The 144,179-nt window shown below is 42.2% G+C and overlaps 2 long non-coding RNA genes across 3 annotated transcripts; both read right to left on the bottom strand.

Annotated features, from left to right (window-relative positions):
* Positions 1-25,154: 25,154 nt before the first annotated feature.
* LOC147030915 (uncharacterized) lies at positions 25,155-31,569 on the bottom strand. 2 transcript variants are annotated; one of them, XR_015055822.1, is made up of 4 exons: positions 31,484-31,569; positions 31,275-31,372; positions 25,820-25,913; positions 25,155-25,414 (listed from the first exon to the last, which is right to left on the bottom strand). It is a non-coding gene; the product is annotated as an uncharacterized LOC147030915 (long non-coding RNA). The 2 variants fall into 2 exon arrangements; XR_015055821.1 differs by lacking the exon at positions 25,155-25,414 and having other exon boundaries at positions 25,421-25,913.
* An 18,533-nt stretch (positions 31,570-50,102) lies between these two features.
* LOC147030914 (uncharacterized) lies at positions 50,103-110,671 on the bottom strand. The gene is made up of 4 exons (XR_015056566.1): positions 110,571-110,671; positions 108,884-109,084; positions 51,055-51,174; positions 50,103-50,917 (listed from the first exon to the last, which is right to left on the bottom strand). It is a non-coding gene; the product is annotated as an uncharacterized LOC147030914 (long non-coding RNA).
* Positions 110,672-144,179: the final 33,508 nt, after the last annotated feature.

The raw sequence follows: 144,179 nt of genomic DNA, 5'->3' as shown, positions 1-144,179 counted from the left end.
CGGGGGGGGGGGGGGGAACAAAATGCACGTGATGTGTATAGTGCGCAGAGTAAAACAGTTTTAGTTTACATCCGTAGGATGTCTTAATAAATGAAGAAGATACAAGTACACCTGGCTCTAGGCCGAGGCTTCAGACTTTGGCACACTTGCGAGGTGATATCATCAAAATGAAATGTCCCAGAAGACAAAGAAAGTAGGGTCACATTTGTACATGTAATGTTTGAAAATAACACTTCTTGCTATGAAATATATCTTCCAGTGTCTGAATATTTGAAAGAAAACAATTCCAACCCGTCAGTTTTGACGGGCTTTTATACTCGTCAAGAATAAATAAATAAATAAATAAAGTACTTCCAGAATAAAGCAGGATAGTATCAAGAGGAGAATTCCCTACTTTTAGGCCCTCAATTATTTATTGTAAGAGGTTAAAGGGCCATGTGCCTTGATTAGAAAACACCTTTAGGGAAGTACCCTCAGAGGGATATAGTTGAGATGTTTAAAAAAGCCAAAGTGGACAGGATCTTGGAGGCAAGGAAAATGGAGGTGTATCGAGATGGACGAGTACTGTGCGAAAGTGGACACCTTGACAGCTCACTAACTTAGCATGCGTCACCTTACTTGCGTTTTGCCCGTCTTAATGTGTCGGTCTATAAAGTGTCGACGCATGCGTGCGAACACTTGCGAACACTTGTGGAAAATTTGGTACACCTCTTTTTTCTCATCTTCTGCTGTCAATCTCTTCAGCCATTTTTTTTAATGTACATAAAATACAGTATTGCAGGAATGCTTATTTCGAATGGACAACCTGAGACAAATCACAGGCAATAAGACATATTCTGAGCTTTCTGTTCGACCTGTGGCAAGGCTTCTTTCATTTGGAGTACAAGGCTATGGGGTAGCATCATTGGCTGAGAGTGTGGCTTCTTGTGTTATCTGTAAGTTAAGGCAGAAATTTGTAATTTGTTATAGTACCGGTGATAACTTGTCAACTCTTCACAAAAGACACCATGGAATCTTTCAACGTTCACCAACGAACGCCGGCAGACAGGACACCCAGTTTAACATCCAGCCGAGAGATGGCACACACATTGATGAATCATATGGATGACAATTCATAGGTGGGTCAGGATTCGAACCCAGGCTGGACAGGTTAGAGCCCCGAGAGTGCGTACCTCGAGGCCATCCTGCCAACCTCTGTGGCAAGGTTTAAGTATCATTAATAAACAATTAAAATTTCGCTTCCTGTTCTTCCACAAGAGGATTTTCTCATGAAACACATGTCAATGCAGAATTTGTGCAATCAGGTTTATTTAGTTTTTAGCATATGTTAATTATATTCAGCAACTCAAAAAGGTAAGGATGTATATGCTCCAATTTTTCTCACCTATTATAATGTGCAACACGAGAGTGGCAAATTAGATTAATATCTAGAGTGAAACATGTTAAGACATGCACAATGATATTTGGATATTTTCATGTTGTGGAGAACATTAGGACTCTCGCCTTTTATTTCTCAACATCACATTCAATATCGAATGAACATGTTCATAAGTTTGGTCAAAAACCATAAAAACCGAATTTAATATTGCAGCGATAAATCATCTTTTTCTCTGCACGTCCCATAAAGTATGGGGTCGGTGGCTCATTGAGCATGTAAGATTGGCCCAAGTCTTCCATGAACTAGCTGGTGAAGCTGAACGTACGAGTCGAGCTGGGTTATAAATTTTTTTTCAGGATAACAACGATATTTCACGTAACCTTCGTCGAAATTCACCGTGAGATCTCAAAATAAACAAAAACCTTCAGCAGTCAATGCCAAAAGAGCCCCCCCCCCACCCCGCCTCATTTACCTATCGGAGGGATGGCACACTGATACCACACCCTACTTGGGTGGCATCACAAAAAGAGTTTGTAGTCGGGTTGTGAATCGAACCCAGACTGGAACCTCAGAGCTACCTTATCAGACTATCGCAGCGATCAATGATTTTGTAATTTTAATTTTATTTTATGAATTATATCCTACAAACTGCAGTTGCTGAAATTTTATCTCATTAATTAAAACGAAAATTTAACTTCAGGATTGTACATGAGCCGTTAGATGTCTGAATTACCTTTTCAAGAACAGAACATATGCAAGTTACCTTTCATCATCCTTTATGTGATTGGGACTCCAAGTTTAATGGGGGCATCTTTACAGTTGAGACAACTCATGGTGAGGTGTTGCGAGCTTATGAAGCGTAAGTGATATATGATCATTACCTCCACCACCGGAGGTGGATGAAGGTTGTTTTCACCCCTGTCTGTCTGTCTGTCTGTCTGTCTGTCTATTCACAGGATATCTTAAAAAGTTGCGGACGGATTCAGACAAAATTTGGTGGACAGGTTGGGTGTGTGTGACGGGGCCGAAATTATTAGATTTTGATGAAGATCCGGATTTGGATCTTGATCCAGATACTTTAATTTTTCAGTGATTCTTCACCATTGAGAGATTGAGCCAAAAATGATACATAGTGCAATATCTCAAAAAGTTATGGATGGATTTGGATGAAACTTAGTGGACAGGTTGGGTATGTGATCAGGAAGAATCGATTCGATTTTGGTGACGATCTGATTGTGGATTCGGATACGAGAAATTTTTGGCCAAAAACGATATAGAGCACAATATCTCAAAAAGTTATGGATGAGTTGGGTAGGTGACAAGAACAAGGCAATTCGATTTTGGTTAAGGTCTGGATCAAGGTCCGTCCGGCCTGTCGGTTGGATATGAAACGTAAACTGTTCAGCCTGGCGGAGGAATGTGTTCTCTTGAGTGTCGTTCTAGTTAAGAATGGGATGATTGTAAAGAAATGCCACCTGACTTACTGAAACCAATGATATACAATGATGTTCAATCTCCAAGCGATGGGGAATTTGGGGAAGGGGACACATCTAGATTCCCCCCCCCCCCCAAACACCACCACGTGACAGACTCAAAGAAGCAGGTAGCAACCAACCTTTTCAGTCTCACACAAAGGCACTTATGTCCTGCAACTAAAAAAAAAATAGGTTACTGCTGTTTTGGTGGATGTCATGACCCTTCCCAACTACAACCATTTATTTGCTGACACATGATGGACTGTATCTAACGATGTGCAACATTATTAGATCTCAAAAATACAGATGGCCATACTACCGTAGGCATTCCACCAACAGAATAATATAATCTGCATTTCAACCCATAACGATGACTCCCTGTCACTATTCTTTCTTCTGCAGGAAAATAAAGAGCTCATGGGAGCAATCGTGAGGTTTGTAGCTTGTGGTTCAGGAGAAAATAGAAACGAGCACGTATACAAGTTACTACTGCAGAGAAAGATCCTTCAGCACAGACTACAAATTCACTTAGTTAACAGTGATCTATACTATTGTTTAAAATCAGCTCAGGAATATGGTAATAGATAGGAAAACAATTATTGCTGAATTGTAATTATTTTTATTTCTCTGGTCTAAAGTCTTAGACTTGTCAGTGCTCTGTCCTCTAAATGCTGATCATTAAGTGACGGAGCAGCACGACTGACCTTCATTTCATGTGGGGTCGCCCGGTTTACTTCATTACCCTGTGCGTGTGAAGTGAAAAGTGGGGTTAAGCAATTGGTTCACCTTGTCTGTTTGTCTGTCTGTCTGTCTGTCTGTCTGTCTGTCCTCAAACGTCAGTTCATGATCGAGGAGCAACTTGTTTAAATTTAATGTTATATTTTGAACACGAATTGGAAAACAAACCTGCAGTTTCACAGTACTTTGGCTCTGTACTTCACAGTAATTTAACAGTACTTAACAGTAATTCTTCCCGATCGCAAGTGCACAAAGAGGAGTGAGATAATTTGATTTCCTCTGTCTGGCTGCATGGCAGTCAAGCAAAATTAAAAACCATTCCGAACAGGAAACTCGCTGTTTTAAGGATGTCATAAAGGACAGAAACAACAGGCATGAAGAATGAATACAAGGTGTTAGATAAGGTGGTGTATTAGACATTGTGCCAACTGCGGTAAATTCTGGAATTTTAATTTTTTTAATCCAAGTTTAACAATCTTTGTTTTATTTGACTTTAATCATATACTTGAACACTGTTAGAACACAAATTGCCTTCTTGTCTCTTCCAAGAACCTCCAGTTTTGCAGTACTTGGACATAATAAATAAGGTGGTGTCTTGGGGTGATGTATAAGACAGCTTCAATTGTACTCAACCTCTGGAATTTTTGTTTCATATTTAAAAACATTATTTTATTAAAATAGAAGTGTATATGTAGTAAAACACTGCGTTGGGTAACGTGTTCTATGAACTCTCAAGTTTTATTATTTCTTCTTCTTCTTCTTCTTCTTGATTGTCTGCCTCTTTAAATCCTGAATATTCTTGCAGAGCAAACGATGGTTTTTGTCTGTGCTCTATCCTTTTCAAATGATGACAGTCAAGCAAGGAAGCAGCGCGTACCATTTTCAAAGTCTTTCGTATGACTCGGCCGAGGTCAAGTTCAAACCGTCGACACTCCCAGGCTCAGAGTGCAGAGTCGACAGCGTCTGATTTGGTGGTTGTTCACTGGATTTGGGAGAAATGTCATCTCGGTGTGAGCGCCTGAGAGATAAACCTGGATATATCCCACATCCAGAGGGAAATTTTAGTTAATTGCACCAAAGCAATTTTTCAATGTCAGCAGACGGAAGTTATAAACAAAATGCTCAAGACTGGAACTAATCATTGTTAACAATGGGAGTTGAAAGGGAGTCTGAGCCTTGAAACCAATTTTCTTCTCACTTTCATTACGTTGGATAGCCCTGTTTACTTCTCAGCAGCATTTTTATTTTTTAACATTTTAGAAATCATTGTCAATTTCATAGAAGTTTTTTTTCCTTCAAAACAGTGATGCAACCTGAGCTGAAGATGCCCGAGTCTCAGTCGACAGATTGATAACTCATATACTTTTTATTCTTGTTTAATTCATGTAAAAGTGCACTGATACGTACAAGAGGATACACACAAGGAACCTTGGTGCACGAGGAGGCCATTAGATCCATCGTGCCTGTGCTGAACCAACCCCAGTATCCATCACCCATCCACACACATGACACCTACAATTCCTGCCTATATCCCCATTCCCCTCTATTTCCAATGCATCCAGGTACCGACCTAATTACAATTCAAATCTATCTGCCCTCTCCACTACCATTACCTTTCCTGGGAGATCTTTCCATGCATTAACCACTCTCTGACTGAGGGACTCATATTCTGCCTAAAAACTGTCCTAACTCTCAGCTTCTTTATCCTCAGGCTATCTTGGCCTCGAGTCTGAACACTGTCAACTCTGCTGAAAATCTCCACTGCACCTATCTTGTCCACACCCTTCATTATCTGAAAAATCTCTAACAGATCCCCTCGTAATCGACTCCTTTCTTATGTGTAAAGTTCTGTCTCCTCCAAACGTTCCTCATCGCTTGGTCCAGCTGGCCCTGGAATCAATCACGTGGCTCAACGCTCGCTGTACCTTCTCTATGGCAGATATGTCATTCCTCGGATGTGATCAAAACTGAACACAATATTCGAGATGAGGCCCTACTAAATTCCTCTACAGTGTTAACACTACCTCTTTTGATTTATAATTTATTTCCCTGTGAATACAACATAAAACCCATAGTTGCCTAGCACCATGCTGTCTGATAACCCCTCATCCCCAACACACATCTATTACCTCCACCACATCTTCCTGTATGACACGCTCCAAGACTGCCCCTTGCATCATGTAATCCCTATTTTCATTATTCTTACCCATCCCGAGCACCTTAAATTTATTTATGTTAAACTGCATCTGCCAATCTTTTACCCAATATTCCCTTCACAAAGAAAAGAAAACTTTTCTGGGCACCACTGCCCGTCTCCAGGCACGCTCAGTTATTCTGACATCTCCTAATACCCCTGCCCCGCATGTGAAATATGTATATGCTCCTTCCTGAACCTTAAATCATGGACTTAAAAAAAAAAACGTTGCGTCGAGGCTGATGGAAGAGCAAAACAAGTCGGAGACAGGGAGTCAGGTGGAGAAACAGGATTGGTGAACCATTGAAGCACGTGAGTTTGAATGATTGCACAGCCTTACCATTTTCGAGAGATTTTCCCATTTTATCTGGAGAGATCTGTTCACCTTTACATTATTGTTGATTTGCTTGTGTGTCACCAGGAAGCTAGGATATCACATTCAAACCCAGAGTAGCCATTGAATTCTGGAAAGGAAATATGTGAAGAAAAGCTGTTTGAATTGCCCTTTTGAACAGGATCTATTCTGTCCTCTTACTACACTGACATTAATGCCACAAAAGAAGAACCCACAAGGGAGAAAATCGAACTCGCTTGTAAGCCATACATCCATTCAGTTCATTCGTAACAGATCAGTTGACCATGTTTACCATTCATTGCTTGGTCTGCTGATGCTCAGTGGAAATACGAAGCCTTAACAATGTGAACTATGCTGGGAAAATAATAATAGTGGGTTTGGGTGTCACACTACATTTTAACTAAAAAAACTCTTTTATGAGAAGTTAATAATTTTGCAAGGTGTTGTAATATCACTGGGGAATATGGTGTTGATTACTAAAATTGCACTTGGGTGTATCCCTGATTTGGTGGGATGGCAACATCACCTCCTTAGCTAGAGAGGCTCAGTGAAACCGTATCTGGATTCCAATCTGCTTTGTTAACAGAGAAGGGTTCAACTTCTTAACCAGGATGACAGGATAGCTCAGGGAGAGCATACTTGCCTTGAGGTGTCTCGTCTTGGGTTGATACCCGATCCAACTACAGACTGTCCACCTTGGTGCTTTGCCAGGCAGGGCATTGCAGCAGTGTGTGCCATCCTTTGGAAGGGATAACACACCAGCTGTCCTCTTTATGAGCATTCAATTGTGCGTGTAACATATCACATGCTACCTTTTGAAAAGAGTAGGTTATTGTGTACTGCTACCCCGGGCAAACGCTAAGTACCTACCCTAGTCCACTGGGTCATGCTCCATCAGTAGCAGTCATGCCTCCAGAGTTCATACCAATCAGCAGGCAGATGCTGCTTATGCATTAAGCTTGTTTACCCATGAGCAATTTTGTGTACTTGACGATGATAAAGGCGTGTGTGTGTGTGTGTGTGTGTGTGTGTGTGTGTGTGTGTGTGTGTGTGTGTGTGTGTGTGTGTGTGTGTGTGAGTGCATGAATGAAAACTGGGTATTTGGGTAAATTTAAACAACACTTTTAATTGACGAGGTGCTCATCATGAAAAAAACAAAAACAGGCTTCCCCTTGGAAAGCCCACTCTTCCTCGCAGGGGTCTAAAGCAGTCATTTTGTTTCATCCTGCTCAAAAATGCCTTGCCTTGTAACCACGATGTACTCTCACGGACTAATTAAAGTATTTAATCAAAATCTGTCTTCGGATTTGAGGATTAGAGCATCATTGTCAAAATCTGGAGTGAAATCTGAAAATTTAAAGAAATTAATGATTCTTATAACTCGGCGTATTTACTTTAAGCAAGCAACGCTATGATCCCTCCTCCTCCATATTTACACAAAATGCGAAATTGCCAAAGCTTAAAACTTAACTTTTTCTACTGTTGGGAGAATTATATTGAATGAAGAAAGGATTAAGGAATGTGTCGAAAGTGCAACTTAATTGAGTGCAACAAAAATAATTAACCAACGGGATCGCCGCAAAGGCTCCTGCGGCCGTGGGCTGATTCTCCGTGGGGAAATCTCTGGAGTTAGGAAGGCAAAATAAATAAAATTAAAGACCAAATTAAAAGTAAGATTAATATAACGTGAGGATTAGAATGAGTAAAACAACAGGATAAGTGAATCGAGATTATTTTGTTCCTGAAAAGTCCCGTCAGGTAACATTCCCCCCTCGTTCCCCTGGTTTACAGATCATCTTCGTGGAATTAATTCCCTGGGTCGTAAACTCGAGCGAAGGTGGAGAAAGTCAGGCCTTACTTTCTACCTGAAGTCTTTTAAAGAACATCAGTTAGCTTACTCTTCTGCCATAAAGAACCCAGATCCTCCTCCTATGCCACCCTGATAGATAGTGGCTCCAACAACCCTGGGCATCTTTTCTCGACCATAAACCGTATCGTGAAGTCCTCCAATTCTTCCCCATTTTCATACCCACTACTACAGATTGTAACCGTTTTTTAGATTAATAAAAATTTTTTGCCGGAATCAGATGGCAAACCAGGTCCGCTAATAATAGCTGAACCCCCCTCACTGTTCCAGGTCCTTCCACTGGCCCATCCCGTAGCATTCATGTTGAGGTTACTCCAACTGCTTTATCGGCCATGCTCATAAAGATGAAATATTCCAGTCGCTCACTCGTTCCTACTCCAACATCTCTCCTGAAATCATGTTTATCTGCCATTTCCCCCTATTGTCACCAATAAAGTCAATAAATCATTTACAACTGGTGTTGTGCCATCGTCCCTCAAACTTGCAGCAATTACCACCCCCCTTCCCGTTTCATAAAAAAAAAACATAATCTTGACCATGAGGTGCTCTCTAATTGCAGTCCTCTGTCGAATCTACCTTTTTAAAAAAATTTAAAGGCCCAGTCACACCTTGACGTTTTAGCCAGCGATGGCAACGTATTAAAATGTATATAAAACGCTGGCTTACATTGAACTTTTGATGTTTTTTTTTAAAGATTCGGACGGATTCATAGCGACTTGGTCTTATGTATAACGCATTAGTAACGGACACAGAACGTTTCGTTGTGTTATAGATAACTTATATCAACGAATGCTGAACCTGTTGTCGGCCTACACAACCGATGCCCAACGATAGTCTAACTTAGGCATAGCGCATTGTACGCATCGCCGACGATGTCGTGACGTAGCCTATTAAAAGGCTGACGCACAACGATTCGAATCATAACTGCCGTAGAAATGAAAGTGTCAACATCGCGGTCACACCTTGGCGATCTTGCCAGCGTATGCCGACCTAAGAAAAATGTGTCTAAAACGTTGGGGCACGTCAAATACGGTATGAGTAAGTTTGGTATACGTGAGTACAACGCTAAAGTACGCTATCATACGTCGTAGTAAGTAGAGTACGTCAAGAAATTTTAAACATGTTCAAAATTTTACGACGTACTCGGCGTATGACACACGTTCCGCATGCGATGGGGATACGTTTTACACACGATATGTGGACGCTTACACACGTCCACAAAGGCTACTTATAAGCTACTCATAAGTCGAAACACGTCGCGGTAATGTCTTTTTTACGCGAAACTTATTTCTAACTTATGTTTGACGTGCTTTGAACCAATTCTTTACGTAGTCCCAACACACATCGACGTATGTAGACGTATTCCAATGACGTCTTCCGGTCGACAAAAAAAAGTAAATGAACGTGTTTCTAACTTACAACTGCCATATAAAGACGTGTTCCCAGCGATTTTGGGAATTGGTATATAAAAATGGTGTTCATAAAAGGGGAACCCAACAGTGTTTTCGAGTCCTTTTTGAGTCGATGTCCATGTCAGCAGTATCAGTATCAGTATCAGTATTAGTAGTAGTTTGTTCATGTTGGCAGTAGTAGGTGAGTGTGAGGGGGAGGGTGTGGGTTATGATAGATCCTCCTTGCGTCCGCGTGTCCACGGGTAGGAGACATCTTTGCACCATTGTTCGAAGTTCTTCGTGGCTAATTTTTTTATGGGGCTTTTTCAACAATGACCTGTGGCTTGTTTTTACGATTTAGGACTATTCATAACGGGTTGGACAAATGCACAATGAACTAATAATGTGCATAGAGCGCTTTGATTACTTATAGATACGGTATACCAACGAATAATTATCGTGTAGCCGGCGTTCACAAACTATGCCCAACGATAGCCTAACTTATCCATATCGTGCGGCAGTTTATCTTTGCCGGTGACGTAGGGTTTGCTATTCATAGGCTGCCACTCAACGATTTAAATGGCTGCATCTCCACTATTGAAAGTAGACGCTTGCGCTCAACAATTGGATTTTTTTTTACACTCAACGACTTTTAAACGGTACCACTCAACTATTTTCGTTGTTTACAATGAACGATTTAAATTGCTGTCACTCGCCTTTGTTTTTTGACGCTGGCGCTCGGAAATTTTAATCGCTTCTATTGAACGTGCTAAATTGCTCAAACTCCACTATTGAAAGTAGACACTTGCGCTCAACAATTGGATTTTTTTTACACTCAATGACTTTTAAACGGTACCACTCAACTATTTTCATTGTTTACAATGAACGATTTAAATTGCTGTCACTCGCCTTTCTTTTTTGACGCTTGGGTTTGGAAATTTGAAGCGTTTCTTCTGAACGTGTTAAAACGCTCAAACTCGACTATTTTAAATAGACGCTGCCGATGGACAATTGGAATCATAGCCAAGCTAGACATCGAAGTGTGAACATCCTCGTCATGCCGAAGAAAAGTTTGAAGAATGCTGCAAATAAGTGTCCTGGCCGTGGCCGTGGACGCTGACGCAAGGACGATCCATTATACCGACGTCTTTCAGCCTATGAGTAACTTAAAAGTAACGTCTGCCGACGTGTGGCAACGATCGCGTAACGTGCCAACAACACGTTAATCATAGGTTAGAAATAAGTTTCGGGTATGCTAAACATTACCTCGGCGTGTCTCAACTTATGATTAACTTACAAGTAGCATGTGTTGATGTCTGTCAACGATCGCACACCGTGCATACAACTTGTGGCCAGCGTAGCGGAACGTGTGAGTCATACGCCGGCATACGTTGTGAAATTTCAAGCATGAAAAAATTTGAGGACAACCGAAAAGTACAACGTTTAAAGCCAGCGTACAACGACGTATGGCAGTGTTTTTCAGCGTGCTCTCAATGTTATCAAAACTTACCCATAACGTATTCAACGTGTGCCAGCGTTTTAGAAAAAAATTTCAAAAATCGGCATACGTTGGCTAAAACGTCAAGGTGTGACTGGGCCTTAAACTGTTTGAAAAGGTGGTAGCCTCTCAGTTGCAGTCTCATCTGGATTCCAACCAGCTTTATGAGGTGTTTCAGTCTGGTTTTAGGCCTGCACTTAGTGCAGAAACTGCTTGAGTTAAGGTCATTAATGACCTTCTCTTATGGTCGCCAATTCTGGCTCCCCGAGCGTCCTCATTTTGCTCGATCTGAGTGCGGCTTTTGACACCGTGGATCATACAATCTGACTACAGCACCTTAATGACCTCGTGGGTCTCTCTGAAACAGCCTTACAGTGGTTTTCTTCCCCCTTTCTCTCAGAAATAAATTTTTCGACCTGGGTAAATCTTAATCAAACATCTGTCCTGTTACATTTGGCATTCCACAGCGGTCAGTTTTAGGACCTATTTTATTGATACTTTACCTGCTACCTATTGGTCACATATTCAGGAGGCATGGTATCGGTTTTCATTGTTATGCTGATGACACTCAGGTGTACTTGCAGACCTTACCTGATATCTATGTTGTAATTTCCCGGGAAAACAACTGTTTAGATGAGGTAAACAGATGGATGGATGCTAACTTTCTGCAGCTCGATGGCAGTGAGACAGACTCTATACTTCTTGGTGGTCCTCATCAGATTAAAAAAATTGGAAACAACCATATTGTAATTAATGGGCAAGTTTTTCCACTTTCCTCCTCGGTCGCTAATCTAGGTGTTACATTTGATCCATTTTTGTCTTTTGAAGTCCACATCAAGAGTGCGTGTATCAAACTTCATTTTCCTCCCTCAGAAACATTGCTCGGTTGACATGTTCCTTAAAGATTCCTGATGCAGAGAAGCTCATGCACGCCTTCATCTCTTTATTTACAGTAGCTCGCTCTTTATTGGTCTACCTGCCAAATCCCTTCAAAAGCTGCAATATGTTCAGAATAGTGCCGCACGGGTTTTAACCAAATCTAGGAAAACAGAGCACGTCACTCCTGTGATGGCTTCCTTGCACTGGTTCCCAGCTAAATATCGAATAGAGCTTAACATTTTACTTTTGCTTTTTCAGATCTTACATGGCACCAGCCCACATATTTGCAAAGTTTACTTGGTCATCATGTATCGACATGCACCCTGAGGTCGAGCACTGCCGGTCTTCTATCTGTGCCCAGGAGGCGGCTTCACATCATGGGGGACCGGGCCTTTTGCTCGGATGCACCCCACAAGTGAAATAAGCTCCCAGATCACCTGAAGGCATCCAGTTCGATTACAATTTGTAAATTTAGGCTTAAAACACACTTTTATTACCTTACTTAAGTAACTTGCTTTGTGAAAAGGATTGGTCAAGGATGTTGTCATTTGTATTTTATGCAATTTGATTATATTTATATATAATCTATACATATATGTACACACACACACACACACACACACACGCACGCACGCACGCACGCACGCACGCACGCACGCACGCACGCACACACACACACATTTTTTTCTCATTGATCTGTTTTTTCTTTTTTAATGTAAAGTTGACTCCATTCCACTTTGATTTATATCATATTTCTATTTTTTTTTCTTACTTGACCAAGTGATTTTCCCTTGTTCAGCACTTTGAGATTTTTTTGCATTTGAAAAGTGCTAAATAAATCAAATTTATTATTATTATTCTTAACCATGAGTTCAAGAGAGAATTGGAAAATGTTGTAATAATATTTTAATTAATTGAGTCTTTGAAAAATTTCCACTCAGTTTTTGAGGCATCATTCTCCCCCTCCGCCTTCTTCACTCTCCTCCTCCCTCCTCCCTTCTCCCTCTCTCTTTCTCTCGCTCCCTCACCCTTCCTCACACCCTCTCCCTCCTGGAATGTATTGTGACTTTTGGTGAGGCATCGCTCTCCCCCCCCCCGTCCAATTCCTGACTCTCCCCCCCCATTCTAGCACCCCCTCTTCGTCGCCCCTCCTCCTCGTTTCCCTCCCCTCCAGACTCTCATCCCTCCCTCTCTTTTATCCCCACCCCCTCATCACAACCTCCTGGAATGTACAGCAATGTGTGATGAAACATCTTACCCCACCCCCCCTTCCTCATTCTCCCTCAAAAATAGCTCTCCCTCTCCTCGATCCCTTACTATCTATCTCTATATCTATATCTATCTCTATATCTCTCTCTCTCTATCTCTCTCTCTCTCTCTCTCTCTCTCTCTCTCTCTCTCTCTCTCTCTCTCTCTCTCTCTCTCTCTCTCTCTCTCTCTCTCTCTCTCTCTCTCTCTCTCTCTCTCTCTCTCTCTCTCTCTCTCTCTCTCTCTCTCTCTCTCTCTCTCTCTCTCTCTCTCTCTCTCTCTCTCTCTCTCTCTCTCTCTCTCTCTCTCTCTCTCTCTCTCTCCACCTCCTCGTACTCCTCCTTCCCAGAGTGCACAGTGACGTGTTCCCTCCCTCCCCCCAATTCCTCGCACTCACCTCTCTCTGTCTGTCTGTCTGTCTGTCCCCACTCTATCTCTCTCTCTCTCTCTCTCCCCCCCCCCTCATCACTCCCCCTCTCTATACTCTCCCTCTGATCTCCTCCCTCTCTCTCCCCTCCCCTCTCTCTTCCCGCCTCTATCTCTCCCCCAATTTTAGTATTCCTATCACCGAAGCGATGGGTGGTACAACTTGAGAAAAGAAAACCGACACCTCACTACCCAGCATTACATAGCATTATTACACGGAGTGGGAAATCGGAGGAACGAGGTTGGAGGAAAAATAAAAGGTGAAAATAATGACAACCTTGAGTACGAGAGAGACTTGAATGCAGCAGTCAGTTTGTTGTGTGCAGTGAATCTCCCTTTTTCTGGCTTTGCTGTATAATTCTTTCTTGCAGAAAAGAGAGGCTTTTCATCTGCTCCAATTATCCACCTACCTTTTAAAGAAAGTTCGTTTGTTCTTCAACTTGAGCATCTAAGCCTGGAGATCTTTGGATCAGGCTCCTGTTTGGGTGCACGGGGAGGCGATCTTCAATCCCCAGATTTCAGCAATGAGCCAATGTCTGCATCATGACATCGAACACAACATCTGAGACTTGTGAGTTCTGGATTAACTGATGACTCTTGCGAGTTCCTGGTTATCTGATGCTTACAAGCTCACATAGTGTGGATAAATATGTGGTCAGTAAACCTATATCCATGGCGTCAGGGAACAGGCAGAGGAGAGGATAGGGCGGGGTTGGGGGTAGCTGTTTCATCAACAGGAATCTTTCAGCAAAGTGGGCAGGGAAGGATGAAGAAAAGCAAGTTATTGCTAAGGTAAGTTTAAGTGAAGGCATTGGGACAAAATCCCATAGTTCATTACCAGTCAAATGGTACCAAGGAGTGAATCTATGGATTCTGAGATGCACTGTTTCTGATACTCAGATATTTAGAGTATGGTACTCTGGAATACTCAGAATACCATACTCTGTTTCAAGGTGTTGCTGCTGTCGAATCGGTTTCTAAGCAAGCGTTATACTGGGTGGTTTGCCATTGCTTTCCTGAGTAGTTCGGGCAGAAATTTGTAATTTAGCCATGGCGCCAGACACAGCTCACCTCCTCTTCGTGAAGGACACCATGGGGTCTTTAAGGTCCATGAACGTTTAATGCCAGCTAACTGGATGCCCAGTTTCACGTCCACCCGAGGGACGACACACCCATTGATTAATCACCCGGCCTGTGAAACACTTGGATGGCAGATAATAGCTTAGTCGGGATTCAAAACGAGGCTAGACCGCTGAGAAGCAAGTGTGCATACCTCCAGGTCGAGGCCATCCTGCCAACCAGATAATACTTACCTCTATAAAAAGAAAAACAATCCCACATCACTGTTTGTACATAGAAGCAAAATCTGCCCATCGATGGATCATGGTCTGCATTGAGGAGCAATGAATGATCTTGGCCAATAAGCCCTCACCAGTCATTTAACAAGCAACAGTAAAGAACATGCTCATTCTGCCATTTAGCTCCATATCTGGTACAATGCTTATTTGCATTTTCGTCACTGGTACAACTGATAAATTGTTTGATTCAAATTTTCGATCTTTTCGTCCAGAGCCATATATATTCCTGAAAAGCTCCCCCGTGGCCCTTTCAAAGCTTGCTTGAGTGTGCAATTTCTTCGCCGCAACATCTGGGTATCCGTTGAGATTTCTAAACCAAGTACCTAAACCACGCTAGGATACAGTTTCTTTCTATAAATCACTGGATTATTAAAGGTTTTCTGCCCAAGGAACAGTAATTTTTCTTACCCCTTGACTTGCTCCACCATTTGTCGAACTCAGTCTCCTTTACTCTCCACACACGTGCACACACACACACACACACACACACACACACACACACACACACACACACTATACCGGTACAACTGATAAAGTAATATAATACACAGAAAAAATGAAACGTTTCATTGACATCACGGCAGGATATCCAAGAGGTGAGCACGCTCACTCCAATCTGTGTAGCTGGGTTCAAATCCTGACGCATCGATAAACTGTCATCTTGGTGTTTCACAGGCAGTGCGATTCATCAATGCGTGTGCTGTCTCTCGGATGGCTGTTAAACTGGGTGTCACATCTGCCGGAATCCTCCCCCCCCCTGCTCCCCCTCACCTCCCCTCCCATTCTCATATCTATCTCTATCTCTATCTCTATCTCTCTCTCCCACCCCTCTTCCTCTCCCCTCTCCCCCCCTAATCCCTCTCTCTGTCTCCGAAAATATCTTGACGGTGGTCATGTCCGCACGTATCCGGTCGGTGGTCATGTCCGCACGTATCCGGACGGTGGTCATGTCCGCACGTATCCGGACGGTGGTCATGTCCGCACGTATCCGGACGGTGGTCATGTCCGCACGTATCCGGACGGTGGTCATGTCCGCACGTATCCGGACGGTGGTCATGTCCGCACGTATCCGGACGGTGGTCATGTCCGCACGTATCCGGACGGTGGTCATGTCCGCACGTATCCGGACGGTGGTCATGTCCGCACGTATCCGGACGGTGGTCATGTCCGCACGTATCCGGACGGTGGTCATGTCCGCACGTATCCGGACGGTGGTCATGTCCGCACGTATCCTGGACATCAGTATTGCAGCACTCTCTGAGGTTCGGAGACGAGATTGCGGTGAGATCATGGTGGGTGGTTACACCGACTGTTCATCTAGTCGCTCTGATGGTGACCATGCCCAAGGAGTTGCTGTAGCTGTGTCCAATAAGCTGACTCCAATGATAATTGAGGTAACACTGGTCAACGAACACATGAGATGAAGGATTCATCACTCCTTGGGTGTCATTTCCCTGATCTCTGTATATGATCTGACTGAGGCGAGTTATCTCACCGTGAAGGACGCATTCCATGCCAGGCACGAGTCTGTGGTTGATCAGTGCCCTGGGCGAGATACTCTTCGTGTCCCGGGGGATTTCAATGCATCAACTGGAACTGATCAGGATGGTTATGAGACGTGTGCTGGTCCTCATGGGTCTGGACAGACCTGTGAACCAGAATAGCACGAGTTCCTTGACTTTGCAAGAAGTCATGGACTTAGGGTGGCGGGTTCATGGTTTTGGCACCCACAAGCTCATCACTGGACTTGGTATTCCAACGCTGATGGCGTGGCAAAGGAGATTGTCCATGTGCTCATTGATGGTCGCTAGAGGATGATGCAGAACTGCAGGGTCCACTGGAGTGTTCAGTTCCTCAATACTAACCACAGGCTTGTTGTAGCAACTCTGAAGTTGCACCTTAAATCCGGGAGAATGGTACCATCCCAGCCGAGGCTGGATGTTGGCAAGCTCAAGAATGAGAGGGTAGCTGAGGAGTTTGCGAACAGGCTGAGTGGGGATTTAGGATGTCTGGGTGCTTTGGGGAATCCTGAAGAATTGTGCAGTGCCTTCAAGGCCACAATCCTTGAGGTTGCCGGTGGATGTCTTGGATCTCACCGCATGAATTTGAAGAATAATTTTGTGTTTCAAGGGATATTGGATACCATTGACCAGAGTCACAGGGCCAGGCTGAATGGCAGAGCTGAGCTGTTCAGAGAGCTGAGTCGTAAAACTGGACGTACAATGAGGGTGGACAAGGGGTCCTATGCCTGAGGAATCTGTGAGATGGTGTCGAGAATCACCTGTGGTCAGGTGATTCTCATCCTACTTGCAAGGGAATTCGCACATTGCATTCCTCCAAGCCCGTCTCTCAGTGAACTGCAGTGAGAGCGGAGGTGGTGGGCCCTTGACAGAGGAATCTGAAGTGAAGGACCGCTGTGCTAGTTACTTTGAGCGGCTGTTCCAGGCTGATCCACGAGCTGTTGAGTTTGATGTCAGGGGTGTTACTATCCCCATTGCTGACCCTCCAATCAACTGTGATCCACCTTCACTTGTGAAAATACAGGCTGCGGTGAACAGATTGAAATGGGGGTAAAGCTCTTGGGATATGGGGTAAAGCTCCTGGGATATGTGGCATCCATGCTGAACTTCTCAAGGCTGGTGGAAATTCTGTACTCATGTCGTTGCATGCAGTTCTTTGCTCTGCATGGAACACAGGTATCATCCCAACTGATTGGAAGAGGGGCCTTGTTGTCCCTCTGTGCAAAGGGGAGGGTGATCGCCAAGACTGCAACAACTACCGAGGGCTCCGAGTGCCGAGGAAGGTCTTTGCTTGGATAATTCTTGATAGGGTTCACCACCATCTGCTTGAGCACCAGCATGCAGAGCAGTCAGGTTTTACACCAAAGAGGTCAACGATTGACAGAATCCTTGCTCTTCGGGTGCTCACCGAACGCAGATGCGAGTTTCGGCAGGGGCTGCTTGCAGCCGATGTTGATCTTTGTAAAGCGTTCGATACAGTGAATCAGGATGCCCTCTGGAGGATTCTTGGTCTTCGTGGGGTGCCACAAAAACTGATCAATCTGATGTTTGAACTTTACTCTGGTACTGAGAGAGCTGTGAGGTGTGGTGATACCATTTCTGACTTTTTTCCATTTCTTACTGGAGTTCGTCAGGGGTGTGTACTGGCCCGCACACCTTTCAGCGCTTGTATGGACTGGATTCTGGGGAGGATGTCAGATAGATCAAGCTGCGGTGCATCGTTTGGGAATGTCAAGATCTCTGACCTTGATTTCGCAGATGACGCAGTCATCTTTGTGGAGACTCTGGATATGCTTTTGGGGGCCCTTGAGGTGCTGAATGAGGAGTCGGAGCTGCTGAGATTACGGGTTTCCTTGGTCAAAACTAAGATCCAGGCTTTCAATAACATCTTGGTTGCTGCTGTCCTCTCTGTACCTGATTGTGGTGAGGTTGTTGAGATCCCGGAGAGATTCACTTACCTCGGCAGTGACAATCATGTCTCTGCTGGCTGTGAGCCAGAGATCAGTGGACATCTGGGCCGGGCCAGGTGAGTCATGGATTCACTGGATCATGGGGTGTGACGCTGCCAGTTCCTTTGCAGGAGGATGAAAGTGCAAGTCTTCAGGTCCTTGATGCTTCCAATCTTGCTCTACAGATATGAGACTTGGACTCTGACCAGGGATCTGAGATGGCCACTTAATTCCTTTGGTACCAGGTCTCTTCGAGGAATCCTTCACTATCGCTGGTCAGACTTTGTGTCCAATGAGCGGTTGCTGAGAGAGACTCAAATGAGATTTGTTTCCTGCATAGTCCGTGAGCGTCAGCTGCGGCTGTATGGACATGTGGCTCATTTTCCTGACGTTGATTCTACTCACCAGATTCTCTCAGCAAAGGAGCTTCGTGAGTGGAGGAGGCCAATGGGGTGACCATGTGCCTGACCGTGGAGTCAGTTGCAACAGGTTGATCAGCATCTCAAAGAGATGGGAATGGGCCGGGATTCTTCTTGGGGGATGGCCAGACGGAGGCCCCTGGAGGACCTGCGGAAAGTGGACACAGCGATGCGCTGCTCCGGCCCATGCTCCCCTTCCTGCCCTGACCTGACCATGGAGTTATCTGCGGCACGCCGCCCTACAGGATCGGAGGTTGGGAGGAACGTGAGCAATGCTCCCATCTTGGCTTACCTCGAACCCCACGTCCGTGACAATATCTATGAAAGTCTGTTGTTGGCTTAACGTTTAAGTTGGCTGAGCTTAAGACCGATCCCCTGTCGGACGGGAAATTAACACCAGGTGGGTTGACTCAGCCTGTCATCCTTCTGAGGACTGCAAAATGATGCAGCCATTGGCTGCATATGAAGCAATATATATATATATATATATATATATATATATATATATATATATATATATATATATATATATATATATATATATATATATACATACATATACATACATATTGTATGTGCACATCATCATTTAATGAGCTCTGTCATCTGAGCTCTTCTCAAACACAGGATTCTTTTTTTCAAACATCGAGTTCAATTGAAATGCCCTGAAGTGAGTCTTTCTAGGTGACAAGAAAGCAATGTAATGAGGTTGTGGCCATGCAATGGGTTTGGGAAGGAATGTTTGGATTTTGTACCAAAATGAAATTTTTGAAGTCAAGCTAAAGCATGTGCAAGGGGGGGGGGGTTGGTGGGATGGTTAGGGGGAAGGGGATACAGTGGGGAGAACAAGTATTTGATACACTGCCGATTTTGCAGGTTTTCCCACTTACAAAGCACGTAGAGGTCTGTAATTTTTTATCATTGGTACACTTCAACTGTAAAAGATGGAATCTAAAACAAAAATCCTGAAAATCATATTGTATGATTTTAAAATAATTAATTTGCATTTTATTGCATGAAATAAGTATTTGATACATCCGAAAAACAGAACTTAATATTTGGAACAGAAACCTTTGTTTGCAATTACAGAGATCAGACGTTTCCTATAGTTCTTAACGAGGTTTGCACAGACTGCAGCAGGGATTTTGGCCCACTCCTCCATACAGATCTTCTCCAGATCCTTCAGGTTTCGGGGCTGTCGCTGAGCAACACAGACTTTCAGCTCCTCCAAAGATTTTCTCTTGGGTTCAGGTCTGGAGACTGGCTCGGCCACTCCAGGACCTTGAGATGCTTCTTACGGAGCCATTCCTTCGTTGCCCTGGCTGTGTGTTTCGGGTCGTTGTCATGCTGGAAGACCCAGCCACGCCCCATCTTCAATGCTCTTGTTGAGGGAAGGAGGTTGTTGGCCAATATCTCGCGATACATGGCCCCATCCATCCTCCCCTCAATACGGTGCAGTCGTCCTGTCTCCTTTGCAGAAAAGCATCCCCAAAGAATGACGTTTCCACCGAAATGCTTCACGGTTGGGATGGTGTTCTTGAGGTTGCACTCATCTTTCTTTTTCCTCCAAACACGGTGAGTGGAGTTTAAACCAAAAAGCTCTATTTTGGTCTCATCAGACCACATGACCTTCTCCCATTCCTCCTCTGGATCATCCAGATGGTCATTGGCAAACTTCAGACGGGCCTGGACATGCGCTGGCTTGAGCAGAGGGACCTTGCTTGCGCTGCAGGATTTTAATCCATGAAGGCGTAGTGTGTTACTTATGGTTTTCTTTGATACTGTGGTCCCAGCTCTCTTCAGGTCATTGACCAGCTCCTGCCGTGTAGTTCTGGGCTGATCCCTCACCTTTCTCATGATCATTGAGGCTCCACGAGGTGAGATCTTGCATGGAGCCCCAGACCAAGGGAGATTGACTGTTATCTTGAACTTCTTCCATTTTCTAATTATTGCGCCAACAGTTGTTGCCTTCTCACCAAACTGCTTGCCAATTGTCCTGTAGCCCATCCCAGCCTTGTGCAAGTCTACAATTTTGTCCCTGATGTCCTTAGACAGCTCTCTGGTCTTGCCCATTGTGGAGAGGTTGGAGTCTGATTGATTGAGTGTGGACAGCTGTCTTTTATGCAGATAACGATTTCAAACAGGTGCAGTTAATACAGGTAATGAGTGGAGAATGGGAGGGCTTCTTAAAGACAAAACTAACAGGTCTGTGAGAGCCGGAATTCTTACTGGTTGGTTGGTGATCAAATACTTATTTCATGCAATAAAATGCAAATTAACTATTTAAAAATCATACAATGTGATTTTCAGGATTTTTGTTTTGGATTCCGTCTTTCACAGTTGAAGTGTACCTATGATAAAAAATTACAGACCTCTACGCGCTTTGTAAGTAGGAAAACCTGCAAAATCGGCAGTGGATCAAATACTTGTTCTCCCCACTGTATATATGACAATCGTGTGCCAGCTCGACTTTCAACCCTTTGCAGCAACTGCATGGATTCGCATTTGGAATCCTTTGTAAAAGCTCTGTGGTTGATGTTTTTTTCTTTGATTGTGTTTTGGAAAACCACAGTCTCTGGACGTTTGTTGTAACAATCAAATGGTGCACATTGCTTGTGAGAACATACAAACAACAAGCACACACCAAATTTGTCTCCAATTATAAATGCATACATGAGCACAGCAAAGGCCTTGGAGCAGCTGAACTATAATATGGCTGTGAATGAAACATTTTGTCTTAACCTCATGGAAGTGTGTTTGGCAGGACAATAACGTCCGAGATATATGTGTAGTGCTAAATTAATGAGAAGCACATTAGTATATTATAGGCAAATTTTATGGGGATGATAAATAATAATTAACAGAGTATATGGGGAGTCAAATCTGAAAAGGAAGCTTCATGAGGCAAGTGCTCACCCTTTCAAATGGTAATGCAACCACGTCATTGGAAGTTTTGATTAAAATGTGGATTGTGGTTTCACTAACTTTATCAGAGTAACATAGGCTTGGTGTGAAAGAGTGACACAGATCTGATGGCCAAAACCCCCTTAACCTGCCGCTCAATTTTTATGATGATACAGTACATGTTAAATCAAAATGAAAAAATGTTTTGTGAGTGTCTACAACCCTTTGAAAGATGCACAAACTCCTATCAAATGATCTTTTGTAATTCAAATGGCATCACTTTCTTTATGGTCTTAGTTTAGTCCTTGCGATCTCTGCTGATTCTGATATACCATACTCTGTTACAGAGTGTCGGTGCTTCCGAAGCAGTTTCTTGGCAAGAGTTATATTGGGTTGTTTGCCACTAGCTTACTTGCAGTTGTTCGGGCAGGAATTTGGAATTTGTTCAGTGTGCCAGCGATAACTCATCTATTCTTCGAGAAGGACACCGTGGGATCTTTAACATCCACCAAGTAATGCCGGCATATGAAATATTAGTTTGACGTCCATCCGAGGGACGGCGTACACACACACTGATCATCACTCTGCCTGTGAAACACCGGGATGACAGTTTATATGCTGGTTCTGGATTCAAACCCAGGCTAGACAGGTTCGAGCCCCGAGTGTGCGTACCTCTTGGCCATCCTGCCACCCCTTTGTGATTGATTGACAGCCTGATAGGTCAGAAGCCATCATTGTTGTTCATACATTGCACTCATCGGAAGAACTTAATAATGTACTTCGTGTGGACTGGCAGAGCTGCTGCTGAGCCATTTCTCAAATTTTGCATTTTATGCACATCCATCCACAGTGCCATGTTCAATGTAACATGACTGGGTGCAATGTCACCCTTTTCCATGATGTAACTGCAGCTCCTAAAGCAGCTCACTTGCTGTTCATAAGCGTTTCCTCACAAATGCCTTCCACTCAACATGCCTGGACTGGAAGCAAAATTAATTCCTCTGTCTGGCCAGTGTGAGGATTTCATTTGGTCCTGTATGAGGGCAAGACATTAATAACGAGAAGGGCACTCGGTAGAGTGCATACCTCTGCCACATAATGCCTGATCCACAAGAACATACTGGGCCCAATAAATTTTTGAAATATCATTCCATTTTGGCCCCATCTTTCAATGGTGAAGAATCACTTGCAAAATAAAAAATAAAATTTTCGTATTCGGATCTGGATCCAGATCTTCACCAAACTCTCACACACCCAACCTGTCCACCAAATTTCGTCCGAATACGTCCATCGCATTTTGAGATATCCTGTTCACAGACAAACAAAAAAAAGATGTTGTGCAATGCATGATGCTTTGCAAAATCCCAAAAAACAATAGTTGCCATGGATACGGCCATTTGATAATTTCCACAATTTGACCTCTCAACTGTTTTACATTATTGAATGTTTTGCATAACAAATTTTGTTAATACATATTCTAATTGTGGCTGAATCGGTGTTTTACATGTTTCAGATGGCCTTGACCTTGACCTTGACCTTCGAGTACATTTGACCAAGTCTTCCTCACATATACTGCACATACATACAAATAAGCTGTGCAAGTTTCAGCGAGGGTTTGATTATAATGGACTGAAAATGATGTCATGGAATCCGGTGACATGTCAAAAATGCTAAATTGATCGGTCTGTTTTCCGGTGAACGAGGGCTATGACCCAAAGTGTAAATCCCATTAAAAGTTCATGTTAATGGGATAGAAATTGATGATTTTATGTGACTGACCTTTGACCCTTTGAGCTTTTGGTCTCAGAAACAATATGCTTCGATGTTTTGATTGGTGAACCAATTTAGTGACCAAATACGAAATTTCTGTTCAACCTAGCAGAGTACTGACTCTCTGTTTAGCGAGAGATTGCACATTTCTTGCTGAAGAAAATATAGACTGTACATTCCAAGAAGACTCTATCATTGCTTGTGTGGTGTGTGTCGAAAGTGTCGAGGGGTCGAAAGTGTATGTTCTAACAGTAGTTACAGGTCTGAAAGGTTGAATGGGGGAGATAGTGACTTAGGCCCCTCTTCCCCCTCTTAGCCCCCCCCCAACAAGGCCCCTCTTCCAGTCAGTTGGGATGATGCCTCGATTCCAGGCAGAACATAGAACTGCATACAACACGAGTGCAGCATTTCCACCAGCCTTGAGAAGTTCAGCATGGATGCCACAGATCCCTGGAGCTTTACCCCATTCCAATTGGTTCACCGCAGCATGTGTTTCCACAAACAAAGATGGATCACAGTTGATTGGAGGGTCAGCAATAGGGATTGTAACACCCCTGACGTCCAAGGTATACAAGGTTCTCGGGCGTCTTAAGGGTCTTAGGTTTCTTAATGGTCTCAGGGTTCTTTAGGGTCTAAATGGTCAACGGGTCGAAGCGATCTCTCAGGTCAATGGGTCAAAGTGATCTAAAGAGGGTCTAAAAATTTTAAATGGTCTAAAAGGTATATTTCAACAGGAGTTCCAGGTCTATATAGTCTTTTAGGATCTCAGGAGCCTTGAGAGTCAAAACAGGATCTAAATTCTAAAGGGTGTCAAGGGACTTCAGAAGTCTCGAGGGTCTAAAATGTCGAAAGTACTGTATCTAAATAGGGTCTAAAGGGCGTAAAGGTTGAAAGGCTCTCAGAGGGTATAAACAGTCTTAAAAGGTCTAAAATGGTCTGGAGGGGTCTTCGGGGTCCAAAATGTTTCAGGGCTGTAAAGGTCTAAAGGTCTGTTCCAATCGTCCGTAATTAAGGCGGAATTAATAGATGTAGTTAAGGTCAAATAACAAGTAATTAATAGATGCACTCGTAGACCAACTCACATTCAAACAGTATGTAATTGATAGACATACATGGGTCGACCAAGACTTCACATCGGCGAGGGTTCACCATCCACCCATGTTTTTCGGTTTATATACAGTATATATTATATAGATATCAAGTCAATCTGATAAAAATTGACGATTTATGTGACCTTGAACCGTTGACCTAAAAAATGGAAAATCAGAGTGACACTTGGCGAAACAGAACGGCACTCGGGAGAGAGTATACCCCTGCCAGGCTGAACAGTTTAAATTTTGTATCCCACTGATAGGTCGGATCTGATTCCGGACCTTATCCCAAAATCAAATGGGCTTGTTCTTGTCACCGAACCAACTCTTCCACCTCATTTTGTCACAAGTCATCCACAACTTTTAGAAATATCATGCTCTCCATAGTTTTTGGTCTCATCTCTCAATGGTGAAGAATCACTTAAACGTTATCAGATATGGATCCGGATTTAGATCTTCACCAAAATTAAGCGTTGCTGTCCTTGGCCGACACACACATACACACACACACACACACACACACACACACACACACACACACACACACACACACACACACACACACACGATTGTCTTTTCATCATACAATTTTTGGCCACAGTTTTCAAGCAAACAGACAAATGCTACAGACCAACATACTTGGCAAAAAAAAATTTTTCACCAAGTAATAACAGGCCAGACCAACCAATATACTTGCAAATCTTTGATTCCACAAGTAACAAACAGACAGAGGGGTGAAAACAACCTCCGTCCACCTTTGGTGATGGAGGTAAATATTTATTAGTTGACCTGATTGACCAGGGGAGCTGTGATTGTTTATCCATTTCTGCAGTGTGAAAAACAAAGAAAGAAACACTTGCACAATCACTGCCTGGTGAGTTATTTAGCTGAGCACCACCATCATCGAGGTTTGCGAGCATTCATCTCAGTACATCTCAGGTTTATTCTTTGGTTCTGCAGCAAAAATAACATCACGACAGCCAGACAGCCATCAGGATAGTAACAAGGAACCAAAATGTCAGCTGTCGATCTCCTTTCCAAGATGGCAGTTGCAGTGATCGTTGGAAGTGGCATGAACAGGTACAGCCGAAACGATTGTTCTCGAAAAACAGAAATAATGCCCCTCCAAAAAAATCTCTAATATTAAAAGTTATAAAATTGATATAAAACTTTTTTTTTAAAGAAATGAAACAGTAAAATGATGTGCGTGAATAGAGATGAGACATTAAATATTTATCCACAATGACCGATTAGCTCATTGTAATTTGTATCAAAGAAGTTACAAAATGAGATTGAAATCAAAGTTGGGGAGGAAGGACATGCAAGGAATTACAATTACCAAACATCGTTTCTTCTTACCCATCCATATCCAGGTCGACACCCTGGCTGATACTTCTGCCGGTTGTTTCGTCATCCTCAGTTCTTCTCGACGATGGAACAAAACTTCAGAGATCTAACCAACGAAAGTGCAACAAATCCGTTACATTCTTCTTCCAGGATATAAAGCTCTACACATGGAGTAAACTGACTGTTCACATTCAGTATGTAGACCCTCATACCACATCACCTTTCTTTTGTGGGCCACATCAATCCCATCTTCACCATGTAAATGGATTTCAACCATAATTACGTCAACTTGCATGGCATTCTACTTCTTCTTACCAGATCGACTCACTCGCAACAGTGTCGGCAGAATATACTGAAGTGCACAAGCCCAACTTCTTCAGCATAATAGCTATATTCAGAATTTCATCACATAAAGCTATATAGTGGGGCAACTTAGCATAACAATTGTGCATTTTGTGAGGAAAGCACCAAATTTGTCACACTAGTAGCCTATCATATTATGAACAGATTTGGATATTGGGCCATCTTAAAATTTTTGATGGCAGTGGAAAATGGCTGCCACAGCCATCAGCGGCTGAATTTGAGATGGCCCAATATCCAAATCTGTTCATAATATTGTTACGGATTCGCGCCCGCCGGCGTGCTGACGGCCACGTAACTCGAATCGCGGCACGTCGCCCACCGGACGGACAATCCAGTCGTGACCCTCTCGGACTAACGCCGGGAACCAGTCACGGGTGGACCTTTCGGTCTCACCGCGATCGAGCCAATCAGCCCCCGCGTGGGATAGGGTTGCTCGACAAATTCGACCTACCTAAGTACCCACACGGAGGGTAGACCGGGCGATCGCACCTCGCCGCAGGTCGACTTCGGACACGGGCCACTTAAGCGACCCGTTCCGTACTATCGGGATAACCGAGCGGTGTTATCGTCGGCCTCGACGGTTCGATTAATTATCGGGCGTATTCAGCCCACTACCAACCCTTTACGTGAAGCAAGATGAGGATTCAATGAAAGAAATGATGAAGCGAAGCGGGAAACAGTTCAACACAAAGCACATTTATTCGCGATGAACGGAAAGCACACATATTCAATTCCACCAAAAGCACATAGAAAAGAAAAAGAAACACAATGCAATTTTACACAAAAAGCAAATGCGACAATGCAGATCTAATACCGATTACGCGAGCACACGGCAACACTTATACAATTTTAATTCACAGACGGCGCCGACAACACATATCCAAAACCAAGAAAAAGAATACCCTCAAGGATGAGGCGGGCCTGAGGCCGAGACCGGGTCGGGCCTACCCGTCTGGTGATGAGACGCGGAGCGGCGATGGTGCCTCAACTCCGCGGGCCTCGCGGACAGTGTCTGGTAGGGGGTGGGAAAGGGGCCCCCTTGGTCGCACTATCTCAGCGCGGGGGGAAACAGGAGGGGGTTGCTGATGCTCGGGGGAAAGGAGGATTTCTACTCTGCCTCGAGTCCCGCGACGAGCGTCTCCACCTCGACCAGGTCGCGCCGTCGGCCTCCCTGGTGTGCAGCTCCCGGCACGACGCGAGCACCCCCTCGTCTGCCCTCGCCGCCTCTCCACAGCTCCGTCCTCTTCGCTCCGACTCCAGCGCACACGACGACGACGACGACGACCAACTCCTTCTTGCTTCTTCTTCCCAACTCCACCGACTGCGAAGTCTTAACTCAGCTCTACTGACGAACGTGGTCGCTTATATAAGCCCCGTGGCTTCGCTCTCTCATCTTTGACCCCCTGCCTTCGACCTTTCACCTCGCTCCCCATTGGCCCGAGAAAAAGTGGGCGTGAATGCATTTTGATCCATAAATTTGCATATAGCGATCGCCCTCCAACGCCCTGGAGGCGGGGCCAAATCGCCCCTCGCTCACCGATTGGACGGAACAAAAGTGGGCGTGTGTCGTTTTTGAAGCGGAAAATCCGTGGTTTTGTACACGCTGTTCGGCGCGCGCCCTGCACGAGTCCAACACCGGTACCCACAAGCGGCACAAGAACGGTGGCGATGCGACGGTTGCGAGGTGTGACGTGAAGCGGCGCCGCGGTGGGTGGTTGATGTTGTGGTTGGTGGTGGTAACAATGGCGGTTGGTCCAAAATAAAGATAGTAAAAGAAAAACGGCTATCCTGAAGAGTCGCAGCACGCATAAATGACATGTATTCCCACTAGACAACGGGTTTGGGCCTAACTACACATATACTTACCGAGATATCTCACCTAAGGGACCTGAATGGTGGTTTGCGAATTTGGTAACCACAACAATATGATAGACTACTGGTGTGCCAAATTTGGTGCTTTCCTCACAAAATGCACAATTGTTATGGTATATTTAGCAAAGTTGTCCCACTAATAGCCATTATGAATCCTTCTCGAGGCAATATGTGCGACATGCAGAAAATGCCATCATTAATGATGAAAAGGTGATTCCAGATGTGGATGTGTGTGCTTACATAGGGGAAAGAACAGTCCATGGGGAAATCTACACATGTGATGGGCTACATGCATGTATTAAGCAGTTATACTCTGATTAAAAGCAAGTAAACACAGTTAAGACCAATCAAGATTATCTCGTTAAAACAACTGGAAGGGCATCATCCAAGGGAAACTATTCACAAACTTACTGATGCTGCACAGGGGGTAGAACGGGAGAGGAAAACAGAAACGGATGGGATTTTGGGTTTAGTTGCAATAAACAAAAACAGAAATGGGACAACAGGATTGTGGAATTGAATCAAGAAACACAAACTGAAAACTCCACAACAGGACCGGAGAATGATAGGAGGAAATGCTGCATCAGCACCCGTAGAGATAGATTTACCTGGTCACCAACTCGGATCAAATAGCACCTTTGTAAACAGAACAAATCATAGCAACAAGGATAGATTACAACGAGGAGGAGAATAATAGACAACAGAATGAAGAAGAGGAAGAGGAAGTTGACAATTAACAGCAGAGGTCAGAAGATGAGCTGGCTAAAAATAGAGGAAATCAAATTACTATCACCCAAGCAAAGACCACTCCACCGAATAAACAGCGATAAACAGTTTAAAACACAAGTAAGGAGAATAAATGAAGTAGTCATTAAAATGCTCCCAAAATCACCTCATTTGTCCGATTTATGAATCAGACAAATATCAAATAACTACAACATAAAAAAACAATGGACGAGACCCATTAGCTGATCATAATAAACTGTAAATACAACAGATAGCAGGGGAAATAAAAAAGACAATGATGAGGTCAATAATAGAAGAAACCAAAATCAAGAGTTTGAAAACAACCCGAAAAAGTTTGACCGAGAGCTCGGAAAACAGAAACAAAATGTGACAACTCCCCCTAAAAAAAAACAAAAAACACAGGACCCAGAAAACATTTTGGAAGGTTATATTTGAAGATGAACTAGCATCCGTTGAAGACAAAGTCTTCAATATCCCCCGCCATAGTACATGAGGACAAGTAGCAAAAGGCACCAGTTCAATTTATTCTTGATGTGTGTACCAAATTTCATAAAGAAATAGTTAATAGTTTTGCAACTATGCTCTGGAAAAGTGTTTCTCAACTGGGGTTCCCCAGAACCCTAGGGTTCCGCAAGAGGTCGCTAGGGGTTCCACGAGAAACACTAATAAATAGGCTAATGTATTTTTGAGTAGTTTTTGTTTGATTTAATATTCGTAATTTTACTATACACGTACGGCATATTGTTGGAAACTCCTTGGTTATTATAATAGAGGCTTCAACCTCATATTATTTGCAATTATAACAACCATAAGGAATGTATTTAACGATGTCTATTTGGCGCCAGTGTGAAACCGCCCTCACTGGTTAGTGGACGTCCTGTACGCGGCGGATTAGTGTATCATTGAGTGACTGACTCAAGTACGGGACGCATGCACGGTGTCCATCTATCTTCTCTGTGCTTCCGAGCGCGAAGTCTCTCTCTCTCAAGGTTAGTTCTTCTGTTCACCTTTATTTCTTCAGCTCTATTTGTTTAAGTTTTGTTGATCAAGTTACATGAGGTGTTTTTTTTTTATTTAAAAAAAGATTGTTTTTTTTTGTGAATTCAAACCTTGGTGTGAGGTCTCATAAACGAGCAGTATGTTTTTTTTTTCATTGCCAATAAATTTGACAAAAAGGGGGTCATTTTTTCCTTAAACCAGGTATCCGAAAAAAAATATATTATATTTACCACGTGAACTACGATAAAAATATAAAAGAACTTGATATTAAAATTGGTATATAATAATTTTTATGCAGGGGTTCTCTGAGACATGAAAACTATTTCAAGGGTTCCACAAGGGTAAAAAGGTTGAGAAACGCTGCTCTGGAAACAAAGGTTATCCTCAATTATTTCTTAATACCCAACTTGTTTCCATGGAAAGTGACAGAAATTTTTTTGGGGGAAATCTCTAAATATCAAAAGGCACCAGTTCACCACTTGCTTTATATGTGTACCAAATTTCGTAAATATATCTTGAGGGGATTTGTAGTTAAGCTCCGGAAACGAAATGTGATGGACGAACGGAACCCATTTCTGTATCCCCCGCCAACTTTGTCGGTTGGCGGGGGATAAAAAGAACGCAAGGAAGCAGAGTGGATATATACGACACTTGGAGAATACAAAGCACCAGCTGCATGAAATGCACCCACTGACAATTAACGAGGGAAAAAAAAATGAGAAAACATATCACAAAAGCACCGAACTTCAAACGCCCAGGCCCGGATGGGATTCCGAACTTCTGGCTAAAAGGAACTACATGCTCTCCACCCTCACTACGCTCGAGCATTTAACAAGCTCATCCAAGGGAAACAGTCAATTGATGGACGAATGGCTCACAGAAAGCAACACTCTTCTGATTCCAGAATCTGAAGAAACCCATCAAACCAACAAATACCGACCGATAACAAACAAACTGTTAACAGGTATAATCACCGATGCAGTTTACGACCACCTGACTCAACAAGGAGCGTTAGGAGGCAGAGCAGAAAGAATGTAAAAGGAGATGTTACGCAACAATCGACCATTTATTGTTAAACAATAAATCTGGTTCCGGTTTTTGAGGTGATGGTTGGTTCTCTCAGGGGTCTCTGCCGACTTTGTCAAAGATAAGTCTCCTGTCGTCGTTTCTCACGTTTTGACTGTTTATTTTGTTTCCCCCATGTTTACTGCGTGTTCCGAGTTGTTTTATTTCAAAATTTGTGCTATTTGGTGATTTTTTTTCGTCGGTCTTGTCATATTGGGTTTTCCTGAGGCCGAGCCGTGTTCCGGTCTACGTGCACGATCGTGTTTATTTGTATTTTCTCCTTATCAGTTTTCAGTTCAGTTCTTTTTTTCTCCACTTTTCCCACTACCCTCTTTCTATCCCTCCCAACTATACCCTGTGTTTCATTTCTTAAAATATAAACAAACAAACAAACAAACAAACAAAAAAAGCTTCTCCTCACCTTTCACTCCACATCACCACGTGACTTCCTGTACCGACTCTTCTTCCTCCTCATCCTCCTTTTGCCAACCGACCATCTTCCTTCCACTTTTGCCAACCCTCATTCACCACACATATGCATGATTTTTTTTTTACTTCAACTTTTCCTTTAACTAATCTTTAAAAAAGGAGAAAACAAAATAATTTTCTTTATTTCTTTTCACTTCTCACCTTACACCTCCCGCAACCACGTGTTTCTCACCCCCTCTTCCTCTTCCTGTAACTTTCGCCGACCGACCATCTTCCTTCCACTTCAGCCGATCCACATTCACTATTCACGTTCACGGTTTTTTTTTCTTCAACCTTTCCTTTACCTAATCTTATGTAATCTTTATTTTTTTTCAACAAACAAACAAAAAAACGGTCTCTTAAAAGGTTTCACCTTCCTCCTTCACACATGTGGTTCTTCTTCTTCTTCTTCCTCTTCGCATTCTTCTTTTTCATCTTCCTTTTTATCTTCTTCAAATTTATTAACCTCCGCCATCGAAGATGGACGGAGGTTACTGTTTTCACCCCTGTCTGTTTGTTTGTTTGTTTGTGAACAGTAGTAGGGTAAGAATACTGGTTCTGGCTCACTTTTCCCCATGTAAATGAAGGGGGGATTTTCAGCCATGAAATTTTTCTTTTTTTTCCCCTAAAAAAATAAATCCCCTTTTTAGCCCAAGGTATATTTATTTGTCTCCCCTTTTTAACCTGGAGCCTGGTGTTGGCTTAGTGGTTAGGGTGGCAGCTTGGGATCCCAGGGTCCTGAGTTCAAGCCCCGTTGGCTGCTGAATTAACACCAGGGGGTTGACTCAGCCTGCCATCCTTCCGAGGTCGGCGAAATGAGTGCCAGTGTACTGGTCCCGGTGTATGCCCTGGTTAGAATAGGTGTACCATATCCCTGTGTGTCGTAAGAGGCGACCAGGGTTGGCGTCAGGAAGGGCATCCGGCCATAAAACATTGCCTCAAGAAAAAGCCAAACCCCTGCACAGCAGGGAAAAATGGCTGTAAAAACGGTCATTTTTTTATTTCCCCTTTTAACCTAGGGGCTCTCTATTCAAATAGCCAATACAACAAGATAAAGATTTGTTAAAGGTGATTCTAAAGAAATATCTGAAACGTCGAAGCCTCGGGGCACTCTCTATTCAAATCACCCATACAACAAGATAAAGATTTGTTAAAGGTGATTCTAAAGAAATATCTGAAACGTCTAAGCCTCGGGCACTCTTTATCAAATAACCAATGCATATTGTTTAGCTCACTCATTGAACCTATAAACATTTGTTCATTCTCAAATTCCTTCAATAGTTTAATTTTCTTTGCACAATAATCCCCATCTAAAATATTGAAAAACAAAACATTTGAATCTTTATATTTTTTAAGATACCCCTTTTGTGCCATTACGAAATGATAAACTTCTCTTAATGATCTCATCTGGCCACCGCCCGAGTTGCAAATCATTTTTGTACATAAACCACGCCATAAAAAGTTTTGTTTCAAATGTTTTCAGTTCATGCCGTGAAATGAGGAAGTGTTTTTTTTTGACACGGCCGTGCTGTGTGAATGAGGAAGTGGTTTTGGACTGTCATGGTGTGAAAAATAGGAACTATTCTGTGAGACAAGGTCTCGTGTTTATATTTTATCTCAGAACACGAACTGAAAACTTTTTTATGGCGTGGTTTATGTACAAAAATGATTTGCAACTCGGGCGGTGGCCAGATGAGATCATTAAGAGAAGCTTGTCATTTCCTGTGGCCACACCCAATGATTAAGCAATCTCCTCATCGTTGCTTTATAAGCGGTTCGCCAGACAAAGTTTCTGCCAGACGGGATTTTCATTTTTACAACTGAGGCATGGGCGATCTTTCTTCCGATGAAGACAACAGCCCACTACAGAGTTGGTAAGTTTGTGTATGGTTTTCTCTTTGAACGATGAAGCAAATGATTATTAATTAAATCATGATAATTCTGATATATATATATATATATATATATATATATATATATATATATATATATATTTTCCCTGACAGGGCATTGGAAGAAATTGAGTTTACATATCACGACGTGGTTCATGAAATTAATACTCTTATTGAAGAGATCAATGATTTTAGAAGAGAATTGAAAGACATTTACAATGAGTGGCACGAAGTCTTATCACGTCCTCTCATCTCGAAGGAATTAAACCAATGGTGAGACACGTGTGTGTGTGTGTGTGTGTGTGTGTGTGTGTCTCTCTGTCTGTCTTTCTACCTACCTCTCTCTGCTCTTATTGAAGAGGTCAATGATTTATAATGACTGATCTCTGATCTTCGGTGGGGGAGTGTGTGGGTGGGGCTTGTGTGGGCGGGGTGTATGTGGGTGGAGCTTGTGTGGGAGGGGTCTATGTGGACAGGGTTTATGTGTGTGGAGTTTTGTGTGGAGCTTGTGTAGGCAGGGCTTATGTGGGAGTGGGTTTATGTGGGCAGGGTTTATATGGGCAGGGGTTTATGTGGGTGGAGCTTGTGTGGGAGGGGTGAATGTGGATGAGGCTTATGTGGATGAGGTTTGTGTGGATAAATGGATGGGTGGAGAGATGGGGGATGGGTGGATGAGTGGAGCTTGTGTGGATGGGTGGATAATTTTTTAATTAAATAAACATGTTGTGTGTGTGGGGAACTAATTAACTAATCACTACTTATGTGAATATGATGAATATGGGTGAAGCTTGTGTGAGGTTTGTGTGTGCGGAGCTTGTGTGGAGTTTTTGTGTGGCGCTTGTGGGGCGCTTGTGTGGGGTTTGTGTGGGGTTTGTGTGGGCGGGGCTTCGGTGGGAGAGGCGTGTGTGGGCGGAGTCAAAAAGGGGCGGAGTCAAAAAATTTCAATTTATTGGAGCTTGTGGGGGTGTGTGTGGTGGGGTTTGTGTGGGGTTTGTGTGGGCGGGGGCTTGTGTGGGCGGGGCTTGTGTGGGTGGAGTCAAAAAATTTCAATTCATCTTTGTCTTTTGTAATTCCTGTGAATAAAATGAACCTAAAATCTCTTCCCCTTCCAAATCATATATCTTATAAGTCCAAGGAACCGTATCTATTACATCAACAATTTTAAAAAGCTCGTTGGTCCATCTTTTCGTATAACCTTTTTCAAAATGAGATTTCCACCTATATATTCTTACGATATCACCAACTTTGAACTTAGGTTTTCTGACATTAATCTCTTTTTCATATTTTAATTTTGTAAATGTTTCTGATGGTTTCATATTTGTTGTCAGGTGAATCGTGGCTTTCATTATACTTATCCACAATATCCTGAATAAAAGATGACCATTGTTGTGAACCGAGTTGTGTGAATTTTTTATATAGTCTCTCTTTTAAGGTACGATTAAAACGTTCAACAACAACTGCCTTCCCTTCATTAAAGGTACTGTATAATGTAATACTGTTATTTTTTAGAAAATTAATAAATGTCTTGTTATAAAACTCTCTTCCCTCATCAGTCCACAATTTTTTAGGTTTTCTCTTACTTTTATTAAATATCTGTTGAAAAGCTAACATAAGAGTATTACCTGTTTTGTTTTTTAAAGGGACAACCCACGCATATCTACTCCTCCAAATCAATAACGGTTTAAGCATACTTGTACCCCTTATCATTATTGAGTTCAATCAAATCAGCAGACCAGATATAATCTACTTCCTTGGAATAAACTTTCCTTCTCTGAAACTTTGTGAATATTGGTTTATGTAATTCATCAGCTAATTGCTCTTCAATCTTAATGACATCATCAGAGCTTACAAGTTTTTTGAATTTCCAAGTCCAAGTTTCAATTTAGCACTGATCATCTTCTTCACAATGAACCGATCAACTTTTTCTCTCAAGGTTGGATTTTGTATCAGAGACAAATTATACAACATTTCTCTATCGGCTTCATGCTTTTCTTCCAACGTTGTGGTATTCCCATAATCAATATCGTGTCTCATGCACACTTCATCAACTCTATTGATAGGCTCACTCCAGGATTTAGGATTGTCTGCCTCATCTAATCTTTTATCCAAGTTTGTGCCTGGACCACAGAAAGAATACCCTGGAAGATGTAATTCCCCTGGTATTCCAGTAGTTGTAAATTTACTTCCTGATAAAACTTTTGTATATCTCCTCCTAGTTTGTGTTGGGAGATAAATTGATTTTTTTTTTTGAACCACACACCGAACATATACCTTTTGTATAACCCTGTTATTTTTACTTTTAATATATGAAATATTTTTTAGTATTAGTTTTCTTTTTACATTTGAGACAATAACTCATTTATTTATGAGAAAAATTCCTGCAGAGTGCAAAAACCTTTTTAGTTTCCAACATGCACATTTGAATCTTAATTTTTAAAACATAAAGAATCCTTAGAAATGCCTTCACTCTCTCCCCCATTTATTTAAGAAAAAAAAATGAAAAACTTGAATTAAAATACATGTCTTCTCGATGTCAATAGTCTTGTCGAAAGTATTGTAAATAGACTTATCAATTCTTTGTTTTCCTCCTCGGTGGGTTGAGTTATTTTCTGTAATACTCTATTCTTTTTGAATCTCACTGGTTTCCATATTTTGATATTTATTCATCCACTCTCTTTCCTCCCTCTCCTCCCTCTCTCTCTCTTCTCTCTTTCCTCCCTCTCTCTTCTCTCTTTCCTCCTTCTCTTTCTTCTCCCTCTCCTCCTTCTCTCTCTTCTCCTTTTCCTCCTCTTCCCTCTCTTCTTTAACTCCTTCCTCATCCCTTACTATCCTTGAATCGCTTACACCCCATAGAATATTATACATATATTCATCAGGATTTCTTGTTATTCCTGTATCCAAAATATTTTTTTTTTACAACAGGAAACCAATAAAATTTCTTTTGAATTTCTAAAAGAGCCTTACCTTTTCTTAACTTTATAATTTTTTTCATTATTTAACATTCTAATTAAATCTAAAGTTGTCGGTTTATCAACATCAGCATAATGCCAATCTTTTATTGAAAATACCTCATTCTTATGTTGTAGAACATATTTATTAAAATACCGAATACCCTTTTCTTGAAGGTATGCTTGAACACAGAAATGATAATTTTCTTGAAGCCTTCTTGCTGTCATTTATGTATTAGAAATATATGTTAGAATAATATTATGGCACAAACACCTCCCCATCTTCCCATAGTTAAATCATTTTGTATTTCCTTACTTATTATATATAATCCTGTTTTTTCTGTTTTCATGAGATAAACAAGGGCAAACCATTATTATATTTACCCTTATTAAATTCTTTTTATTTGTTGTTTACTAATCGTAGCCCCACAAAACTCATTCTCGATACCAAGTGGATAATATTCTTCCTTACGAGACTGATTTAATTGTTCCAGGTCTTCGAGGTTAATTTTAAATGACCAATTATACCCTAAATCATTCATATCATACCCCCATTGTTCTATTCTCATACAAACGATACGCCCTTCTTTATAAAAATTTATTTTAATTCGAACTGTGAATTCTGTATGACCTGGAGATAATATCAACACTTCTGTATTTTTGGAATACACAGCCGTTTTATTTAAGTATATATATTGTGATAAATCACTTAATCTCACCAAGTCATTCGCTTCAGTTGGGGTTGGATAATTTTTTAATTTATAAGCATTTTTCATGTTAATATTTTTGGTTATATTATATTTATGTCGTTCAGCCTGTGCCTTTGTGTAATAATTTGATAAATCAATATCCAGTTCTTGAGATACACCAAAGATAGAACCATCTTTACCAACATGTCATTTATATTAGATTAAAAATAATATCATAAAAAATTTTTATTTTTCTTGAGTTGAAATAACACATATAGACATAATTGGCCACAACACTTGGAATTTAATTCTTGGACTTGAAATGTTTGATAAACACCATTCTGTAAGAATTTTATGACTTCAACAGGTGGCGGAAGACCAAAACTATCAAAATAATATTTGTCTTGACTATTAAAAATACAAACCCAATGAGAACCGTTCCCATTATTATCTTCTAAGTTCATAATAATATTCTTTGTATGTTTCGGCACATTTGTTAATTCATCTCTGATACAAATAACCACATTATGAATTTTTAATTTCTTACAATATTTGACAAGTTGTAAATTTGATGTTGTATTCTTTCCAAATTCTTTCAACCACTCATCAATGCTCATTTATTTATTAGAAAGATATAATCCATTACCTCTTTTCGTTAATTTTACACCTGCTTGTGCTATAGAAGAAGGCATATCTCCAACTAACAATCTCGCTTTATCAGGCAGACCTTCAAGTTTTTCAGCAAAATCTACAATTACACCACTTCCACTAATTTGTTTCTCCAACTCTTTGTTATGTCTTTCCAATTCTTTTTGAGCCTGGAGTTGAGCCTTCCTTTCGTTGGCAGTTTTCACCGCTGTTGAAATACCACCCGTCAATGCTCCAACCGCACTTAAACCAGCAAATAAAGGAATTAGAAATGGGAGAAATCCTCCACTCGTCTCTCTCTTATTGAATATTTTTTCAACATTGGTTTTGTCATTTTAATTTTAAGTGAGCCAGTGTCATTCAAGATTTTAACCTGTTCTCTTGTGAGAAAAACATCAATTCTTACTGCTCCTTTTCTCTGAATTGTATTAACGTTAATCGTACAAGGCTTTTGATTTTGAACACAAGATGATAGTTTATGAAGATTGATTTGATTAACATATACCCCAGTTGGTACTTTGCCACTCATTTATTTAACAAAAAAATTATGTGAGACTAATCATCACACCATTATCTGTATTAATCTGCAATTCTGTTTCTTCCAAAAGCAAACAATATGTATCAACTTCTTCACTCTCTCCTCTTTCAATGTATAGGGAAGTATCCACTCGATTAGACTTTATAGTTTCCTTTTGAGCGCTCAGGTCAAACGCATAGATTGTATACAAACTTTTAAATGCTGTCATATCCAAAATAGGTTCTTTATTTCCATTACTTTCACACACCTTTTGGTAAGACTTGTATGCTTCAGCAAAATCATTTTTTTCCCAATTAATTTCCAATCTATCTCGTGGATAAAATGTTCCATCTAGAGAAAACGCGAAGTTGTTTCACCTTAGCATTATCACTCAATGCATTATTCTTATCAGTCGCAGTATCACCATCTGGCTTTTTAAAAATGATCCACAGGTATCGTGGCTTTCCCTTCCAGAACACCCAAATTCCACGTGTAAGTAGTTTGATTGAGTTTAACGTGTTGACATCTTCTTTGAGGTATGATACACTGAGTGGTTTCTTTGAGTTAAGTCTTCGATTCAACATCTCTTCTGTTTTAAGATTAGGAGTATATTCACTGATATACCAACTCATTTCCTCAATTACAAATTTATTCTGATCACCAAAAGCACTACCAACACCAAAAAGCAATCGATTTTCATTATCATTCCTTTGTAGTTGAAATCTAATTTTAAGGCCATACAGAACTTTATCATGATCACAAAATCCAAATATACCTTTAAGAGGAACTGCCACAGCAAAACTATTTTCTGCTTTTGTATCATCATTATACATTCCTTTCCTTTGAGTATATCCAGGGTCTGTGTTTGTTCCCGTTGACATATCAGGAATAAAACCTTCGACAGACCCCTTTCCCATTCTATCACTGAATGTATAGAGTGTAAATTTTATCATTTCAGATACAGCAGAGACATAATCAACCGCTTCAACTTCTTGTGTTCCAATATACAAACGCACACTATCAAACATTTTCCAGAAGAAATCATTTACAAGTGTAGCGTTTGTGTTATTCCCAGCCTTAGTGAATTTAAATTTACACAACAAGAAACTTTCGGAGAGATTCAAATAGGTTTGTTGATTATTTATTTCAAAACTTTTTGTACCATTCGTATTCCAGTCTGTTCCAGTTTTTGCATTTACCTTGAAGTAATCTTCTTTTTTAGTGGAGTTTGGGATAATAATAGTATAATCCAAATCATAGATACTATCAATTGCTTCCATACTTGTATTTATTTAGGAAAAAAAGATGTGAAAACTTTTGAAACCCTGATCCAAGTATTTGAATTATTTTCTGTCGTTCTTGGGGGGACAACTGAGTTTTGCCTTTCTTAATTTCTTTTATTGCTTATAATTTATGAGATTCCTTCTGAGCATCTTTTATACTCTTTACAGCACCTGCTACATTTCCCACAGCAGAAGCAGTTGAACCAATTAGATCTTTATGTTTAAGAATAGTTGAACCAATACCCATGAGAGTATCAATTATCCCATCTCCTCTAAATTGATGTCCAACACCTCTTTGTCTCTTAGGTTTATAGTATCCTCTACCAAGATACATACCTTCACCCTTGTAGTATGGGGAAAGGAACATCCCATCCCCTGTAATTATTTTATATTTTCCCAACTCGTGTTTCCTCACAATAACCATCGTATTTATTTATTGGAAAACTTCACGTAGGTGAATTCTGATGGATATAACTTCTCCATTAAAAGAAATCACACGATTATCTTGGTCGGTTATCCTAAAATTTACTCTGTGTATGGTTTTTCCTGACACAGGTAGATAAACCAAATTTTTGGGTTCCATATTGAATTTATAACCATTTGGGGTTGAGTATGCGCTGAATGAAAATATTGTATTTGTTTTTTTCCCATCATTATAAGCACCATCAATCAAATCACAGTGAATTAACACCGAATTTATTCCTGAGGATATTTGAATGACATTATCACTGTAAAGCGTCCCATTAGTTTCAATCTTTTTTGAGGAGAAACCCAATAACTCTCTAAATGAATTATCAATTGTGAAATCAACCTTGTAGTTATTTTTAACTTTAATCGTTGATTTTGAAGTATGTTTTTGAATGTTTGTAACAATATTTTTTGGTTCATCACCCTGTTCTTTTATAAGACGAGCAATTTCGAAGATATTTGAGAAATCTCATATGTCTGGGTGGGCCTGTTATCGCTTTGTATCCACTTCCCGGATTATAACTAAACTTGTCATTTTTCTCGGTTATATTAAATAAGGTATTATAAGTTTCCATGGACAATAAAGATGCCTCATATTCTTTTGTTGTGTCAAGTTGTAGTGGGTATGGGAATGAAGATGTGTGGTCGCTTGTTGTGAAATTGAAACTAAGGATTGTGCTTCTCATCTTATTTAATATGAGATAAAATGTCTTTATATTGATATTTATTAATTATTTTCATGTTCATCAACTGGTCTAAAATGGCTGATGTTTCATTAAAACAATTGTTATTTCCAGCCTTCTTACTGCCTAACAACAATAACAGTCTATTAACTAATTGCGATGGGTCATTTGGAAGAAAACTAACACCTGAACCAAGGATACTTAAAGCCTGAATAATGTGTTTCTCCTTCTCATTCTTCCTACTTTTACCAGAAAGAATAACCTTATAATTTAGAGTGTTCAGCAGATCAATATATACTCTATCATCATTATTTTCCATATCCAATGGTTTATCAATATACTTTGATTCATCCCTCACAGTTGAACCTTGTCTTCCATCTTTTGTGAGAAGAAACATTAATCTCGGAGTTAGTTTAACATGGGGTTGAGCAGAACCCAAGAACCTTAATTCATCATTAAATATCAATACCTTTTCTTGAACAAGATGAAATATTGCTGATTGTTCTGTTGGAATGAGCCCTGCTTTGGTTTTTGAATCCGCTGAATATTCATTGTTTTGAACAGCATTCACAATATAATCAGGGGGTTGATTAATCTCTTCCAGTTGTTGAAATAATTCTTCATCATGATATTGTAATTCTCCAATATGCTCTAATTCTTCCTCCGTCATTTGACTGAAATCTTTTAACATTTGAAGTTTTTTTAGGAGTATATTCTACTGTGGGAACTGTGGAAACATCTTTCATTTTTTCTTGGGAAGTTTTTAAAAGTGGTTTCAAAATTTTCTTGTTTTCTTTCAAATGCTTCTTTCGCCTGCGTTAGTTTCTGTCTGCGTTTCTTCTTTATGTCTTCCTGCTGTTTTACAACTTTTGAAACCAACTCTTGATGTTCCCTAAATCTTCTTGCTCTTTCTTTCGCATCCATTTATTTATTGAAAAATATCATTTAATATCTCATCTTGTTTCACAACAATATATTTATATTTTTCAGTCGTGTGTTTCATGTAATCCCCAAATTCCTTTTTACTACATAATGTAGAACAATTGTCTCTCCAAAAATTGTTTATATCTATTGAATTTAACTTGAATAAAATAAAAGTATTAGCATTGTTTCTGATGGAACGACGAGGAAGCTGAAAGTACGATTGACTAAGATAAATACAATTACAAGAAGAATGTCTCCCTCTTGTGTAGTAGCTGTCCATTACCGTTTGGTTTCTCTCATTAACACAATCATCAAAGATTACGAGGTTCTTTTGGATTTATCCAAATCTTGGGGAGACGGTATATCATCCGTATTATCACTCAGAATACAAGTTATCGGTTTTGATTTCTTTTTTACATCTCTGTGTATCACAAAATAGTTGTATTATATCTTCAATGTTAAAATCATTTAGGTTTTTTTGAAGTTTAAATAAACCGATTATATCTTCTTTTTGAAGACCAGCATTAAAACCTTGTGAGAGTAGTTGATACTCTGGTTGAAAACTCGACTTTGTGAAAATTATTAAATTATCATAATCTAAAAAGTTGGGAGTGAGGAGCATCTTTAAAAGTAAGCAGGTTTTTCCACATCCACTTGAACCAACTATGAGGCATCTTAATGAATTTGGGAGATTTTTATGGTTGTCAAATTTTATCTTATTTTCCCAAATGGGTAAAAAATCATTCATTTATATATTTGGAAAACAGGTTATTTAATTTATTATTGGCTTTTTTTCGAAATTCTATATTTTATCCTAAGTTCAGGTTTAATTTCAAGATAATCCATTATTTTATTTATGCAATATCTTGTGTTGATATTTCCCTGAAAATCACATCCATGAATAATATATAACAACAATCCTTTGAACATTTCTCTAATACGTTCAGTTTCTTCCCTTGTAAGGAAAGGTGTGTTCTCACCCTCGTACTTTACATTCATTTCTCTAATCAATCTTGTAAAGTAATTCATTTTTGGTGTAAATCTAAAAGAATTATTTTCCTTTTTATATTTTTGATTATCATTAATTAGAAGATAATCACAGAATATACATTGTTTATAGGCTTTTGACTCTGTGTTTAATCCCCGTCTTTCACACGCAGGATAATTCTCAAATTTGTCATATGGAGAATCATGGAATTCAAGAGGCTCAAAATCGAGTAAACTATTCATATTTATAAAGTAAAACTTTACTTCAACTGAAATTCATCTTCGATATCATCTTCGATACTTTCAGAATCATCTATACTTTCATAACTATCATTTGAACACAAACTCTCGGTGTCATAACTATCGTTTGAATGCAAACTCTCGGTATCATAATCACTCTCATAATCTTCAAAATCTTCAGTTGAATATTGGCTCATTTAATTAGTAGAAAACATTACCATCGATATCGATATACATTTTTTTCATTAACAGATTCAACTGCTACATTTTTATATTAAAGGTAAATTTAAAATGATCCTTAACTACAATTGAACGAAATGTCATTTCACCTGATATATTAACATCCTTTATTTCATCAGGATTTATATCTTTAGGGTTGTTGAAAAAAATACAAATTTCTCCTTGCATATTACAGATGGTCTTATCTTTTCTTTCTGAAGCTTCATCCATAAGGTTTTTATTTTTTGATACCTTTTCTTGTTTCATTGCTTTTTCTAGTTTTGAATATATTGCCAGAAGGAGAGGAGAAACTTTTGTTAGAGATACCTTAATTGATGTTCTTCTAGGTATACTAAAAGCCCTTCCACTGAAGTAAATTGAAGAACTCATCATATCCACCATAATTGTTTTTATCCAATAGTTGTTATATTTATCTTTGTTCAATTTTACATCCTTGACATATTTCTCAGCATCTTTAACAAATGAAGAGATTGATTGAAACTTGTCTTTGTGTCTTGAAACATTGTATTTATTAAGTGAAAAAGTTGGAGGATAAAATGGTTTTAAGCACAGATTCACCTGTAAAATAAACGAAATTTTCATCAAGAAAATTTTAGTTTAAGCACAGATTCACCTGTAAAATAAACGAAATTTTCATCAAGAAAATTTTAGTTTAAGCACAGATTCACCTGTAAATAAACGAAATTTTCACCAAGAAAATTTTAGTTTAAGCACAGATTCACCTGTAAATAAACGAAATTTTCATCAAGAAAATTTTAGTTTAAGCACAGATTCACCTGTAAAATAAACGAAATTTTCATCAAGAAAATTTTAGTTTAAGCAAAGTTTTATTATATAAATATGGTGAATACAACATACTGCGATGTTTGTAATCACGAATATAAACATTACAGAAAACACCTCCGAACCAACAAACACACATTTAATCTATTTCACAAAATATCCTCTTGAGTTGGAAAGAAAACATTGTGATACCTGCTCAAAGGATGTTTTGAAGAGTAGTTATAATAGGCATCTTCAATCACAAAAACACAAGAAAAATGAGTTTAAAGTAAAGGGAGACTATTATATTGAAAACACTGATGGGGCATTTAAAGGGCATATAAAAATAAGGATTTTTCAATTTGGAGAACCCGGTCCATCATCAATAGTTGAATCAATTGAAATAGTGAAACCTGATGTTGAAAAATTTATTAAAAAAGACATTAAAAGAAATGAAAACTTTAAAGTTTTATATGGGAGTGAAAATGAATATGAAAAGACAAGATGAAGAACAAACTCCTTATATGAGGACAGATCTTCATTTTATAACATCATTTCAGGATTTTTTGAATTGTGGGGATTAAGAAGAACTATCAAGACAGAGGAGGATGTTGATAATACAGTGGTAGGAAGTGGATTCAATATTAAAAAAATCATCTTTTTAGATATACACATTCTAAAATCAAACCCTCTTAAAGCTTCTTCTTATATTGAATTACCAAAAGAAATAAAACGAAGGAAGGCAGTTGTTAATATTAAGAATAATGATAATAAATGTTTTCTGGTCTGTTCTTGCTCACTTACATCCACCAAAATGTAATTCAGAAAGAGTAAAACAATATATGAAATATGAGAATACCTTGGACATTAAAGATTTTAATTTCCCAATGCCACTAACAGATATTCCTAAATTTGAGAAAAAGAATAATCTTTCTATTAATGTATATGGATTAACGGATACAAACAAAGTTCAAATATTAAAAATTTCAAACAACTATAAAAATGAAGAAACACACATTGATCTTTTATATTTTAGTGTTGGAAAGAATTCACATTACACATACATCAATAATTTATCAAGATTAATCTCTTCTCAGGTATTCAGAACAGCAAACAAAATATATCCTTGTAAGCGATGTCTTAATTCATTTCATACAAAAGAACGATTAGAACAACATTCAAAATATTGTAGTAATCATAAATCAGCTGTAATTACAATGCCTAAACCTGGTGAAAAGATTTCTTTTGAAGATTATAATAAATCTATCATGCACCCATTTGTGATATACGCTGATTTTGAATGTATCCTTAAAAAGATAAATACTGCTTCTCCTAATCCAAAAGAACCATATACAAATAAATATCAAAAACATATTCCTTGTGGTTTCTGTTATTATATCAAATCATCTGTATGAGAAAAGTATAATAAACTTGAAGAGTATAGTGGAAAAAATGGTCCACAATAGTTTGTAAAAGGATTAGAAAAGAATTGTATAAGACTAACTAAATTAATGAAAGAAACAAATGAACCGATGAAATTAACCATAGAAGAAAAATTAGAATTCAGAAAGAACAATATCTGTCATATTTGTGAGGAGGAAATTGAGGAGTCTAAAGTTAGGGATCATTGTCATCTTACTGGTAAATATAGAGGTCCCGCTCATTCCTGTTGTAATCTTAATTATAAATTACCTTCTTTTATTCCAGTCTTTCTTCACAACAGCGCCAACTATGATACACATCTATTTATAAATGAACTTTCAAAAACACCAGGGAATATTTCTGCCATAACAAACACAAGTCAAAAGTATATTTCATTTACAAAAATGATATTCACAAAACCTTTAATTCGTATTAGGTTTCTAGATTCTTACAAGTTTATGGGAACACCACCAGCCAACCTCGCATCAAATCTAAGCTCCACGGGCTCTTTTCCAAATCTTAATTCATTCTTTCCAAAAGAGGAAATTCTAACTAAAGAGGAAATTCAGATTAAAGAGAGAATTCAAAGTAAAGAGGAAATTCTAATTAATGAGGAAATGAATGAAGAAATTCTTACTGAAGATGAAATTCTAATTATACAGAAAATTCGAACAAAGAATGAAATTCTAACTAAAGAGGAAATTCTGATTATAGATGAAATTCTGATTAAAGAGGGAATTCTAACTCGAGAGGAAATTGAAACAAGGAATGAAATTCAAAGTAAAGAGAAAATTCTTACAAGTAAGGGAATTTATCCTTATGGTTATATGGATTCATTTATGAGATTTAAAGAAACACAACTTCCTTCAAAAGAAAGTTTCTATAATAACCTTTATGAAGAAGAGATAAGTGATAAGGAATATAAACACGCACAAGAAATTTGGAAAATATTTAAGATAAAGAACCTTGGAGAATATCATGATTTGTATCTAAAAACAGATGTTTTATTGTTAGCTGATGTGTTTGAAGCTTTTAGATCACTCTGTCATAATAAAAATTGTTATGGATTAGATCCTGCCCACTATTTCACAGCTCCTGGTTTAGCTTGGAGTGCAATGTTGAAAATGACAAAACAAGATATAGATTTAGTCAGTGATGTAGATATGCTTTTGATGATTGAGAAGTCTAAGAGAGGTGGAATATCACAAGTATGTTCAAAAAGATATGCTAAAGCAAATAATAAATATCTTCCAAATTATGAGAGTGAAAAAGATAGTAATTATTTGATGTACTTTGATGCTAATAATTTGTATGGATGGGCAATGTCTCAATCTCTGCCTTATGGTACATTAGAGTGGGTGGAAGAAAAGGATTATGAAAAGGCTTTGATGAATATTGTTATTTCTTCTCAAGAGAAATTGAATGACAAAGAAGAAGGTTATTATTTTGAAGTTGATTTGAAGTACCCGAGTGTTCTTCATAATAAGCATAAAGACCTTCCTTTTGCATGTGAGAAAGAAACCCCAAAGAAAGAATGGTTCAGTGATTATCATAAAAGTTTTAATATTAAAGGCAAATCAACAGAAAAGTTATTAACAACATTCTATGATAAAGAGGGATATGTTTTGCATCAAAGGAACTTGAGACAATATTTATCTGCTGGGTTGAGAGTAGCTAAAATTCATAGTTTTAAAATTTAAACAAAGTCCTTGGATGAAAAAGTATATTAAATTCAATACAGATATGAGAACAAATACAAAAGTAAAATTTGAAGGGGAATTCTATAAATTGATGAATAATGCTGTCTTTGGAAAGACAATGGAGAATGTTAGAAACAGGCAAAACATTAGATTTGCAACATCTTGGAAAGAAGCTTCTAGATTGATAAATAAACCAAGTTTTGAGAGAGAAGAGGTTTTTTCAGAGAACTTTTCTGCTATTCATATGAAAAAGGAAAGTATTGTCATGGATAAACCAATTTATATTGGAACAGCAGTTCTTGATTTATCAAAGATATTGATGTATGATTATTTGTATAATCATTTAAAGAAAGAGTATGGTGAAAATGCTTCATTGTTGTATATGGACACTGATAGTTTTATTCTAGATATAAAAACTGACGATGTTTAAAAAGATATGAAGAAAAACATTGGAGTATATGATACAAGTAATTTTAGTAAGAAGAGTGAGTTATTTTCAAAAAAGAATGAAAAGGTTATTGGCAAGTTTAAGGATGAGTTGGGTGGAAAAGTAATGAGTGAGTTTATTGGATTGAGAGCAAAGGCATATGCTTATAAGTATGGTGATCAGATTGATAAAAGGTTAAAGGGAATAAAGAAATATGTAATAAAGAAATCAATAACTTTTAGAAATTATTATAATTGTTTGATGAATAAGAAAGAAGAATATAGGAAAATGAATACAATAAGAAGTTATAAACATAAGATATATAGTGAAGAAGTAAATAAAAAGGCATTAGGAGCCTTTGATGATAAGAGATTTATTTTAGATAATGGAATAGATTGTGTTCCATATGGATATTGTATGATAGAGTGTATAAAATAGATTGTGTTCCATTTGGGTATTGTATGATAGAGTGAATAGAATAGATTGTGTTCCATATGGACACAAGTTTTAACGATGGGAAGATGGGTTAGGGTTTTTAAGGGCTACCGCCGCGTTTTTCACAATATATAAATGGTCGAACCAAGTATTAGTCAAACTAAAGAGTGGAGAGAAAATCTCAGTCTTGGTATATAAATGGAAAACATAATGAATGTGAAAAATATCAAATAAGTCTTATTGAAAAAATATCTAAAACAAAGGTAAATAAAACAAATATGCGAATCAATTTAAAACCAATAAGTTAGAGGATGTAAAGAAAATAATAAATATGTTTGAATGGGACTGAAAAATTTGATGGTTATCAATTGAACAATGGAAAAATAATTTACTACAATATCAAAATGATATGCAACTCAGGAGGTGGCCAGATGAGATCATTAAGAGAAGTTTATCATTTCGTAATGGCACAAAAGGGGTATCTTAAAAAATATAAAGATTCAAATGTTTTGTTTTTCAATATTTTAGATGGGGATTATTGTGCAAAGAAAATTAAACTATTGAAGGAATTTGAGAATGAACAAATGTTTATAGGTTCAATGAGTGAGCTAAACAATATGCATTGGTTATTTGATAAAGAGTGCCCCGAGGCTTAGACGTTTCAGATATTTCTTTCGAATCACCTTTAACAAATCTTTATCTTGTTGTATGGGTTATTTGAATAGAGAGTGCCCCGAGGCTTCGACGTTTCAGATATTTCTTTAGAATCACCTTTAACAAATCTTTATCTTGTTGTATGGGCTATTTGAATCGAGAGCCCCTAGGTTAAAAGGGGAAATAAAAAAATGACCGTTTTTACAGCCATTTTTCCTGCTGTGCAGGGGTTTGGCTTTTTCTTGAGGCAATCTTTTATGGCCGGATGCCCTTCCTGATGCCAACCCTGGTCGCCTCTTACGACACACAGGGATATGGTACACCTATTCTAACCGGGGCATACACCGGGACCAGTACACTGGCACTCATTTCGCCGACCTCGGAAGGATGGCAGGCTGAGTCAACCCCCTGGTGTTAATTCAGCAGCCAATGGGGCTTGAACTCAGGACCCTGGGATCCCAAGCCACCACCCTAACCACTAAGCCAACACCAGGCTCCAGGTTAAAAGGGGAGACAAATAAATATACCTTGGGCTAAAAAGGGGATTTATTTTTTTAGGGGAAAAAAAAGAAAAATTTCATGGCTGAAAATCCCCCATTCATTTACATGGGGAAAAGTGAGCCAGAACCAGTATTCTTACCCTACTAACAGTATTACGGAAAAACTCGACGGATTTCGACGAAACTTGGTGGGGGGATTAGGTATGGTCCAAGGATCATGCCATTAGATTTTGGACTTGGTCCAAAGTCCAATATGGCCGCTATGGTGGCCATTTTGAAAAAATATTTGAAGATTTGTTTTTGCATTTCAACATGTTTTAAGTGATTTCCAACCCCCCCTCCCCCCAAAAAAAAATTGTTAGAGAAAAAAAAACTTTTGCAACTTTTTTTTTCAAAAAGATTTCGATTTTATTTTTAAAAAAATGTATTGGGCCCGATATGTTCTCGTGGATCAGCATTACGTGGCAGAGGTATGCACTCTACCGTGTGCCCTTCTCGTCTTCAGACTGTTTTCAATTCGACTTTTCTTTCATCCCATGTCTAAAATCCCGTGTACAACGTTTCTTTTCTCCATTCTCTAAATTCTCCTCCATTGCATCCCTCACATAATGTCTTTAATCGCATCTCTGAACTAAAAAAAACCATGGAAATCCCAGATTGCAATGCATGTTCATGTTCCATCAATCATCCTTTTTTTTCCAATTTCAGTGCCAATTCACCCCACCTCCTTACATCAACCTTCTCCTCACCCCTCACCTGTTATACCCCCTCCTTACCCCTCCCATCTTGCCCCTCATCCCACCTCCACTCTTAGCACCTCTTCACTGTCTTCAGCTCCTCCTCGTTTCTCTAGAGCCTGTATCTCACTGGGCTGCGACAGCTTGCAACAAAATGCGAACGGGATTCTCCAAAATGTCTGGAAACGTTTGTGGTGGTTCTCAATTTCCTCGCGTGAGTCGCAGGACGTCGCTCTGGTGTCGCTTGAATTTTGAACATGTTCAAAAAATTTGTGCGACAAATTTTCTCTCAAAATAGTCACAGAGTCTTTCGCGGTTGTCTCAAACCGGTCTCGAACCCTTCTCAATTTAGTTTCCGTGAGCCAGAAGGTGCGACAAATGTGAGACAACTTTGTGAGGGATTGGCGACCTATGAAACTAAATTGTGACTGATTGGAGAAAAAAAATGATAATCTGTCCTGGGACCCCTGAGAGGGCGACAAAACTGCGATTCAATCGAGAATATTTTCGGAAGAAATATTTTCGGAAGAAATTGCGACATAACTGAGGTTTATTTTTTTGATACTGTATGAAAACTTGTATGTATTTGTGACTTCACAGTGTAGGCATTGTTTGCACTTGCATATTTTCATGTGACAATTTCATTTATTAAAGTCTTTTGCGACAATATGTTGTTCTGTTATTTCAAAATAAATTAATCAGAAATTTGCACAATGTATTGTCTACTCAATTGAATATATACATAGAAATCCACATGTTATCCATGTAATGTAATGAAGATAGATTCACAATAGTTCAATGCAGATATGACTAGAAAAAACAAAAAAAAACCTCATAGTCCATATTGTAAAACCAGCATTGTCTGTCCTCTTTCTCTCCTGTTCTGAGTAATGGCCTTCAATGCAAACTTTTCACTTTCCCATCATTCCTTTCACCTTCCCATCATTCCTAAATCACGTCACACATATTTTTACATAAATTAGGTCACACACAAAATATGGTCACACCCACAAGCCCCTATCAAGGCAGATGAATGATTGGGTCACACACAATGTTTGTGGGTGCAACATTGACGAGTAACAGAATACTTTGTACAATCAGGCTTGGTCAGCATTCTCCTGTAATTCCACCATCCTGTTCTGCCAGGGCACAGCTCCCACACCATTGTTGTACTCAGTCAGGTACTCTCTTACTCATTTCCCAACTGCTGTTCCTGTGTTGCCTGATTGCCTCTGGGTTGCATGAAGACGGTTCTCCTGGTCTTGCTGTCTCCATTCCCCTGGTTGCACTTCATGTGTTGTTGGGTCCTCTCTGTCTGCTGCTTGTTGTATTCTGGCAGGATTCTGGTCAGCCAACAAGTTGTGTGGAGCACAGGCTGCCAAGACAATCTTGGTGACAGTCTGAGGTCTCTGCATCATGCACGAATGGAGATACCTGAACCTGAAAACATAGTAAAGTCATTGCATTATTAGAAAAATCATTGACCAAATATCAATTGAAAGTTGAAGTCACATCAGTGTTAACAAACTTGCAAAGTGACAGAGTTATCATGAAATTCTAAATATATGTGTACATACCTGTTGGCCAAGATGCCAAAAGCATTCTCCACAATCCTACGGGCCCTGGACAACCTGTAGTTGAAGATGCGCTCTGCTGCTGTCATTTCTCTCTTGGAGTGTGGCTTCATCATCCAGCTTCTGAGGGCAAATGCATCATCACCAACAAGGAAGTGGGGGATATCAGTGTCACCATCTTGCAGGGGTTGAGTTGCTCGCAGATCAGCTTTGTCCTGCTCCAGAGCATGATACAGTCCACACTGAAGTTTCCAGCATCAGTCAGCACCATAGGCACTCACATCCACAAACATAAACTAGTAATTGACATCTACCAGGGCCAGCATAATGATGGAGAAGAAGCCTTTGTAGTTGTAGTACAGACCGCCAGAGTGAGGTGGAGCTTGTAACCTCACATGCTTGCCATCTATGCAGCCACACCATTGATGGAAGTTCCACTTGTCTGAGAAGCCCAGAGCCACCTCCTTCCACTCCTCTTCTGTTGTGGGACACTTGAAGGCTGTCTCTTGGTAGTGGTCGTAGATGGCTTGGCACACCTCTGGCACAACAATGACGAGGGTGTTGGGGGCAACCCGGAACCCATAGGCCAGCGCTTGTAAGAATCCCCAGTGGCTCGATATGGTTGTGGATTTTTCACCCAACCTCATAGTGATCGTTGTAGGATTATTCCTGGTTGATTGTGGAATCCTATTTAACTTCTTGGGCTTAACGTTTCGCCGATTTGATTTTAAAATCCTGTATAAAATCACAGACACCGATAACCAATGTCCACAGACAAGTCTTTTCTTGTGAGAACAATTTATTTCTAATTCTATCCACCGTACACTTCTCACCCTCGTACACTTCACACAATGAACTTGAGACCCCCATTTGTTGCAATATTATTTGGTTCTGTTTTATTATTTCTTACTTTTTATTTAACCTTAAACCAACCCGATTTAATTCACTTCCACAGCGTGAAAATACATTACATCAGAGAGTTTTATTATTACTTGGTACTTGGTCAGTCCCAAGGAGTACAACGCACTGAGATGCTATTCATCCACAATGATTGCACTAAAACAAGATTACATTTCAAGGCATTGATACTTTCATGGGAGAGTGGTGGGGGTTGTTAACTCTAACTGCATATGTGTCTTCTAGGTGAGAAGCACACGATGATATTGCGGCCAAAGTTTGCTGTTATCAGCCCAGGTCACACCGCTCCGCAACAATACATTTTTATCAACGTTTAGGGCACATGACTCTTGGCCAAAAGGGAAGGGGGCACTGACAGCCAATTCGACTTGCAGCATAAAACTTAAATTTATAAAACACCAGCACAATTACAATTTAGAATACATTAATATAATTATTTCCTCCACAATACCTTAGAGTGATGGCCAGCTTGAGTCCAGGGGACAGAGGCTTTCTAAAGTTGGTTGTTTTCTTCTCAAGCCTCGGGGTGAGTTCTTCCACCATGTGGTTGAACATCTCTGGGTCCATTCTGACAAAGTTCCTGAAGGACTTGACATCCCCCTCTCTAAGGTGCTTCATGAGCTTCTCATACATGCCATACTTGTGTCTCTTCAAGAACCATTCTCTCACCCAAACACTCTTCTTTCTTCTTTCTCTTCTGGCCCTCCTTTCTCTGACTTTGGACTTGGCCTTCTTGACCGCAGCAGCAGCAAGGAGACATGCTGCACCCTTCAGCATGTCGGCCTGGTCCTCATCCAGCAGGTTCTGCACTTCTTCACTGCGGTCCATCTCGCTTGACGTCTGATGACAATATGATTGCTGGAAGGGAGAGGCCTCATATATATACATATATATATATATATATATATATATATATATATATATACATATATATATATATATATATATATATATATATATATATATATATATATATATATATATATAGTCCTGATTTCTCAATTGTCACGCACAGTTGCCGTGCGACTATTGCACGACATTTGCACGATGGTCGCACGACCGTCGTGTAACCGTCGCGCGACAGTTGCATGTGCCAAAAAAAATCTCAGTTTTGTCAGCTGAACGTCAAGCGAATGTCATGCGACATGTATGCGAACTCCAGGCGAAGTTCATCCCAAATTTCGCCGGGAGTTCGTGGGACATTCGTGTGATATTCGGGAGACATACGCAAATGTGTTTTAGTATAAATTCAGTGTGATTCCAAGTGAAAATTATCGCAATTTTGTGTCTCCAACTAGTCGCGAGCTGTCGCAGCCCAGTGAGATACCGGCTTAAGCGTGTGGTGTTCTAACATCAGTGGGCTCCATTCTAATCTAACAGATATACAAACATGGCGGGTTTTTATTTCCTTATTATTATTATTATTTTTTTTACCAAACATGGTAAAAAAATATTATTCGAGCGGATGTCAGTGACACAAAATACACCAGAACACGGAGATCGTCGTTTATTGATGAGGTGGTCTTTCAGCCATTCACAACTCATCTCAAATGTTTATTTACCTTTACAGTCTTAGTATAGACTCATCTCAACGATGATGGAGCACCAAATGAGCAAGAGATCAATCAAACTGACATGGCCACGACCTGAGGGAGAGCCTCTCCACGTGACTGTGCTCGACATTGTATTCACCACAGGCTTTCTTGGCCTTTCTGATGAGATGTCCCGGAGGATCAAACTTATGACCCGAGGTTTTACGTGTGAGGAGTTGATTTTGCACGTGACCTCATTTGACAAGCACCCTTGGCAATCAATCTTGTTCTTGCGAACTTGTGAGAAGATACTTTCCTCTTTGGCATTACTGTGAGGCAGGACAAGTATGTGCTGAACCACTGTAAACAGAAGGCCAAATCGTGGCTCCCCATCTACCCTTCTCATCAACGACACAACCCTGGTGTTGGCTTTAGATCTGAGGTTCCTGAGTTTGAGCCCCTGTTGTGCCACTGAAATAACACCAGGTGGGTTGAATCAGCCCATCACCCTTCCGAGGTTGGCAAAATGAATACAAGCTTCCTGGTAGCAGCCAGCACCGCATCGGCGACACAACCGCACTTCCAGAAAAAGGATGCAACCAGCAGGTACAGGCTGCATATGAAACGACAACATAAATGATATCTCATGGCACCAATTACCCTTCCCAATTCATAAGGTAATAAACATGGATGAAATGGGATACTGCCCTCCAGCAAATGGAATAGGATGGGATGCTGCACTGTACTCAAACCGATAGCTCTCTCTGTTGCTCTTTGTTATAAGACGGTATCATGTATCCTATTTAATTATATTTTATTACAGTTTGAATTTGGTAATTTGTGAACACCTTGTATGAATGAAAACAATCTGAATCGGATCAAATCCTACCAATGAAAATACTCCAAGATACTGATGAATATCACCAAGAAGTTGAAGAGCAAAATGGAAATCACTGATCGATTGATTCATGGTGACAGCAATAAGGTTGACGTGATCGGAAGTGAAATGAAATGTGTGTGGAGTCCTGGAGGATGTCAACATGGCCTTTGGTGAGTGAAAACTCATGACGTCACACAGTGGTTCGAATAGACACTCGAGTGATACCTGACATATCGACTACAGGTCGATCAGTCTGTGTGTCAATCCTTACGAGTGGTGTGGAAACCAAACACTGTTTTTAAAATTGATCATACCTTCCATAAAATATGGGTTTTGACCATACTAAAACGGATCTGGATGTTTTCACAAACAAAACGGGTCAAACCCGTAAAATGCGGAGGATATCTTACTCTCTCAATCGGTATACTCCTCAACATTTCAAACCTGCTCTCTCTTTCCTCTCATCACCCCACCCTTCCAAACCCCTCAAATCTTGTACCTCCCTCTGCCTGCTCCATTTTTCACCATACCTCGACCAGTGTCATTCTTCCCCTCCACCCTCCTGCCCCTTGGCCATGCCTGCTGTCATTGTCTCCCCTCATTCTCAAAGCTTCCCTCTCACAGCAACCATCACACTCTTCCCCCTCCAAGCTTCCCCTCACCTTTCTCAAAAACTCCAATCACCCTTCTCCCTCCAATCTCTCCCCTTATTCCCCCTTCTCAAAGTTTCCCCCACCCTGACATCCACAAAGCTTGCTGTCTGTGTCTGTCTCTCTGTCTCTCTGTCTCTCTGTCTCTGTCTCTGTCTCTGTCTCTGTCTCTGTCTCTGTCTCTGTCTCTGTCTCTCTCTCTGTCTCTCTCTCTCTCTGTCTCTCTGTCTCTCTGTCTCTCTCTCTCTGTCTCTCTCTCTCTCTCTCTCTCTCTGTGTCTCTCTCTCTCTCTCTCTCTCTCTCTCTCTCTCTCTCTCTCTCTCTCTCTCTCTCCCCTACCTCCTCCAATCTTCAACTGCCCTATGCCCTCTCTCTTATCATTTCCACTGTACCTCAACCCATCACCACCGCGCCTTTCCTCCTCCTCATCTGGCCCTCTCCCCGAGCTCTTCTGCAACCCCCACATTCTTTCAACAACTCTCCTTGTCCCTCCTCTATTGACCTACCCCCCCCCACCTCCACTATCCTCTCCTGCAACCAAAGCCTCCTCCACTCCCTCTTCTTTTACAGTGTGGACCTCAAACCTGACATCTTTCCATACAGGTTGCCACTGACAAACCAAGCATAATCTGCTTTACAGAAACATTCCTCCTTCAAGACATCTCTGACTCCCAAGTATCTCTCCCTGGTTACTCCCTCCTCCGGTATGACAGACCTGAGACTCGTCCTGGTGAAGGAGTTGCTCTCTTCATCAAAGACTCTATTCCTCACTCTCCATGCACTGCCCTCACTCCCCCACACCTCCAGGAATACCTCTGGCTACGGCTTCCCCTCCACTCCCACCTCATGTTTATATGTGCATTGTACCATCCACCAAGCAGTGATGACTCCATTTACATCTCACTCACAGAAAACATGGACCAACTTCTATTCCTCTCATCCCAACTCTCTCTTCCACATATGTGGTGACTTCGATTCTCATCATGCCAGTTGGCTGGGTATGGGTACCTCCCTCACCTGCCATGGCACTTCAGCAAAATATTTATGACTCATTGGGACTGACTCAATCGGTCAACTTCCCGACTCGGATCTCAAGCAATGGCACTCCATCGCTTCCTGATCTGATTTCGACCAATTTCCCTGAAAATATCTGCTGTTCTTCATCCACTCCAATCGGTTCATCTGACCACATGCTTGTCAAAGTGGACATCTCTCTGGCTGTTATTGGAGAACCACATCAATGCCGTCGAGTTCAGCACTTCACTCATGCCAACTGACAGAGACTTCAAGGAGCCATCAAACTTCTAGACTGGTCTCCCATCTGTACTTTCTCCAACATCAACTCATCCTGGGAATTCTTTCAAAGAAACTTGCTCTCTCTCATATGCACAGATTTATCCCATCTCATCTTCAGTTGTCCCACCCTTCCTCCCGCCCAGGGTTCACTGAAGCTTGTGGCGAGGCTGTTGTCCTAAAACAACTTGCCTTCACCTTGTGGAAGGCAAATGCAAATGAAGGCAATCTCAGTTCCTTCCTCAAAACTCGGAGCAAGTGTGTGTTTACCCTGAGAAGAGCCAGGAAACATCTTTCCAATCTAAGTCTGAACTCTCAAACCTGCCTCCCTCCTCCAAATCCTGGTGGCATCGAGTTAAGTCTGATTCTGGTGGATGTTCTATCTCCATCCCCTCCCTTACCTAAAGGCCCGGTCACACCTTGACGTTTTAGCCAGCGATGGCAACGTATTAAAATGTATGTAAAACGCTGGCTTACGTTGAACTTTTGATGTTTTTTTTTAAGATTCGGACGTATTCATAGCGACTTGGTCTTATGTATAACGCATTGGTAACGGACACAGAACGTTTCGTTGTGTTATAGATAACTTATACCAACGAATGCTGAACCTGTTGTCGGCCTACACAACCGATGCCCAACGATAGTCTAACTTAGGCATAGCGCGTTGCACGCATCGCCGACGATGTCATGACGTAGCCTCTTAAAAGGCTGATGCACAACGATTCGAATCATAACTGCCGTAGAAATGGAAGTGTCAACATCGCGGTCACACCTTGGCGATCTTGCCAGCGTATGCCGACCTAAGAAAAATGTGTCTAAAACGTTGGGGCACGTCAAATACGGTATGAGTAAGTTTGGTATACGTGAGTAGAACGCTAAAGTACGCTATCATACGTCGTAGTAAGTAGAGTACGTCAAGAAATTTTAAACATGTTCAAAATTTTACGACATACTCGGCGTATGACACACGTTCCGCATGCGATGGGGATAAGTTTTACACACGATATGTGGACGCTTACACACGTCCACAAAGGCTACTTATAAGCTACTCATAAGTCGAAACACGTCGCGGTAATGTCTTTTTTACACGAAACTTATTTCTAACTTATGTTTGACGTGCTTTGAACCAATTCTTTACGTAGTCCCAACACACATCGACGTATGTAGACGTATTTCAATGACGTCTTCCGGTCGACAAAAAAATAAATTAACGCGTTTCAAGCTTACAACTGCCATATAAAGACGTGTTCCCAGCGGTTTTGCGAATTGGTATATAAAAATGCTGCTCATAAAAGGGGAACCCAACAGTGTTTTCGAGTCCTTTTTGAGTCAATGTCCATGTCAGCAGTATCAGTATCAGTATTAGTAGTAATTTGTTCATGTTGGCAGTAGTAGGCGAGTGTGAGGGGGAGGGTGTGGGTTATGATGGATCGTCCTTGCGTCCGCGTGTCCACGGGTAGGAGACATCTTTTCATCATTGTTCGAAGTTATTCGCGGCTAATTTTTTATGGGGCTTTTTCAACAATGAGCTATAGCTTGTTTTACGATTTAGGTCTATTCATAACGGGTTGGACAAATGCACAATGAACTAATAATGTGCATAGAGCGCTTTGATTACTTACATATACGATATACCAACGAATAATTATCGTGAAGCCGGCGTTCACAAACTATGCCCAACGACAGCCTAACTTATCCATATCGTGCGGCAGTTTATCTTTGCCGGTGACGTAGGGTTTGCTATTCATAGGCTGCCACTCAACGATTTAAATGGCTGCATCTCCACTATTGAAAGTAGACGCTTGCGCTCAACAATTGGATTTTTTTACACTCAACGACTTTTAAACGGTACCACTCAGCTATTTTCATTGTTTACAATGAACGATTTAAATTGCTGTCACTCGCCTTTGTTTTTTGACGCTGGGGTTTGGAAATTTGAAGCGTTTCTTCTGAACGTGTTAAAACGCTCAAACTCGACTATTTTAAATAGACGCTGCCGATGGACAATTGGAATCATAGCCAAGCTAGACATCGAAGTGTGAACATCCTCGTCATGCCGAAGAAAAGTTTGAAGAATGCTGCAAATAAGTGTCCTGGCCGTGGCCGTGGACGCTGACGCAAGGACGATCCATTATACCGATGTCTTTCAGCCTATGAGTAACTTAAAAGTAACGTCTGTCGAGGTGTGGCAACAATCGCGTAACGTGCCAACAACACGTTAATCATAGGTTAGAAATAAGTTTCGGGTACGCTAAACATTACCTCGGCGTGTCTCAACTTATGATTGACTTACAAGTAGCATGTGTTGACGTCTGTCAACGATCGCAGACCGTGCATACAACTTGTGGCCAGCGTAGCGGAACGTGTGAGTCATACGCCGGCATAAGTCATGAAATTTCAAGCATGAAAAAATTTGAGGACAACCAAAAAGTACAACGTTTAAAGCCAACGTACAACGACGTATGGCAGTGTTTTTCAGCGTGCTCTCAATGTTATCAAAACTTACCCATAACGTATTCAACGTGTGCCAGCGTTTTAGAAAAAAAAAAATTCAAAAATCGGCATACGTTGGCTAAAACGTCAAGGTGTGACCGGGCCTTAAAACAGCCACACAGCTGACTGCATGTGAAAAGGCTGAATGCCTAAACTCCATGTTTGCTGATAAATCTTGTGTCCCAAACTCATTGCTTTCTGTACCCACCTTACCCAGTCGCACTCAGCTAATCCTGAAACCTGTGTCCTTTTCTTCTGACAAGGTAGGGAGCTTGCTGCTAAACCTCGACTGATTCTGCAACCGTTCAAGATGGCATCAACCCACGTGTCCTTAAACCTGCTCTGCCGCTCTTGCACACCCTCCCTCTGTTCTATTCACCCTCTCATTTGCTCAGGGTCATCGACCTTCTGCTTGTAAATCAGAAAACATTACCACTCTGCATAAAAAGGTGCAAAAACAGATCCCTGCAACTACAAACCAATCAGCCTTCTCCCAGTCATCAGTAAGGTTTTGGAATCCATCATCGCTTCAGACAATAAATCTTTCCTCTTCAACAATGGCTTGATTTCCTATCATCAATTTGGATTCAGACCAGGTCCCTCTTCCTGTCCAGGCTGGGGTTCCTCAAGGCAGTGTTCTGGGCTTTGTTCTTTTTCTGGTTTTCATCAATGATCTCTCCGACATTCTGCAAAATCCTCTTTATCTCTTTGCTGATGACTCCACCCTTTGCTGCACCATCGGTCATCCCTCAGATCGGCAAGTAGCAGCTTCTTCGCTCTCTGCAGATCTGGATAAAATCAGCAGCTGGTCCAACACTTGGAACATGTCTTTCAATCCTGACAAATCTCACATTCTCACTGTCTCTCTCCGAAAGGACCATCTGGAACCCCCCCCCCCATCTACTTTCTCAACAATCCTCTTGAAGAAGTCCTTTCATTCAAGCTTCTGGGTCTCACCATCTGCCATGATCTTTGTTGGGAAAGCCACATTTCCAAGCTGGCCTCCAAAGCCAGTCATCGACTAGGCATCCTCTGTCGTGCAAAGTCCTTCTTTGGTAAACCTGAGCTCCTGACCACATACAAAGCTTTTGTCCACAGCCTGATGGAGTACTGCTCTCCCCTCTGGCCTGGTGCTCCTGCCTCTCACATTTCTGAGCTTCACGCTGTGGAAACCAAGGCATTTAGGACCATTCGTATCTTCCACGATAAGGCCGAGTCTTTGGGTCTCTCACTCTCTCACCGCAGGCAGTTCGTTGGTCTTTCTGTCTTCTACTCTCTCCTGTCCAGCCTCACCTACCCCTGTTCTGTCTACGATATTCACCCTCACCCCCCCCCCCGTTATCAACCCCCCCTCCCAACATTACTTCGGCAAGGCACTCAAGTTCCGTCGGCAACCCCCTTCTGGTAAAACTACCAAAATCAAGAAATACTGCTCACCTTCACTCTTTCATTCCTCCATTTTCCAGCCTTTGGAACAAACTACACTCTCTTCAATCCCACTCTTCCCTCTAGGTCTTCAAAAGAGTTGTTCCCCACCACCTCTTATCTTACCCCATCCAAAACCACGGTCTTTTCTGCCCCCGTTAATCCATTCCAAACCCACATCCTTCATATTCCCCACTTTCCTTCCTGAAAGTCCGTGTCATGTCCATCTTGTTTACCCCGGGTACCCCGCCCCATCCCTCACCCTTCCACAGATCTTGTGTCTATTCCCCACTGTTTTGTGCTTCCCTCTCCCACCCCTCTTGTACGTTCTGTGTGTTATTTCTTTCAAGAGGCTCGGCATTGTATACCAAAAAAAAACAACAACAAGAAAAAAAAACATCCTCAACAATTGCAAGCTCTGACAAACCAGCTTATCCACAGCCTGGAGAGATTAAAAAAAGCCTTTCACAGTGTCCCACATCCATAGATTCTAAAATGCATGCAAGTATACAAAACTGATCCCCAGATAGTCACACTGATTGAGAAAGCAATGACGCTCTGTAATATAACACAAATACCACCCTACCTGGAAGGAAAGGTTGAAATCCGAGCAGTAAATATACGATGTGGTATCCTACAAGGTGACAGTCTTTCCCCCCTCCTGTTTTGTCTGGCTCTGCACCCACTGAGTAACCTCATCAATGAATAAGGACACGGATACAATCTGACATGCAACAGAAAAATGACCAACTAAACAACAAAGGAAACGCATTTACTGTACTTGGATGATCTAAAACTCTTCACTCCTAATGATAAGAAATTGGCAGATCAATTGATGTTTGTAAAGCAGTACTCCGTGGTCATCGGAATGGAATTTTGTCATGCCAAATGTACCAAATGCACATTTGTACAAGGAAAAAAGAAAAGGAACAGACAACATCTTAATCGATGAAAGCACAACAATACAAGAACTAGAAAATGAAGCATCCAACAAATACTAAGGAATGGAAGAAGGCCCCAGGTACAACACAAAAAATGCGTAAAATAATCAGTAAAGAGTACTTCCGCAGAATTAGACTAATTCTGAAGTCATCCCTCTCTCCAATAAACAAAACTAAAGCGATAAACCAACTTGCATGTGCTGGTATTTCAATAGACCTGTGCAATTATAAACTGGCCACAATTGCAGATCAACAATCTGGATGCCAAAACAAGGAAACTTCTAACTATTCACAAGATGTTCTCCAAAACCAAATGCATACTGAGGCTGTACTTACCGACGAGAGAGGGAGGAGGTGGTTTGATGGAGCTGAACCAAGTTAATGTCATCGTGTATCAGATTAGCGGAGTATGTGAAGAGCTCAACAGATTATTGGATGAGATTTGTACATGAGCAAGAAAACAACAGACAAGAAAAGGGATCATTAATCCATTTAGCAACATATTTCCAAAGACAAGTGCAAATGAAGGATACTACACAGGAAAACGAAACAGAAACAAATGGCCCCAATGATTGCAAATAAAAAAAGGAAAACTACAAAAAGAAATATCAGCAGATTTACTCTGACAAATGGGAGAATGACAATAGGGCAGGAAGATTTTTTTTAAGTTCAACAGGACAGGGATTGACAAGGAAGGTTCATTGGAATGGCGAAGAAGAGGTAAAATTAGTTGGGATGGAGAACGAGTCATCATCATTGCTCAAGACCAAGAACATTACACTAATGCTTTTAAGAAAATGGCAGGATTGAATCAATTGGACAAATGCAGGTTTTGTGGGCAAGAAACAAAGTACCAGCCACCTTCTTTCAGGGTGTAAAAAACTCATGTCAGAACAGCTTTACACAGAGAGACATGACAGCATCTGTCGAATGATCCACTGGCACATCTGTAAACATTTTAACATCCCAGTCTCAGAACAATCATGGAAACACAAACCAGAGCCGATCTTCGAAAATGAACAAATAATGCTCACGTGTGACAAAATGATCCCGTCAAGTGTAGACATCGCAAGCAAAGCATTGCGTCCGGACATGGTGCTCAAACACAAAAATGAAAAAAATGCTCAATGGTGCTCAAACACATTGTTGATCAAGGTCTCGGTTCCCAATGACTTCGGACTTAAATGGCACAGAAATTAGGAAAATGACCAAGTACCAGGTCTAAAAAAAATGAGGTCAAGAGGATGTGGAAATTGAAGAAAACTGAAATTGTACCAGTGACAGTTGGAGCCACAGAAATGATGAAGAAAACAAGAACTGAGTACTTAAAAATCATTCCTGGGAATATCATCACAAAAGAGCTACAAGTGGAGGCTGTCAGAGGTTCAGTGAAGATTTTGAAAAGAGCCCTTGGAACGAGGCTATGAAAACGAAACTTCACAATTCGGTTCATGAATCACGATCCTTTACCACAAAAAATAGGAGGTGGAGATTTTGAGCACTGTGAGAACTCCCTCCCACCTCCTAAAACCTGCAAATGGAGATAACAACCAAGGATGAGTGACATGCATGTATTAAGCAGTTATAGTCTGATTAAAATCAAGTGAACACAGTGAAGACCGATCAAGATTAGATCATTAAAACAACTAGAAGGGCACTCGGTAGGGCACATACCTCCGCCACACAATACCTGATCCATGAGAACATATCGGGCCCAATACATTTTTGAACAAGAAAAAGAGCAATCAGAGATTGCAGACCCTCACGAGGACTTGTTTTGTGTGGTGTTTGCATAGTTTTGTGTAGTGTATTTTGTGTGGCGTTTGTCGACTGATGTGTTTCATAATTATTAAGAGACATTATTAGAACTGCCACTTTATAACTGCTGGCAATGATGACCGGGTACCAAGATGTCTCACTTTGATGCAACCCCGCTTTGATTGGAAACCTGACCCTGACCCATGACGTTTTTTTATGATTATTCAATTGAATTTAGAATGGGATTAAAATAAATTCAATTCAAATCAAATGGAAGACCAAGTAGGTACAGTCCTGCATTGGAGACATCAGAAGGAACCCAAACAAGAAAAAACAGCAAATATGAAGTCATCCGGAGGAACCTGGATAGGATTTGCATTTTCTCTGCGACTCCTCTACCCTCAAACTCATTCAGGCACAGCCAAGTGAGCCTGATTGAAAAATCAAAAAACAAAAACAACCCAAATCAAAAAAATGAAATAATTCTGGCTGCCAGACCATGCATCTGATCAAGTTGAAATTTAAAACATTTATTCACCATCACTCCAAGATCAGAAATGTGAAGTTGCACATTGATTGATTGAAGGATTCCAGAGAAAATAATATTTAATATTATGCTTCAATCCAATATGGCTGCCAAACCGTGTGACCTATAAATTATTCCTTAACAAACTTGTACACCCATGGCTTGTGGAACATCTGTGTGAAGTTTTCCCTCAATTTGTCCGTCTGTTCTCGAGAAGAGAATTTTTTTTAGGTTTTAGGATAAATCCAATATGGCTGCAAAACCATGTGACCTATGACATCATATGTGTGAACCTTTTCTTCCTCGTCGATAGTCGATCATATGTGTAAAGTTTCACCTCGATCTGTTCAGCCACTTCAGAAAAGATTTTTGAAGGTTTAAAATAAATAAAATAAAAACAATGTGGCTGCCAAATCACGTGACCGATGACATGATCATGTTTTTTTACTTGGACCATTTTATCCTGAGTGACCCGTGAAGATTTTCATACTGATCAGATGTAGTGTTCTACATATGCATTTATGATGTTATAATGAAGGCACCTATAACGTCATCTATCTATAATTCCAGCAATGTGTGTGTGTGTGTGTGTGTGTGTGTGTGTGTGTGTGTGTGTGTGTGTGTGTGTGTGTGTGTGTGTGTGTGTGTGTGTGTGTGTGTGTCTGCGACCGCTGTTTCTCAACAACCACTGGTCCGAGCAAATTGAAACTTGCCAGGTATATTGCTGGGGCCCTGTGGATGTACCTTTTCAAGGTTTGATATTAATCGGGCAAGTGCTTCCCAAGTTATGGCCATTTATTTACCAACCAATGACAAGACACGTTGCTGCGTGGGCGTGGCCGATGGGGAAGAGAACATCAGCCGCGTTCTCCATTACGGGTTACAACGTATGGACTTCCGGAAAGTGATGACTTTGTGTATTCTAATAATTTCTTGATTTATTATGCGCATTTATAGATAAACACAATGCCCCAATCCAGTCGTCGTTGACAAGAGCGAAGGAACGGCCTGTATGGTTGTTTGAAAGTTTTTTTGGGGGTTTTTCTTCTTTATTTTTTTATCTTCTCTTCTGTTTAGCCTGTATCTCACTGGGCTGCGACAGCTCATGACAAAATGCGAACGGGATTCTCCAAAATGTCTCGAAACGTTCGCGGTGGTTCTCAATTTCCTCGTGTGAGTCGCAGGACGTCGCTCTGGTGTCGCTTAAATTTTGAACATGTTCAAAAAATTTGTGCGACAAATTTTCTCTCAAAATAGTCGCAGAGTCGGCGTGGTTGTCTCGAACCGGTCTCGAACCCTTCTCAATTTAGTTTCCGTGAGTCAGAAGGTGCGACAAATGTGAGACAACTTTGTGAGGGGTTGGCAACCTATGAAACTAAATTGTGACTGATTGAAGAAAAAAAATGATAATCTGTCCTGGGACCCGTGAGAGTTTTGTAATTATATCGCAATTTGTTCTCAATGACGTGAGACATACGCAAATGTGAGATATTCGTGAGACATGTGCAAAAATAAATTCAGTGTGATTCCAAGTGAAAATTATCGCTGTTTTATCGCAATTTTGTGTCTCCAACTAGTCGCGAGCTGTCGCAGCCCAGTGAGATACAGGCTTTTGTGTTTTTCCTTGCGATGACATTGCCAAAAGGCAAAATACGTTGGCACTAATTGAATAATTGGCCATTAATACTAAATAGCGAATAATTGCAACTGCGATATGCGAACTTCCGGGCCACGCACGTACGGGCAGGCGAGAGCGAAGAAACGGCCTGTGTGGTTGTTGTTTCTGGCTCGCGGTTTGAAAGTTTTTTATTTTTTTTATTTTTTTTTCACGTATGGCCACGTACGTACGGGCACGTACTAGTTATAAAAAATTACACTTATTCCCCAAGAGAAGAAGAGAACTTGCTGTGTGCCAAGTTTTAATGTTTTCCTTGGCGCGTTCAGAGATACAGAGGTCAAAAGTTTTTTTCCATTTTCCCATTTTCCATTTTTTCCAATATGGCTGCCACACCACGTGATCTATGACGTCATAATAATTATTAAACCATTCTCCATGAGTAGTTGCACCGATGGTGAAAATTTCGTCTCAATCCGACAAGCGGTTGTGGAGAAAAGCACGAAAGTTCTGTGCGGACAAACAAGCAGATAGACAGACAAACAAATGAAAAATCGTGCTTAGCACGACACTTGGCGAATTAGTTGACCTTTCCGTGTGGTGGTCCAAGCTGTAATGTCTTGGAATGTGTGGTGTTTATTTGTTCGTACATTAATAAAATGACGCAACGTCACAAATAACAATTATCAGGCACGTGTTGTCATGGTAACGGCAGCAGATTGAAAATTTTCACAACTCATTTAAAGCCACCATGTGACATTCAACAACTTATCATCGGTGCTTGTTGCCTTCATTCTGATCGTAGAAAATATTTGAAAATGCCTAGGAACATTACTTTTCAACCAGCTTTACGATCCCGTTATCAGGTTTGAAATATGTTGTAAAACAAAAATATGTATTTTATATGTGTATATTTCATGTTTTGGGTGACCCTGACCATGACCTTGGGTCAATTTCGATCAAACTTTGTAAACATGTTAATATTACATGCATAAATAGACAGTATAAGTTTCAATATAATAAGTGCAAAGCTGTTTGAGAAATAGCCATGTGTAATTCACAAAATTACCCATTGGTTTATAATGGGCAATAATATAAAGTGATGCAGAATCCAGATCCTGATCTTGAACATCACCAAAAGTCACAAATCTTTTTGCACTGTGAATTTGTATCAGCTGTTAAAATTTCATCCAAATCGGTTAAGAATTGTGATCTGCAGAACGAATAGAATTTTTTTTAAATCATGCCAATAGCGAAAAACTTTGACATCATACGCTTGCGAAAACTGTGTATAATTTGTACTAACATGCATTTTAAAACATTTAGATATTCCAGTGAAGTTTGCTTTGGCATCAACAGGAAGTCGCTACAACTTCCGGTCACTGAGTTATGTCCAAAAATGTGTTTTCACTTTGTGTGACGTCATGTCGTGACGTTCAGTCCGATTAAGACGGGGTTTGGACGCGGACTGTCTCAGGTGGATTGCCTATCAGGTGTAAAGATTTAAGAACGACTGGTCCAGCCGTTTGGGCTGTAGACGACAGGACAAACAAACAAACCAACAAACGGAACAGACCAACATACTTGACAAAATCGAAGATTTCTCCAAGTAACAAACAAATGGACCAAAATGCAAAACCCTTTCCTTTGCTGGGGATAAATACCATGCTACATATCATTTTTGGCCCTGTCTCTCAATGGTGAAGAATCACTTAAAAAATTTAAGTAGTTGCATCCAGATCCAGATCTTCAGCAAAATCTAATCAGTTCGTCCTTTTCACACGCCCAACTTGCCCACCAAATTTCATCTGGATCCGTTCACAACTTTTTGAGTTATCTTGCACACAAACAGACAAACAAACCAGAAAAATAGCTCCGCAAAGCGGGCATAACCCCTCAGCCCATGCATTGTAAAAGGAATCAGGGATATCACGATGATGCAGTCAGTTAGAGCACGTTGGACGTCATATCGAAAATCAATCAGACCTCAAGATGGCTACCATGGCAGCTCGTGAAAATCGCAGCGCGCCCATTTTCGAAAGGAACCTTCCTCTTCTCAACCCCAAAACACACACTGCAAAAATGTATTTAATCGGACAAGCCAAGCCGTTCTTGAAAGTGACGAAAACCAATTTCAAGACGACTGCCGTGGCGGCCACACTGAAAATCGCAGCGCGCCCATTTTTGAAAGGAACCTTCCTCTACTCAACCGCAACAAACACTGCAAAAATGGATTTAATCGGATAAGGCGTTCTCCTCGAAATTGACAGAAACCAAAAGTTGACGGACGCCCGAACACCGAAGTATGAACTTTGACCTCTGTGACCTTGACAAGTAGGTCAAATCAAAAACCCGGGTTATATATCATGTATCCTCATCAGATATACCTGTGATTAAAATTTGGCGATGATCCAGCCATTCGTTCAAGAGAAATAGCCATTTCGAGGTTTTCAGTTTTGGCCCCCTGGTGGCCTAGCCGAGAATAAAATTGCGCTCATTATGAAAAGGACTTCCCAAGTTTTGGCCATTTATTTACCAACCAATGACAAGACACGTTGCTGCGTGGGCATGGCCGATGGGGAAGAGAACCTCAGCCGCGTTCCCCATTACGGGTTACAATGTACGGACTTCCCGATAGTGATGACACTATATTATAATAATTTCTCAATTTCTTATGCGCATTTATAGATAAACACAATGCCCCAATCCAATAGTCGTTTACAAGAGTGAAGGAACGGCCTGTGTAGTTGTTTGAAAGTTTTTTTTTTTGCACTTGCGGTATTTTCTTTTTTGTCTTCTCTTCTCTTTGTGTTTTTCCTTGCGATGACATTGCGAAAAGGCAAAATACATTGGCGCTAATTGAATAATTGGGCATTAAAACGAAATTGCGAATAATCGTAACTGCGATATGCGAACTTCTGGGCCACACACGTACGGGCACGCGAAAGCGAAGGAATGGCCTGTGAGTTTTTGTTTCTGGCTCGCGGTTTGAAAGTTTTTTCTTTTTTTGTTGCTGCACGTACGGCCCTGCACGTACGGGCACGTACGAGTTAAGATTAAAATTGACAATCTTAATCAAAGCTCAGGTCAATCGGATGAAAATTGACGATTTTTCAGATTGAAATTGATGATTTTATAAGTTTGATCTTGAGTTGACTCTTGACCTTTTGATCTCAAAAATAGTTGGTTTCCCAATTCATTGACGCAATATGCAAATCTTTTTCAAATTTCAAGTCAATCGGATGAAAAATGACGATTTTAGTAATCTGACCTTTGACCTCAAAATCAATGGTCTTCTCAGTTGAGGCTACCTCGCCATGTGGTGAAGTTTCATGAGGATCGGTTTAGAATTGTGACCTGTAGGCAATTGACAAACAGACAGACAGACAGACAGACAGACAGAATAACAAAATCGAATAACCAATATGCTTGAAAAATCTTCGATTTTGAAAGTAACAAACAGACAGACAGAGAAGGGTGAAAACATAACCTCCTTCACCTTCGGTGGCAGAGGTAATAACGATTGAAAACTCGTTATATTTAATCCCGCCCGATACTATTCGTACTCCACCGAGACACCCAGAGTATAGCAAATAATGAATAGTGAAGTGATTTGAATATTGCATTTCATTTGGCACTTCTGGAATTACCTTCACTGTGCAATCTTCCAGACTTTCAGTTGAATTTCCAGGGAAATACACTTGCAGGGATGTTGGCCTTACATTTGCCTTGGCCTGAGATCACATCGAAACAGGAATCAATTTTGATTCTGCAGGAGTTCTATGCCAATTTCTGGATACCCATTCATAACAAAGGAAAGCTGCACAAGGTAAGCCCTTTGCTGATTCAAATCTTACCTGGATAGGGAGATTTTGCAGAATATTGTTTATCATGCATATACAAAAACCTGTATTCGACAAATGGTCGCTTCTCCCGCCGAGCTTTCCATTTCTAAGCCCCTGCTTGATTTGCATCCAATGAAACAGAAAACAATCTTTCTTTGAACATCAAATTTATTGAGGAAATTTAACAATGCGGCTCTGGACTTGACAGATAGGCTGGCAGAATAGCTCAGAGGTATGTGTTCCTGCATTTGAGCCGTCTCGCCTGGGTTTGAATCTCGGGCCAGCTATAAACTACCATCTGGGTGTTTTGCACGCAGGGCGATGCATCAGTGTGTGCACTGTCCATCGGAAGGACCTTCTTGGCTTGAGGAACCATCTGCCACCACTGGTTAGTACTTCGTGAGATCCATGGTGTCTTACAACCATTAGACCACCCCCTCTCAATTTTTTTTGCTTCTGTATCCATATTGTCCACCTCTTACATTCTCCCCTACCTCTCATCGTTACTCGCATCCCTTGTTTGTCCATCAATGTCTATTCTCTCCCACTGCCCTGCTGTTGGCATTTCCCCTTTCTCCTTTTGTTGTTCATTTTATTATGTTGCGGCCTGATCCGTTCAGTGTTCTAGCTCTTCCATGAGCCTTGACTCTATACAAAAAAGTACGCAAATTATCACCAGCACCCTAAACAAATTCCAAATAACTTCCACTATCAGTTGAACGTCATGCCTGGCCAGCCGGTTCATCAAACTTTGACCAGAATCGTTCCCTACAGTCGAACTCACGAGGTGGGAATAATAGGGGCCTTTAAAACATGAAGAAGCTGTAGATGGTGAATGACGACAAGGCTTTGCAAGATATTATGATTCTAATGCTTTACCCACAGCACATCATTTATTTTTTAGCAAGAGAAAAACTAGCATTAAATAATGTTCTCTGATATTTATATCTATTACGTATATAAAACAGAGCGGTGCATGAGAGTATGTTTGTCTGTTTGTCCGGTAACTACTCCAGGACCCTTGGGCTGAGCGACACCAAATTTTCAGGGTATACTCTGGGGGATCCCGACTTTGGTTTTCCACGATATATTTTTCAAAAAATATAAATGAATAAAAATCAAAATTTTAAATATAATTTTTGGAAATTCCTCCACAGCATCCTGTCGTGATCAATAAAATTTCTTTCATATGTGACAAAAACTATTAAGTGCATTTCCAAGAATGTGCTGCAGCACATTGCCTTCAAAGAGTGGGCCGAGAAGAGCACTCTTGCCCTGAGGGTGGGAATACCCGTTAATGGTTAATAAAGCTTTCAGATTTGTATTGAGCTTTTTCTTCAAGATCACACATTTTACTGGAACATGTCGGACTCAGATAGCAATTTGTGTTGTTGGGAAAGTTAAGCTGACTTCCTTGAAGCTCGTTTAAAAGTTTGCAATTGTTGCCTTTGGGAAGGTCAAGGGCTTGTGAAATTCAGTGACAAAGTCACCAAAGACATGGAGAAAACTAATTAATAATATGGTGAAATTTGCAAGATGGCCGATTTATTTAATCATTTCCATGTTTATTTATTTCTCATTTGAGCTTCAATGTGTCTGTCCAGGCCAGAACCTTTTTTTTGCCATTTTGGCTTTTGTCATCAAATTTTCAACGAAGCTTTATCATGAGAGTTAATCAAATTTACACGAATACAAAAAATGTACCTTTTTTTAAAGCTCTTGTTCTTGTCAAATTTAGTTTGAATACCAAGCGGGCGTGAACGGGCTTGGGATTTTGAGATGCTTTATAATTCTCTCTTTCAATTAGGTGTCAATACTTTTAAAACCGGTTTTCAGGGACAATAGTTGAATGTTACTTCTTAAGACCAATCATCACGAGATCGTTTAAATAATGGCATTGGATACCTTCATTATTTTCTTTATTATGTAATACTTGCGAGTCGCTACCCTACGAGCGATCTTGTTCCAAGGATGCAACACGTTCGTCTGACGCACACCTATATTTGGGTGGTGTACAGACAACTGACAGCTCAGTATAGGCAAATAATAATAATAATAATAATAATAATAATAATAATAATAAAACCCGGTTTCGTGCATGAAGAAAAAACATACCTACTGCTTATTATTTAAAACACCTCACTGCACTGGAAAACGTGAGGAAAGGAATACTGTTCTGTAAATGGTGGAGGCTTGTAATACCCCCACCCCCCCCCCCCCTCAACTGGAGGTGGTGCTGTATGGGAGTTAGAGGGGGGAGAGAGAGGAGGTGGAGTGGGAAAGGGAGAGAAGGGAAGGGGAGTGAGGATGGAGGGAGAGTGGGGAAGGGGGGAGGGGAAGCAGCATGAGGTGAGAGGAAGGGAAGGAAGACGTGCGGTGGAGCGTTAACTACGACTCATACTATCACATCAAAATTATTCTGCATAGAATAACAGTAATGATGGAAACAAAATAATGTCTGAAACCCATTTTCTATCGGTCATACTATAAATACCGCCCAGAGAAAACACCGCCCGGGCATGTTTGGAGATAAACACAGTCGAGAGACAAACACCACCAGGACACGTCCGGAGATGAACACCATCTGGAAATGAACATCGCCAGGACATGTACGAAGATAAACACCATCTGGAGACAAATACTGTCCAGAGACAAATACTGTCTGAAGCCAAACACTGTCCGAAGACAAACACTGCCCGGACACGTCTGGAAACAAACACTGCTCGGACATAAACACCACCTGGACACATCCGGAGATAAACATCACTCAGAGATAAGCACTGCCCAGACACAAACACCATCTGGACACGTCTGAAGACAAACACCATCTAGACATAATCACCTCCCAAACACGTCCAGAGACAGAGAGGGAGAGATGTGAGGGAGGGTGCTGCACTGTGTTAGGAGGGGGTAGAGAGAGACATCGAGAGGGGAGTGAGCAGAGAGAAAATGAGATGCCTTATGAACAAAGCACACACAAATACATGCACATGCACGCACACGCATGCACGCACGCACACACACATTTTAGTGCATGGCTGATAGCAATTTTTCGGGAATCTGCAGAATGGATTCAGTGTGATTACCGACTACAGTACACACTGAATACAACCCAAAATCCTTGAGTATATTTCACCCTTATTTTGGGGGAATTTCAATAAACAAATTATAAAAACAACATTGCATTATAGACGTTTCAGGGAGATGTTCATCAACACTAATCTTCATAAACAGCTGCCAATGGACATGTGATGGGTGGAAAAATACTTGGCTCTAATTTTGAAAACATGTTCATACGGCAAGCGGCTCAGAAATTGGGTGTTACCAAATATATTTTGCTTTGAAATTCACAAAGAGAAACCATATAACCTTTTATAAAGCACCTGATAAATTGCTTTAGAAACAGTCACGAGGACAAAGAAAAACGTGATCGCTCATACGCTGCTGAGGTTAAGAGTAAAAACCACCACCCATCATCACCATAAGATACAGGATTAATGTTTGCCACCACGGCACCCATAACCAAGCATGCAGACATACACACACATTCACGGAGATCCCTTTACAGATCCAAATGTACCCATATGTACCACGTCCGTGTGTGCTGTCTTCGAACCTCTACCTTATAATAACTGCCGACTGTACATCCTGATCAGGACACGAACTGCACCACTATCGTCTGGAGGGTGCTCGGCAAGTGGCTTAAGCACGAAGGCAAGCAGTCCATTGAAATGGTTGATAAGGATTGACTGGCTTGGCGAGTGACAGCAAGCTGATTGGTAATGGCACGTACCCGCAAAAATCGAAACATCGTCGATTTTTAAACATTTTCAGATTTCACTTAAGATTTCAAGTTATTAGACCACGTGATCTGATCCTCAAAGACAAAATAATATTTTGATGATATGCTGTACTTCAATTCATCGATCGTGGAAAATTGTATCATAATAATGCATGAAATTGCTCGAAGCTCAAAATTTGAAAACTAAATAGCACTTACAAAAGTGGTGTATGCAGCAATTCGCAAGTATGAAGATCAGGCATTTGGTGATATCAGTGAGGAAAGTCACAAAAAAAACAAAAAAAACATTTTGAGCACTTTGTTGTAAAATAAACCGTTGTGGCCTGTTCCAACTCAAGGCATTGTTGAGCAGGCCAAACAAAATGGCAAATTAAGACCCCAGCGAGGTCCAGATATGTCCAGGGACCTTATCGAGAGCAAGGTGTCTGAGGATCGCCAAATAAAGGATACAATTAAATAAGGCCGTTAATTATCTTCAAAAGGGGTGTTTTAATTAACCCAAACAACCAATTTTCACTCTTGCACTTCCTTAGTGATCCCTTAGGATGCATGCAAAGTTTCAGTTTGCGAGGTTTTATGGTTTTGGAATTATAGAAGAACAACAGGCATTCACGCACGCACGCACGCACACACTTATTATTATAGAGTATCAAATACCACCTCGTCGCTTCGCTGACGGGAATACTAAAGGCGGTGGTGGTGAAAAAGGGGGGGGTAGTGGTGGGGGAGAGATAAGGGGAGAGTGAAGAAATGGAGGGGAAAGGATATGTCCGGAGATAAATACCATCCAGATATCACCACTGTCTGGATATATCCAGAGAAAAAGACAGAGAGAGGTGTGGGAGGAGGGTTCTGCACTCTATTAGGAATGGGTAAAACAAGGATGGGACAAAGAGTGAGAGAGGTGGGGGAAGGGGAGTTCGCACAGAGAATATGTTATGCTTGATGAACAACACGTGCGCGCGCACGCGCGCACGCACGCACGCATGCACACACACACTTGCTTGGCCGATATCAGCAATTTTTCGGGAATCAGCAAGTTGGAGTCAGTGTGATTACCAATGACAGTACCACTGTACACAACACAAAAACATTGAGGAGCTATCACCAAAAAACAACATTGCATTTTCATAGATGTTTCAGGGATATACTCAAAAACATTAATCTTTATGAACAGCTGCATTTGACAGGTGGGGGGAAAAAATGGCTCGCGAATTTCGCAAACATGTTACAGCAAACGGCTCAGAAATTGGGTGTGATTTCACTACTCACTCAGAATGAGAGAGCATGAACCACTCGCTCAGGGTGACGGAGCACGAAGCTCAGGGTGACGGAGCATGAACCACTCGCTCACGGTGACGGAGCACTCGCTCAGGGTGACGGAGCACGAAGCACGCGCTCAGGGTGACGGAGCGCGAACCAGGCGCTCAGGGTGACGGAGCGCGAACCACTCGCTCAGGGTGACGGAGCATGAACCACTCGCTCAGGGTGACAGAGCACGAAGCTCAGGGTGATGGAGCACGAACCACTCCCTCAGGGTGACGGAGCACGAACCACTCGCTCAGGGTGACGGAGCACGAACCACTCGCTCAGGGTGACAGAGCACGAAGCTCAGGGTGATGGAGCATGAACCACTCCCTCAGGGTGACGGAGCACGAACCACTCGCTCAGGGTGACGGAGCACGAACCACTCGCTCAGGGTGACGGAGCACGAACCACTCGCTCAGGGTGACGGAGCACGAACCACTCGCTCAGGGTGACAGAGCACGAAGCTCAGGGTGATGGAGCACGAACCACTCCCTCATGGTGACGGAGCACGAACCACTCGCTCAGGGTGATGGAGCACGAACCACTCGCTCAGGGTGACGGAGCACGAACCACTCGCTCAGGGTGACGGAGCACGAACCACTCGCTCAGGGTGCCGGAGCATGAACCACTTGCTCAAGATTGCGGGGCACGAATCACTCGCTCTGAATAACGTGGCGCAGCAAAAGCGTCCGCAGTGCGTGAACGATTCACTGAGAATGACGTAGCCCATTACCGCTATCGACAAAGGGCGCTCAGAAAGTGGGTTAAGTATTCAGGCAAACACTCAAATGAAATGGTTGATCAGGAATGGTTGGCCAGGCTGTGGCTGCACACCATATGGGTTCGTTTAACTTTAAAGAATGTCTTCACGTCCACGCAGCAGTTACTGAAAGAAAATGAATTCGTTCAAATTATGACTTTATCCACAAAAGAGTTGCTGCTTTTTGTAGAAACCCTGGAGACATCGCAAAGTTTTATCACCTGTGAAATAAAGATTGTAGATAATCCACCATGTTGCCTGCTCATCCATTCATGCGTCACGTGGTACATCGTCCACTGTTGGCGCAAACATTATTACTTTTTTTTTGAAACCTCTGTTTTTCTCCAATTTGCTTTGATTCCTCACAAAGAGCACCTCACAAATCCTCCAAAAATATAGACACAGATCTTGCAGATGCGATGGATAGGCAAGTCCCTCTTTGGGACAGGGGGCAAGGCCAATCAGTGAATGCTTTAAATCCTTTAGCTTAATGAAGCTGGTTAATTTTTGCACGTTCCAAAAAATTTTGTTCACTCAATGTAATTCTCCAACAGCAGAAAAATATTTAATGCTTTGGAAATTTCACATTTTCTTGTGTATATATGGAGAAGGTAACAGAGCCTTGCTTGCTTAAAGTGAATAGGTACATCAACTTTTTTTTGTTTTTTTTTCCACTGTTTGTTTTTATCCAATTCAATCACCAATTATTTTTGAGATCAACATGGACCAAAAGGTCAACATAGGCCAAAGGTCAACAACTAAAGTGGTATTTCTAAAATCCTCAATCTTCATCTCATTGACTTGAAATTTGAAGAGGATTTGCATATCAGATCAATGAATTCAACCAACAATTATTTGCGAGGTCAAACCTGTTTTATGGATTTTGCAAGTGTGGTGCTCTGCACGATTTCTTCTTCTTGTTGTTATTCTGTCTGTTTGTTTGTCTTTTTATCGCCTACCACTCGCTCAGGGTGTTGGAGCATGAAGCTCAGGGTGACAGAGCACGAACCACTCGCTCAGGGTGACGGAGCACGAACCACTCGCTCAGGGTGACGGAGCACGAACCACTCGCTCAGGGTGACAGAGCACGAACCACTCGCTCAGGGTGACGGAGCACGAACCACTCGCTCAGGGTGACGGAGCACGAACCACTCGCTCAGGGTGACGGAGCACGAAGCACTCGCTCAGGGTGAAGGAGCACGAACCACTCGCTCAGGGTGACGGAGCATGAACCACTCGCTCAGGGTGACAGAGCACAAACCACTCGCTCAGTGTGACGGAGCACGAACCACTCGTTCAGGGTGACGGAGCACGAACCACTCGATGGAGCTTGCAGACTGGAAACCAACTATTCTGAACCGAACATCATTCAATTTCCCAAGTTGGAGAGGTAGTCTTAACTGAGAAAGCTGTTGATTTTCAGGTCAAAGGTCAAAGGTTATCTTGAGCTTGAATTTCTAAAATCGTCATTTTTCATGCGATTGACTTGAAAGTTGAACAGGATTTGCATATTGCATCACTGAATTGGGAAAGCAACTATTTTTGATGTCAAAAAGTTAAAGGTCAACTCAAGGTCAAACTTCTAAAATCTTCAAATTTCATCTGAAAAATTGTCAGTTTTCATCCGATTAACCTGAAAATTAAGCAGCAATTGCATTGTTTATCACTGAATTTGGAAACCAACTATTTTTGAGGTCAAACGGTCAAAGGTCAACTCAATTTCAAACTTCTAAAATCAATTTCAATCTGATAAATAATCCATTTTCACCCAATTGACCTGAGCTTTGATAAAGATTGTCAGTTTTAATCTCAATGAAATGGACAATTTGATGTATCCATGGCAACTTTTCAAGAGGGGTTGGATTGTGTTGGTATCATGCTCTGCATGACTTCTTTTTCTTGTTTATACATTGATCTGATGTTCAAGGAGGAGCTAAAACATCAGTCATTTCCAGGACAAAGACATTAGTAGATTATCTAATCAGTGCACTTTCATGTGAATTCCAAGGACATTTAGTTGATAATCGGATTTACACCTGTGTTCTGGACATCATTAGCCAGAAGCTCAGATGTGACCACTAAAGAGACCAAACAGTCCTGTATTTTAGTTCCATAAGTGATTCACAGGTGCTTTTCACAAGGCCATACACAAACACGCATTAAATTAACACAAAGAGACTTCTTTTTAATTTTCTATTTATTTCGTTTCTGTTTTTACCAAAGCCAGAAAGGCCAAAATGAAATGCTGCTCTCTTGTACCCAAGATTATCTGTTGTTTCCAACAGAATGTCTCCGACTCACTGGTGTCCCTGATCTCTTGAATATTTGATCATACGTGCACTTGTACAACAAGAAGCCGAACCTCAGGAAGTCTTTCAAACTTTCATTTTTCTGATAAAATCAGGCCTCATGTTATCCAAGTCTGCTTTGTTGACTCATAAGTAACTGAAAGAGATTCAGCAGGATCCCAATTCGTTTAGCTCACAGAACATCAGATATTTCCTTCGTGAAACACAAACACCATTTCGGTTTTGATGTCAGAAATAAATCACCTCAACTTCAATTGATTTGTTTTTAATCCCCTCCAAACCTACAGAAAAGAAAATATGACTTTGGTTGAATAAATCACTTGTGGGGCATGCATGCAGATTGCACACAGATAGTGAGGCATGTTTGCAGATTGCACACAAATAGTGAGGCATGCTTGCAGATTGCACACAGATAGTGAGGCATGCTTGCAGATTGCACACAGATAGTGAGGGATGCTTGCAGATTGCACACAAATAGTGAGGCATGTTTGCAGATTGCACACAGATAGTGAGGCATGCTTGCAGATTGCACACAGATAGTGAGGCATGCTTGCAGATTGCACACAGATAGTGAGGGATGCTTGCAGATTGCACACAAATAGTGAGGCATGCTTGCAGATTGCACACAAATAGTGAGGCATGCTGGCAGACTGCACACAAATAGTGAGGCACGCTTGCAGATTGCACACAAATAGTGAGGCATGCTTGCAGATTGCACACAAATAGTGAGGCATGCTTGCAGATTGCACACAAACAGTGGGGCATGCATGCAGATTGCACACAACGAGTGAAGCATGCTTGCAGATTGCACACAAATAGTGAGGCATGCTTGCAGATTGCACACAAACAGTGGGGCATGCTTGCAGATTGCACACAACGAGTGAAGCATGCTTGCAGATTGCACACAAATAGTGAGGGATGCTTGCAGATTGCACACAAATAGTGAGGCATGCTTGCAGATTGCACACAAATAGTGAGGAATGCTTGCAGACTGCACACAAATAGTGAGGCACACTTGCAGATTGCACACAAATAGTGAGGCATGCTTGCAGATTTCAAATAAATAGTGAGGCATGCTTGCAGATTGCACACAAATAGTGGGGCATGCATGCAGATTGCACACAACGAGCGAAGCATGCTTGCAGATTGCACACAGATAGTGAGGGATGCTTGCGGATTGCACACAAACAGTGGGGCATGCATGCAGATTGCACACAACGAGTGAAGCATGCTTGCAGATTGCACACAGATAGTGAGGGATGCTTGCAGATTGCACACAAATAGTGAGGCATGCTTGCAGATTGCACACAAAAAGTGAGGCATGCTTGCAGACTGCACACAAATAGTGAGGCATGCTTGCAGACTGCACACAAATAGTGAGGTATGCTTGCAGATTGCACACAAATAGTGAGGCATGCTTGCAGGTTGCACACAAATTGTGAGGCATGCTTGCAGATTGCACACAAACAGTGGGGCATGCATGCAGATTGCACACAACGAGTGAAGCATGCTTGCAGATTCCACACAAATAGTGAGGGATGCTTGCAGATTGCACACAAGTAGTGAAGCATGCTTGCAGATCACACACAAATAGTGAAGCATGCTTGCAGATTGCACACAAATAGTGAGGCATGCTTGCAGATTGCACACAACTCGTGAAGCATGCTTGTAGATTGCACACAAATAGTGAAGCATGCTTGCAGATTGCACACAAATAGTGAAGCATGCTTGCAGATTGCACACAAATAGTGAGGCAAGCTTGCAGATTGCACACAACTCGTGAAGCATGCTTGCAGATTGCACACAAATAGTGAAGCATGCTTGCAGATTGCACACAAATAGTGAGGCATGCTTGCAGATTGCACACAACTCGTGAAGCATGCTTGCAGATTGCACACAAATAGTGAGGCATGCTTGCAGATTGCACACAAGTAGTGAAGCATGCTTGCAGATTGCACACAAATAGTGAGGCATGCTTGCAGATTGCACACAAATAGTGAGGGATGCTTGCAGATTGCACACAAATAGTGAGGCAAGCTTGCAGATTACACACAAATAGTGAAGCATGCTTTCAGATTGCTCAAAGATAGTGAGGCATGCTTGCAGATTGCACACAAATAGTGAGGCATGCTTGCAGATTGCACACAAATAGTGAGGCATGCTTGAAGATTGCACACAAATAGTGAGGAATGCTTGCAGACTGCACACAAATAGTGAGGCATGCATGTAGATTGCACACAACGAGTGAAGCATGCTTGCAGATTGCACACAAATAGTGAGGCATGCTTGCAGATTGCACACAAATAGTGAGGCTGCTTGCAGATTGCACACAAGTAGTGAAGCATGCTTGCAGATTGCACACAAATAGTGAGGCATGCTTGCAGATTGCTCACAAATAGTGAGGCATGCTTGCAGATTGCACACAAATAGTGAGGCATGCTTGCAGATTGCACACAAATAGTGAAGCATGCTTGCAGATTGCACACAAATAGTGAGGCATGCTTGCAGATTGCACACAATTAGTGAGGAATGCTTGCAGATTGCACACAACTCGTGAAGCATGCTTGCAGATTGCACACAAATAGTGAGGCATGCTTGCAGATTTCACACAAATAGTGAGGCATGCTTGCAGATTGCACACAAATAGTGAAGCATGCCTGCAGATTGCGCACAAATAGTGAGGCATGCTTGCAGATTGCACACAAATAGTGAGGCATGCTTGCAGATTGCACACAAATAGTGAGGCATGCTTGCAGATTGCACACAAATAGTGAGGCATGCTTGCAGATTGCACACAAATAGTGAGGCATGCTTGTAGATTGCACACAAATAGTGAGGCATGCTTGCAGATTGCACACAAATAGTGAGGCATGCTTGCAGATTGCACATAAATAGTGAGGCATGCTTGCAGATTGCACAGAAATAGTGAGGCATGCTTGCAGATTGCACATAAATAGTGAGGGATGCTTGCAGATTGCACAGAAATAGTGAGGCATGCTTGCAGATTGCACACAAAGAGTGAGGCATGCTTGCAGATTGCTCACAAATAGTGAGGCATGCTTGCAGATTGCACACAAACAGTGGGGCATGCTTGCAGATTGCACACAGATAGTGAGGGATGCTTGCAGATTGCACACAAATAGTGAGGCATGCTTGCAGATTGCACACAAATAGTGAGGGATGCTGGCAGACTGCACACAAATAGTGAGGCACGATTGCAGATTGCACACAAATAGTGAGGCATGCTTGCAGATTGCACACAAATAGTGAGGCATGCTTGCAGATTGCACACAAACAGTGGGGCATGCATGCAGATTGCACACAACGAGTGAAGCATGCTTGCAGATTGCACACAAATAGTGAGGCATGCTTGCAGATTGCACACAAACAGTGGGGCATGCATGCAGATTGCACACAACGAGTGAAGCATGCTTGCAGATTGCACACAAATAGTGAGGGATGCTTGCAGATTGCACACAAATAGTGAGGCATGCTTGCAGATTGCACACAAATAGTGAGGAATGCTTGCAGACTGCACACAAATAGTGAGGCACACTTGCAGATTGCACACAAATAGTGAGGCATGCTTGCAGATTGCAAATAAATAGTGAGGCATGCTTGCAGATTGCACACAAATAGTGGGGCATGCATGCAGATTGCACACAACGAGTGAAGCATGCTTGCAGATTGCACACAGATAGTGAGGGATGCTTGCGGATTGCACACAAACAGTGGGGCATGCATGCAGATTGCACACAACGAGTGAAGCATGCTTGCAGATTGCACACAGATAGTGAGGGATGCTTGCAGATTGCACACAAATAGTGAGGCATGCTTGCAGATTGCACACAAAAAGTGAGGCATGCTTGCAGACTGCACACAAATAGTGAGGCATGCTTGCAGACTGCACACAAATAGTGAGGTATGCTTGCAGATTGCACACAAATAGTGAGGCATGCTTGCAGGTTGCACACAAATTGTGAGGCATGCTTGCAGATTGCACACAAACAGTGGGGCATGCATGCAGATTGCACACAACGAGTGAAGCATGCTTGCAGATTCCACACAAATAGTGAGGGATGCTTGCAGATTGCACACAAGTAGTGAAGCATGCTTGCAGATCACACACAAATAGTGAAGCATGCTTGCAGATTGCACACAAATAGTGAGGCATGCTTGCAGATTGCACACAACTCGTGAAGCATGCTTGTAGATTGCACACAAATAGTGAAGCATGCTTGCAGATTGCACACAAATAGTGAAGCATGCTTGCAGATTGCACACAAATAGTGAGGCAAGCTTGCAGATTGCACACAACTCGTGAAGCATGCTTGCAGATTGCACACAAATAGTGAAGCATGCTTGCAGATTGCACACAAATAGTGAGGCATGCTTGCAGATTGCACACAACTCGTGAAGCATGCTTGCAGATTGCACACAAATAGTGAGGCATGCTTGCAGATTGCACACAAGTAGTGAAGCATGCTTGCAGATTGCACACAAATAGTGAGGCATGCTTGCAGATTGCACACAAATAGTGAGGGATGCTTGCAGATTGCACACAAATAGTGAGGCAAGCTTGCAGATTACACACAAATAGTGAAGCATGCTTTCAGATTGCTCAAAGATAGTGAGGCATGCTTGCAGATTGCACACAAATAGTGAGGCATGCTTGCAGATTGCACACAAATAGTGAGGCATGCTTGAAGATTGCACACAAATAGTGAGGAATGCTTGCAGACTGCACACAAATAGTGAGGCATGCATGTAGATTGCACACAACGAGTGAAGCATGCTTGCAGATTGCACACAAATAGTGAGGCATGCTTGCAGATTGCACACAAATAGTGAGGCATGCTTGCAGATTGCACACAAGTAGTGAAGCATGCTTGCAGATTGCACACAAATAGTGAGGCATGCTTGCAGATTGCTCACAAATAGTGAGGCATGCTTGCAGATTGCACACAAATAGTGAGGCATGCTTGCAGATTGCACACAAATAGTGAAGCATGCTTGCAGATTGCACACAAATAGTGAGGCATGCTTGCAGATTGCACACAATTAGTGAGGAATGCTTGCAGATTGCACACAACTCGTGAAGCATGCTTGCAGATTGCACACAAATAGTGAGGCATGCTTGCAGATTTCACACAAATAGTGAGGCATGCTTGCAGATTGCACACAAATAGTGAAGCATGCCTGCAGATTGCGCACAAATAGTGAGGAATGCTTGCAGATTGCACACAAATAGTGAGGCATGCTTGCAGATTGCACACAAATAGTGAGGCATGCTTGCAGATTGCACACAAATAGTGAGGCATGCTTGCAGATTGCACACAAATAGTGAGGCATGCTTGCAGATTGCACACAAATAGTGAGGCATGCTTGCAGATTGCACACAAATAGTGAGGCATGCTTGTAGATTGCACAAAAATAGTGAGGCATGCTTGCAGATTGCACACAAATAGTGAGGAATGCTTGCAGATTGCACATAAATAGTGAGGCATGCTTGCAGATTGCACAGAAATAGTGAGGCATGCTTGCAGATTGCACATAAATAGTGAGGGATGCTTGCAGATTGCACAGAAATAGTGAGGCATGCTTGCAGATTGCACACAAAGAGTGAGGCATGCTTGCAGATTGCTCACAAATAGTGAGGAATGCTTGCAGATTGCACACAACTCGTGAAGCATGCTTGCAGATTGCACACAAATTGTGAGGCATGCTTGCAGATTGCACACAAATAGTGAGGCATGCTTGCAGATTGCACACAAATAGTGAAGCATGCTTGCAGATTGCACACAAATAGTGAAGCATGCTTGCAGATTGCACACAAATAGTGAGGCATGCTTGCAGATTGCACACAAATAGTGAGGCATGCTTGCAGATTGCACACGACTCGTGAAGCATGCTTGCAGATTGCACATAAATAGTGAGGCATGCTTGCAGATTGCACACAAATAGTGAGGCATGCTTGCAGATTGCACACAAATAGTGAGGCATGCTTTCAGATTGCACACAAATCATGAAGAATTCTTGCAGATTGCACACAGATAGTGAGGCATGCTTGCAGATTGCACACAAATAGTGAAGCATGCTTGCAGATTGCACACAAAGAGTGAAGCATGCTTGCAGATTGCACACAATTAGTGAGGAATGCTTGCAGATTGCACACAACTCGTGAAGCATGCTTGCAGATTGCACACAAATAGTGAGGCATGCTTGCAGATTTCACACAAATAGTGAGGCATGCTTGCAGATTGCACACAAATAGTGAGGCATGCTTGGAGATTGCACAAAAACAGTGAGGCATGCATGCAGATTGCACACAACGAGTGAAGCATGCTTGCAGATTGCACACAAATGGTGAGGAATGCTTGCAGATTGCACACAAATAGTGAGGCATGCTTGCAGACTGCACACAAATAGTGAGGAATGCTTGCAGATTGCACACAAATAGTGAAGCAGACTTGTAGATTGCACACAAATTGTGAAGCATGCTTGCAGATTGCACACAAATAGTGAGGCATGCTTGCAGATTGCACACAAATAGTGAGGCATGCTTGCAGATTGCACACAAATAGTGAGGCATGCTTGGAGATTGCACACAAACAGTGAGGCATGCATGGAGATTGCACACAAACAGTGAGGCATGCATGCAGATTGCACACAACTCGTGAAGCATGCTTGCAGATTGCACACAAATAGTGAGGCATGCTTGCAGATTGCACACAAAGTGAGGCATGCTTGCAGACTGCACACAAATAGTGAGGCATGCTTGCAGATTGCACACAAATAGTGAAGCATGCTTGCAGATTGCACACAAATAGTGAAGCATGCTTGCAGATTGCACACAAATAGTGAGGCATGCTTGCAGATTGCACACAATTAGTGAGGAATGCTTGCAGATTGCACACAAATAGTGAAGCATGCCTGCAGATTGCACACAAATAGTGAGGCATGCTTGCAGATTGCACAAAAAGTGAGGCATGCTTGCAGATTGCACACAAATAGTGAGGCATGCTTGCAGATTGCACACAAATAGTGAGGAATGCTTGCAGATTGCACATAAATAGTGAGGCATGCTTGCAGATTGCACACAAATAGTGAGGCATGCTTGTAGATTGCACACAAATAGTGAGGCATGCTTGCAGATTGCACACAAATAGTGAGGCATGCTTGCAGATTGCACACAGATAGTGAGGCATGCTTGCAGATTGCACACAGATAGTGAAGCATGCTTGCAGACTGCATACAGATACTGAGGAATGCTTGCAGATTGCACGCAGATAGTGAGGCATGCTTGCAGACTGCAAGCAGATAGTGAGGCATGCTTGCAGATTGCACACAGATAGTGAAGCATGCTTGCAGACTGCACACAGATAGTGAGGCATGCTTGCAGACTGCAAGCAGACACTGAGGCATGCTTGCAGATTGAAAGGAGATCGTGGGACATGCTTGCACTCTGCAATCAGAGAGTGAGGCGTGCTTGCAGAATGCAAGCAGATAGTGAGCTATGCTTATGATCTGCAAGCAGATAGTGAGGCATACTTGCCGAATGCAAGCAGATAGTAAGGCATGCTTGCAGACTGCAAGAAGATAGTGAGGTATGCTTGCAGACTGCAAGCAGATAGTGAGGCACACTTGCAGATTGCACACAGATAGTGAGGCATGCTTGCAGGCTGCAAACAAATAGTGAGGCATGCTTGCAGAATGCAAGCAGATTGTGAGGCATGCTTACAGACTGCAAGTAGATAGTGAGACATGCTTGCAGACTGCAAGCAGATAGTGAGGCAAGCTTGCAGACTACAAACAGATAGTGAGGCAAGCTTGAAGACTACAAGCAGATAGTGAGGAAAGCTTGCAGAATGCAAGCAGATAGTGAGGCATGCTTGCAGATTGCAAGCAGACAGTAAGGCATGCGTGCAGACTCCAAGCAGATAGCGAGGCAAGCTTGCAGAATGCAAGCAGATAGTGAGGCAAGCTTGCAAACTGCAAGCAGATAGTGAGGCATGCTTGCAGACTGCATGCAGATAGTGGGACATTCTTGCGATCTGTATGCAGATAGTGAGGCATGCTTGCAGATTGCACACAAATAGTGAGGCATGCTTGGAGATTGCACACAAACAGTGAGGCATGCATGCAGATTGCACACAACGATTGAAGCATGCTTGCAGATTGCACACAAATAGTGAAGCATGCTTGCAGATTGCACACAAATAGTGAGGCACGCTTGCAGATTGCACACAAATAGTGAGGAATGCTTGCAGATTGCACACAAATCATGAAGAATTCTTGCAGATTGCACACAGATAGTGAGGCATGCTTGCAGATTGCACACAAATAGTGAAGCATGCTTGCAGATTGCACACAAAGAGTGAAGCATGCTTGCAGATTGCACACAATTAGTGAGGAATGCTTGCAGATTGCACACAACTCGTGAAGCATGCTTGCAGATTGCACACAAATAGTGAGGCATGCTTGCAGATTTCACACAAATAGTGAGGCATGCTTGCAGATTGCACACAAATAGTGAAGCATGCCTGCAGATTGCACACAAATAGTGAGGCATGCTTGCAGATTGCACACAAATAGTGAGGCATGCTTGCAGATTGCACACAAATAGTGAGGCATGCTTGCAGATTGCACACAAATAGTGAGGCATGCTTGCAGATTGCACATAAATAGTGAGGCATGCTTGCAAATTGCACACAAATAGTGAGGCATGCTTGTAGATTGCACACAAATAGTGAGGCATGCTTGCAGATTGCACACAAATAGTGAGGCATGCTTGCAGATTGCACATAAATAGTGAGTCATGCTTGCAGATTGCACATAAATAGTGAGGCATGCTTGCAGATTGCACATAAATAGTGAGGCATGCTTGCAGATTGCACAGAAATAGTGAGGCATGCTTGCAGATTGCACATAAATAGTGAGGCATGCTTGCAGATTGCACACAAATAGTGAGGCATGCTTGCAGATTGCACACAAATAGTGAGGCATGCTTGGAGATTGCACACAAACAGTGAGGCATGCATGCAGATTGCACACAACGAGTGAAGCATGCTTGCAGATTGTACACAAATAGTGAGGAATGCTTGCAGATTGCACACAAATAGTGAGGCATGCTTGCAGACTGCACACAAATAGTGAGGAATGCTTGCAGATTGCACACAAATAGTGAAGCATGCTTGCAGATTGCACACAAATAGTGAAGCATGCTTGCAGTTTGCACACAAATAGTGAGGCATGCTTGCAGATTGCACACAAATAGTGAGGAATGCTTGCAGATTGCACACAACTCGTAAAGCATGCTTGCAGATTGCACACAAATAGTGAGGCATGCTTGCAGATTGCACACAAATAGTGAGGCATGCTTGCAGATTGCACACAAATAGTGAGGCATGCTTGGAGATTGCACACAAATAGTGAGGGATGCATGGAGATTGCACACAAACAGTGAGGCATGCATGCAGATTGCACACAACTCGTGAAGCATGCTTGCACATTGCACACAAATAGTGAGGCATGCTTGCAGATTGCACACAAAGTGAGGCATGCTTGCAGACTGCACACAAATAGTGAGGCATGCTTGCAGATTGCACACAAATAGTGAAGCATGCTTGCAGATTGCACACAAATAGTGAAGCATGCTTGCAGATTGCACACAAATAGTGAGGCATGCTTGCAGATTGCACACAATTAGTGAGGAATGCTTGCAGATTGCACACAAATAGTGAAGCATGCCTGCAGATTGCACACAAATAGTGAGGCATGCTTGCAGATTGCACAAAATAGTGAGGCATGCTTGCAGATTGCAAACAAATAGTGAGGCATGCTTGCAGATTGCACACAAATAGTGAGGCATGCTTGCAGATTGCACTCAAATAGTGAGGCATGCTTGCAGATTGCACATAAATAGTGAGGCATGCTTGCAGATTGCACACAAATAGTGAGGCATGCTTGTAGATTGCACACAAATAGTGAGGAATGCTTGCAGATTGCACACAAATAGTGAGGCATGCTTGCAGATTGCACATAAATAGTGAGTCATGCTTGCAGATTGCACATAAATAGTGAGGCATGCTTGCAGATTGCACATAAATAGTGAGGCATGCTTGCAGATTGCACAGAAATAGTGAGGCATGCTTGCAGATTGCACATAAATAGTGAGGCATGCTTGCAGATTGCACACAAATAGTGAGGCATGCTTGCAGATTGCACACAAATAGTGAGGCATGCTTGGAGATTGCACACAAACAGTGAGGCATGCATGCAGATTGCACACAACGAGTGAAGCATGCTTGCAGATTGTACACAAATAGTGAGGAATGCTTGCAGATTGCACACAAATAGTGAGGCATGCTTGCAGACTGCACACAAATAGTGAGGAATGCTTGCAGATTGCACACAAATAGTGAAGCATGCTTGCAGATTGCACACAAATAGTGAAGCATGCTTGCAGTTTGCACACAAATAGTGAGGCATGCTTGCAGATTGCACACAAATAGTGAGGAATGCTTGCAGATTGCACACAACTCGTAAAGCATGCTTGCAGATTGCACACAAATAGTGAGGTATGCTTGCAGATTGCACACAAATCGTGAAGCAGACTTGTAGATTGCACACAAATTGTGAAGCATGCTTGCAGATTGCACACAAATAGTGAGGCATGCTTGCAGATTGCACACAAATAGTGAGGCATGCTTGCAGATTGCACACAAATAGTGAGGCATGCTTGGAGATTGCACACAAATAGTGAGGGATGCATGGAGATTGCACACAAACAGTGAGGCATGCATGCAGATTGCACACAACTCGTGAAGCATGCTTGCACATTGCACACAAATAGTGAGGCATGCTTGCAGATTGCACACAAAGTGAGGCATGCTTGCAGACTGCACACAAATAGTGAGGCATGCTTGTAGATTGCACACAAATAGTGAAGCATGCTTGCAGATTGCACACAAATAGTGAAGCATGCTTGCAGATTGCACACAAATAGTGAGGCATGCTTGCAGATTGCACACAATTAGTGAGGAATGCTTGCAGATTGCACACAAATAGTGAAGCATGCCTGCAGATTGCACACAAATAGTGAGGCATGCTTGCAGATTGCACAAAATAGTGAGGCATGCTTGCAGATTGCAAACAAATAGTGAGGCATGCTTGCAGATTGCACACAAATAGTGAGGCATGCTTGCAGATTGCACACAAATAGTGAGGCATGCTTGCAGATTGCACATAAATAGTGAGGCATGCTTGCAGATTGCACACAAATAGTGAGGCATGCTTGTAGATTGCACACAAATAGTGAGGAATGCTTGCAGATTTCACACAAATAGTGAGGCATGCTTGCAGATTGCACACAAATAGTGAAGCATGCCTGCAGATTGCACACAAATAGTGAGGCATGCTTGCAGATTGCACACAAATAGTGAGGCATGCTTGCAGATTGCACACAAATAGTGAGGCATGCTTGCAGATTGCACACAAATAGTGAGGCATGCTTGCAGATTGCACACAAATAGTGAGGCATGCTTGTAGATTGCACAAAAAATAGTGAGGCATGCTTGCAGATTGCACAAAAATAGTGAGGCATGCTTGCAGATTGCACATAAATAGTGAGGCATGCTTGCAGATTGCACAGAAATAGTGAGGCATGCTTGCAGATTGCACATAAATAGTGAGGGATGCTTGCAGATTGCACAGAAATAGTGAGGCATGCTTGCAGATTGCACATAAATAGTGAGGCATGCTTGCAGATTGCACACAAATAGTGAGGCATGCTTGCAGATTGCACACAAATAGTGAGGCATGCTTGGAGATTGCACACAAACAGTGAGGCATGCATGCAGATTGCACACAACGAGTGAAGCATGCTTGCAGATTGCACACAAATGGTGAGGAATGCTTGCAGATTGCACACAAATAGTGAGGCATGCTTGCAGACTGCACACAAATAGTGAGGAATGCTTGCAGATTGCACACAAATAGTGAAGCATGCTTGCAGATTGCACACAAATAGTGAAGCATGCTTGCAGTTTGCACACAAATAGTGAGGCATGCTTGCAGATTGCACACAAATAGTGAGGAATGCTTGCAGATTGCACACAACTCGTGAAGCATGCTTGCAGATTGCACACAAATAGTGAGGTATGCTTGCAGATTGCACACAAATCGTGAAGCAGACTTGTAGATTGCACACAAATTGTGAAGCATGCTTGCAGATTGCACACAAATAGTGAGGCATGCTTGCAGATTGCACACAAATAGTGAGGCATGCTTGCAGATTGCACACAAATAGTGAGGCATGCTTGGAGATTGCACACAAACAGTGAGGCATGCATGGAGATTGCACACAAACAGTGAGGCATGCATGCAGATTGCACACAACTCGTGAAGCATGCTTGCAGATTGCACACAAACAGTGAGGCATGCTTGCAAATTGCACACAAATAGTGAGGCATGCTTGTAGATTGCACACAAATAGTGAGGCATGCTTGCAGATTGCACACAAATAGTGAGGCATGCTTGCAGATTGCACATAAATAGTGAGTCATGCTTGCAGATTGCACATAAATAGTGAGGCATGCTTGCAGATTGCACATAAATAGTGAGGCATGCTTGCAGATTGCACAGAAATAGTGAGGCATGCTTGCAGATTGCACATAAATAGTGAGGCATGCTTGCAGATTGCACACAAATAGTGAGGCATGCTTGCAGATTGCACACAAATAGTGAGGCATGCTTGGAGATTGCACACAAACAGTGAGGCATGCATGCAGATTGCACACAACGAGTGAAGCATGCTTGCAGATTGTACACAAATAGTGAGGAATGCTTGCAGATTGCACACAAATAGTGAGGCATGCTTGCAGACTGCACACAAATAGTGAGGAATGCTTGCAGATTGCACACAAATAGTGAAGCATGCTTGCAGATTGCACACAAATAGTGAAGCATGCTTGCAGTTTGCACACAAATAGTGAGGCATGCTTGCAGATTGCACACAAATAGTGAGGAATGCTTGCAGATTGCACACAACTCGTAAAGCATGCTTGCAGATTGCACACAAATAGTGAGGCATGCTTGCAGATTGCACACAAATAGTGAGGCATGCTTGCAGATTGCACACAAATAGTGAGGCATGCTTGGAGATTGCACACAAATAGTGAGGGATGCATGGAGATTGCACACAAACAGTGAGGCATGCATGCAGATTGCACACAACTCGTGAAGCATGCTTGCACATTGCACACAAATAGTGAGGCATGCTTGCAGATTGCACACAAAGTGAGGCATGCTTGCAGACTGCACACAAATAGTGAGGCATGCTTGCAGATTGCACACAAATAGTGAAGCATGCTTGCAGATTGCACACAAATAGTGAAGCATGCTTGCAGATTGCACACAAATAGTGAGGCATGCTTGCAGATTGCACACAATTAGTGAGGAATGCTTGCAGATTGCACACAAATAGTGAAGCATGCCTGCAGATTGCACACAAATAGTGAGGCATGCTTGCAGATTGCACACAAATAGTGAGGCATGCTTGCAGATTGCACTCAAATAGTGAGGCATGCTTGCAGATTGCACACAAATAGTGAGGAATGCTTGCAGATTGCACACAAATAGTGAGGCATGCTTGCAGATTGCACATAAATAGTGAGTCATGCTTGCAGATTGCACATAAATAGTGAGGCATGCTTGCAGATTGCACATAAATAGTGAGTCATGCTTGCAGATTGCACACAAATAGTGAGGCATGCTTGCAGATTGCACATAAATGGTGAGGCATGCTTGCAGATTGCACACAAATAGTGAGGCATGCTTGCAGATTGCACACAAATAGTGAGCAATGCTTGCAGACTGCACAAAATAGTGAGGCATGCTTGCAGATTGCACACAAATAGTGAGGAATGCTTGCAGATTGCACATAAATAGTGAGGCATGCTTGCAGATTGCACACAAATAGTGAGGCATGCTTGCAGATTGCACTCAAATAGTGAGGCATGCTTGCAGATTGCACACAAATAGTGAGGAATGCTTGCAGATTGCACACAAATAGTGAGGCATGCTTGCAGATTGCACATAAATAGTGAGTCATGCTTGCAGATTGCACATAAATAGTGAGGCATGCTTGCAGATTGCAGATTGCACACAAATAGTGAGGCATGCTTGCAGATTGCACACAAATAGTGAGGCATGCTTGCAGATTGCACACAAATAGTGAGGCATGCTTGCAGATTGCACACAAATAGTGAGGCATGCTTTCAGATTGCACACAAATAGTGAGGCATGCATGCAGATTGCACACAAATAGTGAGGCATGAATGCAGATTGCACACAAATAGTGAAGGCATGCTTGCAGATTGCACACAAATAGTGAGGCATGCATGAGATTGCACACAAATAGTGAGGCATGCTTGCAGATTGCACACAAATAGTGAGGCATGCTTGCAGATTGCACACAAATAGTGAGGCATGCTTGCAGATTGCACACAAATAGTGAGGCATGCTTGCAGATTGCACACAAATAGTGAGGCATGCTTGCTTGCAGATTGCACACAAATAGTGAGGCATGCTTGCAGAAGCATGCTTGCAGATTGCACACAAATAGTGAGGCAGCATGCACACAAATAGTGCAGATTGCACACAAATAGTGAGGCATGCTTGAGATTGCACACAAATAGTGAAGCATGCTTGCAGATTGCACACAAATAGTGAGGCATGCTTGCAGATTGCACACAAATAGTGAAGCATGCCTGCAGATTGCACACAAATAGTGAGGCATGCTTGCAGATTGCACACAAATAGTGAGGCATGCTTGCAGATTGCACACAAATAGTGAGGCATGCTTGCAGATTGCACACAAATAGTGAGGCATGCTTTCAGATTGCACACAAATAGTGAGGCATGCTTGCAGATTGCACACAAATAGTGAAGCATGCCTGCAGATTGCACACAAATAGTGAGGCATGCTTGCAGATTGCACAGAAATAGTGAGGCATGCTTGCAGATTGCACATAAATAGTGAGGCATGCTTGCAGATTGCACACAAATAGTGAGGCATGCTTGCAGATTGCACACAAATAGTGAGGCATGCTTGCAGATTGCACACAAATAGTGAGGCATGCTTTCAGATTGCACACAACGAGTGAAGCATGCTTGCAGATTGTACACAAATAGTGAGGAATGCTTGCAGATTGCACACAAATAGTGAAGCATGCTTGCAGATTGCACACAAATAGTGAAGCATGCTTGCAGTTTGCACACAAATAGTGAGGCATGCTTGCAGATTGCACACAAATAGTGAAGCATGCTTGCAGTTTGCACACAAATAGTGAGGCATGCTTGCAGATTGCACACAAATAGTGAGGAATGCTTGCAGATTGCACACAAATAGTGAAGCATGCTTGCAGATTGCACACAAATAGTGAAGCATGCTTGCAGTTTGCACACAAATAGTGAGGCATGCTTGCAGATTGCACACAAATAGTGAGGCATGCTTGCAGATTGCACACAAATAGTGAGGCATGCTTGCAGATTGCATACAAATAGTGAGGCATGCTTGCAGATTGCACACAAATAGTGAGGCATGCTTGCAGATTGCACACAAATAGTGAGGCATGCTTGCAGATTGCACACAAATAGTGAGGCATGCTTGGAGATTGCACACAAATAGTGAGGCATGCTTGCAGATTGCACACAGATAGTGAGGCATGCTTTCAGATTGCACACAAATAGTGAGGCATGCTTGCAGATTGCACACAAATAGTGAGGCATGCTTGCAGATTGCACACAAATAGTGAGGCATGCTTGCAGATTGCACACAATAGTGAAGCATGCTTGCAGATTGCACACAAATAGTGAGGCTTGCAGATTGCACACAAATAGTGAGGCCTGCTTGCAGATTCCACACAATTAGTGAGGCATGCTTGCAGATTGCACACAAATAGTGAAGCATGCTTGCAGATTGCACACAAATAGTGAGGTGCATGCTTGCAGTTTGCACACAAATAGTGAGGCATGCTTGCAGATTGCACACAAATAGTGAGGCATGCTTGCAGATTGCACACAATGCAGATTGAGTGAAGCATGCTTGCAGATTGCACACAACTTGCAGATTGCACACAAATAGTATGCTTGCAGATTGCACACAAATCGTGAAGCAGTTGCAGATTGCACACAAATCGTGAAGCAGACTTGTAGATTGCACACAAATTGTGAAGCATGCTTGCAGATTGCACACAAATAGTGAGGCATGCTTGCAGATTGCACACAAATAGTGAGGCATGCTTGCAGATTGCACACAAATAGTGAGGCATGCTTGCAGATTGCACACAAACAGTGAGGCATGCATGGAGATTGCACACAAACAGTGAGGCATGCATGCAGATTGCACACAACTCGTGAAGCATGCTTGCAGATTGCACACAAACAGTGAGGCATGCATGGAGATTGCACACAAACAGTGAGGCATGCATGCAGATTGCACACAACTCGTGAAGCATGCTTGCAGATTGCACACAAATAGTGAGGCATGCTTGCAGATTGCACACAAATAGTGAAGCATGCTTGCAGATTGCACACAAATAGTGAAGCATGCTTGCAGATTGCACACAAATAGTGAGGCATGCTTGCAGATTGCACACAATTAGTGAGGAATGCTTGCAGATTGCACACAAATAGTGAAGCATGCCTGCAGATTGCACACAAATAGTGAGGCATGCTTGCAGATTGCACAAAAAGTGAGGCATGCTTGCAGATTGCACACAAATAGTGAGGCATGCTTGCAGATTGCACACAAATAGTGGGGCATGCTTGCAGATTGCACATAAATAGTGAGGCATGCTTGCAGATTGCACACAAATAGTGAGGCATGCTTGTAGATTGCACACAAATAGTGAGGCATGCTTGCAGATTGCACACAGATAGTGAGGCATGCTTGCAGATTGCACACAGATAGTGAAGCATGCTTGCAGACTGCATACAGATACTGAGGAATGCTTGCAGATTGCACGCAGATAGTGAGGCATGCTTGCAGACTGCAAGCAGATAGTGAGGCATGCTTGCAGATTGCACACAGATAGTGAAGCATGCTTGCAGACTGCACACAGATAGTGAGGCATGCTTGCAGACTGCAAGCAGACACTGAGGCATGCTTGCAGATTGAAAGGAGATCGTGGGACATGCTTGCACTCTGCAATCAGAGAGTGAGGCGTGCTTGCAGAATGCAAGCAGATAGTGAGCTATGCTTATGATCTGCAAGCAGATAGTGAGGCATACTTGCCGAATGCAAGCAGATAGTAAGGCATGCTTGCAGACTGCAAGAAGATAGTGAGGTATGCTTGCAGACTGCAAGCAGATAGTGAGGCACACTTGCAGATTGCACACAGATAGTGAGGCATGCTTGCAGGCTGCAAACAAATAGTGAGGCATGCTTGCAGAATGCAAGCAGATTGTGAGGCATGCTTACAGACTGCAAGTAGATAGTGAGACATGCTTGCAGACTGCAAGCAGATAGTGAGGCAAGCTTGCAGACTACAAACAGATAGTGAGGCAAGCTTGAAGACTACAAGCAGATAGTGAGGAAAGCTTGCAGAATGCAAGCAGATAGTGAGGCATGCTTGCAGATTGCAAGCAGACAGTAAGGCATGCGTGCAGACTCCAAGCAGATAGCGAGGTAAGCTTGCAGAATGCAAGCAGATAGTGAGGCAAGCTTGCAAACTGCAAGCAGATAGTGAGGCATGCTTGCAGACTGCATGCAGATAGTGGGACATTCTTGCGATCTGAATGCAGATAGTGAGGCATGCTTGCAGATTGCACACAAATAGTGAGGCATGCTTGGAGATTGCACACAAACAGTGAGGCATGCATGCAGATTGCACACAATGATTGAAGCATGCTTGCAGATTGCACACAAATAGTGAAGCATGCTTGCAGATTGCACACAAATAGTGAGGCACGCTTGCAGATTGCACACAAATATTGAGGAATGCTTGCAGAATGCACAAAAATAGTGAGGCATGCTTGCAAATTGCACACAAATAGTGAAGCATGCTTGCAGATTGCACACAAATAGTGAAGCATGCTTGCAGATTGCACACAAATAGTGAGGCATGCTTGCAGATTGCTCACAAATAGTGAGGAATGCTTGCAGATTGCACACAACTCGTGAAGCATGCTTGCAGATTGCACACAAATTGTGAGGCATGCTTGCAGATTGCACACAAATAGTGAGGCATGCTTGCAGATTGCACACAAATAGTGAAGCATGCTTGCAGATTGCACACAAATAGTGAAGCATGCTTGCAGATTGCACACAAATAGTGAGGCATGCTTGCAGATTGCACACAAATAGTGAGGCATGCTTGCAGATTGCACACGACTCGTGAAGCATGCTTGCAGATTGCACATAAATAGTGAGGCATGCTTGCAGATTGCACACAAATAGTGAGGCATGCTTGCAGATTGCACACAAATAGTGAGGCATGCTTTCAGATTGCACACAAATCATGAAGAATTCTTGCAGATTGCACACAGATAGTGAGGCATGCTTGCAGATTGCACACAAATAGTGAAGCATGCTTGCAGATTGCACACAAAGAGTGAAGCATGCTTGCAGATTGCACACAATTAGTGAGGAATGCTTGCAGATTGCACACAACTCGTGAAGCATGCTTGCAGATTGCACACAAATAGTGAGGCATGCTTGCAGATTTCACACAAATAGTGAGGCATGCTTGCAGATTGCACACAAATAGTGAGGCATGCTTGGAGATTGCACAAAAACAGTGAGGCATGCATGCAGATTGCACACAACGAGTGAAGCATGCTTGCAGATTGCACACAAATGGTGAGGAATGCTTGCAGATTGCACACAAATAGTGAGGCATGCTTGCAGACTGCACACAAATAGTGAGGAATGCTTGCAGATTGCACACAAATAGTGAAGCAGACTTGTAGATTGCACACAAATTGTGAAGCATGCTTGCAGATTGCACACAAATAGTGAGGCATGCTTGCAGATTGCACACAAATAGTGAGGCATGCTTGCAGATTGCACACAAATAGTGAGGCATGCTTGGAGATTGCACACAAACAGTGAGGCATGCATGGAGATTGCACACAAACAGTGAGGCATGCATGCAGATTGCACACAACTCGTGAAGCATGCTTGCAGATTGCACACAAATAGTGAGGCATGCTTGCAGATTGCACACAAAGTGAGGCATGCTTGCAGACTGCACACAAATAGTGAGGCATGCTTGCAGATTGCACACAAATAGTGAAGCATGCTTGCAGATTGCACACAAATAGTGAAGCATGCTTGCAGATTGCACACAAATAGTGAGGCATGCTTGCAGATTGCACACAATTAGTGAGGAATGCTTGCAGATTGCACACAAATAGTGAAGCATGCCTGCAGATTGCACACAAATAGTGAGGCATGCTTGCAGATTGCACAAAAAGTGAGGCATGCTTGCAGATTGCACACAAATAGTGAGGCATGCTTGCAGATTGCACACAAATAGTGAGGAATGCTTGCAGATTGCACATAAATAGTGAGGCATGCTTGCAGATTGCACACAAATAGTGAGGCATGCTTGTAGATTGCACACAAATAGTGAGGCATGCTTGCAGATTGCACACAGATAGTGAGGCATGCTTGCAGATTGCACACAGATAGTGAAGCATGCTTGCAGACTGCATACAGATACTGAGGAATGCTTGCAGATTGCACGCAGATAGTGAGGCATGCTTGCAGACTGCAAGCAGATAGTGAGGCATGCTTGCAGATTGCACACAGATAGTGAAGCATGCTTGCAGACTGCACACAGATAGTGAGGCATGCTTGCAGACTGCAAGCAGACACTGAGGCATGCTTGCAGATTGAAAGGAGATCGTGGGACATGCTTGCACTCTGCAATCAGAGAGTGAGGCGTGCTTGCAGAATGCAAGCAGATAGTGAGCTATGCTTATGATCTGCAAGCAGATAGTGAGGCATACTTGCCGAATGCAAGCAGATAGTAAGGCATGCTTGCAGACTGCAAGAAGATAGTGAGGTATGCTTGCAGACTGCAAGCAGATAGTGAGGCACACTTGCAGATTGCACACAGATAGTGAGGCATGCTTGCAGGCTGCAAACAAATAGTGAGGCATGCTTGCAGAATGCAAGCAGATTGTGAGGCATGCTTACAGACTGCAAGTAGATAGTGAGACATGCTTGCAGACTGCAAGCAGATAGTGAGGCAAGCTTGCAGACTACAAACAGATAGTGAGGCAAGCTTGAAGACTACAAGCAGATAGTGAGGAAAGCTTGCAGAATGCAAGCAGATAGTGAGGCATGCTTGCAGATTGCAAGCAGACAGTAAGGCATGCGTGCAGACTCCAAGCAGATAGCGAGGCAAGCTTGCAGAATGCAAGCAGATAGTGAGGCAAGCTTGCAAACTGCAAGCAGATAGTGAGGCATGCTTGCAGACTGCATGCAGATAGTGGGACATTCTTGCGATCTGTATGCAGATAGTGAGGCATGCTTGCAGATTGCACACAAATAGTGAGGCATGCTTGGAGATTGCACACAAACAGTGAGGCATGCATGCAGATTGCACACAACGATTGAAGCATGCTTGCAGATTGCACACAAATAGTGAAGCATGCTTGCAGATTGCACACAAATAGTGAGGCACGCTTGCAGATTGCACACAAATAGTGAGGAATGCTTGCAGATTGCACACAAATCATGAAGAATTCTTGCAGATTGCACACAGATAGTGAGGCATGCTTGCAGATTGCACACAAATAGTGAAGCATGCTTGCAGATTGCACACAACTCGTGAAGCATGCTTGCAGATTGCACACAATTAGTGAGGAATGCTTGCAGATTGCACACAACTCGTGAAGCATGCTTGCAGATTGCACACAAATAGTGAGGCATGCTTGCAGATTGCACACAAATAGTGAAGCATACTTGCAGATTGCACACAAATAGTGAAGCATGCTTGCAGATTGCACACAAATAGTGAGGCATGCTTGCAGATTGCACATAAATCGTGAGGCGTGCTTGCAGATTGCACACAAATAGTGAGGCATGCTTGCAGATTGCACACAAATAGTGAGGCATGCTTGCAGATTGCACATAAATAGTGAGGCATGCTTGCAGATTGCACACAAATAGTGAGGCATGCTTGCAGATTGCACACAAATAGTGAGGCATGCTTGCAGATTGCACACAAATAGTGAGGCATGCTTGCAGATTGCACACAAATAGTGAGGCATGCTTGCAGATTGCACACAAATAGTGAGGCATGCTTGCAGATTGCACATAAATAGTGAGGCATGCTTGCAGATTGCACACAAATAGTGAGGCATGCTTGTAGATTGCACACAAATAGTGAGGAATGCTTGCAGATTGCACACAAATAGTGAGGAATGCTTGCAGATTGCACACAAATAGTGAGGTATGCTTGCAGATTGCACACAAATAGTGAAGCATACTTGCAGATTGCACACAAATAGTGAAGCATGCTTGCAGATTGCACACAAATAGTGAGGCATGCTTGCAGATTGCACATAAATCGTGAGGCGTGCTTGCAGATTGCACACAAATAGTGAGGCATGCTTGCAGATTGCACACAAATAGTGAAGCATGCTTGCAGATTGCACACAAATAGTGAGGCATGCTTGCAGATTGCACATAAATCGTGAGGCGTGCTTGCAGATTGCACACAAATAGTGAGGCATGCTTGCAGATTGCACATAAATGGTGAGGCATGCTTGCAGATTGCACACAAATAGTGAGGCATGCTTGCAGATTGCACACAAATAGTGAGCAATGCTTGCAGACTGCACAAAATAGTGAGGCATGCTTGCAGATTGCACACAAATAGTGAAGCATGCTTGCAGATTGCACACAAATAGTGAAGCATGATTGCAGATTGCACACAAATAGTGAGGCATGCTTGCAGATTGCACACAAATAGTGAGGCATGCTTGCAGATTGCACACAAATAGTGAAGCATGCCTGCAGATTGCACACAAATAGTGAGGCATGCTTGCAGATTGCACACAAATAGTGAGGCATGCTTGCAGATTGCACACAAATAGTGAGGCATGCTTGCAGATTGCACACAAATAGTGAAGCATGCCTGCAGATTGCACACAAATAGTGAGGCATGCTTGCAGATTGCACAAAATAGTGAGGCATGCTTGCAGATTGCAAACAAATAGTGAGGCATGCTTGCAGATTGCACACAAATAGTGAGGCATGCTTGCAGATTGCACATAAATAGTGAGGCATGCTTGCAGATTGCACACAAATAGTGAGGCATGCTTGTAGATTGCACACAAATAGTGAGGAATGCTTGCAGATTGCACACAAATAGTGAGGAATGCTTGCAGATTGCACACAAACAGTGAGGCATGCATGCAGATTGCACACAACGAGTGAAGCATGCTTGCAGATTGCACAAAAATAGTGAAGCATGCTTGCAGTTTGCACTCAAATTGTGAAGCATGTTTGCAGATTGCACACAAATAGTGAGGTATGCTTGCAGATTGCACACAAATAGTGAAGCATACTTGCAGATTGCACACAAATAGTGAAGCATGCTTGCAGATTGCACACAAATAGTGAGGCATGCTTGCAGATTGCACACAAATAGTGAGGAATGCTTGCAGATTGCACACAAATAGTGAGGCATGCTTGCAGATTGCACACAAATAGTGAGGCATGCTTGCAGATTGCACACAAATAGTGAGGCATGCTTGCAGATTGCACACAAATAGTGAAGCATGCTTGCAGATTGCACACAAATAGTGAGGCATGCTTGCAGATTGCACACAAATAGTGAGGCATGCTTGCAGATTGCACACAAATAGTGAGGCATGCTTGCAGATTGCACACAAATAGTGAGGCATGCTTGCAGATTGCACACAAATAGTGAAGCATACTTGCAGATTGCACACAAATAGTGAAGCATGCTTGCAGATTGCACACAAATAGTGAGGCATGCTTGCAGATTGCACATAAATCGTGAGGCGTGCTTGCAGATTGCACACAAATAGTGAGGCATGCTTGCAGATTGCACACAAATAGTGAAGCATGCTTGCAGATTGCACACAAATAGTGAGGCATGCTTGCAGATTGCTCACAAATAGTGAGGAATGCTTGCAGATTGCACACAAATAGTGAGGAATGCTTGCAGATTGCACACAAATAGTGAAGCATGCTTGCAGATTGCACACAAATAGTGAAGCATGCTTGCAGTTTGCACACAAATAGTGAGGCATGCTTGCAGATTGCACACAAATAGTGAGGAATGCTTGCAGATTGCACACAACTCGTAAAGCATGCTTGCAGATTGCACACAAATAGTGAGGCATGCTTGCAGATTGCACACAAATAGTGAGGCATGCTTGCAGATTGCACACAAATAGTGAGGCATGCTTGCAGATTGCACACAAATAGTGAAGCATGCTTGCAGATTGCACACAAATAGTGAAGCATGCTTGCAGATTGCACACAAATAGTGAGGCATGCTTGCAGATTGCACACAATTAGTGAGGAATGCTTGCAGATTGCACACAAATAGTGAAGCATGCCTGCAGATTGCACACAAATAGTGAGGCATGCTTGCAGATTGCACAAAATAGTGAGGCATGCTTGCAGATTGCACACAAATAGTGAGGCATGCTTGTAGATTGCACACAAATAGTGAGGAATGCTTGCAGATTGCACACAAATAGTGAGGCATGCTTGCAGATTGCACATAAATAGTGAGTCATGCTTGCAGATTGCACACAAATAGTGAGGCATGCTTGCAGATTGCACACAAATAGTGAGGCATGCTTGCAGATTGCACACAAATAGTGAGGCATGCTTGCAGATTGCACATAAATAGTGAGGCATGCTTGCAGATTGCACACAAATAGTGAGGCATGCTTGCAGATTGCACACAAATAGTGAGGCATGCTTGGAGATTGCACACAAACAGTGAGGCATGCATGCAGATTGCACACAACGAGTGAAGCATGCTTGCAGATTGTACACAAATAGTGAGGAATGCTTGCAGATTGCACACAAATAGTGAGGCATGCTTGCAGACTGCACACAAATAGTGAGGAATGCTTGCAGATTGCACACAAATAGTGAAGCATGCTTGCAGATTGCACACAAATAGTGAAGCATGCTTGCAGTTTGCACACAAATAGTGAGGCATGCTTGCAGATTGCACACAAATAGTGAGGAATGCTTGCAGATTGCACACAACTCGTAAAGCATGCTTGCAGATTGCACACAAATAGTGAGGTATGCTTGCAGATTGCACACAAATCGTGAAGCAGACTTGTAGATTGCACACAAATTGTGAAGCATGCTTGCAGATTGCACACAAATAGTGAGGCATGCTTGCAGATTGCACACAAATAGTGAGGCATGCTTGCAGATTGCACACAAATAGTGAGGCATGCTTGGAGATTGCACACAAATAGTGAGGGATGCATGGAGATTGCACACAAACAGTGAGGCATGCATGCAGATTGCACACAACTCGTGAAGCATGCTTGCACATTGCACACAAATAGTGAGGCATGCTTGCAGATTGCACACAAAGTGAGGCATGCTTGCAGACTGCACACAAATAGTGAGGCATGCTTGCAGATTGCACACAAATAGTGAAGCATGCTTGCAGATTGCACACAAATAGTGAAGCATGCTTGCAGATTGCACACAAATAGTGAGGCATGCTTGCAGATTGCACACAATTAGTGAGGAATGCTTGCAGATTGCACACAAATAGTGAAGCATGCCTGCAGATTGCACACAAATAGTGAGGCATGCTTGCAGATTGCACAAAATAGTGAGGCATGCTTGCAGATTGCAAACAAATAGTGAGGCATGCTTGCAGATTGCACACAAATAGTGAGGCATGCTTGCAGATTGCACACAAATAGTGAGGCATGCTTGCAGATTGCACACAAACAGTGAGGCATGCATGGAGATTGCACACAAACAGTGAGGCATGCATGCAGATTGCACACAAACAGTGAGGCATGCATGCAGATTGCACACAACGAGTGAAGCATGCTTGCAGATTGCACAAAAATAGTGAAGCATGCTTGCAGTTTGCACTCAAATTGTGAAGCATGTTTGCAGATTGCACACAAATAGTGAGGCATGCTTGCAGATTGCACACAAATAGTGAAGCATACTTGCAGATTGCACACAAATAGTGAAGCATGCTTGCAGATTGCACACAAATAGTGAGGCATGCTTGCAGATTGCTCACAAATAGTGAGGAATGCTTGCAGATTGCACACAAATAGTGAAGCATGCTTGCAGATTGCACACAAATAGTGAGGCATGCTTGCAGATTGCACATAAATCGTGAGGCGTGCTTGCAGATTGCACACAAATAGTGAGGCATGCTTGCAGATTGCACATAAATGGTGAGGCATGCTTGCAGATTGCACACAAATAGTGAGGCATGCTTGCAGATTGCACACAGATAGTGAGGCATGCTTGCAGATTGCACAAAGATAGTGAGGCATGCTTGCTGATTGCACACAAATAGTGAGGAATGCTCACAGATTGCACACAGATAGTGAAGCATGCTTGCAGACTGCATACAGATACTGAGGAATGCTTGCAGATTGCACACAGATAGTGAGGCATGCTTGCAGACTGCAAGGAGATAGTGAGGCATGCTTGCAGATTGCACACAGATAGTGAGGCATGCTTACAGACTGCAAGCAGTAGTGAGGTATGCTTGCAGATTGCACACAGATAGTGAAGCATGCTTGCAGACTGCACACAGATAGTGAGGCATGCTTGCAGACTGCAAGCAGACACTGAGGCATGCTTGCAGATTGAAAGGAGATCGTGGGACATGCTTGCACTCTGCAATCAGAGAGTGAGGCGTGCTTGCAGAATGCAAGCAGATAGTGAGCTATGCTTATGATCTGCAAGCAGATATTGAGGAATGCTTGCAGAATGCAAGCAGATAGTAAGGCATGCTTGCAGACTGCAAGAAGATAGTGAGGTATGCTTGCAGACTGCAAGCAGATAGTGAGGCACGCTTGCAGATTGCACACAGATAGTGATGCATGCTTGCAGGCTGCAAACAAATAGTGAGGCATGCTTGCAGAATGCAAGCAGATTGTGAGGCATGCTTACAGACTGCAAGTAGATAGTGAGACATGCTTGCAGACTGCAAGCAGATAGTGAGGCAAGCTTGCAGACTACAAACAGATAGTGAGGCAAGCTTGAAGTCTACAAGCAGATAGTGAGGAAAGCTTGCAGAATGCAAGCAGATAGTGAGGCATGCTTGCAGATTGCAAGCAGACAGTAAGGCATGCGTGCAGACTCCAAGCAGATAGCGAGGCAAGCTTGCAGAATGCAAGCAGATAGTGAGGAAAGCTTGCAAACTGCAAGCAGATAGTGAGGCATGCTTGCAGACTGCATGCAGATAGTGGGACATTCTTGCGATCTGTATGCAGATAGTGAGGCATGCTTGCAGATTGCACACAAATAGTGAGGCATGCTTGGAGATTGCACACAAACAGTGAGGCATGCATGCAGATTGCACACAACAAGTGAAGCATGCTTGCAGATTGCACACAAATAGTGAAGCATGCTTGCAGATTGCACACAAATAGTGAGGCATGCTTGCAGATTGCACACAAATAGTGAGGAATGCTTGCAGACTGCACACAAATAGTGAGGCATGCTTGCAGATTGCACACAAATAGTGAAGCATGCTTGCAGATTGCACACAAATAGTGAAGCATGCTTGCAGATTGCACACAAATAGTGAGGCATGCTGGCAGATTGCTCACAAATAGTGAGGAATGCTTGCAGATTGCACACAACTCGTGAAGCATGCTTGCAGATTGCACACAAATAGTGAGGCATGCTTGCAGATTGCACACAAATAGTGAGGCATGCTTGCAGATTGCACACAAATAGTGAAGCATGCTTGCAGATTGCACACAAATAGTGAAGCATGCTTGCAGATTGCACACAAATAGTGAGGCATGCTTGCAGATTGCACACAAATAGTGAGGCATGCTTGCAGATTGCACACGACTCGTGAAGCATGCTTGCAGATTGCACACAAATAGTGAGGCATGCTTGCAGATTGCACACAAATAGTGAGGCATGCTTGCAGATTGCACACAAATAGTGAGGCATGCTTTCAGATTGCACACAAATCATGAAGAATTCTTGCAGATTGCACACAGATAGTGAGGCATGCTTGCAGATTGCACAAAGATAGTGAGGCATGCTTGCTGATTGCACACAAATAGTGAGGAATGCTCACAGATTGCACACAGATAGTGTAGCATGCTTGCAGGCTGCATACAGATACTGAGGAATGCTTGCAGATTGCACGCAGATAGTGAGGCATGCTTGCAGACTGCAAGCAGATAGTGAGGCATGCTTGCAGATTGCACACAGATAGTGAGGCATGCTTGCAGACTGCAAGCAGACACTGAGGCATGCTTGCAGATTGAAAGGAGATCGTGGGACATGCTTGCACTCTGCAATCAGAGAGTGAGGCGTGCTTGCAGAATGCAAGCAGATAGTGAGCTATGCTTATGATCTGCAAGCAGATAGTGAGGCATGCTTGCAGAATGCAAGCAGATAGTAAGGCATGCTTGCAGACTGCAAGAAGATAGTGATGTATGCTTGCAGACTGCAAGCAGATAGTGAGGCACGCTTGCAGATGGCACACAGATAGTGAGGCATGCTTGCAGGCTGCAAACAAATAGTGAGGCATTCTTGCAGAATGCAAGCAGATTGTGAGGCATGCTTACAGACTGCAAGTAGATAGTGAGACATGCTTGCAGACTGCAAGCAGATAGTGAGGAAAGCTTGCAGACTACAAACAGATAGTGAGGCAAGCTTGCAGACTACAAGCAGATAGTGAGGAAAGCTTGCAGAATGCAAGCAGATAGTGAGGCATGCTTGCAGATTGCAAGCAGACAGTAAGGCATGCGTGCAGACTCCAAGCAGATAGCGAGGCAAGCTTGCAGAATGCAAGCAGATAGTGAGGAAAGCTTGCAAACTGCAAGTAGATAGTGAGGCATGCTTGCAGACTGCATTCAGATAGTGGGACATTCTTGCGATCTGTATGCAGATAGTGAGGCATGCTTGCAGACTGCAAGCAGATTGTGAGGCAGCATCTTTAAAATTAACCCCCTGCTCTTTCAGCCATATTGAAAGCTGCATAAAGCAACCAACAAGTCCTGCACAAGGAAAGTCCTTCACTGTTTCAAGCTCTACCCAAGGTGCTCTCCAGCTCCTGACATTCTTAAGTAGTCCATGCAAACATGTTATATATATATATATATATATATATATATATATATATATATATATATATATATATATATATATATATATATATATATATATACATCTATAAACACGAGTATATGTCAAAGTATATGTTTTCTAGCAATGCCAGGGAATCCCAATGCTGCATGCTGCCCTCCGCCGCCATGCCAGTTTCATCGCTTGTTGGTGAACCATCAGTGACAGTGTCGAAAGAAACATTCACCACCAAAGCTCCCAAGCATGTATCACATGCAATGCCTATATCAGTCATCATATAAATAAAAAGACCAAGTGATGTGTCTTTCCTGCAATTGGAGGGAATAACCAATCAGCATGCTTGAGAAATTGATAAATACAATCCCTAAAAACTCTCCTCTTTGCATCTTTGCCCTGAGATTAGGATCATTACTTAAAAAGAGATCTTACACTGCACTTCTCCTCATGGAATTCTCTACAAACTGGTTCAAAAAGCAATCCTGGACTCGATCTAGAAAATCGTCATCATGTTCCTCATCTGCTTTGCCCTTTCCCAGTTCCTGGACCCAATCTATCCCTGGCAAATGAAAATCCCCCATAATCAATACTCTTCCCTTTCCACATGCCTTTCTGAATTATCCATGAACTTTCTATCCAGCTCTTCCCTCCCACTAGGAGCCAAATAAAAACATCCTACGAGTACCCTACTCTTCTTCCAATCTCCAATTTCCATCCAAACAGAATCGTCTACATTAATTCGCTCCTTTATGTCACCCATTTCTTTGAATGCACCACAGTCTTTCACCCAGATTGCTACAACCGCTCCTTTTTATCCTTCTTATCACACCGATATTTCTTGTAACCTTCTCGTTCTATCCTCCAATTCCTGTCCTCATTAAACCATGTCTTACTTGCTGTAACTATATCTTATATCTCACTATCTACTTTTTCTACAAGCTCCTCCATCCCATTATTTTAACCCCTGGCATTGTAAGAAAACATAAACTAAAATATATATGTATATATATATATTTATATATTTTGAACTTTTCTTTTCTCTTCCTGTAATAATTGACCCCAAGCCCTCTCTCTTTTCTTCCCCTTTACACATCTAATATGTTCATAACATTCTGGGTTACCTGTGGGATTGAATAGAAAATAATTGTTCAAATCAACATATTGTGTCAAGGAAGTCCCCATCAATCACATTACACTATTCAATGTATCGATTTCAAACAATTGGATCAGTTTCAAATGAGTTTTGTAAAATGTCATTGAAGTAAAAATGTTCGTTAAAAAAGTTTTTGTGAATCCACCGGTCCTTCATCCTATCATTACTGCTGCTTCAAAAGCACTTTTTATGGCTTTAGTTTTTCATCTTCCTGACCAATGAAGAGCAATAAAAAGAGGTGGCAGCAGGAGAGCTGGTTTGATTCATCTGATTTAATATTATTAATAATATCAATAATAATATTAATAATTATAAAATTAATAAATAAAAAGGTGAATTAATCTGCTCTTGTCATGGATTTTTATTTTTTGGTCTTCGTCATTTGTTGTTATTTTTTTCCACAAAATTTTTCAAAACTGTGTTTTTACTTCTATGCTGTTTCTGAAAATCCTCCTGGTCTAACCGTAAAGTTTTACAACGGGGCTTTAATGTACTCATAAAAACAAAAACCAGCATTTTTTTCACACAAATATCCTCAAAATGTAACTTGGAATTAATTTGATTACACTGTACAAAACACTTCGTGAGTTCAAGCAGAGTTTTCTTTTATCCATATCTGAAATATTAATGAGAAATGCCCTCCTGAGTTCATATACATGCAAATCAGGTGTCACATGACCATGCCATCTGATGTGATATGCAAATTGGATTTGTAAAGGTAACACATTGTTTCCTCAGTGACCAGTTTGAACACAGATTTGCATGATGTGGTCAGCAATGCACTGTGGGTATTACACATGATGGTGGCATCAAGGTGAGGGTGCTGCAAGACTTCAGTCCCAGTGGATTTGGGTTCAAATCTCATAAATATTGCAGAATTTCAGTTTAAAGGATTTGGATTTCGAGCTTCTGAAAACCAGGCTTGGTTTGTTTATAAACACCCAGCCTGCTCATTAATGACCTGTCATCATCATCAAAGTACAAAATTATTTACAGTGTTGGTGCTGTCAAAGAAGTCACTTGACAGGGGCTATGCTGGGTGGTTTGCCATTGCCTTTCCAACAGTCAGGCAGAGCAAGAATTTGGAATTATTCAGGTTGCCAGTAATAACTTGCTTGCTCGTCACGAACGACACAGTGTGATCTTGAATATCCACCAATGACCAGTCCTGGCAGTCGGGTCCTCCGGCTGAACGTGCACTCAACGGATGGTAAACACGTTGATGTTTCGTTTTTCATTCGAAATACCAGGATGAAAGTTTTTAGCTGGATTGACATTCGAACCCCGGCTTGATAGCTCAAACGCAAGTGCACATACCTCCAGGATATCCTGGCAGCCCTTAATGACATTTATGGAGGAAGTAATCAACCTGTCCTGCCAGGTAGAGTTTACATGTGATACCTGTCCTTCAAACATTGTACTTAACTCTTGATGCATGCAGGGCAACTTTGGGATGTGCACTCAAATGCCAATGTGAAAAGACAGAACCACCCAAAATCTCCTGAGCCAAAATGTATATAAAAAAGGTAATGATATGTGGAAAGTCCGATTTGATTTCTCATTTATAGCAAATAACTGAAGCAGATGGTCAGTCATGTATACAGTCACCAAAGTAAGGGATTTAATTTGGCCAGCTTGCCAGCAACTATAATATCCACACTGAATGGTAGTAGGAATCAAATCCACACGACTGAATTAAAACAGCAAGATTATTGCCACAAGTATAGTGGCCACAAGTATAGTAGCCACCCCCACCCCCTCCAAAGTTTTCACATTTTGATGCCACCTGAGCTTATTTCATGATGCTTTCAAATCAAACTTAACATTTAGAGTCTTCACAAACTGCTCCAAAATTATAAAGCTAAAAAAATTCAGATAATATGTGAATTTAATAAGTGTGATTAACAGAGAAAATCAGATGATTCTCAGTTGCATAAGTGTTCAAACCCTTTGCATAATTAACTCCAAATCACTTCAGGAGCAAATTGATTGTTTGAAAGGTTACAAAATAAGTGTAATAGGTTTCACCTGTATGTAATCAGTGGTTTAACTTAAAAAATTAATCTCTCACAATTATCGAAGGAGTTTTAAGGTGTAACTCCTTTGGTCAACCAACAAGGTAAACATGAAGATCAAGGAGCTTTCCAAAGAAGTCTTACACAGAGTGGTGGAGAACCACCATTCAGGAGAGGGTTATAAGAAGATTTCAAAGTCACTCATTATCCCTTTGAGTCACTCACAGTGAAATCCCTCATTAAGAAATGGAAGACGTATCATACCACACAGACTCCATTCAGATCAGGTCGTCCATCAAAACTCAGTTGTTGGACAAGCAGGAAACTGGTTCGGGATGTCACTGCAGACCCAACAATGACTTTGAGAGATGTCCGAGACAGGGGGTCAGTGTTCATCAATCAACAATATTCCATTCTCCTCACAAAGTTGGCCTCCATTGACAGGTGTCAATAAAGAAGCATTTACTGAAAAAGACATATAAAAGCTCGTGTGGAGTTTGTATCTTAATGATATTGCAGGCATGTGGAGCAAAAAGTATCTTAATGATACTGCAAGCATGTGGAGAAGTTATGTGGTCAAACGAGACAAAAATTTAACTTTTTGGTCTAAATTCAAAGCGTTACGTCTGGTGCAAACTTAACACTACACATCACCCAGTCAACACCACCCCGACTGTCAAGCATGGTGGTGGCAGCATCATGTTGTGGAGCTGTTTTCATCAGCAGTGACAGGCAAGCTTGTCAGGATAGAAGGGACAATGGACAATGCAAAGTACAGGAGAATCCTTGATGAAAACCTGCTTGATTCAGCCATGAATCTGAAACTGGGAAGGAGATTCACATTTCAGGAGGACAATGATCTGAAGCACAAAGCTAAAGCCACACTGGAGTGGCTGAATAAGAAGAAAATGAATGTTCTTGAGTGGCCCAGCCAACGTCCTTACTTAAACCCAAATGAACATTCATGGTGAGACTTGAAGATTGCAGTCCATCAACGATCCCCATCAAACTTGGCAGAACGAGAGCAATTTTCACGTGAAGAATGGGTAAAGATTTCACCATCTCACCGTGCAAAGCTGGTAGAGACCTACCCATAAAGACTCAGAGCAGTCATTGCTGCACAAGGTGCTTCCACCAAGTATTGAGGAGGGGCTGAATACTTTTACAACCAGTGAATTTTGATTTGTACATGCTTTTTGCAGGTATTCCTGACGTGCAACCTCCTTCAACTATAACAGTGTTTAGTTTAATCTCTTCAGGTATGAATAAAGAAGTTCATTTGGAAAAAACATTTCCACATAATTTGTAATTCATCTAAATGTGGCATTATTGGTGCAGGGTAAATACTTTTATAGGCCAATGTACCATATTGTTAAGGATTTCAGAATCCGTTCTGATGAATGCATCCACACATCCAGGTCCTCAGACAGTTATTTCCCTAAATGCAAGTTCAGATTAGCCCCATCCCCACGTCTAATGGGATCTTAAATCTGATGCGTTGAGAAGGGTAAAGGATAGATCTCTCTTACGGGAAGCTTTTTTCTTTACGACAGACATGTTCACACACATTTCTTTCACGAGCTCTGAAGCCCGCACCGATTCTTCCTCAGCGGCAATCTTTCGTGAGCTCCGACGCCCGCCTTTTTTGGGGAGCGCATGGGTCGTCATGGTAACCGTGCGCCAGTGGGGATAGGTGAGCTTTGGGCGGACGGCACCCCGTGGAGACGGCACGGAGATATAAAAACGAGCGAGAGGTACACGTTCTGAAGAGAAAAGAGAGAAAAGCGTGAGGGGAGAAAAGCGTGAGGAGAGAAAAAGTGTGAAGAGAAAAGCGAGAGGAGAAAAGAGAGAAAAGCGTGAGGAGTAAAAGCGAAAGAGAAAAAAGAAAAAGTGAAAGGAGAGAGAAAAAAAGCAAAGGGTGAGAGAAGCGAGCAAGAAGCGGGTGTCTGACCAGCGCCGACGAAACAATTCATCCTTCCCAGTGCTTGGGCAAGCGAGCGTGTGGTGCGTGTGTGGGTGAGCAGCGCCGCCAACAAGTGAGGCACGGGTCGGTCAACAACAACACCAGGGTCCAAACCCGCGACGGGCGATCTCGGTGCCCTCCAGACTTCGACTGGCGTTCAAGTCTGTTCACGAGAGGGTGCACGGCGGTGCTGGGTGTTGGCGACGGACGTGACACGCACACACGCATGGTCAGGACGTTTTTGCTTCACGGCCGACTTTCTGGTGAGCGAGACGATTCTCTCCCTCCCCTCCCCCTGAATGATCTGCTGGGTACCCTTGTCTGTGTTTAGCTGTAAGTAAGTCAACCCCCGATAAGCATCTGCTCCTTGTCCCTTTCCTGGCATTTTGATTGATTTTGCTTTGAAATTCTTCATTTACCTCAGAAAATAAAAAGTTATTTTTATTTATTTATTTTATTGTTAATGAATTATTTGCCGATTTCCAACCTGTCCGTGTTTGTCCTTTCCTTCCATTGGTCTAGCATTGTCCGAACCGAGATAGACTGGGAGGTAATTACCACAGATTTGACCAAAAAATCGTCGGCACGCACCGGCGGTTAAAACGCTCGGCCGCCGTAATTAATATATAATCAGATAACATTGGTTCTTTGCTGAGGGTAACCTCCCCACTCAGGTAACCACGTGACCTCTAGTTACACAGAATAATTAGACGGTGGACACTGGAACTCGTGGTTGACTGGGTGGAGTTCGTAGTTTTAAAACAACCCACCGAACCACAACGTTAATTATGAGCGGTGGCCCCAGGTCCGGCTCTACCGAGGACAACCGGGGATTCATCCCCCTGAGTGACAAGCTGGTGTCTCGGTACCCGTGTCCGCAACAATATACTCGTTGACAACTAATTACAATTTAAGTTTTCAGAGCTGTGTACAACAAATATAGCAATTGCATTACACTGATTACAAAGCTCCACTTTAATTCGGATACTCGAATAAAAGTACATGATTTAATTGAAATGAAGCTACTTCGTTTTATACCTCATTCTTCGTGGCGACAACTCCTGTGCTGGAACATATAAGTCATGCCCCTCTAAATCCCACCCCACTAAATCCCGCCGACCCCACAAAGGAACCTCGCCTTCAAACTGGCCAGCAAAGTGTTCCAAGGGAATGCTTTCCTATTTCATTCTAATGGCTGGAACAGTTCATTCGTCTCGTGATGTCAGCCCCCTGTAACACCGAGGATGAGAAAACAACGAATGCAATGACGGCCTCGTCTCGGTGCTCTTCTTTCATGAATGAAGAGTTGCTGGAGCTTTGTGAAAAAGAGAATACATTGGTGCAAAGAAATCAAAAGGTATTCGGTATGTAATAAATATTAAGACTACAGAGTCTGACTCTCTGCTGTAAAGAGGAAACAGAAACTGGTGAAGAAAATAACTCGGCAGGCCAGGAAGGAATATAACCAGAGAGTTGGTGTTAAAGCCACACAATGCTCACCTGTTTATACATTTATCGTTTTTAAAACACTAGTCTAATTATATTTTTTATAAAGCATTGCAGTGAAGTCTTATAGAAATAATTTTAAAGCCATATATGTATTTGTATATTGTAATCAGGAAACTTGTACACATATTAAATGAATGGCAAGTGTTTAGTATAAACAGGCGAGCATTGGGTGGCTTTGACACCATCTTAGGTTGAAATTAAAAAAAAATTAAAAGCATTTGTTAATTTCAACTTCATTTCACCAATAGTATACCCCAAAGGAACCTCCATGCCAAATATCAGCATCCTAGTACACATATTAAATGAATGGCAAGCTTCTAAATAACTTGCACCAAAAACTTTAACGTTGATGTGCTACAAAAAAACTTAAGTTCAAAACAGGTCAAAAATTAAAAAAATTGAAATTACTTTTTCATTTCAACTTCACTACATCAATAATATACCCCAAAGGAACCTCCATGCCAAATATCAGCATCCTAGTACACATATTAAATGAATGGCAAGCTTCTAAATAACTTGCACCAAAAACTTTAACATTTTCACGCTCACGCTCACGCTCACGCCGGGGGTTTCGCGATAGCTCTCTGTTCTTCGAACAGGCGAGCTAAAAACGACATAGCCAAGAATATTAAACACAAGCAAATGCAGTACAACACATCGCTTCACTAACGGGTTATTAAGTGTGGGGGGGGGGAGTGAGAGAGGAGGGAGAAGGGAGCGAGGAGGAGTGTGGTAGTGAGGAGGATGGGGGAGGTAGGAAGTGGTGAGGGAGGGGGGAGCTGGGAAGGGGGGAAGAGTGTGGAGGGGGGAGGTGGGGAGAGCTACGCCTCACGAAACGTCGCTACACATTCTGGAAAGGTGGGGGGAGGTGGGAGTGAGGAGAATGGGGGAGAGAGAGAAGTGGGGGAAAGGGATGGAGTGGGAAAGGGTTTGAGGAGGAGGTAAGCGTGAGGGGAGGGGTTCTTGACTTGCATTTGGTAGTGGAACTTGTAGAGAAGGAGGTGGGTAGGGATACATGAAAACAGCATGCTAATACAGCATGTGGAGACAACCTGGAGATGTCCTTTGGGTAGGGGGGTGATGAGGGGAGGGGGTTTGGGAGGAGGTAAGTGAGAGGGGAAGGGGGTGGAAGGCAGCATGAGTGGAGGGGAAGGGAAGGCAGTGTGAGGGGATGGAAAGGCAGCATGAGGGGAAGGGAAGGAAGGCAGCCTGAGGGGAGGGGAAGGGAAGGGCGATAAAACACATCCAAACAGCAAAATTTTCTTTTTAACCGCTAGTTAAATACGGTGAGAATGGGAGGGGTGATAATGAGGAAGGGGTGGGGTGCGAGAGAGAGGGACAGGGTTGGGAGAGAGAGGAATGGAAGAGGGGTGGGAGGCAGGAGGGAGAGGAGAGGGGAGGGAGAGAGATGGAGAGGGGTTGGGGGGAGAGAGGGAGGGAGAGGGTTAGGAGGGAGAGGGAGAGTTATGGAAGAGAGAGGGAGAGCAGAGAGAGAGAAGAGAGGGAGGGGATTGGGGAGAGTGGGGAGAGGGGAGAGGAGAGGGGAGATTCCATCAGATGTGATGCCCAGTTTAACGTCCATCTGAGGGATGTCACACACATTGAGGAATCACCCTTCCTGTGAAACACTGTGATAACAGTTTATTATTGGGCTGAGATTTGAACCCCGGCTCAACAACTTAGGGCGAGTATGTGTACCTCTCAGCGATCCTGTTGTGGTGTCGGGATTCATTTCTTTGTATTTTGTGGCCACTGAAAACTTCTCTCTTGAACTCATTCTCATCCTCTTTTTTGTTTTGCATGCAACTCTGGAGATGTCCCCATGGAGAACCGAGCTGCGGTACTCCCGTGGAAGCTTGCAGAGATTGAAGCTTGAAGAACACTCGCCAAGTGGGTTAAGCACTCAAGAAAGCACTCCAATGAAATGGTTGAAATTTTAAAAATACAGACACGCACACCTCCATCTCTCCCCCCTCCCCCACCATGGAGAGTCCTTTTACAAATCCAAGTCTACCCATTTGCATCATGTCCGTGTGTGCTTTCTACGTACCTCTTCATCCTTGCACATGCAGTGACCTTCGCCCCCCTCTGGTCGGCTCACACAAAATCGGATTCGTATATGCTGCACTCTGGGGTAACTGTTTCAATTTCAGAACTAAACCATGAGTCCTTAACAGCTCCCCACTACACATATGCATTCTTCCAACCTCCTCGCGGTCCATGTTGACCATGCACGCACACGGCAATATACTCATCCTTTCACTCGCACATGTGCATCGATTCTCATCAACACACTCAACTTTACCCACATTCGCACAGCATGAAACATTCTGCTTAGCTTCGGCTCTGCAGCATGTCCGCTGCCCATGAACCAGAGCATGTTTTGTTAGTTGGACGCGTAACCGTAACCTCTACCATGGTGCAATGCACCACGGGGCCACACAGCATGGGCCTGGATGTGAGTTCAATCCTCGAATCACATGCACTGCACACATGTAACCAAGCATGCAGGTACACACACCCACCCATGGAGAGTCCCTTTACAAATCCAAAACTACCCATTTGCCCCACATCAGTGTGTGCTGTGTACGTCCCTCTACCTTGCATCAACTGCCAACTGTACCTCCCGATCGGGACACGAACTGCTTGCGTTGCACTCAGGCAAGCACTCCAATGATATGGTTGATAAGGAACGGCTGTCATGGCAATGTAACGACTTGGACAAATGAACACTTTTTGGAGGAGTCAGAGCTGCTGCTGATTTCGATTTTGGAGCTGAAATGTTGTAATTCTGCTTCGTTTCGGGACTCTCGAGGTGAACACATGTGCGGAAATGAAATAAAGCCATGAATGCTGACATCTCCGAGCGTTTATAAGCACTGCAATCTACACAGCAATTCGTAGCAATGATGAACAGGCATTCGATAATGTGAGTGAAGAAAGTGGAAAAAAAACTTTATCCTGAAGAAATCATTGCGGCCTGTTCCACGGTTGAGCATGGTTGAGCAGGCCAAAAAACATGGCGGCTTCAAACCCCAGCAAGGTAACCCAGGAAACGCCTCAGACTGCAGAGAGCAAGGTGGCCGAGGATCGCCTGATGAAAGATATAATTAAATAAGGCTGTTAATTATTTTCAAAAGGGGTGTTTTAATTAACCCAAACACACAATTTTCACTCTTGCACTTCCTTGGAGTTTTCTTAGTATGCATGCAAAGTTTCAGGCTGCGAGGTTTTATGGCTTTGGAGTTATGGAGGAGACACACTGACACACACAAATTTGTTGGTATTGATAACAGCAAGATATTGTGGTGGATCTCGCCACTCCGGCGTGCGGGCGACCGCATTTAGCTAATTTGCGGCCGCACACGCCCACCGGACATGGCAATCCAGTCGCAGCTTTCGGATCAACGCCGAAATCCAGCTACGGGTGTGTTTTTAACCACACCACAATCTTGTCAATGCTCTGCCTGCACGCTACAGGGTCCATTGCCGAATTGACGATTTACTTAATTATTCGCGCGGACAGACTACCGAGAAGTTGTACCTCAACGGGACCTGCTCGGAAACGAGCCGCTTTAAGCAGCTCTTTCTGTCTGCAATTGCCGAGCGGTTTATTATCGCCAAGCCCCATTGGAGCCGATTATCTTATCAGTGTTAAAAACCAGCTACTATTCCGAACGCAATTATGGCAGTTCAATGGAGGAAGGGACGCAACGAGCAGGTGAATATTCAAACAATGGGGGACATTTATTTCCAATGCAGGCACGTATGCAATGGATGGGGGTAAGGGACAAGACACGATCAAAAAGACCTACAGCCGTTGTCAATTATCATTTACATGCACTTATAACAATTCTCTACTTAAGGGACAAGGCGCCACAGACTTCCATGCAAAAACCCCAGAAAAGAAAAGGGAGAACTGGGCCCGTAAGCCTTTAATGTTCCTCGGAGCTTGGGAGACCGAAGGAGCTCTGTGAGACCATGCAAGTTACCTGCCAGCCTCTTGGTGACTCGCTGGGCGACCCTCGATGTCTGCCCGCACTCGACTGGACTCCACCAGTGCCTTCAACGGCGCCTCCAACGGCGATCCGGCTGGCTACTCCTCTCCGGCTTCTACTCGACCAACTCCTCTGTCCAATTCCACTCACTCCGGACTCCAACACTCAACTCTGGCGCTCTCCACACCGACTCGCCAAGGCGACCAAGGAGAGAGACTCTCATCAGCTCGCCAACCGCCCACTCTCCCTACTCCCACTCCCAACTCGGCGTTCTGACGCGGCCCTTTATCGTCCCGAGCCGTTCGCCCCTTCCTTCTCAGCGCACGGGTGAACATTCCAGGAGAGCTCTCGGGTTTTCATACGTTTAGTAACAGTCACTTCTGTTTTCCCGTTCTGAGGGATATCGGGGCGGGAGTTGTTGAGTTGTTCTCTCTTTTGGGTTATTCTTAGCCGTTGCTTTTGTTTGTAGAGGAGGGCTGGTGTGTTGTGGAGATTGACGAGGTTGTTGAGATGTCGTTGTTGCAGTGTGGTTGGCGCTGTGGTGGGGATGGTGTGGTTGTTGAGATGTCGTTGTGGTAGTGGAGATGGCATGCGTGTCGTGGTGTCGTTGAAGCGATGCTGTTTGTTTAAAAGAGATGTTGGCGGTTGTGGAGAAGGTGGTGAGGAGATGTTGTTTAAAATAAAGATAGAAAAGAATAACACTACTTCAAGATTCAAAGCCCGGTACACGAATAATTCCCTTTAGACATTGGTGGGGAAAATCTAATCTGGACACACACTTATCGACATAACTGATCTTCGGGGAACCTGAATGGTGTTCTATGAATTTCCACAACCGTAACAATATTATTTAAGTATATAAGGGGTAAGGAAAGGGTTAAGAGGAGTTCGGGCCGACGAAGGAAGAGCACAGGAGAAATGGTGGACGATGAGGGTGAGAAGGTAGGATTATTAAATAGTTTTGTTTTGCCTCTACATTTACACAGGAACAGTCAGGGGAAGTTCCAGTAGCGAAGCGTATCTATCTCGGGATGAGCAAGGGCTTTTAGAAGAGAAGCAAGTTGAAGTAGATGAAGTAATGAAACATCTACAGGGGGAGTCATAAGTCCCAGGACATGGTCTTAGCTGCTTCTCCGAAATGGAAGAGAGATAGAGAGAGATAGAGAGAGATAGAGAGAGATAGAGAGAGAAATAGAGAGAGAGATAGAGAGAGAGAGAGAGAGAGAGAGATAGAAATAGAGAGAAATAGAGAGAAATAGAGAGAAATAGAGAGAAATAGAGAGAAATAGAGAGATAGAGATAGAGATAGAGATAGAGATAGAGAGAGAGATAGAGATAGAGATAGAGATAGAGATAGAGATAGAGATAGAGATAGAGATAGAGAGAGAGAGAGAGAGAGAGAGAGAGAGAGAGAGAGAGAGAGTGAGAGAGTGAGAGAGAGAGACACAGACAGAGAGAGAGAGAGAGAGACACACACAGACAGAGAGAGAGAGAGAGACACACACAGACAGAGAGACACAGACAGAGAGACACAGACAGAGAGACATTTGAAATCTGGCGAGAGTCCCACAATGAAACAAAACACAATGACCGAGACAGAGAGACAAACAGGGTGTCCACCTTGGGTGGTGGAGGTAAAAATGAACGAATGAAAAAGCTCCAGTGCCAAACAATATGCATCCTCGAGTGTCGAGGGAGATGGCAGGGCAGGTAATTGTGGTGTTAATAGAAACCTTGAACATCTCGTGGAGTCAGGACAGGTACCGGAGGATTGGAGAGCAGCAAATGTAACACCATTATTTAACAAAGGATCCAGAGAAGAATTAGGGAACTTCGACGTGTTCGTTTGACTTCAGGTGTGGGGAAGGTGTTGGAGATGTTAATTAAGGAGTGGATGGGGAACCATTTGAATAATTTAAAACTCATTAAAGGCAGTCAGCATGGGTTTACCAAAGGGAGATGATGGTGAACAAATTGAATGGAGGGAGTCCCACGAAGCAGATTCTGATTAGGTGGACGAGCCAGGTGCAATTGATGTAGTGCATCTCGACTTTGAGAATGCATTTGAGAGGGTACCACATCGGAGGTTGTTAGCTCAGGTGAGGGCTTGTGGAGTGGCTGGTCAGGTAGCGGACTCGATTGGAAACTGGATTACTCGTGAAAATGGCTTAATTTCTGGATTCAAGAAACAATGACGTATTCCTGGGTCAATGCATCTTATTCTTCTTAAACGGCCACAACCATTCCCATGTTCTTGTGGGGGTGGCTGGGGGAAAGCTTGGTCTAGGTCTTTCACGAACCGGCTGGTTAGGCCTGACATTCGACTAATATTATGGCAGGAAGTTGTAATTTGTTTAGGGTGCCGGCGATAGCTTGCCTCAGGACCCTAAGATCGTAAGCTTGCACCAGGATTTTGTCCACCAACTGATGTCAGCAGACGGAATGCCGCCTGAGTTTTTTTTTTGTTTGTTTGTGTGGCTTTTGTGTCTTTCCTTTTTAATTTTTCTCTTTTTTTTTTTCTCTCTCTCTCTGTTTATGGAGAGATGAACTTTTTCAAATTGTTTCTGAAGACTCACTTGGCTGCGCTTGGATGGTTTTGAGGGCAGAATAGAAGAAGCAGCAGAAACCCCAATCCCATCCAGATTATTCCTGATGACTCCACCTTGGCCTTTTCGAGTTCCTCTTGATGACTCCAATGCTGAATTTAGTGCTTTATTTGATTAGTGAGAGGAAGCAAAGAGTGGCTGCGAGTGGGAGGATATGTCGTGCTGGGAGGATGTAAGTTGTAGGACACTGCAGGGATTAGTACCGTGACCATTATGATTCATTACTTACATCAATGATTTGGATAGGGTGGTGAAGAGTCAGTTTTGTGAATTTGCAGATGACACAAAGCTTGGAGGTAAAGTAAATTGCAGAGGGGGTGGTGATCAGATTCAGGAAAGTATTGATATTTTGATTCATTCCATGAAAGATTGGCAGATGCAGTTCAACATAAAGATAGTTAAGGTGCTTGGGAAGGGTAGGAATAATGAAAATAAGGATTACATGATATGAGGAGCAATCTTGGATTAGTAGGAGGATAAATTATAAATCAAAAGAGGTTGTGTTATCACTGGAGAGGAATTTAGTAGGGCCTCATCTCGAATATTGTGTTTAGTTTTGATCACATCCGAGGAATGACATATCTGCCATAGAGAAGGTACAGCGAGCGTTGAGCCACGTGATTGATTCCAGGGCCAGCTGGACCAAGATATGAGGAACGTTTGGAGGAGACAGAACTTTACACATAAGAAAGGAGTCGATTACGAGGTGATCTGATAGAGATTTTTCAGATAATGAAGGGTGTGGACAAGATAGGTGCAGTGGAGATTTTAAGCAGAGTAGACAGTGTTCAGAGGAGGGGCCAAGGTAGCCTGAGGATAAAGAAGATGAGAGTTAGGACAGTTTTAAGGTTGGGTCTTTCATTCAGAGAGTGATTAATGCACAGAGTGGTCAACCTGGAAAGGTAGAGGGGGTAGATAGATTTAAATTTGAATAAGATAGGTACCTGGATGCATTGGGGAGAGAGGGATATGGGGATTTCGGCAGGAATTGTAGGTGTCTTGTGTGTGGATGGGTGATGGAAACTGGGGTTGGTGCAGCACAGGCATGATGGATCAAAATGGCCTCCTCATGCTCGAAAGTTCCTTGTGTGTATCCAACTCCCTTTTTACTCAATTTTTACCCTGACTTTTCAATCAAATCATCAGTAGAGAAACGTTAACCATCACAGTAGATAAATGCAGGATTGCCTGTCAATTATACACAACCTCATAGTTACAAACACAAGTCCCTGACAAATTGGAACCACCTTTGTACATACCAAGTGTGACAACTGGACTGTTTGGTATTCCCTTCTGAACACATAGCTCATGATGTCGTGATCCTACCCAGATAGCAAGGTGTTGTTAATACATCAGTATTGAACCGGTCTTATCAACATTGGTTGGTTAAATGCTAATACAAGCCTTGATATCTGGGCATGCTCAACTTTCGTCCATTAGTCTCTGAATGTCGTCGTCCTGCGATTGATGTACTTTCGTTGTGTGCAAGCTTCTATAATGAGCCTGAGATCACTGTTAAAAAAATAGTGATAATAAAAAGAAGAGGATTTTCCTCTTTAAGATTTTCCTCCTTAAGAAAGAGATCCTGCATAGTAGTGGCCACAGTACCAATCTCGAAGCAATGCTTCCTGCATACTCCAATGGAGGGGGGGGGGGGTGAGAGAGACAGAGACAGAGACAGAGACAGAGACAGAGACAGAGACAGAGACAGAGACAGAGACAGAGACAGAGACAGAGACAGAGACAGAGACAGAGACAGAGAGAGAGAGAGAGAGAGAGAGAGAGAGAGAGAGAGAGAGAGACAGAGAGACAGAGAGACAGAGAGACAGAGAGACAGAGAGACAGAGAGACAGAGAGACAGAGAGAGAGAGAGAGAGAGAGAGAGAGAGAGAGAGAGAGAGAGAGAGAGAGAGAGAGAGAGAGAGAGAGAGAGAGAGAGAGAGAGAGAGAGAGAGATTCTGTACTTGGACTTTTCCAGGATGCCCATCATTTTGACAGTAAAACCTTCCTTATGTGTGTTTCACATAATGTACACAAACAACCTTTATCATGTGGTCACCTGTATTATATTGCCACTTTTGAGGCCTGGCCAGATAGCTTAGAGGTGGCTCGACCGGGTTCGAATCTCGCCTGGGATATAAATGATCATACTGGTGTTTCATATCCCGCTGTGCCTTCTAACGGAAGGACGTCAAGCCAGATGACCAAACGACCCTCACTGGTCATCGGTGGATAGTACAGATGCCACAGTGATCTTTCGTGGAGAGAGTCGGAGAGTTATCGCCAACAACCTGAACTAATGACAAATCACTGCACGAACTCTCTTGCCAAGTTGCACTTGGCAAAGGTGGTACACCAACATCCCCATCCCGAGTTTGAAGGCCGACATCTTCGTCCTGTACTGGACCGTGACGCAACAAATGAAATTCTGTTTTTCAAATATTTCTTGCACGCAAACAACTCTGTTGGACCTCAGTCGGCTTTAGGGAATTGATCCATTTCCAGAAACACGGGGCAAACAAATCAAATGTTCACAATACATGCCTTGAACGACCATCGTTTCATTAGGCCATCAACTGTTTCGTCCTTCATCCTGACATGTTGCCTGGTTACAGAATCAAGAGTGATTTTTTGAATGCATTTTGTTAAAATATGTGGTGTGGTGTTTACTTCCACTTTCAGCATGTCGAGCAGGTTTGGAAAAACAATTTGACTCGTGTTACTGTCATGGATTGAAAGAAGGACCAATGTGCGGCCTGTTCGAGCAAATGAGAAACCAGGATAGCCGAGTGAACATCATCAATCGCTGAGAGTTAGACTTGTTATTTTATCACCCGCAGAGTCGAGAGTTGGACAATCTGGAAAAAGTGGTGATGTATGGATGGAAAATGGATGGAAAGCAAGCCCGAGGTCTTCGTCCAAGAACGAGATGGCCACGGGGAGCGGTGTTCCTGGCATGTTGAGATGTGGAATGAGTAATGTCGCAATCGTGAGAAATGGAGAAAAATAATTATCAAAAAACCCAGGACTTTTCCAGGATGTCCATCATTTTGTTTCACATCGCAGCAACACGAGAGATAGTTTCTTGCAGCAACACCGGAGATAGATAACTACCTGAAGATTACGACGTTAATGCATTTTGAATGAAAATAAACATGAGTTTCCACAAACAGGGAGCGTCGAAAAGCTGTGGTGCATGAAGATTCTTGCAGCAACACCCTCCTTAATCTCCAGGCCGGAATTTTTTGTAAACAGTGTCGAGGATTGTGGAAGAGCTGGAACACAGGACTGATCAGAACGAAAAGAACAGGAGAACGAGAGTGGGGGTTGGTGGGGGAGGGAGGGGGTCAAAGACACCAACAGCAGGGTTGATGGACAAAATAGAGAGAGTTGGAGGAATAGGGGACACGGGCAAGAATGAGAGCAAAGAGAGGACACAGAGAGGAAACTACAGTCAAACAGCACTTGGTAGAGCGCATATCTCCACAAGGCTGAACAGCTCGTTTAGGTTTTGTACTCCACCGATAAGCATAATCTGAATCCACACCTTAAGCAAAATCGAATGGGATTGTTCTTGCCACCTACCCAACTCATCCACCTCGTTTTGCTATCATCTGTCCACAACTGTTTGAAATATCGTGCTTTATATGGTTTTTGCCCTGTTTTTCAATGGTGAAGATTCATCTCAAAAATTCTCCTGTCCGGATCTGGATTTTCAGTAAATAAAATCAATTCGTCCTTGGCAGACAGCCAAACTGTCCACCAAATTTTGTCCGAGTCTGTCCATAACTTTTTGAAATATCCTGCTTACAGACAGACAGACAGACAAAGAAAGAAGGATTTCGTGCATGGCATGATACTTGCAAAATCCAAATAAACAATCGTTTTCATGTAAACAGTAATTTGGTAATTTGGAGAATTTCACCTGTCAAGTGTTTTACATGATGCAATGTTGTAAGTCACAAATCTGGTTGACACATTTTCTTATTGACGCCTAAGAGGAGTTTTACATATTTTAGATGGCATTGACCTTTAACCTTTGACAAATTTTCACCAAATTATTTACACATATACCACACATACATACAAATAATCCGTGTAAGTTTCAATGTGATATCTTGAAAAATTCCTGAGGTTTGGAAATAATAAAATCACAAAAATATCCCATTTGATTACAATGGGGTGACATTGTTGTCATGGACACCATTTTCTCTTTGCTGCGTGGTATTTTTTTCTATTCCATGTGGGACTTTTACTTATACTACGAACCAAGATGAGCAGAGCCTGAAAAAAAAAGAGAGAAATTAATTAATAAATTCTATTTTGCACCCTCTTAGCTTCGTACTGAGGTGGTTTACCAATAGTGGGCCTTTTGATTATGACGGGTGAACATCAAGTGTTATTGCAGAAGGCACTCAGGCAGAGGGTCGAACCAGGTCAATAGTGTCATAGGGGTATAAAAGGTCTTAGGGGTCTTAAGCATCTTAGAGTTATAAAAGGTCGAAGGGGTCTTAAGGGTCCAAAGCAGGGGTAGGCAACCTTCCACAAGTGGCATGCCAAGAGTTCACTTATTCACTCTTATTTACATATCTGCATGCCATTAAGCATTTAAACATCAATAATAGTTCTTACATTTTAGCAGCTTCATTAATAAATAAATTGAAAGGCAGATCTTACCATTTCGTGTGATCCTTGCCCTTGCTTTCACTTGCTGAGTTCTCCAAGCTGTTAGCTCTCATTTTGACACTTTAAGCAGCACGCTAGCCTCCGAGTGTTCAGTTGTTAACCGGCTCCAGGAGGTTATAGAACTGACTTAATGTGAAAATGTGTTCACAGAGGTATGGATATCCAAATGCTGGGAGCAGTGAAAATGCCACTTTCTTCAAACAGTCAGATTTCACAGGCAGGGACTTCCAACAGGTTAGGATAGAGACCCTGTGATCTCTCTCGGTAGCCTCGGTAGCCTCAAGTGTGCACCACAAATTCTTAAACTTGGAGGCCCATAAATCTGAGCGTTGTAACTCAATCAGCTACATTTCAAAATCCTTGATACCCATCCACTGAAACACCGTCAAATCCATGTTGCTGGTATCAAAGGTGTCTAGTTTAATTAGAAAAGAAAACATCAGGCCAAAACATTAGAAATCTTGAATCCAACAGAAAATTATTATGCAAGTTATTGCGTGTACATCCAATCTCGGCAACACTGATGGTGTGATGTGTTCATAGTTCTTTAAGATGTTGGAAATAGTGGAAAGTCAAGGTGTCAATGCCCTGATTAAAAAAACGGCAAGTTTCACAAGAAATGCCTTCTATGTTTCGAAAATATCAATAACAGTTTGGCCTGCACCCTGCAGATGGAGGTTGAGTTTGTTTAAATGTGCAGTGATGTCAGTTAGAAACATTAGTTGCACTACCAATTTGTCATCAACTAATTTGGGTAGTTTTGATTTTTTTTCACACAAAAAGATTTTGATTACATCAAGGCAGTCGAGAAAGCATGCCAAAACCTTCCCATGGCTTAGCCAACGAACATTGCTATGAAGCAGATGTCCTTGTATGCACTGTACATCTCCATGAGAGCTTGAAACTGCCTGTGCGTCAAGACCAATCGAGCAACAAGAAAATTCACACTCTTCACCACTGTAGTCATCACATTATTGAGCTCAGAATTCGAAATGTTGGCACAAAGATTATTTTGATGAATAATACAAGGAAAATTTACCGTCAGGTGGCCAATTTGATCCTCAATGATCTTTACAAATCCCTTCTGTTTTCCGACCATAGCAGGGGCACCGTCTGTTGTTACAGATCATATAAAGGGACAAAGGGTCTTAAAAGATCCATCGGGTATAAAAGGTTTAAGATGGTCTAAAGGCTTCGAAAAGGTCTAACTCTAATGGGGTGTTAAATCTGTAAGGGCTCTAAAGATCCACATGGCTAAAAGGTCTGCAATTAATAGAGTCCATAATTCCAATACTCCATAATTCATAGGTTCATAGATGTAGTCAAGGTCCAGTAATAAGTAATTAATGTACATACTCATGGTCCAACTCACATTCAAACAGTACGTAATTAATAGACATACTCACAGAGGTCGATCAAGACTTCACATCGATGAGGGTTCACTGTCCACCCCTGTTTTTCAGTTTTATAGAAAGGACATACAAGTAGTGGACAAAAAATGGTAACACCAATGTAAAGTCAGTAATAGGGTGTTGGGCTACCACATGCGGCCAGTGCAGCCTGTATGCGCTAAGGCATAGAATTCTCCAGGAGGGATGCGGCATCATTCTTCCTTGAGAAAGTCAATCAATTCACACCTGTTTGATGGACGTGGAAAACGTTGTCTCAGGTGTCATTCAAGAATATCCCATAAATGCTCGATTGGGTTCAGAAACGGTGACTGAGAAGGCCATGACATATGGATAATATCAGTGTCAAGCTCATCAAACCATTGGGCGACCACACATGCTCTGTGCATGGGGGCATGGTCATCCTGAAAAAAACTCCCCCCCCCCACCACCCCAGCATGAAAGAAATGTTGCAACATAGGATTGAAGATGATCACTCAGTACCATTAAGTTGTGATTGACATTGACCTTGCCTTCTAAGGGAATGACTGCACCCAAACAAAGCCTGAAAAATGCATGCACAACATTACAGAACCACCTGACCCTTCACTGTTGGAACCAAGCACTCAGGGTTGTCGAGTTCTTGAGGCTGGCACCACAAGTGCATTTGCCCATTTGTCGAGAACGTGGTGAAGGATGATTCATCTGACAATATCACATTTCTCCGCTGCTTGGTAGTCCATTGCCTGTGCTCTTTGCATCACTGGACTCGCAGACGTGCATTGTCAGGTGTGATGAGCGGTTTGTGCACTGAAACCAGATTATCTCACTCTGTGGCATTCTTGATGGAGTTTTTGATGAAACTAGCTGCTCACACCCCAGGATGAAATTTACAGTCAATTGATATGCAGTTACTCGCCTGCTATGTCTTGCACTTCCAATTAATGCACGGATATCACGATCATGTAGAATGCGCTTCCACCCACTGTTGCCCTTTGCTGATGATGTCTTTCCCTCCGAGTGGCATGCCGATATCACCTTAAACACCATTGCTCGTGAAACATCAGCAAGTTGAGCTGTCTTTGCCATTGAAGCTCCTGCCAAATGCACCCCAATAATCACCTCTCTTTCAAAGTCAGAGGTCTCTTCTTTCAGCCATGCTTGCTATAATTACAGGCAACCAGTCCTGTGCGGCATTTTTACACATGATCCTAAGCATGCTGGGATGTTATTTGCTTAATATTAACACGTGGGCCACACCTGTGTGGAAACCACTTCCTTCAATATACTTGGTGTCCCTCATTTACTCAGGTGTTTCCATTTTTTTTTTGTCCATTACCTGCATATAGGTATCAAGTGAATTGGTTAAAAATTGATGATTTATGTGTCCTTGATCTTTGACCTATTGACCTCAAAAAATAACAGGCTTCTTGCTGTCACTACTTCTTCCAGTTGGTTGCGTTTTATGAAGATCGGAGTAAAAATGTGACCTATAGGTGATTGACATACAAACAAACAGATAGAATAACAGACAAGACCAACGAATATCCAGTATTTATGAATCTTCACAAGTAACAAACAAATGGACAAACAGACATGGAGGTGGGGGGGGGGGACATTACCTCTGTACATCTTCAAGATGGATAAAGCAGAAAAATCTCAATCACAGAAGTGGAAGGAAAAACTGGAAACCTGTAGAGGTGGAATTGGGGCCCGTTATCCATCTCTTCAAAATTTAGTTCCAACCTTTGGCTTGACCTTTGCCCTATGCACAGCTCTCACACACATGTGGGTAGGTGCTACTGTAACCACTTTGTTTGGTTCATTTGCAGGCACAAGACGATGAGACATCCAAGGAAATGCATCTCTCCGTGGCCGTGGAAAATGAGGTTCCACTTGTGAAAGGGCAGGGTGCCTTGGGTGGCAGCGTCGTCGGAGGTAGTGGCCGGGACTTGGGCGGTGCAGCACTGATTGTAGTTGGAGGGGAGAATGAAATGGATAATCGATTGTTCTCACCTCCACTCTTGATCATAATGCAGAAAGAGAGAGGAAAACGTTGCTGGCTCACTTGTAACCACATACACTGCAAATGCTGAGGAATGTATAGCAACCAACCACGCAGGTGCTGTACTTTGTTACCTCCACTGAAGGTGGACGGATGTTATGTTTTCACCCCTGTCTGTCTGGTGTTTGAGAACAAGATATCTGAAAAAGTTAGAGACGGATTCGTACGAAACTCAGTGGACAGGTTGGGTGTGTGACAAGGAAGAATTGATGACATTTTGGTGAAGATGCGAACCCAGAGAGGAGAATTTTTTAAACGATTCTTCACCATTGAGAGATATGGTCAAAAACGACATACAGTATGATATCTCAAAAAGTTCTGGACAGATTCGGATGAAACTTGGTGGATGAGTAGTGTAGGTGACAAGAAGAAGTTGATTAGATTTTGGTTAAGGTGGGGATGCAGATCCGGCCTATCAGTGGTATACAAAACGTAACCTGTTCAGTCTGGTCGAGGTATGAGCTCTACAAAGTGCTATTCTAGTTACCCTCGCCAGAGAGGGCATTGCATTTGGGTCCAGTTGTCCTTTTGTAATTTGCAAAAATAAAAGATTTTTGGAGTGTATTGGTCAATCAATTTTGTTATTCTGTTTGTTTGTCTGTCTGTCAAACGCCTACAGGTCACAATTTTAAACTGATTTCATGAAACTTCACCACCTGGTGTAGTTCATCATAAGCAAGAAGCCCATTGTTTTTTTTTAGGTCAAGAGGTCAACATACACCAAAGGTCAACAAATTTGTCAAATTTCTAAAATCGTCAATTTTCATCCCATTGACTTGAAATTTTAACAGGATTTGCATATCAGGTCACTGGATTCAACCACCAATTGTTTCTTCAGTCAACATAGGCCAAAAGGTCAACATAGGCTAAAGATCAACAACTTAGGTGAGATTTCTAAAATCCTCATTTTTCATCCCATTTCGTTTAAATTTGAAGAGAATTTACGTATCAGGTCACTGGATTCAACGAACAAGTATTTTTGAAGTCAACATAGGCAAAAAGGTCAACATCGGCTGTATTTCTAAAGTCATTCATTTTCATACAATTTACTTGAAATTTCAACAGAGTTTGCATATCATGTCACTGAATTCAACCACTCATTATTTTTTAGGTCAACATAGGCCAAATTTCTAAAATCCTCAATTTTCATCCAATTGACTTGAAATTTGAACAGGATTTGCCTATCAGTTCAATTAATTCAACCACCAATTATATTTATGGTAAAATTTGTTTGGGGATGTTGCAAGTATCGTGCTCTGCACGACATCTTTCTTGATTGTTTGTTATGACGAAAATTGAAAATTTTCATCAGATGTCAGTCTGTTTCATTTGTTTGTCTGTGAGTCTGTGAGTGCGATAACTTGCAAATGCTTTCAGCTATATTTGTCAAACTTTACCAGAGGATTCCGAAAGACAAAAGTGAGGCTGTCAATGATTTTTGACTAAATATGCCAAAGGTCAAGGTGACAGTGATGTACTTTGCATAATTTTCCTCATTCCTGTTAAAATTTTTGCACATCTGGTCACTTGACTCAATTTGCATAGCACATCACCGGTGACTGCCTAATGTCTTCTTGTTTGTTTGTCCCCACAGAATGTCTGTTTTTCTCTGCAAACGCTTGTCGGATTGACATGAAATTTTTACCATAGGAGTGACTACTCATGTTCAATAACTGAATGATAATTATGACGTCATAGGTCACATTGTGTGGCAGCCATGTTGGAAAAAAGGAAAAACTTTGGACCTCTATCACTGAAACTGCACCAAGGAAAAAATTGAAACCTTGCACATGGCAAGTACTCCTCATGGGGAATAAGTATGATTTTATTATTATATTATGTGTGCTTTAGTTATGACGTCACAGTTGCATATGTAGAATGCGACATCTGATCAGTATGAAATTTTTTTGTTTAAAATGGTGTCAAGGGAAAATGGTTTTTGACATCGTATTTAAAAAATAAAAAAACATTCAAAATCTTCTTCTCCAATACAGCTGAACAGATCAAGGCAAAACTTTACAGGTATGATCACCTATCCACGAGGAATAAAACGTCATCGGTCACATGGCTTGGCAGCCATATTGGATTTCCCAAAACTTTAAAAAATCTTCTCCTCCAGAACGGCTGGACAGATCAAGGGAAAACTTCACAAACGTGAGCCCCAGTCCTTGGTGATACTAGGGTGTTCACAAATAATTGATAGGTCACATGGTCACAAATAATTGATAGGTCACAATGCAGCCATATTGCATTGAACTAAAATCTAAAAAAAAATTCTCAATTGAACCGCTACATCAATCGACATGAAATTTCACAGTTATTACCTAGTCGTCCAGTAGTGATGGGGAGGACATGGTTTAAATTTCAACCTGATCAGATGCATGGTGTGGCAGCCAGAATTATTAAATTTTTTGAATCTCGGTTCTTTAAGATTATTTTTTTAAATAAGGCTGTACTTCGCTGGGTTTTAGGGTAGAGAAGTAGCAGGTGAAATGTGAATCCGATCCAAGTTCCCCCTGATGACTTCTTCTTTTCTTTTTGCTTGTTTGGGTTCCTTCTGATTACTCCAGTGCAGTACTGTTCCTATTTGGTCGTCCATTTGATTTGAATTGAATTTATTTTAATCCCATTCGAAATTCAATTGAATAATAATAACAAACGTCATGGGTGAGGGTCAGGTGTCCAATTAAAGCGGGACATCTTGGTACCCGGTCACCACTGCCAGCAGTTATAAAGTGGCAGTTCTACTTATGTCTCTTAATTAATTACCTTACACACCATTACACAAACATCACACAAAATATACCATAAAACACACACAAACATCACACAAAATATACCACAACACAAACCACACAAAATATAACACATAACACAACACAAACCACAAAAAATATACCACATAACACAACACAAACCACACAAAATATACCACATAACACAACACAAACCACACAAAATATATCACATAACACACACAAACCACACAAAATATACCACATAGCACAACACAAACCAAACAAGATATACCACATAACACAACACCAACGTCACACAAAGTATACCACAAAACACGACACAAACATCACACAAAATAGACCACAAAACACACACAAACATCACACAAAATATAACACAACACAAACCGCACAAAATACACCACATAACACAACACAAACCACTAAAAATATACCACATAACACAACACAAACCACACAAAATATACCACATAACACAACACAAACATCACACAAAATATACCACATAACACAACACAAACATCACACAAAATATACCACATAACACAACACAAACATCACACAAAATATACCACATAACACAACACAAACATCACACAAAATATACCACATAACACAACACAAACATCACACAAAATATACCACAAAACACACACAAACATCGAACAAAATATGCAAAAATAACACACACACACAAACATCACACAAAATAAACCACATAACACACAAAATATACTACATAACACAACACAAACCACACAAAATATACCACATAACACAACACAAACCACAAAATATACCACATAACACAACACAAACATCACACAAAATATACCACATAACACAACACAAACATCACCCAAAATATACCACAAAACACACACAAACATCACACAAAATATGCAAAAATAACACACACACAAACATCACACCAAATAAACCACATAACACACAAATATACCACATAACACAACACAAACCACACAAAATATACCACATAACACAACACAAACCACACAAAATATACCAAATTACACAACACAAACCACACAAAATATACCACATACCACAATACAAATCACACAAAATATACCACATACCCCAATACAAACCACACAAAATATACCACATAACACAACACAAACATCACACAAAATATACCACATAACACAACACAAACATGAGACAAGATATACCTCATAACACAACACAAACATCACACAAAATATACCACAAAACACACACAAACATGACACAAAATATACCACAAATCACACACAAACATCACACAAAATAAACCACATAACACACAAAATATACCACATAACACAACACAAACCACACAAAATATACCAAATTACACAACACAAACCACACAAAATATACCACATACCACAATACAAATCACACAAAATATACCACATACCCCAATACAAACCACACAAAATATACCACATAACACAACACAAACATCACACAAAATATACCACATAACACAACACAAACCACAAAAATATACCAAATTACACAACACAAACCACACAAAATATACCACAAAACACAAACAAACATCACACAAAATATGCAAAAATAACACACACACAAACATCACACAAAATAAACCACATAACACACAAAATATACCACATAACACAACACAAACCACACAAAATATACCACATAACACAACACACACCACACAAAATATACCAAATTACACAACACAAACCACACAAAATATACCACATACCACAATACAAACCACACAAAATATACCACATACCCCAATACAAACCACACAAAATATACCACATAACACAACACAAACATCACACAAAATATACCACATAACACAACACAAACATCACACAAAATATACCACATAAACAACACAAACATCACACAAAATATACCACAAAACACACATAAACATCACACAAAATATGCAAAAATAACACACACACAAACATCACACAAAATAAACCACATAACACACAAAATATACCACATAACACAACACAAACCACACAAAATATACCACATAACACAACACAAACCACACAAAATATACCAAATTACACAACACACACCACACAAAATATACCACATAACACAACACAAACTTCACACAAAATACACCACATAACACAACACAAACCACACAAAATATACCACATACCACAATACAAACCACACAAAATATACCACATAACACACACAAACATCACACAAAATATACCACATAACACAACACAAACATCACACAAAACAAGTCTTGGCGATGGTCTGCAATCTCTGATTGCTCTTTCTTGTTTTCCTTGTTATCTCTAAACCCACCGTCAGGCTTGCTGGGGGCTCCTGTCTGTCCATCCGTGGCCTCCACTGCGATACAGTGGGTTGATAAAAATAAATAATGGTGAACCATCTGGAATTTCACATTTCTCCCATAAAATAGCGGTTATTGTGGGACTATCTGTACAAATCCATATCAATACTACATTACCTCTTTATAACCACATAGCACCACTATATTACCTCTTTATACCACATAGCACTACTACATTACCTCTTTATACCACATAGCACTACTACATTCCCTCTTTATACCACATAGCTCGACGACATTACATCTTTATACCACATAGCATGACTACATTACCACTTTATACCACATAGCACAACGACATTACCTCTTTATACCACATAGCACGACTACATTACCTCTTTATACCATATAGCACCACTACATTACCTCTTTATACCACATAGCACTACTATATTCCCTCTTTATACCACATAGCACAACGACATTACCTCTTTATACCACATAACACGACGACATTACCTCTTTATATCACATAGCACGACTACATTACCTCTTTATACCACATAGCACGACAACATTACCTCTTTATACCACATATCACGACAACATTACCTCTTTATACCACATAGCACGACTACGTTACCTCTTTATACCACATAGCACGACTTCATTACCTCTTCATACCACATAGCACGACCACATTATCTCTTTATAACCACATAGCACGACTACATTACCTCTTTATACCACATAGCACAACTACATTACCTCTTTATACCACATAGCATGACTACATTACCTCTTTATACCACATAGCACGACTACATTACCTCTTTATACCACATTGCATGACTACATTACCTCTTTATACCACATAGCACGACTACATTACCTCTTTATACCACATAGCACAACTACATTACCTCTTTATACCACATAGCATGACTACATTACCTCTTGAAACCACATAGCACTACAACATTACCTCTTTATGCCACATAGCACGACGACATTACCTCTATATACCACATAGCACGACGACATTACCTCTTTATACCATATAGCACCACTACATTACCTCTTTATACCACATAGCTCGACGACATTACCTCTTAAAACCACATAGCACGACAACATTACCTCTTTATACCATATAGCACAACTACATTACTTCTTTATACCGCATAGCACGACGACATTGCCTCTTTATACCAGAGAGCACTACTACATTACCTCTTTATACCACATAGCACTACTACATTACCTCTTTATACCATACAGCACGACCACATTACTTCTTTATACCGCATAGCACGATTACATTACCTCTTTATACCACATAGCATGACTACATTACCTCTTTATACAACATAGCACGACTACATTACCACTTTATACCACATAGCATGACTACATTACCTCTTTATACCACATAGCACTACTACATTACCTCTTTATACCACATAGCATGACTACATTTCCTCTTTATACCACATAGCACTACTACATTACCTCTTTATACCATATAGCATGACCACATTACTTCTTTATACCTCATAGCACGACTACATTACCTCTTTATACCATATAGCACGACTACATTACCTCTTTATACCACATAGCACTACTACATTACCTCTTTATAACCACATAACACTACTACATTACCTCTTTATAAGCACATAGCACTACTACATTACCTCTTTATATCACATAGCACTACTACATTACCTCTTTATACCACATAGCACGACTGCATTACCTCTTTATAACCACATAGCACTACTACATTACCTCTTTATAACCACAGAGCACTACTACATTACCTCTTTAACGGATCCAATAATACCCATCTCTTGTGGAGTCTGTTGCGCAATGTATTTTGGCCCAGTTTTTTGACATTCGAGTGGAGGTGGCTGGAATTTGTCATTTGTTCAGGGTGTTCATTGTCAGGGTAATTTGTCATTTGTTCGGTGAGAACTCACCTACTCCACACAAAATGCACGGTGGGATCTTTAACATCCACCAACTTATGCTGGCCGATTGGATACCCGGCTAAACGTCCATCCAAGGGACCAGACCTTTCAGCTCAGAAGTCAGTGCACCATCAGCACACCATCCTGTCGCACAGTACAGCTTCATATACAGGCTAAACCCAAGGGACCAAAGAGCTGTCCGCTTGTGAATTTTTAATTATTTATTTGTCCAACGTTATGTCTTAATTTTTTTTTAAATCCCTTCCTTTTTCTGATAAGCTTCATGAATGTTGCTGGCAGTGCCAGTGAGTGCCAGTGATTCTCACTGGTTGACCATTGAGAAGCATATTCGTGTTATGAATTTTTTTTGGTATGCATAGTCGAGGCTCATGGAAGAGCTAGTACTGGTACACTGAACGCATCAGGACGCAACAGGACAAAAGCAACAGCAGAGAGAGGGAGAAAACACCAACAGCAAAACCGAAGGCCAAGACAGAGGGAGGTGGACAAGCAATCGGTGTGGGGAGGAATGAGGGCAGGGAAGGATGCATGGGGTGGACAAGATGGATGCAGAAGGGAAAGCTGATTTGTAAACATGAAAATGTGCCTGAAGTGCTTCACTGGTTCTCCCAACAATGGAGTGAGCCCCTCCCCTCCACAGAGGTGAGCCCCCCCCTCCATCCTGCCCTCCACCGAGGCTTGGGATGATAAAATCAATGACATTTGGAAAGTTTGAAGAAACGGGGTCAGTGCATCATGCACTTGTCACTGCTAGACCCAGGAATTTAACAATACATTGATTTGGCTCAGTTCAATAGTTTGAACAACAACAATGACTCAACGAATTGAACGTTCACAAGTGTGACGTACTTTTGACTCAGCCTCTCCTCTCGTCTGCCAACATCAATCCCACACACAAGAAGGGTATAAAACAGACCTTCTCAATTACAAACCACTAAGCTTGCTTCAATTTGCAGTGCAAGCAAACTCATGGAATCCATAATGGTTAGGGTGGTGGGCTTGGGATCCTTGGGTCCATAGTTCAAATCCCGTCGGCTGTTGAATTAATACCAGGTGGGGTTGACTCAGTCTGTCATCCTTCTGAGGTCGACAAAATGAGTACCAGCTTGCTGGGATGATTGAGCCATTCGAGTATCCTGCGTCGGAGTGGCGACCCGTCCAGGATTGTGCCCAATAGCCCAGGAGACTGCTTTGGCAGCACCAAGGCTTTGCAGAGTATGGTCTCAATTGATGGATGGAATCCACAATTGCTGCTGATGTCAAGTCTTTCCTCTTTTCAAACAGCTTGATCTCCGACCATCAGTTTCAATTCCTTTTCAGTCACTCAGCATTGGGGATGCTGCTGGTCCTAGCTCAGCTTTCATTGGAGGCCCTAAATAATGTTGTGGGAATTCCGTGTAGGGGGTAACTTTGCATCATATAGTGATAGTTATTTCCCATATTGCATGTATTAATATAAATGTGAGGTAATTGTGAAACAGAATGTGTTGTTTTATGTGTAGAAAGATGCTCTCAACCTTCCTCACGTGTGTGTGTGTGTCAAAAACCATTTCCCCTCGACACCATTTTTAATGTTCTCACCTTTGTAATCTGTCCTCGATGTTCTTTTAAGTGTGCTGACAGGCCGTCGACACAAGTTCGGGTGGAAAACACCATGACCGTGACTCCTGGCCATGAACACCATCTGAGTAAAGAGTCGGGGATTCGCCCTTCCCATGGACTGTGCGAGGGATCGATAGTAGCTGAGTGGGGAGGGGCTAAGTGCGTCACGGATGCTCGTGGGGGCCGAGGGTGTAAAAAGGCATGTTGGGCTGAGTGGGGGGAGAGACGCCAAGGTAGTTTACCACAGAGCCTGTGCACGAGAAGCACTGGGGTTCCTCCACAAGACAAGCAGTTGCTGCTGCCGCTTACAGCTACACCCCCACCCAAGCGAGCTGTGTCCACTCTCCTCCTCATGTAAGCTCCGGTGTGGGGCCTGAGACTATTCTTGCTGTGTCCTCCCAGATGCAGCCTCCGGTATTGCCTTGTGGAATTCTATGTATCGTCTGTCTACTGAGGAATGCGTGAGGCCTTAAGGCTTAGTTTATTTCAGGTTCCCGTTCATTCATTGACTCAGGGTGCATATGGGTTTTGGGGTTATTAATTATTGTGTAGTGTTGCTTCCTTTTGTATCCTCTCCCCAAGTGCCGATACACTTTAAACTCACTTGGTCTTTGGGTGAATTTGAGTGTCTCTGATCGCAAGTTTAATTATACAGTTCCGTTAAAGGACAGATTGGGTTCGGTGGATAGTGCCAGGACAAGACCGTGTCTGCGTCCGGTGATTTCGCTCGGTCGCTATAGGAGTAACAGGTGCATGGCACCGATCAGCGTGATGAATCAAATGGCTCAGTGATTTCATTGGAGTACAGTATCATGGCAAACAAGCCTGAGATCCGACTCGGAATGATCTCATCAGTTGGCTGTTGCGACCGCTTTGACGCGGTTCGTCGGGATTCAGACCAGGTAACTGTACGATTCTGACAGCTGATCAATACAAAACAAGAGGTCGGGACCATTTTCCTGGACATATCATGGACCTTGAACACAGTCGAGCAAACTGCTTTCCTTGCCAAGGTATGTCTGTGGCACACAAGGTTGCCTTCATTCTGGATTTCTGACTTCCTCCATTCAAATAGTTAAACCATTTCCTGTCCTCTCACAGTGGAAGCTCGAGTGCCCACCCCAAGCTGATGTTGGGGCAAATCTTGTTCCTCATTTAAATGAAGACCTCTTCTAGGTTCTGAAAAAATGCTTTTGCCATGTTTGCAGATGACTCCACACTCTGACATACTCCATCCCAATGATATACAGTGGCTGCGTTACTCTCTGCTCTTCTGGAAATGATCAAATGCTTATCTGAGAAATGGAACATGTCATTCAATCCTAGAAAATCTCAGTCTCACCCTGTCACTCCAGAAGGAGCATCAAGGAAACCCATATATCTATTTTCACAGGCAGCCACTGAAAGAGATTCAGGCTCTTGAACTCCCAGGCCTCATCATCAGGCAAGATGTCTCCTGGGTGCCCAGATAGCAAAATTGGTCTCCAAAACGAGACACAGACTGGACATTCTTGATTGTTAAAAAAATCCTTCCTTGAAAACTCAGAACTGCAAACAGTCTACAAGGCCTTTGGTCATAGCTCATTGGAGTACTGCTCTCCCCTATGGAGTGAGGCCACAGCATCACATCTGTCTCTTCTGGATTCTGTAGAATTTAAAGCTCTCATGTTATTGGAATCCCCTAGGATGAGGCTGAGGCAAAATGTCATCTGCTCTCACACCACAGGTAGGTTTGTGGCCTCTGTTATCGACCACCCCTCCTCCGATTTAAAGCCTGCTCTCTCAGTGCTCTGACCCTTCCCAAGAACTCCAGAATGAGAAACTTTCGGGGATGCCTCCTCACAGTGGTTGTACCATCCTAATGCAAGTTTGGGGCCAAATCTTCAACACTCTTCCCTGTTGCCCATATTTGTCAGGGCAGTGCGGACACAATCAGAGTGCCGATCAATCCCCATGGACTGGTCCATTCTCTCATATCTCTATCTATCTCTCTCTCTCTTGGCACTGGATTCACAAAGGTGAAGGTACACCATTTTGGATGTGGGGAATCCCTAGGTCGTTCCTGGGAGATTGATAGGCTGTCTCAATGCCGTGGGCCTGTTCGAGAGGCCCACTGTTTGGGACTATACAACAAATCCAGGATGAACACGTCATTCCAGTGAAAGTTTCACCTTCCTTGTAAAACTTCAAAAATCCAGACAGACTGCACACCTCAACTATTTGATTCCTTGCTTCTATCGTATGTGGAATCGCCTTCCAGGGACTGCGAGCTTACGCTTTACTCTCAGGTTTCAAACAGGCGGTGCACTGTTTTTGTATACCTTGTCAAGGCTCGTATGAGAGCTAACACACAATGCACATCAAGGGAGGCATGAGACAGGAGGGGAGGGAGTGAGAAGGACAAAACAGTGGGGAACAGAGACATTAGGAGATCTGTGGAAGGGAGAGGGATGGGACGGGGAACATGGGGAATAGAAGATGGACATTACAGGGACTTTCAGGAAGGAAAGCAGGGAATTTGAAGGAGGTGGGCTTGGGTGGATTATCGGGGGTAGAAAAGATCGAGGATTTGGATGGGGGATGATAAGAGGTGGTGGTGAACAGCTGTTTTGAAGGCCTGGAGGGAAGAATGGGAATGAATAGAGTGAGGGAGTTTATGCCAAAGGCAGGAAAAAAAAGAGGAATGAAAGAGTGAAGGTGAGCAGTGATTCGTGATTTTGGTACTTTTACCAGAAGGGGGTTGTTGACAGACCTTGAGCACCCTGCAGAAATATGGTGGGGACAAATCGCAGAGAGAGAGGGAGAGAGCGGGGGGGGGGGCGAGGCTGGAGAGGAGACGGTAGAAGACAGAAAGACCACCGACCAACCTGCGGTGATTGAGTGAGAGGCCCAAAGACTCAGCCTCATTGCGGGAGATGCCAATGATCCGAAATGCCTTGGTTTCTACAGCGTGAAGCCGAGAAAGGTGGGAGGTAGGAGCACCAGCCCAGAGGGGAGAGCAGTACTCCATCAGGCTGCGGACGAAAGCTTTGCAAGTGGTCAGGAGTTCAGGTGGGCCGAGGAAGAACTTTGTACGACGGAGGATTCCCAGTCAGCGACTGGCTTTGGAGGCAAGGTTTGAAAAAACAAAACTGTTATCTCAAATCATCCTCCATCCTTACCCATAATCTTTATTAATCCTTCCTCTTAGATGAAGTTTGCTGCGTTTCTTTCCCTCCTCTCTCTCCAGATGTTCGTTTGCGCCATTGCCTCTTGTGTCCAAAAGTTATCCCGCTGCCCTACTGTCCATCAAGTTACACCATACTGTAAACCCTCCATCACTTTGCTCTTCCATGAGCCTTGATCTTGTTGGATAAAGAAGAACAAGGTTCAAATCGAATATACCATATGTGTTTGTCGCTAGTCCATGCACGTCTATATATATGAATTCGTGAGTATGCTACTCTTGATGAATATTCTGAGTGTGTTTCCAACAGGAAGTCTTAGTTCAGGTAAGCTGCTGCAAGATACCCCTTGCAGAAAAGGTGGGGCAAGATGTCATTCCACCTGTATAACCTCTTCAGTCTTGTTCACATGTTTGGGATCCTGCTCACCCACAGTGAAGGTCTCCCTGCGTGTTGGTAAAGCGAGCAATTTCATATTTAGAAAATGTTCATTGCAATGATAAACGTCTTGCTGGTTGGTGAAGGCCAGTAAGTGTTGATCTGTGTCGGCGAACAGGTCGAACAATGGATGAACCCAACAGGACATTCAATGAAGTATACTCCGTCATGGGAAGCAAGGAGAAGCTGCTGGCATTTCATGCGTTAACACTTCGTCGAAGCGAAATTACATCCCGACCCTCCGACGAAGGGTTCATGTCTGAAACGCCAGCAGCTTCTCCTTGCTTCCCATGACGTGAGGCATCATTCAAAGAACGATGTAGTCTTTCACAGAGGGACATTCATTCTCAGGCAAGGGGCGAATGACACTTTTCTGTATTATTGAGAGTCCAGGGCTCGAGTTTGCAGATTTTCAGTCACAGGTTTAAAACGACAAAGAGGAGGGAGGTGAAGGTTTGTATTATTACTGCTTCAGGTTAAATAAACACGGAGTTGGTTAATTTATGATCCAGGTGTCAGGTTCTGATGCACATCCATAATAACTCGAGGGGAGGAAGGAAGGTATACATTTGCATAGCACTTCGGTGTGAGTTTAGGTGGACTTTTAAATCACGTCGGTTTTACACTGTCCCCAGGAGTAGTGCACAGGAGAAATCTCAACACTTGGTCCATGAATGATCTTCCATTTTGGTTGAAGTTACTGACACCAAAATTTACTCCAAGATGGAGCAGGTACTTACTAATCACACAGAAATGCACCAATTGTATGTACGTTTGTTTGTGTATGTATGTGTATGTACATATGTGTATGTGTGTATGTTTGTAAGTATGTATGTATATGCATGTATGTGTGTATGTGCTTGTACATATGTATGTATGTGTGTATGTAAGTATATATATATATATATATATATATATATATATATATATATATATATATATATGCATGTATGTACGTATGTATATGCATGTATGTACGTATGTATATGCATGTATGTGTATGCATGTATGTGCATGTACAATTGTACATATGTGTATGTATGTATGTATGTATGTATGTATGTATATGAGGAGCCGCAAGGAGGAGTGATGCAAGGAGGAGTGATGCAAGGGACACATCTGCCATTTTGGAGTTAATGCCATATAGCACCATTTTAACCCTCACCTTATCATCCGAGCCTATCATCATCATATCATTAAAAAATGTCGCTTACATCACTCCTCCTCGCGGGGCCTCACATGTACATGTATGCATGTGTATGTATGTATGTATATGTATGTACATATGTGTATGTTTGTATGTATGTAGGTATGTATATGAGGAGCCGCAAGGAGGAGTGATGCAAGGGACACATCGACGATTTTGGAGTTAATGCCATATCGCACTATTTTAACCCTTACCCTATCATCCGAGCCTATCATCATCATATCATTAAAAAATGTCGCTTAAATCACTCCTCCTCGCGGGGCCTCATATGTACATGTGCTTGTATGCATGTGTGTATGTATATGTATGTACATATGTGTATGTATTGTTGCGATTTCGCACCCGCCAGCATGCGAACGGCCACGCAACTCAAATCGCGGCACGTCGCCCACCGGATGGAAAATTCCGTCGTGACCCTCTAGTCACGGGAACGAGTCACGGGTGGGCCTTTCGACCTCACCACAATCGTGCCAATCGGCCACCCGCGTAGGATAGGGTTGTTCGCCAAACTCGACCTACCTAAGTACCCACGCGGATGGTTAACCGGGCGATCGTACCTCGCCACAGGTCGACTCGGGACACGAGCCGCTTGGGCAGCCCGTTCCGTACTATCGGGATAACCGAGCGATGTTATCGTCGACCTGGACGGTTCAGATTAATTACCGGGATGTTGAACCCACTACGAACCCCTTACATGATGCAAGATGGAGATTCAAATAGAGAAAAGACAAAGCGAAACGGGCACAGTTCAACAAGCAAGCATTTTATTTCGCAACACACGGAAAGCACGTATATACAGCCATACAGAATACACAAAAAGCAAAGGCAAGAAGAACAGTTGACACTGACCTAACGCGTACACACGGCAACACTTACACAGCTTTACTTCACAGACAGCGCCAACACACATTTACACAAAAGCAAAAGAAGGAAGCAACCCTCACAGACAAGGAGGCAGACAGGCCCGTAGGCCAAATGTGCGCGGGACCGAGAGGAGCGGCCAGGTCCGCGAGACCGGGGAGGTCTGATCCGCGTCCTCGTGACGTGTTGGCGGGCAAGCCGCAAAATGTCCGCGCCGCTGTGCCCCGACTCCGTGCCCCTGGCGTGCTCGTTGGTACCACGTTTGGGGTGGGAGAGGAACGGGGCCCCCCTTTGCACTATGGCTGGCTTGGGTCCCGCGACGAGACGAGCGATCCCCCACACCGCAACCTCGTCGTCGACCGCCGTCCTCCTTTCCTCGGACCCGAGCTCCCTTGCCCCGACCCGCAGCTCCATCGCGCGCACTCCACTTCTTCCAGCTCAACTCTCAACTCCACTCCCCAACGCTCAACACTTCTCGCTCAACTCCTCTCGCTCAACTCCACCCGTTCCACACTCTCCTCGTGAGTCGCCTTGCGCTCGTCTCTTTATTGCTCTCAGGAGGCTCCGATATGCAAATTCCCAGATCAGAACGCGATTGGAGGGGGGGCCACACCGCCCCCCCCCCGGTCAGCCATTGGTCGGGCAAAAATGGGCGTGAACCTCCCCTGATCCTAAAATTTGTATAGACGGAATTCACCTACACGCGCCTGGAGGCGGGGCCAAGCCGCCTCGCACTTGCCCATTGGACGGAGGAGAAGTGGGCGTGAAGCATTCCTGATCCATGGATCGACGCGTTCGGTCTCCACTGCCGAACGGCTCCGGGAACACAACGTTTGGTGTTGACTGGTGGTGTTTGGGAATGGCCGTAGAAGCGATGATGTGGGATGAAGTTGTGAAGGTAAAGGCGAAGGTGGTGGTGTTTGCGAATGGTTGTAGAAGCGATGATGAGGTAGCGTAGGTGGTGGAGTTGTAGTGTGGTTGGCGTTGTGGTGGGATGGCGTGGTTGTTGAGATGCTGTTTGTTTGAAATAAAAGATAGAACAGAAAAATGGCTAACTTAAAGCGTCGCAGCCGGGATGGATCACATAAATTCCCTCTATACAACGGGTTTGGGCTAACTACACAGGTACTTACAGAGATATCTCACCTGAGGGCCCTTTATGGTGTAATGCGAATTTCCACAACCGTAACAGTACGTATGTATATGTATGTACATATGTGTATGTATGTATGTATGTATGTATATGAGGAGCCGCGAGGAGTGATGTAAGGGACACACCGGCCATTTTGGAGTTAATGTCATTTCGCACTATTTTAACCCTTACCCTATCATCCGAGCCTATCATCATCATATCATTAAAAAATGTTGCTTAAATCACTCCTCCTCGCGGGGCCTCATATGTACATGTGTTTGTATGTATGTGTGTTTGTACATGTGTATGTGTGTATTGTATGTGTGTATGTATGTACGTATGTATGTGGATGTGTGTATGTATGTGTATGTGTATGTACATTTGTGAATGTATGTATGCATGTGTGTATATGCATGTATGTGAATGTGTATGTTTGTGTGGGTATGTATTTATGTATGAACCTTCTAGAATCATAAATGGCTTGGCCAATGTCCACCAAATTTTGCATAAGTGCTGAGGGTCCCTATGAGCTGGTCACGGGCCCCTTAACCCCCGATGTTGGGGGCGGGGGGGGGGGAACACATTGAAGTCCTTTGTGCGTGATGCTGATTTTTAAAAGGGAGGAGGGTGTGCATAACCATTTCGAAGATAGGAGAGGGGTGGGGGGAGGTGCAATCACATTTGTTTCTGGATGGAGGAGGATGCAATCTGAATGTTTCGAAGGGGATGATGTGCAACCATTATTACTTTTTTCTATAAGGGGGTGAGGTGAGTGATGGAGCGAAATACATGGCATCGTGTAAGAAATCTCCTGGGTCCAATCTTTGCTGATGTCTCAATGCCACTGCAATTCATTCATTTGTATTTGTTCTTAACCCAACTCACTCTTGGTATTTTCCCACATCTCCCTCCATGATGTGCAGACATTTGAACATACATGATGGACAAGTGTGGATTTTAACGCTGTGAGACCCATCGTACATTCTGGACGTCACACCTGCCGTGTCAGGAATTACAGCAGCAGTTTAGCTCGATGGCAGTTCGAAGCAAAACAACCTGCTTGTTCTCGGTGTTTGCAAATGTCGTAAAATTATAAAATATTCATTCATTCATATCCACGACCTGGCTGCGGGATGCATCATTTTGGTAGCATGGCCATTCCACGAAGGAGTGTCTCGTTTCGGCTAGCTAGTCCTAGTGTACTGGCACACAATGAGCAACTCTTTTTAGCTCGCCTGTTCGAAGAACAGAGAGCAATAGCGATACCCCCGGCGTGAGCGTGAAAATGTTAAAGTTTTTGGTGCAAGTTATTTCCTTTCTTATGTTTTTATCTCCCACACTATTTTTTATTGATTACAATATACAAATACATACATTGCTTTAAAATTATTTGGATCAGACTTCACTGCAATGCTTTATAACAAAATATTATTTGACTATATAGTCTTTTAAAAACCATAAATGTATAAACAGGCGAGCATTGGGTGGCTTTGACACCAACTCTCTGGTTTTATATATATGTGTGATGGGATCTTGCCCTTCTACAGAAGAGACGGTGGCCATATTATCAACCTCTCATTGGTGCAACATCCCACGGCTGAAAAGCAATAGGACGACAGTACATAGTCGGGTCGGGAATCGAACCCAGACTACAGACCGCTCAAATGACATTTCACCACCTTTGTGCTACCAGCCCGATTAGCCGTTCCAATCGTATGTATTTTACAGATATGCAGCAGATCGTCCCCAACAAAATGAATATAGCACCCAATTAACTTGGAAATCCCTGTACCCATGGGTGCACCGACCGGAGGGGTTTGTTGGTCCCCCTTGGCCAAACCACCAAAGTATACAGAGTG

Source organism: Eptatretus burgeri, chromosome 3 (assembly GCF_056783735.1).
Source record: "Eptatretus burgeri isolate ZD-2024b chromosome 3, Ebu_testis_v1, whole genome shotgun sequence".
Taxonomy (NCBI): Eukaryota; Metazoa; Chordata; class Myxini; order Myxiniformes; family Myxinidae; genus Eptatretus; species Eptatretus burgeri.
Note: the sequence above shows the minus strand (reverse complement) of the source record. Positions and strands in the feature narration are given on the sequence as shown.